This window comes from Episyrphus balteatus, chromosome 1, assembly GCF_945859705.1.
Source record: "Episyrphus balteatus chromosome 1, idEpiBalt1.1, whole genome shotgun sequence".
In the NCBI taxonomy this organism is placed as follows: Eukaryota; Metazoa; Arthropoda; class Insecta; order Diptera; family Syrphidae; genus Episyrphus; species Episyrphus balteatus.
This window is the reverse complement of record NC_079134.1, coordinates 138,016,091-138,160,269: the sequence shown is the minus strand read 5'-3', so window position 1 is coordinate 138,160,269 and position 144,179 is coordinate 138,016,091. Positions and strand designations below refer to the sequence as shown.

At 31.3% G+C, this 144,179-nt stretch overlaps 7 protein-coding genes and 1 long non-coding RNA gene across 13 annotated transcripts; 7 read left to right on the top strand and 1 right to left on the bottom strand.

The window, feature by feature from the left end:
- The first annotated feature begins 24,048 nt into the window (after positions 1–24,048).
- LOC129909233 (uncharacterized) lies at positions 24,049–24,619 on the top strand. Its single transcript, XR_008771430.1, has 3 exons — positions 24,049–24,154; positions 24,219–24,381; positions 24,439–24,619. It is a non-coding gene; the product is annotated as an uncharacterized LOC129909233 (long non-coding RNA).
- Positions 24,620–29,391: 4,772 nt separating this feature from the next.
- LOC129905645 (cyclin-dependent kinase 6) lies at positions 29,392–47,521 on the top strand. 2 transcript variants are annotated; one of them, XM_055981174.1, is made up of 6 exons: positions 29,392–29,826; positions 42,071–42,239; positions 45,965–46,100; positions 46,164–46,492; positions 46,562–46,697; positions 46,783–47,517. In XM_055981174.1, the coding sequence occupies exons 1-6, from the start codon at positions 29,745–29,747 to the stop codon at positions 46,864–46,866; spliced, it is 936 nt and encodes a 311-aa protein (XP_055837149.1). In that variant the 5' UTR covers positions 29,392–29,744; the 3' UTR covers positions 46,867–47,517. The 2 variants fall into 2 exon arrangements, with proteins under 2 accessions (XP_055837149.1, XP_055837150.1); XM_055981175.1 differs by lacking the exon at positions 29,392–29,826 and adding an exon at positions 41,906–41,948 and having other exon boundaries at positions 46,783–47,521.
- Positions 47,522–50,085: 2,564 nt separating this feature from the next.
- LOC129921442 (uncharacterized) lies at positions 50,086–75,659 on the top strand. 4 transcript variants are annotated; one of them, XM_056003271.1, is made up of 8 exons: positions 50,086–50,299; positions 50,379–50,562; positions 50,638–50,682; positions 74,634–74,726; positions 74,778–74,864; positions 74,922–75,169; positions 75,231–75,390; positions 75,461–75,659. In XM_056003271.1, the coding sequence occupies exons 1-8, from the start codon at positions 50,201–50,203 to the stop codon at positions 75,580–75,582; spliced, it is 1,038 nt and encodes a 345-aa protein (XP_055859246.1). In that variant the 5' UTR covers positions 50,086–50,200; the 3' UTR covers positions 75,583–75,659. The 4 variants fall into 4 exon arrangements, with proteins under 4 accessions (XP_055859246.1, XP_055859244.1, XP_055859243.1 ...); XM_056003270.1 differs by having other exon boundaries at positions 50,088–50,299; positions 50,635–50,682; positions 75,461–75,658; XM_056003269.1 differs by lacking the exons at positions 74,634–74,726; positions 74,778–74,864; positions 74,922–75,169; positions 75,231–75,390; positions 75,461–75,659 and adding exons at positions 67,246–67,530; positions 67,596–68,086; positions 72,500–72,787.
- Positions 75,660–77,161: 1,502 nt separating this feature from the next.
- LOC129911030 (uncharacterized) lies at positions 77,162–78,016 on the top strand. Its single transcript, XM_055988671.1, has one exon. It carries the CDS (start codon positions 77,162–77,164, stop codon positions 78,014–78,016), a length of 855 nt encoding a protein of 284 aa, XP_055844646.1.
- A 393-nt stretch (positions 78,017–78,409) lies between these two features.
- LOC129906621 (transcription factor grauzone-like) lies at positions 78,410–82,511 on the top strand. Its single transcript, XM_055982436.1, has 7 exons — positions 78,410–78,608; positions 78,689–78,890; positions 78,950–78,991; positions 80,834–81,494; positions 81,553–81,756; positions 81,817–82,186; positions 82,247–82,511. The coding sequence occupies exons 1-7, from the start codon at positions 78,510–78,512 to the stop codon at positions 82,412–82,414; spliced, it is 1,746 nt and encodes a 581-aa protein (XP_055838411.1). The 5' UTR covers positions 78,410–78,509; the 3' UTR covers positions 82,415–82,511.
- Positions 82,512–85,188: 2,677 nt separating this feature from the next.
- Positions 85,189–99,877, top strand: LOC129911021 (gastrula zinc finger protein xFG20-1-like). Its single transcript, XM_055988664.1, has 14 exons — positions 85,189–85,415; positions 85,476–85,611; positions 85,681–85,725; positions 88,360–88,960; positions 89,026–89,229; positions 89,288–89,666; positions 89,731–89,910; positions 92,543–92,653; positions 92,740–92,902; positions 92,961–93,005; positions 98,186–98,801; positions 98,862–99,056; positions 99,129–99,501; positions 99,573–99,877. Exons 1-14 carry the CDS (start codon positions 85,317–85,319, stop codon positions 99,774–99,776), a joined length of 3,351 nt encoding a protein of 1,116 aa, XP_055844639.1. The 5' UTR covers positions 85,189–85,316; the 3' UTR covers positions 99,777–99,877.
- A 972-nt stretch (positions 99,878–100,849) lies between these two features.
- Positions 100,850–113,308, top strand: LOC129918840 (transcription factor grauzone-like). 2 transcript variants are annotated; one of them, XM_055999586.1, is made up of 9 exons: positions 100,850–101,052; positions 101,105–101,474; positions 107,828–107,948; positions 108,018–108,225; positions 108,288–108,332; positions 111,613–112,237; positions 112,297–112,500; positions 112,561–112,930; positions 112,994–113,308. In XM_055999586.1, exons 3-9 carry the CDS (start codon positions 107,850–107,852, stop codon positions 113,162–113,164), a joined length of 1,722 nt encoding a protein of 573 aa, XP_055855561.1. In that variant the 5' UTR covers positions 100,850–101,052; positions 101,105–101,474; positions 107,828–107,849; the 3' UTR covers positions 113,165–113,308. The 2 variants fall into 2 exon arrangements, with proteins under 2 accessions (XP_055855561.1, XP_055855567.1); XM_055999592.1 differs by having other exon boundaries at positions 100,850–101,474.
- LOC129918854 (zinc finger protein 665-like) lies at positions 101,492–103,353 on the bottom strand. The gene is made up of 4 exons (XM_055999600.1): positions 103,178–103,353; positions 102,163–103,025; positions 101,723–102,101; positions 101,492–101,662 (listed from the first exon to the last, which is right to left on the bottom strand). Exons 1-4 carry the CDS (start codon positions 103,286–103,288, stop codon positions 101,510–101,512), a joined length of 1,506 nt encoding a protein of 501 aa, XP_055855575.1. The 5' UTR covers positions 103,289–103,353; the 3' UTR covers positions 101,492–101,509.
- Positions 113,309–144,179: the final 30,871 nt, after the last annotated feature.

The window sequence follows — 144,179 nt, the reverse complement described above, 5'->3', positions numbered from 1 at the left end:
TTAAAATTTTTGTATAAATGCTTTAAAATGCAGACTTAATTTTAATATTAGAAAATGAGTCGAAGTCATATTTCAGATACTGAAGCAGTTTCCCTGAACACCGTCGTCATCGATCCACGCTCTTTAATCACAAGATCTTTAAAAGCTTTTTTTAGATTCATCCAGGGGCGTACACTCCCTTGTTATGTCATTGTTTTTAAATCAATATATATTGATTTAAAAAAAAAGTTACCCCAGGGGCCCCAAAAAAATAAACTGCTTTTTTAAAAGAAAGATTATAATTTTATCTTAAGGCCCCCAAAAATATTTCTTGAAAAATCCTTGCAACCACAAATAATACAAAAAAAGCAAAAAAAGTTTTGTTAATCTCATACCAAATATTACTTCAAGTCAATAGGTACAGTATGGGGCCCAAAAAAGCAAACAACTTCAGTCCAGGGCCCCCAAAAGCGTTTACTTCAGGGCGTCAAAAAAAAATTAAATAAAAAAAAAATGTTTTTTGAATTAAATTATATTTGTTGATGGATTACTAAATATTACTTAAGAGCCCCAAAAAAAATGACTTCGGGGCTCTAAAAATATTATTTGAAGGGTCCCAAAAAATAATTTTTCAGGAGCCCAAAAATATTCATCAAATTTTCTGATGGCATGACAAATATTATTTGAGGATCCTCAAAAGCTATTACTTCAGTGGTCCAAAACAATCAAATGGAAAATTAAATATCAATTCAACATAAATACATCAGGGCCCAAAACAAAACATTACGTTATTGGTGGCATTCCGAATATTACTTCAGAACAGAGGCCCCAACACCTATTAATTCTTGGCTCCAAAAAAATTATATTACTTAATTTTGAGGCCCAAAAAATAATTTTTCAGGGGCCCCAAAAGAAATAAACTATGTTCGATGATGGAAAATCAAAGGAGTACATTTTACTTCAGAACAGAGGCCCGAAGAACTATCAATTTTAAGCTAAAAAAAATTTATTTTAGGGACCTCTAAATAATTAATTTTTGGGGGCCCCACAATTAATTTTAAGTAAGTATAGAAAAGTGCATATTAAAACATTAAAATAAACCTAAAAATAAATAATCCATACAAAAAAAATTTATGGTGAATACGTACTTTTTTTTGTATCTAAGGGGCACCCAAATATCAAAGGGGCCCCGAAATGTAGTATTGCCCCGGGGCCACGGCGACTCAACGTACGCCACTGGATTCATCGGCCAGAAATGGTCAAAATCAACATTGCTTCGCAAAACCCAAGAACTTTTTATTCTTTATTCTTATAACTTTGACCGCAAATCAGCATTTTAACATTTTATTTTTACCAGGGAATTCTCTTTTTAAAATAATAAATATCATTATTATTCACTTTTCAGTCGCTTTCTTCCAAGCTTCTAATTAAAGCCCAACAAAGTTAAGGAAGTCCTGAATAAAGTCTTCAAGAATTTCCAACAAAACTTGAAAATATTAAAAAGTGAGTATTTCATTCTAAAGGTCAAGTTGATGGTCTTTTGCTCCCTGAAACATATTTATTTTTTTTTTTTTCAATTTTCAAAGTCATATTTTTATCTCAAAGTTATGAATCTTGGTGTATTTAATTATTTTGCATTGTTCTGTGATTGTTTTATGGTGATAAATTTTGCACGCAATATCTTTAACTCACTAAACAACGTATACGTCAAAGAACTCTCGCTTCCCACTGTAATTATCGTCATAACCTTATGTCGACAATGACAATGCTCTATCTAAAGTTAACTTTCAAGAACACTCACCCACAATTTTATCCCTCATTAAGGTTCAATCTTCTAGATATCCCACCCAATTCATACACTGTGTGTCAGTCTATCGTCTCCGTATCAGACTTCGTCAGTCTGCAACGTCTCCGTAGATGTCATGTTTCGTAATTAAAAAGGAAAGACAAAAAAAAAAAAAAAAAAAAAATACTACATAATACTGAACTGTCATGCGAAAGCCCTTTTATGAGAAAAGATAAAAGCACAATTAATCCAGTGAACCTGCGCTATGCGCACAATGATCTGATCTGAGCGATGACGATGACAAAACTTCACATTTTTATTCCATCGTACAGACTTCCCTTTTGGTCTTCACTTGTCTTTATATGTCTCTTGAGAGACTGCCAGAGATATGGAAGTGCGATAGAAATCACGAACAATAAACTCTTAATTGGGCTTCTCCTATATAGCAAAGAGCACTAACACGATAATTTATATCGTGTTAGCCCAACTGCAAGACGCAAGAGACACACATAGTCCGTCGTCATCGTCATCTAGGGACATCATGAGACTCAAACGCATTCAAATCTGAATCGCATAATAATTGCTTTCGATGTTCTTCGTTCAGTTGGATTCACTTTGATCGAAAAGTTGATGTTTGTTGCACTCGCACTGGGCTAAAAGACATACCTTCGCAGGTACTTTGACTACAATGAATAGCGCGCGATGTGAATTCGTGGCGTAATAAAATGTTACAACATTACTTTGCCTTAATTATGTTATCTTCTCACATAATGTCACTTTTTAACTCCACAGTATACTCTGACAGATAGACAGACCAGAAGAGAGAAACAAAAAAACAGCGCCATCTCTGGATTTGAATACCTACTACATATAGGCCCAGCTATGCCAAGTTTATGTTTATTACCCATTCAAACGACATCTCTGCCACAGCTATCACAGGATTCGCAGTAGAATGGGGTAATTTTATTTGTCAAAGCGGAATCTTGATCACAAATTGTGTTTTCGAAATCTCTATGTCTTTTATATATATTTTTGAGCTCCAGAGATTCTATTTCTTAGTAGACTTTGGAGATAGGTACGCATGAAAAATTCGTTTGATCACTCCCTGAACACAGGCTCCCAACAAAACTTGAAAGATTCCCAACAGAATCCATGTCCGAGGGCCAGACTTACGAGTATGTTGGTTTCTCTTGGACTGGTGGGATGAATAGTTTGTTGTTCCTGCCATATTGGGCAAACGCGTTTAAAATTCACAGCCTTTTATGGAGAAACGCAGGCATTATGTGTGTGATGACAACAAAGTTAGGTATAAAGAAAAATACAAAATTGTAATCGAAATTTTCAATCAAGAAAACGTAAACAAATGCGTGAAGAAATTGATGATGCACTGAAAATGTTGTCCATAAAAATCGCCCTCCCTCGTTGGATGAGTAACGATTTCAGCTGTCTTTTGGATTACCTATAAGATCAGGTAACAAACATGGATAAGGGGATATTGAGAGTGTTAATTTGATTGAGCTCTGGTGATTGAGTGTTTGCCTTTTTAGTTTGATGATTAATGTTTTTGTATATTTATAAAAAGACATTGTTGTAGACCATACAAAATTTTATAAAACGATGTTCTTTAGGGTTTATTGGAAATGTTATATAGAGCGAAATACTTTACAATTTACATCATTTGAAAATACGTTGTGTTTTTTTTTTTTTTTAATTAAAAGCAGTCAAAATTTTATTAAAATAAATTCTTCATCTTTTTCTCAACGCAATCAAAGAAACCTTTCTTTTTGAAATTCAATTTATTTGAGTTTCTAATTGTTTTGAACAATAGATAATTTATTATTCGGGTAGGCACCGTCTTAAAGGCGTTAAAAGGACAAAATAAGTCATTTTAGCGACTTTTGGGGTCTTTTCGTTTCTTTTCTTGTGCGTTATGCGACAAATGTTTCAAAGCTTAATACTCACCAGTTTCCTGGAGCTCTAATGTTCAATCGTTGACGGCTATGTTGGTGCCCTTTTATAGCAAAATGTCAATTTTTAAGTACTCCCGAAGAGTCTCTAGAGTTAAGGTTTCATCCTCCATGAGGTCCCAAAGTAAAGTCTTTTAACGTCATGAAAACTTTTATAATAATTTAATAATTTTAACTATATGCCTGTTTTTTACTTAGGCCCAATTTATTCACTCTCCATTATTTTTAAAGGCTCCATTAAAAATTATAAAACTGTCAAATCGCATACAAATTTTAAAATTTCCCTTTTTTAATGGCGACTTTAAATTTAATGGAGTGTGAATAAATTGGACCTTAATCTAATAAGTTTAATCTTTCATGGGGTCCCAAAGAGTGACTTATTTCTTCATGAAGTCCTTGAGGACTATTTATTTAATAAAGCCTCATCTTTCATGAGGTCCTAAATTGAAACTTTTTCTTTTTGAAGTCTTTATACTTCATAAGGTTTTTTTTTTATTTAATTTTATGAGGTCCCAAAGTGAGACTATTTCTTCGTGAAATTGTTATGCTGGATGAAGAATTTTTTATTTAAATAGTCTCATCAGATCCAAACGTGAGAATTTTTTTCTGCGTGTACTAATTAAGATTCAGCTTTTATGAGGTCCTAAAGTAAGATTTATTTCTTCGTGAAGTCCTTTTACTCCATGAAGTCTTTTTATTTAATAAATCTCATCTTTCATGAGGTCCTAAATTCATATGGATTTTTGTATTTATATATAAGTCTCATCTTTTATAAGGTCCCAAAGTGAGACTTATTTCTTCGTGAAATACTTGATGAAGAACTGTTAATTTAATAAGTCTTATCTATTATGAGGTCCCAAGGTGAGAATTATTTCTGCCTGTAGTCCTTTTACTTCATAAGTTCTTGTTATTTAATTAAATTTAATGGGAGTAGTTTCATGAGGTCCCAAAGTGAGACTTATTGCTTCGCGAAGTCCTTTTACTATTAAGGAACTTTTATTCAATTAAGTCTCATCTTTTATTTAAAAAAGTCTCATCTTTCATGAGGTCCTAAAGTATTTTTTTTTTTTACTTCATTCAGTCTTTTTTTATAAAGTCTCTTCTAAAATTTTTCTTAATGTTGTCCTTATACTTCATAAAGACTTATTTGAGCTCTTTTGATAAATTAAAACCAAATTTCCAATTGAGGTCTGTCTGGTTGCAGAGTTATTTGAGACCAAATATGATATTTTTGTTCTTGCATTCCGAAACAAATATCTTCAGACCAACGAAACAACAGTAATTTTTGTATAATTATTTTATAATCCTTTCTTGTCTTTTGTGCATTTAATAGCTTTGTTTAAACTTACAGTTATGCAAACGTGATTATTTAATTGCGTCCTACAAGATTGCACCTCCAATGCCGCCCATCTTCAAGAAAATTGCTTCAAAACAAACACTTTTTTGTCTAAACTAAACATTTATTATAAAGATAAACGTAAATTCTACTCAATTGTGAGCAATTTTAATTAGAAACTCCCGAGACTGCTGTGTATCTCCTTAATTATCACCTACAGCCTTCCACAAAGTTATCAATTAGGTATCTACATACCCATGCGTCCTATCTTGACATCATTATGATAAACATTTTTGAAATCGTTAAAAAATCAACAACAACAACAAAAACTTAAAGGAACTCTCCGAAGAACCGTTCCCAAAGTATTCCAGACACCAAAGGAAAAAAAAAAACAAAAACAAAAAAATATAATAAAGATGGGGTAATTGGGTAAAACCACAGTGTCGACCGACCGACACTTCGACTTCATTGCAAAATGTTGGATAATGCGGCCGTAAGAATGCATTACCATGTGTGAGCCAGGCTCACTATACTCGCAAGGCCTAGAAGCGAAACCGAAGGCGCTATAAATGGTAATCAGTGGAATATCTGCAATTGTTCGGTCACTTTGAGTCCGGGAACATCTCGTATCGCGGTCTAAAATGTGTGCCAAGTTTGTTGTCTTATATTTTATCCACCAAAAACCAACACACCTTAGAGCTTAGAGAGTTGATACGGCGATATTCAAATAGAGTGTTTTTTGCAACACGAGGCCTGAAAAAAAAGGTACTAACTCGTAAGTCGTAAGTCTCTGCGAGCCCCTCGGATTGTATGTAGATATGGTAAATAATTGAAATTTATATATCGTTTTGAGTTGTGACTTTCTGTGGGGACTTATACTCTCGGAGACTATGGAGACTTTCACAAGACGCGGCTGGCTCCTTGACACAAAGAAAGTAGAATATTGTTTTGATATATTTCTACTTGCCATATGATTTAATGATAACACACTATTGTCCAGGGGTATGACCTCGTATGGTGCCAGTCGTCGTGTCGGTACCCTATCGGGCTTGCATTGGGTGACGATTGTTGTAACCCATATAAGTATGCCGACGCAAATGTTGGATATGAAATATTATTCATGGCAAGCCCATGTACCATAGAGAAAAGTACGAAAAGTAGTTATAGGGATTTGAATCTTGGCGAAATGGATTTCCATCTATGTGACAGCTAAAGGCCGATAGCATCAAAAATGCTTGACTTACATTTTGGGATAAAATTTATTCTTTTTTTTTTAGCTAACAGAGATGGAACTTTACTGATCTCTAAGAGTAGAACATGCGTTGTATTCCATTTGTGATGGGAAAATATACGATGGCACGTTTAAGATATACAACTTTGTCATTTCAAGTAGCTCGAGACACTGAAAGGTGTGTCAAGTTAACCATTTAGGGAAAAGGTGCCTCATACTTTTACTGTAATAGATGGAAGTGATCTTTTGTATCTTGACACCAATCTATAAAAGATGTCAACGACTTAAATAATATGACATACATTTTTTTTCTGTAGTAGGGTCACGTATCTCGTAATAATGTCTACAAGTAAATTAGCTCAATTAATTTTTTAATAACAGGAAAAAAAAATCTAATACTTAAATAAGAGTCGTAATGTGAATAAATTTATTATTTGAAGGTTTACATATTTTAACATTTAAGGCATTTTTTAGCAAAATCTTTAAATTTAAGAATCTATTACAAGCAATTAAAACTCAAAGCTGGACATAACTTTCACATTTTTATGCATACAGATATCCGTCTCCGCAGTAGGAAGGAGTTAACATATATTACAAAGACAAGACTATGGATGCGAGGCAAATTTTCTTCAAAATTTTAATGTTTCTGGAATCCAAAAAAATATTTGAACCTTATCTCGTACCTCAAATCATTTAGTAATCCCAGGGGCGGCAGCGGCATAAGCTACCTTATTTCGTAGGGCGTTATTTCACCTCACTTTTTTGATGTTATGTAGTTTAAAGATCACAACAAATTATGAGAAAATTGGGAATTGATAAAAATAGATAGCAAAAACTTTAAAAAAAAATACAAAACAAAATAACCAAAACTCAAAACCGTCAATAGCAGTGAAAAATGTATGTATGGAAAAAATAAATTCCACCAGACCTCAAAAATTGCTACAACAATTTTATTAAAAGAAAAAAAAACAAATGTTATAGTTTTTAAACAAAGTCTTTATTTTGATGAAAATGGTTTTTTTCATCAAAGAATGAGTTTTTATTTCTAAATTTCTCACAAATGACTACTTGAATTTTGTATACAATTGCATTTAGATAATTTAAATATAAATGAAAAATTAATTTTAAATTTTTGAAACAAATTTGAAATATTTTTTTTTTTTAATCAAGTTCCCGAAAACGAGAGTCTGAGTTTTTACAAAATGGGATATTTTACAGAAAAAATGTTTTCAAAAAATTATACATTCAAAATTATTTTTTTAACGGCTCTAAGAATTTTGAAGGTAACTGAGTTTTGAAGAATATGTACTTTTTTTTAGAGCTCAAATTAATTTAAAATGTTGTTTTTTACCTTTGAAGAACGTATATTTTTAAACTTTTTTCAGATACATTTTTATACAAAAGAGGTTTAAAATTTAAGCAAATTGAACTAAAAGAGCAAGTTCGTGGGACCCAATAGAAGGTATCTTATTATAAAGGTCGTTCATTCTAATAATTACAAAACGATTGTGTTAATGTCATATGTTAGTTATAAACCTAAAAAATGACAATTGGTACCTACCTACTATTTTGATTTTTAAAATAAAATAGGGTCAATATTCAAATTAAGTAATAAAATTTCGTTTTATAAATCCCTCTAGATCCTCAAAAAAAGTTAATACATATTTTACTCAGAATAAACTTCAATCGATAATGGATATAATAGCCATTTAAACTCATCTTCCATCCTTCCAATAAATTCGAATAGCATGTATACTTTACTTATGTACATTATTTTATTAAGGTAGTAATCGTATACACAAAAGTGCAAAGTGTCTCTTTTTCATTGTAAATATCTCGTTTTATTATCACACAGTAACTGCATTCCATGCCTGATGGAGATTTCCCACTAAAAACACACTTGGCACTTGGCCATCTATTGAATGAATAATTTGTACAAATCGATGAAACGTGACTCTTACCACAACAAAACAACCCGTTGAACTCTATGCTTTGCTTATTTGAATTTGAATTTTTGTATTTTTTATTTGTATACTTATTTTGCACTATCGGAAGACTTTTTTGCATGTAGTATAGGGACTTACAACAAATAGTTTTTTCCATTGAATACTCCAAAGATCTGATAAGACTTTTGATGAGAATTCTTCTTCAATTTGTTTTCATGTAAATTCGTTTGTTTTTCATGGAAATATATTTTGTGTTTGTTAAAATGGGGGAAATTGCAAACAAAAAGACAGATTCTATAGAATAATGTGTATGATTATAAGTATTTAAACTGTTTATTGACAAAGTATTAGCATTGAATAATTATATATAGAAGTGACACCGATAGTTTCTAGCGCCACAGAATTTTATTTTTTTCGGCAATTAGATGTACTAAAAAATCCCCACAGAGAATGGGGCTTGTCTTAGAAAATTATTTTTCCAAAAATTTGTTTTTAAAAAAGGAAATTTCACTAATACAAACGTAACAAAACAAATATCAAACAAAAATAAATCGTATCGACACATCGACATCCTATAAATGAAAAAATAAAATAAGGAAATTTTACTCATACATACAAAATCACACTAATATCAAACAAAAATATTGAAAAGTTAGTTGACATTATAAATGTATCCATAGTAACTCGAAACTAAAAACAAGAAATTTTTTATTAACGACGATAATTTGAACAAAATTAAATATTATTGTTGTATATCCTAGGCACGTTATAGCTTATAGGGCATGAAAGTTACCCTTATTTCAATAGTCCTATTAGCGTAGGTGACAAGGTGATTGCTCTTTAATTTTGCTCTCTGAGTTCGTATCCCCACAGAGATTGTTATTTTTTTATATTATATTTTTTTGGCAATAATATGAAATGCGTAACAATTAGTTCCTTTTTTTGCTGAATCGAATCTTAAGTATTTAATTACAACATAAATCCTTATGTGACAGTCTACACCGAAGAAAAAGTAGAGCATGAAAGTTTATGTTGAAAAAAAATTATTTAAGGTTCATTTCAGCAAATGGCCCTTAAAAAAAAAGAAAAGCGTTAAGATAAACTCAACGTAAGTCGATTTGGCTTAAACTTTTTGTTTATTTTTAATTCCAAGGAGGGAAAATTTAAATTTTTTAACGGTACCATCTAGAGATGCTGCGAATAATGATTCGGCCGAATACCGAAAATTCGACCACTCTTAAACATTTAATTACTATAAGGCTAACCTACACCTGATAACTTTAATTCATGACTATATGTGCCCTTAATTATGAAAGTGGACTAAGTCACTCCTAAAAATGGCATCAAATCTAGCCTAAAAATAATTATTATTTAAAGTTTATTTGAAAGCGAAATTGTAGTAAATAAACTTCTTTATTGCTCCTCTAGCGCTTTCATAAAACATATATAATTAAATCGTTATAAGAAAATTATTATGTAAGTTTATCTTCAAACAATGCAAAAAGTGACTTAGTCCACTTTCATAATCATGGGCACATATAAATGCTGTTGTATAAAAAATTCGTTGATAATAACAATAATTTTTAAAAATTTCCATGTTTGCCCAAAAACTATTATATATTTTTTTTAACCAAAATCACTGGTACCGTTTTCGAGAAAATTAAACATTTCCGAAATTGGTATATGACAGGTATCGTTATTTTTGGTAAAAAAAAATTAGTTCTAAGATCCCCTCTGGAGAGTCTCCAAAAAATGCTTCATACCAAGTTTGATTTTAATCGGTAGATCCGTTTAGCTGTAGACAGACAGACTGACAGACAGACAAACGAAAATTCCGTGACCCACTTTTTTGCATTTTCTATTATAAGCCCTGTTCCTTTGGGAGGTGGCAAAGTACTACTAGTAGTTTACTAACGATTTTCAATGGAACGCACTTTCAACGAATTCAATACAAATCGTATCCACTCGAGAAGAAGAGCATGAGTAGGTAGATGATAGTACTAGATTAAACAAAAAATCTACTACTAGAAGACTACCACCTCCAGAGGAACAGGGCTATAATAATCCAATATCTGATTGTTATCTCAACTTTTTTTTCTGTACGAATGCATAGCTTGACTATATATGTATATTATCATGACAAAATAAAAAGCATGTAAAAGCTACGTTCTTCTAGTTTTAGGATCTTAGAACCAAATATTTTATTTCAAATGGTGAAATAGAAAAATCATTGGAACTATCCAAAAACCACATTGTCTTGCATTTGCGGTCAAAATAGGCCTTTTTACCTTTTGAGTTTATTTGAACATTTTATTAATAAATATCGTTTAAATTTAAGATAAAAAAAAAATATAATAAATTAAAAAAAAGAAAAGTATCCAAAAATGCGGCGAAAAGATTTTGTTTTTCAAAATTTAACATTTTATAAAAACTTTAAATTTTCATTTACAGTTGCAAATTTGAACAAAGTTCTTGTTCGCAAACATAAATCAGTTTAAGCAAATAAACGAGGTTGTTTCGTATTGTATTAAAATACTTTAAAATAATGTGAAATATAACCATATTGTATGAACTTGATCCTAATCTACTCTTGCATTATGCGGTTTAAGAAAAATAGTAAGTATATGCCACAGTGCATGTGGAAAACATTCAAATAATGTGAACTATTACTACTACTTTGGCCTAGATGTTATTACAAAAAGCACCCTAATCAAAATTAAATAAACACTTCTATAACTGAAGAAAATCTTCTAGTCGTTAATAAAAACAAAAAACAAAATCCTTTCAAATAATAAGAATCAAACATTCAAAAATAAAAATTCAATTCAAAATAATACAAAAATTTTAAATAAATTCAATTTCAATATTACAGAAACAAAAATAAACAAACACACTACTAGCACAAAACAAAACTAACACAAATACACCAAATATAAATAATATTATAGATGTGGTTACTAAGTAACCAAAAGTCCTTATAAGGGATTTTTCGGCCATCAAATACACAATCCTAAAACGATTGTGGCTCCACTTCTCAAACGATTGTGGCTCCACCCCTCAAACATAGCGGACGTTTTTTCCGGTGTCACTTCTATATATAATTATTCAATGGTATTAGTTTTAAGATCCTTACAAAACGATGTAGTGTGCGTTTGACCCTGTTTTATTTAGCGGTCTTGAATTTAAAGATCACCCACTTAAGATAAAAAAATTGCAGCTTCTAAAGACTGTGAAGTACCAATCTACGCGAAAAACGGCAGAATTTCCGGATTTTTTTTAAGTTTTGAAAATGTTTTTTTTTTCCGCAATCTAAAAAAAAAAATAAATTTTTTAATTTTTGTGTTCACACAATGACATACAATCTTTATATCTAAACATATTTCGAGACTATATTCGAAACCAGACAGCAAAGAAACTTTTAAATTTCATTCATGAATAAAGGTGAATGATACCTTTCTTTCGATGTCTCATTCGATGTACATTGGTGGTAATTTTGGAATTTTTTTCGAAAATCTAAAAAATTTAAGCTAGAGCTACATCGAAACACAAAGTGAAAAAAAGTATAAAAAGTAAACAAAAGTACAAAAAAACAAAAACAAATTCATTGACGTGACATTTAAAAATTTAAATTATTTGAAAAATAATAAACTTTTTTTACTTTTTTTCACTTTGTGTTTCTATGTAGTTCAGGCTTTATAATTGTATTTTTTTTACTTAAATGCATAGGCCTACTTAAAATGAACTCTTATCTTTTATAATTAAAAACTTGTTTTTTCTAGACTTTAGCCCGAAAATATCTGCGCTAGAATTTAAGAAAAAAAATGTCTATTGGGTTGAGAACTTTTGGTTTTCCATTATTTATCAATAGAGCTTAAAAACATCTTTCTTTTGATGTCTCACCCTTTTCGGAAAAGGGTTGGATTTTTTCGAAAATCTTAAAAAAATAGATTTTAATTTTTTTTTTAACCTAAATTTATAGACCTATGTATGTACTATGAATTAACTCATATTTTTAAATATTTTTAAACATAATTTTCTTTCGAGACTTATTTGGGCTCAAATAACTCCGATGTCTCACTCGATGGATTTGGAAGAAAATTTGAATACTTTTTTCTAATACTATCAACTAAAAGAATTTTAGAATATTAAATTTGGCAAGACTGTCCTTAAATAACACAAAAAGCTTTTAAAAAATTATTTATTTTCGGACTTTACTGTACCTGCTTAGGAAATGACAAATAAGCTCTTATTGTAATATATGTGTATTGAGCAAAAATAAGCTCAAAAATAATAAGCATGTGAGTACATTGACTTCTTGCTTTTATTTAAACAAATACACATTTTTTCACAATATAAGTAAACACAATCTTTTTGCTAAAATGAAAATATACATACATTCCTAATAATGTAGATGTAGGTGGATTTAATTAATGAGAATCAAAAGAGTATCAAATTTAAGAGAGTCACCACTCAAGTGGGTGGCGCTTAACCAAAGTAATCTTTTTGCCTTATCAATTTTAGAGACTCGCGAAAATTTTCTGACTAAATCAGAAAAATAAACAATAAATTATGAAATTCCAACTTCAATTCAAACAAAAGATAGACTCGTTTGGGAACACACTTGAGCTATTTTCGCGCACTTGATCAGAGCTAGTTTTGCTCTTTGTTGGTGCTTTGTCTTTGCAATTGCCATGGGTAACGTATATATTGATTCGCTAGAAACGTAAAAGGAATGACCCCCGTCGGGAGAGCTTAGAATACGTAATCACGTTTTATAAGTATCACTCGATTCGAGTTGTTCGTCAATCATTCCAATTCCATATTGCTGCTCAAGCACAGCCCATATCCAAGCCATAACAACAACAACAACAACAACGAAACGATATAACCAAACCACAATGCGCGGCGCAATCGGCAATCATAATCCAAAAGAATAATCTCTTTGGGATTCTTGTGTCGTTTCGTTTGTTGGTTGTTCTGGAATTCTTCTCTTCTCTACTATATAGATTCGTGTGGACAACACTGGACAATTCCATCAGAAGCAAGCAGCTTTAGATCCACCCTTTATGGCAAACGTTAAAGGTATCGGAGGCGATTTCAGGCCGATCTTACATTCATTTCCAATTAACCGATAATGCAGTTGTTGCTCGCACACTCGCTATTTGGTCAAAACAGAAGAGAAGACTCTACGACGACGGCGACCAAGAATATCGCTGATCGGTGGCGGTTGTGGAATAAGAGTAAGGTGCGTTTGCGTATCTATACAATTCTTTCAGGCATTATTCACCAAAGCGAACAATTGAAGTACCCTTGCCATATATGTGGATTATGTCAAATGCTTATGCGAATGTGTCTTCGCAAGCGCGCGATCGGATGCGGAATACGAAAATTGGATAACTATTCCGTGGGGATTTTTGCGATATATAAGGGAAGAGGGAGCGTAGCAGCGTAGTGGGATTGCTGCTGGTCTCGTCCCCGAGTTGGTATTTTTCTTTAGAAGCTGTTCGGGGGTTCTGCCTTTTGTTGTGCTTTCGGATTGGATATGCTGACTTTGCTGGCGACGGACGACCGAATCGACAACAACAACAACAGATATGTCCATGAGCGGTGACTTTATGGAGTGATTACTGTTGTGTCAGCGTGATGTAGTTGGTGTAGAATGATCACGACATTGGACGCACTCTCTTCACAGAGGGCGAACGAATAAAAAAAATTTTTATATAGCTTATGGCTTTTGGATGTGGGAAAAATTCTAGATCTTATTCATATATAAAATGTTTTGTTGGTAGGTATTCGTAGGTATATCTAGGAAGAATAAAAAAACCATAAACTATAGTGCAAGTTTGGTGAACTTGTTGATGGGGATTTTGTCTTCAATGTTTCTACAATGTATACTTTTATATTCGTTTTTTAGCGCTGGTTTATATGGAATTGCTTTATTAGAGTTTGAGTTGGACTTTTTGCTGTATGCATTACAGGTTGTTAAACTATTAAAAGTGTTTATTCGGCTTTTTAGCAAAACGTGACACTCAATAAGAGACTTTAAAAGACTCCCCTTTTTAATAGGTGATAAAGAAAACTGTGGATTGAAGTTTTTTTATTTTTCTCAATGATCTCCTTTTTTTTATTTAAATTAGTAGGAATATAACCTCTACCTATTACATACTTATAGGCCCCAACACGATACCCGTAAGCTTTTGGCGGGAGAGGGGTATGAAAGTTTCCATTTTTGGTAGTTTGTTAAAGAATTTTTAGTGGAGTAACTAAAGCTAAAAAAATTGCAATATTAGGGAACCCGACAGGTTAGATTTTGATGATATTATTTCTAAACGTAGGTACCTAATTAAAAATACTTTAAAGTCTATAGATTAAAAATTGCCGGTGTTGCCGTTTTGATTTTTTTTTTAAATTTAATTGAAGATTTTTGTAAACAAACAAATTTTTTTCAAAAATTTTGCTAAAATTTCATAAATTAATTGATGCAAAAAGATTGTCTAGGAAATTCAAGGAAAAAAATATATGGGAGTGAGGGACAATCTTCAATCGTTCAAGCGATAGATGCAATTTTTTTATTAATTGACTTCAAACACAAAAAAAAAATATTTGAACACAACGGCAACACCTACAATATTTAAATATACATTTTTTAAAAACTAAAAGCTTAGTCATATTTGTAAAATTTAAATTAAGTTAATTGAATAAAGGGCTTTTGAAAGAATGGTAATTGAACTTAGATTTTGAAAAAAAAATTTATTGACAAAATTTTAACATGTCGTTTTTAAAACTTTTTTCGTATTATAAAATGCATTTATTTTCAAATTTTTTTGGCCACATTTATCATGATTTGAAATTATTAAAGGAAATGTTAAAAAACGTGAAAACGGTTTAATAGAAGTCTTGAAAAAAATTGAACTTAGTTTTTTTTTTAAGTTCAACATTTATACATAAAGTTATTTTTTAAATAGCAAAAGTTCAGTTTTTATCAAGAAAATTAGATGAAATTGAAGTAATTTTTATATTTTTTTTTTCAAAACTGTAATATATATAATCTTTTCCTCTTCGGAATTCAACTGATAACATTTATGGCCAACAAATTTTTTTTAAATCAATTTCTATTTTATTAAGAAAACGCCATTTAAAATTTTTTAATAACGTTTTTTTCCAAAATTTTGAGTTGAGGACTATTCTTTCAAAAACTTTTGAAATGAGATTCTGGCTTCTTAAAAACGTGTCTGTAAATATTGTAGGTGTTGCCGTTGCACACAGGTAAATTTTCCCAAAAACATGGCCAAAATTATTTTTTGTTTTTATTCAATTTATTATTGCATGATTATATCAAAATAAGATAATTTCCATAAAATTCACCATTTTTAAGTAAATTTACACGAAAATTCACAAAAAAGAAGCAAAAAATGAAAAAAGTCGTTTTTTTTACTTTACGCCATAGGGTTTCTTTCATTTGACATTTAATAATACAATATTTATACATTCAATAGATTGAAAAAAACAGTTGAACAGTCGTTATTATAAATAAATAAATAATGCAGGCATAGATAACAACTATATATACATAAATAAACATGAGTGTGAGTTTGTATGTGTGTACATCATTCAATGACTTGTGAGTTGTGAAACTGTAACTATAAGTCTGCTTGCTCGATCTCTGGTTCTATTAGAAACTGAAGTATTTCAGAGGGAAACGCATTTTTTGTTTTAGGATTTAGTTTTCTCAAACCACTTATTAATGGGTCAGAAGACACCAAGAGATTATAAAACACATCTTCCATATTTTGCTGCCTCGAAAATTTTCTTGGGAAACTTTCTCGAAACGCTTTATATCTTTGTTTCGTGATTCTTGGGCTTCTTCGCCGAGCTGTCCAATGAATGAATAAATTTTATGGTTATTATGAAACTAAGTTAATTTTCCTTCAACAACTATTGAAAGTGCTTCTTCTGCTGTATATGGAATAATTTTCTGGTCAATTTTTTTCAAAGCTTTTGATATTTTTCAGCACGTGAAGGAGTTGAAAATATTATATTTTTCATTACATTTGATGAACAAGTTTCCCTTTTTCTCGCAGTTGCATGGCGCAGCATAGCTTAATTCTTCGGCATTATAGTTAGAACGTAAATCTTCTGTTTTACGTCTCTTTGACCGTTCGCTTAGGTCTGAAAAATCCATTTGAGGCCGTCCAACAAAGCCATGGGCTCAGCATGGAAACGATATTTCATATTGCAACCAATTTATATTTTGTTTTAAGAAGGTGTTGTTATTTCTGGAGGCACTCAGCCATCTTCTTCTATGTTCATATATGCAAAATCAAAATCCGTTAAATTTTTCTCTATTTGCTCCGAAATTTCAATATTTCAACCTTTGGCACCAAAAAAATTAATTTTTTCTGTAATGTCACGTGACGAACAGCTTTTTAAAAATTCAGAAAGCTTATTTCTTGAAAGAAAAATGAAAGTTAATTACGATCCTGTGTCAAAAAAGAAAAATCTAATTAAAAAAAAAAAAAAAAAATCACCGTCCCCAACACCTTTTGAAGCCAATATTATAAAAAGTCGCAAAAAACCGCAATGTTTTAGGATTGTTTCCCATAAAGGAAACATTTAACTATTTTTCAACACTATTTTCAGTACAGAAAAACGCAAATCAACTTAACTTTTTCATTATCAAAGAAAAAAAATTTGTTTGTTTTTACTGCTCAAACACATTATCTTAAGAAGCTTTAAAATTTACTTTAGACTTAAAATTTTGCATTATCTTTGTCATTATCTTTTTTTAACATACCACTAGCAACAGAATCCATGTTAATTATTTTTAAAATCGCCAAAAAAAAATAAATAAAAAATAAAGCAAACTACTTCTTATAAGAAACCAACCTTGCTACTGCACTCGTTAATTAAAATGTTCTAAATGTTGAAAGCATCTACTGATTAAACAGTTACAATTTGCATCGCATAATCAATCAGGTTCTAAGCTTATGTTATTTGTAAACAACTTGGCATTAAAAAAAAAACAACAAATCGCAAATTTTTTTTTGTAGTTTTGGCCATGAATTTGGGAAAATTTACCTGTGTGCGTTGGTTCAAAATATTTTAATATTTTTTTTGCGTTTGATGAATTTTTCACTCAAATTTTAATAAGATTTTCTCTATAAAAATAATAAAAGAAATCTCCTTAAAAAAACCTTATTAATCGTTGATTTTAATAAGATTTCCTAATAAAATGTATGAACAGTAAAATAATATGGCCATCTGTTAGTTTTAAGGGGGTAATATTTTTCACTTTTTAGTTAAAAAAATATTTTAATTTTAAAAAACAATACGGCAACAACGGCAATTTTTAATCTATAGACTTTAAGGTATTTTTAATTACCTACGTTTGAAAAAAAAATCGTCAAAATCAGAGCTGTTCGGCCGGGTTCCTTAATAATTTGCTTTAGTTACTCTACTATTTGTTAATTTATGAGTACTACGAAAAAATCTTGTTTTACAAAATTGGACTTCACTCAATTTCCCACAAAAAATGTCCTGGGGATCACATCGCAAATCAATTATTAACAGACGACTGTCGTCTGTCAGACGATAAATAAAGTAAAGTTCAGAATATAATTTTTCGTTTTTTTTTGACGATAGTCTTTTGCTTCACGATAATCACTTTTTATAAGATATACTCAATAATCGTCAAAAAGATATTGTCGAAACGATAGGTCTTAAACGATGGCTAAATAGGTCTGGATTTTGGAGCATTTATTCGTTTTTAGTGCAAAAGTTGTTTTTTTTTTTGTTTTTTTATATCTCACTTTGAAAGTGTACCTCCCATACAAATTTGTCAAATTATACCAAATATCACGAAAACGACTCTAACGATTTTGATTAAAAATTGCAGACGTAATATTCAAAGCAATTGCAATAGAAGTGCATTTTTAATTTTTCTCAAAAAAATCAAATAACAAAAAAAAAATTTCATTTAACAAAGTTTTGCCCTAAATGTCGGGTCTTCCCCAGCACCAACAAAATTTCTTTAAAATTATATAGAAGCAGCTCTTTAAATTAACAAGTAAACTAACATAAAAGTATTTTGAACTGTAAGAGCAAGTACGTGCAACCCAGTCGTGCATTTTATTTCATTTGCAAGAACATTTCTTTTTAATACAAAATACATATATTTTATGTATGTTTATGTATTTGTATTGCTTTTTTATTTTATCAACGTATGTAAATGAATGAAAGACACTTATGTTTTGCAAATTTGGTGGAGTAAACACAAACAAATTAATCAAACAGGCACAATAAATTATTGACTTTTAAACGAAATTCCTGATTCAAAGATTTCGAGACGAGAGAGTTGCGATTTTTCAAAGGTTTTTCGGCAAAAAAAAATTGTGTTAAATTCAAAATACGAAAAATTGAAAAATTGAATTAATTTTTATATTTAAATTAAAAAAACAAAACAAACAAAAAATTCATTAGAAAAAACGATCTCATTTTCAAATCGCCTTTTACTCATGCAGGAGTAAAAGTCAATCACCTTGACGCTTAGGCAGACTTTTTTAATTAGAGAAACTTTAATCCATATAACCTTTCTTTTTTTTAAATTTTCAAAAAAACAAAAATGGTAGATATGCCATTAAACACATAAAAACAAAAAAACAAACGCAAACCAACAACCCGAAAAAATTCTTAAATTTTTTCAATATATAAAATATTACGCATACGCCCGAGTGACTCCATAAGTTTAAATTAGAAACAAGTTTATGTAAAGTAGAATGGGCATTTTGGACTGTCAGGGCTACTAATCAAAAGAAAGAACTATAATCTTGCAACAACATTTGATATTGCAACATCAGTATTGTTAATGAATGCATCGTGCAATTCAAAGGACAAATTGAGTTATTTTCATTTTAAATATAAAATACAAAACTCAGTAATTTTTCCTGAGTGGAAAGAGTTTAATCTTGTACTCAAATGATTCAAACTAACAAAAAATTAAACAAAAAAAAAAAAGACTCGAAAAAAGCTGGTTTAAAAAGCTTATTTCTGATTTGTATTGCTCGGATTTAATACACTCTAATGTTTTTTATATTGAGAAAACCTAAATAAAGTATCGAACAGCAAAAATGTGTTTTATTCCTCTGTAAATATAACCTATTAATTTTGCTATTGCTATTGATACGGAGCTGATTCTAGTTGAAAAATAAATTTTTTCTTCAACTAGAATATCATAATCATTATTATTATATTATTTATGTTGATAATCATGTAGAATTATAGATACCTACTCAAAATACCAGCTCGAAATATGGGCACCGCCCAACTAACAAACTCTCCAGAGATAAGCTCTCGAAATCTGAAAAAAGATCTCATAAGACTCTTTTATGTCCCATTGCAATACTGAAGAATTAATTCCTTGTTATGGAACTTAAATGGTTCCCATAACTGTTTTATTTTAAGACTTGAACACTTCTGTAGCTTTGAAGTACTAAAATCTTATAGCTAAATCAATTTTTTAGTCTTGGAATAGGATTATAAAAACTTAAAGTCTTAAAAGAATCTTTTTATGAAAATGTTGCTCTAAAAGTAGTTTCGTGATCTTTTTAGTCTCATAGCAACACATTTTTAAGAGTAAAAACTCTTACAAGATCTGAGCTCTTAATACCTCCTATAACAAGAAACTATTTGGGTTTCGTATAATAAAAGTCTTGCAATAGGATCCTTAAGAGATACGAATCTTGCATTGATCAAGATGAACGACAGCAAGGAAGCATCTGTTTGTGTGAATGGTTTTGGTTCAAACAGAGAGGGTTACATAAATTGTGTTAGACAACAAAGAGAGGAGTAAGGAAGAAGACTATAAATGCTGTGTCTGCAAAATAAATCAGAAGAAAAAAAAATTATGTATATTTTCTTTTCTTGTGTTTTCTTATTTTTTGATCTGGAGAAGTTTATAACATGAGAGATGAGATTGTGTGTATGAATATTTTCAAATGTAACCTTGTTGCTCATAAGAATTGTGTATGTAATTATATGTAATTGTCGTATACCTATATCAATTTCTATTTGATTTTAAATTTGATCATGAAATTCGCTTCTATGTTGATGTTTTTTTTTTTTTGTTTATATTCCTATTTTTTTTCTTTTTTTACAAACCCACAATTTTCAATCAAGCGACTGTGGTGAAATAACCGAAATACACTAGTGTGTGTGTTTTTTCCGCTTGTGATCTCTGCTCATTTCACTAATTGTCAATGTTGTCCTCTCACTCGCACTTAAGGGTTAGTTGCTAGTTGATTTTATTTTTGCTGTTTATGTCCCGCTTACATTTTTATTAAATCTAAGTCCTGAGAAAGCATTTGAGATCTCATAAGAAAAGTTTTGATTTCATAAATAGTTTTCAATTCTCTTAGCATTCTTATTCAGGGTGTAAAGATAATTCAATTCTCTTAAAGATTTTAATGGAAGACCTGGAGTCCCATCAGCAGCAGACATTTTTAATGTACAAACAGTAAGTTTTCAGGGTTACCATAACATAAAACATTACAATCCCGATTAAATACATAACTTAATTGACAAAAAATGAACGTTGACTTAAAATTCATTTATTGAAGTGTTACAGTTTTCACTACACATTGTTGCCATTGAAATAAATATATTTTTTTATAATAGACATAAAAATGTATAGGAAGAGGTAGGTATGTAAATAAGTAGATTATACGTAAAGGCGTATTTTGATCTCTTTTTTGGTTAAAATATACTTTTACTTTGAAATGTAAGTGTAAGAAGTGTATAAATGAACTAGATCACTGGGAAACTATATGATTTAGTCATTCTCAAAGTGAAATATTTAATTTTGATCATAGTTTGTATGTGTTCTCTTTGATTACGTACCTATACGGAAGTATTGTTTTTTTTTTACAAATAAGTTTTTTCACCATTCCGGTTTCATAATATTTATATAATATAATATTATGTATGTAACTTAAAAAATTGAAAAAATAGCAACTAAAAACAAATAACTAATGGCCTGAACTTGGATTTTGACAGGTTGAAAAACATGGGATGGTAACCCCTTTCCTTATTAAAATTATAAAATAAATAATCTAAATATGCAATATTTCGAAGGCGCTTTGTTTTTTTTTTAGGTAAAATGTTCAACTTAGTAGATAAAATTTCAACCGCATGTATTTTTTGGTTGCAGGAAACATTAAATAAATAAATATCGCCATGCCATTACAACCCACAATAATAATTCATTGTCTTACAAATTATTTTTTCTAAACACACCTCTATCAGTTCTTTTGACTTTATGCACACATTCAAAAAGTAAGAAGTATTATTTTCTTCTTTCAAATGCTTAATGAAAAAGATATATCTTTTTAAAGTTTACAAATAATCTGTTCTCTTTCTCGCAACTCCCATTGACAGAAACGCATTCTCAAAGCAAGATTTAGCCGAGCCTTATGAGATTCTTCGGAGAGGCTTCTGATTATACATCTGTCATCTCATAAGAAGATTGAAACTCGGTTAAAGAGAAAGATAGTATTGTAAAGAAACTTGTATTATAGCTATGAGTATGAAGAGCCTCCCATAACTAGGCCATTTAACGCTTTTAACAGTTTTATTAGAATCTAGAAGTATTCTTCAAGAGTACTTGTAGATCCCTTAAAATAGTCTAGTTAAACTCTTGGAGAATCTTATGAGATAAAAAATGTTACTTGGGCGCTCCAAAATATTACTTATGCTAGAAAACTTGAAAATTTAGCTTCTTACATTGTTATTTTACTAATTTTTATGAATGCATTGTATATATCTTTTATAATCTCTTTTAATTTAAAATTTTCAAGCCAAAAAATTTATTTTACAATTTCTTGAAAAAATCAACATATTTCATGGCTTTTTTTAAACAACTCAAAATGATCATTATTTCCACTCAAATCGCAAAAATTGAATGAGTATTAGTAGATTTGAGTGTGAGTGACACCAAATTCCTCTCAAAAAACGATCGAGCTAATCAAAACACTCATATAAAAAAATTTCCCACCAACTACCACAACCCAAAATGAGAGGGAATTTTAATAAAATATTTCCAAGTAAAACAAACTCTTAGTTCCACTCATTTTGTATTATGGATGTTGTATTTGCTTAACAAATTTCCTTAATGAGGGATTTTTTTAAATCTTTTTCCTAAACCACAGTATTAAAGCATTAAAGGTACAAGATCTACTATTAGTTTAATTTCCCATTCAATTATAGTATTGAAATTATTTATAAATGACCAAGATCATTTATTTAAAATTAACATAGCAAAAAAATTTAAACTATATTTTACAGATATAATTTCAATAAAACTATTAAGAACCGATTTGAAAATCATACACACGCAATAATTCACTTCTAAATGATTTTTTGTAAAGCAATTTTGTTTAGAAAAAAAACTTCATTGTTTTCATATCTGTTTTCCACCGCATTTTTTCCAAGTTTCAATATGTCAGTTGTTTCATCTGAATTTATGAATTTTTACCTGAATTTGATTTCTAAATTAATTTGATATTCTAATTCTAAATTACCAAAAATTAGGATATATTTATGCACATATAAAATATTGAAGTCCTGCATAAAATTTGCAGGAATAAATAAAATGCTTTCGTATAAAAGAGGTTTTTAAAAACAAATTTTAAGTGATGTGTTTTAAATTTACGAAATTCTATAAGAAAAGGTTGTCAAAATTAAAATTATGTTGTTGTTGAATAACGAAATGTTTATTTTTTTTATAAAAAAAATAATTTTAAAGAAGAGCTTAAGAGATTCCTAGGTACAGTTTAATTGATATATTTTTTTGTTCAAATGCGTAAAATTAAGAAGCTGAAATAAAATTTTCGTAAACCGATTTATTTTTGGAAATCTTTTTCAAAATAGTATTTCTTCTCTTAATTTATCTGCCTGCTGGCTGTGGTCTTTGAAAAAAATTAAAAAATTAAATTAGTTATTGGACTATTATATTTAAGTCTATATTTTTAATGAACAAAAAAATTATAAGAATAGAACCAGTTTTTGAGAAAAAAAAAAAATAGTTTTTGAATAAAAAAAAATTTCAGAAACTTGGTACCCAATTCCGCAAGAGTGAATTCCTCTGTGTACACGAAAAAACGTGTAAATTGCCTTAAGGACAAGGCAGAGAAAAACACACACAGAAAAACTCTTGCGGAATTGGGCCCCTGAACAAAATTCTTTTTGTGTTTTCCTAAGGATATAATAGATTTTATAAAAATTAACAATGTTTATTACCGACGCTTATTAAATTTGTACTTTGTAATCTTGTATTAAGACTAATATAAAGTTTTTTACATGCAAGAAAAAATATTTTCGGAATAGGTCACTTCTCTACAACACACATTTTTGAAATAGAATGAAAACCAAAATGTTTGTTTGACTTGCAGAAAAAATGTAAGTAAAAATTGTGTTTTGAAACACTTTTCTTCAAGATTTAAATAAGGTTTTGATTTTGAATAACTTTTTAGTGAAGTATATCATAAGTTGCAACTTGTACTATTTGGGTAAACACGATTTCTATTTAATATATTATTAAACTGCTGGATATGTAAAACAATCTTGCATTTCAAAAGTTTGCCCGCGTTTGCCCCTCCGAAAATAAAGTACCCTTTGAAAAAACTCCTTAAAAAACGACCCTTATAGCCTGTTTTCACTACACCCCAAATGAGGTAATTTAGCAAATTATCAAAAAAGTGTTTTCACTACAAATTATCTCATTTGGACTGACAAGAAGTGTCAACACTCAAATTTGAATTTGACGTGTCAGGCATATGTTGACGATTGACACATTTAAATGTTTAATTAATCAAAGAATTAATAAAATGGAATAATCCAAAGAGGTTCTGGATAAAGGTTTGTACTTTCTCTAATAACTATATAAAATATGTTTATCATTTATATGCATATAAACTTCCAGCCTTTTCTTCTTCATTATTCTGACTTTCTGAGCATTTGCAATCTCGCTGTCGAAGGGAAAGAGAAATCATTACCTACCCAACATTTGGTAATTGTGGCATTATACCGTTTACCCAACCTCGGACATGATTATGGAGCAGGTTGATGCAGATACTCTTGCAAAGGTGAGTTTGGAATGGAAAATATGTAAGACTCAGTCTAATCTTTGTCTTACTCTTCAGCTCGTGACAGCATTAATCAACATCAAACCAGAAAACAAAATGATGCCGTCCCGCTGCTCCAAAACTTTGGCAAAGATCATCAATGCCAGTCAGGACAGACTTTCCTTGGTTATTGGGCTCGATTCCCGCAAGACCAGAAAACACTTTTAAACTTTGAATGCTCCTCTTTTAATGAATAAAAACAAAAACAATTTTTTCGTATTTTTTTTTTTTACGTATAATTAACTTTTTCTCTTTTGGACAAAAAACTATTCAACTAAGTTCCAAATCTTAATGTTTCTATCGTCACTACACGACAGCAATTGGCCAGCTACTGAAGGATTCCATTTCACACAGTTGACGTCTTGCAGATACGCTTTGTTCACAGCAGTGACCAGCAAAAATGTTGGTCGTTCTTTGATGAACCTTCGTCTTCCTTGAAAATGTAGATGTAATCATCCACACGCCGTTGCTTCCCCGGTCTGATGGCACCAACTTATGTCATAAACCGCTCGTGTGTGTTCCCCAGAAATGGTGCACACGGTTTCGTTGTCAGGTGTATGGACGTCCTTCGTTGCCAGGCAGGTATGCCAGCCCGATCTGGATGATTTTGTCATCGGAGTAGGAAGCCAGTCGTATACCGAGAGTTATAGAAAAGAGTGTTATTCGTAGCCTTCAAACAAAAGTTGAGCATTTCTTGTTTCATCCTGTAAATTAATATATAAAAAGGATAAATATTAGGTATATTGAGAGAGAAAATTTGCATTTATATTCTTACATCAAGTTTTGCTTAGGTTGAATCATTTGCCAAACCACAGTTTTCTTCAATTTCTTCAAAAAATTGAATTATAAGAACTTTTATTTACCGACGCGACACAAAATATACACAATTTAATTTAACCGCTATGTGCTATGTTTTTTTTTTATTTTTTTTAGATTGACGTTTGGTAAAAATTCATAATTGTGACCTGTTCACAATGAAATTTTATGAGCGTTCAGGCGATTTGACTTAATTTCCTAGCTAATTTCGTTGAAATGAGATGATAATTATCTCATTTCAAATTTGAAATTTGTATGGGAAATCATCTCATTTCGAACCTCATTTGGCAAATTTGATCGAAATCATCTCATTTGCTCTAGTGAAAACAGGCTATTACTAATAGATTTTTATATATTATTCCATTAAATGTTTTATATGAATGAGAAAATTTCTCAATGGATACCTTCAAAAATATGTACAGAAATAGTATTTTAAATTTCAAAAGAATCATTGCAGTAGTTTTGAAGTTATGAGGCTTTGAAAACGTTAGTTGTGGGGAGAACGATTTAAAGTTTTGAACTCTGGAATAAATATTCGTAAGCAAAGTATTAAAATACTCATAACTTGGTCAATTTTGACACAATATTTTTGAGATATAATGTATTCAGTCAAAAATTAAAAAAAAAATTAAATAACAAATTTTAATGCAAATAAAAAAAAAAACAGGGTTTCCCTGAAAAAAATATGTTTCAGTTTTTTTTATTTATTTTTTAGGAACTTTGATATTTATTAGAATAAATTCTTTGGTATTTGACTAAACTACCAGGTCATTAAATAATGATAAAAAAAAAGGTCCATAATATTGCAACTTGAGTCAAAAAACAAAATTAAATAAATAAACTACTAGCTTTAAGAAAAATTATAGCACACGACTGTACGTGTATTTTTTGATTTTTAATAATTTTTTTTCACGGCTAGTCGAGAGGTAAGCACTTAAGTGGGTTTTACTCTACCAAGAAAATGAAAAATTTTCCTTCCAAATAACTTTTTAGTCATTTAATGTGAAAAATGTGCCCAAATATTTTTGGCCAGGTTTTAGACCAAAATACCACACTGTGCGAACTAACCAGAGATTTAATTTTAACGCAAGCTTTCCAGCTGATAATTTTGTGAGGAGTTAAAGGTCATTAAAGAATATAGTTCGCAGATCTAAATCGAGCGTATTTTATTTTCACCACATGAAAACCAATAAAATTACTAACTGTTAACAAATGTTTTAACTGTTTGCATTGGCGCCCAACGGAGAACGCCAGAAGTGCAACAACTAATCCTTCCCAAGTTCTAGACCAAAACACTCAACTAATATAAGTACAGTCCAACTTCTTTATAACGAACCTTCAAGGGAACAAAAAATTGCTTCGTTATAAAGAAGTTTTATAAAAAATTCGTTATATAGAAAATTTATTTCTTAATACTGCATGTGTTCTTTTAAAATAATATGGTACAAAAAAGAACTCATCTTAAGGAAATTTATTCATTTATATTTTTTAGTTAAAACATATCAACTTTGAAATTGAACATGCACATGAATCATAACTTTAAAATTTTTAGTTAATTCTTTAACATTGTTGATAGTGTACTAAACGACACATCAAATTTTTCAGCCACATACTTTTCTTTTCTCCACTTTTAATTTTATCAATATTCTCTCATAGCGAAATAGCCTTGTGATTGGCTAACTTAAAATGTAAACTCAAACGAACGATTCACCTGTCTATATGCGTACAATTTCTAAAACACATGTACCCTTTTTCATGCATCCAAACATACATACATACAATAACTTTAAGAAAATTCTTGCCAAAACGGGGAGTTCCCTTTTAAAACTCGGTATACAAATCTAGTGAGCTTTTTTTCAAATTTGAAAATTGACATTTCGTTATAAAGAAACGAATTTGCTCTTGGGTCAAAAAAAATTAGTTCTTTATAAAGAGAATTTCGTTATAGGGAACTTCGTTATAAAGAAACTAATTCGTATGGAATGTTTTTTAAGGGGAAGGGGAACGAAATGAAATTCGCTATAGAGAAAATTACGTTATAAAGAAGTTCGTTATAAAGAAGTTTGACTGTATTTAATATTTTTTAAACAAATATACAAAAGATTTCCTTTCCTTTTTTTCCTTCCGATTTCATTATTTGCTCTCATCTGGCTTATTGTTAGTGATAAGACAATTTTTTTTATTCTTGCAAGGAATATCAAATTTTATCGATGACTTTATTTTTTTGTTATTTCTTTAAAAAAAAAACTCTTAAAGAAACTGCCTCCTATTGTTTGTTAGCCGATTTTCAATTTAATAATTTGAAAAAAAAAAACATAAATTATTTGCATTTTTGATCTTAAACCATAGAAAATAAGCTTGCTCCATCATTTTCAACAAATCAAATCAAAATCACCACACATCATTGCTAAGGTGAAAAACGTATATTTTTTCTAAACCAATATTTATCCATCATCCAAACCAAAACATCATTCCAATTTCACCACACTCTATCCCATACATAAACCTTTATAACATCCCTGCCTTTTTTTCTAATTCAGCTGCAAAATAATAAAGAGTACACAACAAAGAGAATAATTCTCATCCGAACTTGTTTGGTTGAACTGGTTTTAAGCAGAAGCACCTCAACAACAACACAATTTTATTTTTCTTCACCATCATTATTTTTTTTGTATCATTTCCCCTCATCAACACAACAAAATACCTACAAAATTCTCAAGAGAACATTGCCAAAAATTCTCTTCCCCATCTCTATATTAGGGGAATTTCATTATTACCCCACATACACGATCATTCATACACAATAAAAAAATTTCTTATATTTATTCCAGTCAACATCTATCAATGTAGTTGTATAAAAGTATGAAAGGAATCATCAAAATCGAGGCATGAGTGACGACGAGAGTGTGTCTTGAATTAAAATTTTGTGTGGTTGAGTGAAAAAAATTGATCCAACCAACCTGCATGTTCTGTAAATAATAGAGCTCCGAAAATTATTTCCATTAAAATATCCAACAAATACGGAAATTTCCTCCTGTGCATTTTTATATCTCATCACAACACACAAAATTATAATTTTTTAATCTTTCTTCTTATAAAAGAAATCCGTTAACTTGAAATGAAATAAAACCCGGTTCGTGGTGATATAGAGAAGTACCTAGAAGACGACGAAAAAAAAAGTGTGGTGTGAAAACCAAAACGTGTTAAGAAAAAATTACCCCAAAAACGAAAAAAAAAACCGAATAAAGAAACAAAAAGCAAATAAAGAACAGTATTATTTCTTTTTGTTGGTATATTTTTTTTTGTTTTAAATTATTTAATTTCAAAAAACAAAAAATAGCAACAACACGAAAGAAGGCAAAAAAAATCACAAGTGCTTCACCATCTCTCTGCAATTAATATTCTTTTTTTTTTTTTGTTTCTTATATTACATATATGTACATCAAATTCACATATGTGTTGTATATATACACGCGTAAATACCAAAAGTATATAAGCTAGTGTATATAATAGGTATATGGACGACGTCCCTCATTCATATGATTAGTCTCGCTTATTGTCAAAAAAAAAATTTGTTCGTTGGTGTTTTTTTGTTGTGTTGTGAAAGAAAGTGACGCTGACGCGACGCACAAGAGATCAGTTTTTTTTTGCTTCTATAACGACATTCTACAGCGCTACTGCTTGTCACACTCACTTTGGTACGGTTTTTTTTGGTAATCCCGTGTGTCGTTATACAAGTATTATATCCGTTTTTTTTGTATGTTTGTATTTAAACTTCCGGGAAAGTTCTCCTCCTCTCTTTCTCTTCCATGATTGATTGTGCAGTTTTTTTTTTTTTTTTTTGTTCTTCTATTCCTTCCTTGTATACTTACCTACCCCGAAGACCGATCGAGACGATTGAATAACTGTAAAAAAATAAAATACATTCAATGCAGATTGAGTGATCTTTGCCGAGAAAAAGTTAAGATTCGTTTGTGAGTTTGTGCCTCCGACGCTGGGTTTTTAAGTGTTTTCTGTTTTTCGGTATTCTCTTTCATTTAATTCGCTCATTTGTGGTTTCTATTTTGTTGATTTTTTTTTTTTTTTCATCAATCGCCCAGCCGGCGACGCACCGTATCTATCTATTGTTGGCTTTGCCAAATCGTTACTGTGTCATTTTTGTCTCAAAAAAAAATTTATTAATTTATTTATTTTATTTTTTATTAAAAATTTCGTGAGCAAAATAGTTGTTGACTGTGTGCTTTTGCTAGTCTGCTACCGTCGCAATCGTTGCAGATTTCAAATCTTTCCCAAATACCTATTTGATTTTGGGGGAGCTAGCCGCTAACTAGCTGATTGTTGTTGTATCGTGTGTGATCTGTAGTGTTTTTGGGGTGACCAAACAACAACAACAAAAGAGATATCTGTTTAATTAGCTAAAGAGATAGCAGCTGAGTGGCCTAATAGCCAGCAGTGCAGTGTTTTTGTGTGTGTGTGTTACAATTTTTCCCCTAAAAACAACTAAGAAAATGTCATCATCAAATCAAATAACACCAAATCTGCAAATGAGAGCCTTGTCTAATTATGAAGAGTTGAATATCATTGGAACAGGTAAAAATACAAACAACATTTTTCTATCTATACCATTTTTTTGTATAAAACATTCCTTTCTTCAAAAAAAAAAAAAAAAAAGAAAGAAAAAAATGAAGAAACCAAAAAATTACGAATATAGGAAGGTATACAAAACGTTAGAAATGTCGGTTATCTCTGAGTTGACTTCAATTTCACACATCAGAGATCAACTACAAACAAATAATTAAAAATGTATAACCCACCACCTAAACTAGCTACTATATAAAAAAAAATAAAATTAAGGTATCGCTCTCTTTAATAAAGAATTAACCTCAATAAATATATACCCCACACTAAAAAAAAATACAACAAACACAAAAAACACAAAAAAAAATTGTGTTACACTTTGCTGACGAAATAATAATAATAATTATACCCCTTATCTACCTAACCTACCTAATCATCTATCCTACCGGCTTTTCTCTTTCATTCATTACGTAGGTGATTTTTTTTTTTGCGGCATATTTTATAACAAAAACAGAGAAAAAAAAAGTTAACGATGTAAAAGCGCAAAGATTAAGTTTACACCTCACGTCACAAACAAGCGGATACCTACAACATTTAGCTACTCCTATCAAACCAAATGAATGTTTTGAGCTGCGAGAGAATATTAACCCTCTACTGCATACGAAGCCAAATATGGTTTTGTCTGTTTTTATGCACTTTTCTCTTCTCTGTCACAAAAAAATGGTTAAGATTAAATACAATCCTCTTCTTTGTGTTTCTGAGAACCCATAGAGATAGTTTTTTCGTGTGTCCGATACAAAATAAAGGTGTATTTTATGATCACAGGTGAGCCGATCAGTCTTGTGCATTGAAATCGAAAGTGTAGAATATATTCATACTTTAAATGTTAATTACTGCGTTTGTTTGTAAAGTAAAGTGGAATTAAAAATTTATTTTTGATCGATTGTCTAATTGTGTATTTTATGAACCAATTTTGATTGAAAAAAAATTATTGGCCTGGTCTTGGGAGGGCAAAAAGTACGGACGCCATATTTGGCCTTGTATGCATTAAGGGGTTGTAAATCTACACAATTTGTAAAAATTTTTTGTTGGAAAATTTTGTTTCTTCACATTGTTAATTTGCTTGGAAGCTATGTTTTACTTCAGAAATGGAGCCCCTTCGCTTTTAGAAACATTTTTCTCATGTTAACCCCATTTCCAGCGGCGTAACCACAAAAATTTTAGGGGGAGGGGGGCTCACCTATAATATTTTTCAATCATTTAATTACTTTTTAGTTATTGTAAGATCTGGGAGTGGGTGGAAATGTTGGAGCAAGACTTACTTCGACAGTGGAAAAAAAGTGAACCAGAAAAAATATATATAACGGACAAAAACAAATTGCTTTTCTCGGTTCTATGTCTTAAAATGAGCCAAATTTGAATTAATTATTAACCTTTTGTAATGCAATGTATTTATTTTACTTTGTTTTGTTTTTAAATGATAAATATTTATCTTTTGATATTTTTAATTGTATTTTTTACATAATCTGAATAAATAAAATTAGTAAAATTTCTTACCCCTTAATGCATACGAAGCCAAATTTGGCTTATAAACAAATTTTTTAAACAAATTAATTTAAACAATTTTTTTTTATGTAAACCGTTTTGAAACAACCCAAAGAACCCATGTAAAGCAGTTATTAATTTTTTCGTCCGCTAATATTAATTTCATGCAGTAGAGGGTTAAAAAAAAAAACAGGAAAAAATGACGTTTGTGCAATTTTTTTTTTTTTTATTTTTTTACGTTCACTTGCTCTTTTGAATAAGAAATTAAAATAAAAAATAAAACAAGACACACGCACACAAGTGATGTTAAACACATTTTTTTTTATTTACTCTACTTGTGTTCTCTACTGTACTGTATTTTATTGATATCTCCTCCTGTGACTGAGCTTAAGTTGTGAGCAGCTTCTATGGATGAATCAAATAAAATTGAGTAGAGGAGGTGGTATAAATGGATTATTTTGTTTCTCTTTAAGCGAATTTCATTCAAATAAAATTTATATTATTTGTGCAACAGACTTTTTTGTTGGGGGATTCTCTCTTTAAGTTTTGTTTTTTTTTTTTTTTTATGTGAAGGTGGGGGTGTTTAGATTGTGGTAGTGCAGATATGATAACAAGTTATTTGTATATTTATGTTTTTTTATAGGTACACACAATTTTTATAAGCTTTGTAAATAAGTAGGTAGGTATTCAAAAGAAGAGCGAAACTATCAGTTGGATTGATTAATGATTACCTACATAACATTTGCTGCTTTTTTTTTGTGTGACGATTTCTGAATGGATTATTTCTTATGAGTTGTCAATTTTTGTCAGTTTTGTTTTGTAGTTTCAAAAATTTTTTTTTGGTGAGGTATAAAATAGGTACATAGTAGGTACTATCTACCTTTAAATCTATTTTGCAATAGTTTTGCGTCTATTGAAGATATCTTTTTGTTTGAAACGGTGTTTTAAAGCTTAAGAATAGTAATTTTTGAATAAATATTTAAAAAAGAATACATATTTATTATCCCTGAATTAAGAACAATTTTTGAAAAACTGATAATTTTACTGATTTTTCATGGATTTTGACTGTCTCCAGAAACTTGGCTATTATATGTAGGAGGCTTATACTTTTCAAATAATAGATATTTTTCAACAAAATATATTTTAAATCAACTCGATATCTTCAATAGACACAAAACTATAGTAACATGAAAATGACGTTTTGAAAAAGTTCATTTTTAAAGCCAGAACTGCGACCTCAAAAATTTTGTACCAAACTTGTCTAATTCTTTTGTCCATGTTTGTCCACCCAAAATTTTTGTTTGTCCACCCTTAAAAAAAAATTTTAGAGCAAATTCTAAATAGGAAGTCTGAAAAATGAAGAATCGCCTAAAACGCTAAAATTTTGAGATAGACCTATAAAACTAACTGCAATCGTTTTTCCACCTCGAGTTCTATATACATACCAAATATTATTTTTTTCCACCCTCCGTTTAGGAGCAATTCAAAAAAACAAATTTGCACTGAAAAACTAAATTAACCTAAAACCCCTAAAAATCAATTTTCTTCAAAAATTCAAACTGCTGTCCACCTCGAGTTCTTTACGCATACCAAAAATCATCGTACGTCCACCCTCTGTTTAGGAGATATTCCAAAAAGATATTTTTTTATAGCAACAAATAAAAAATTATCATACACCACAGTGTACTGAAAATTAAAAAGTTTCCAATCGTTTGTCCACCTCGAGAAATGGATACAAAATTTGTACTGAAAAATGCAAAGTCCCTTAAAAATCCCAAAAGTTACTTTTTACTGAAAATTCAAATTTCTGTCGTTTGTCCACCTTGAGTTCTTTATACGTATACCAAAAATCGTCGTTTGTCCAACCTATGTTTAGGAGATATGCAAAAAAAAAACAAATTTTGTACTGAAAAACTGAAAATTCAAAAATTCCATTTGTCCTCTAGGGAATTATCCAAAACTGTTTACTACCAAGTTTGAAGAAAATTCGATTGTGGTGGGGATTTGTATGAAATTTTCAATTACTCACGGATTCAGTAATTATTTTTTCGGGAATCGTAGCAAATTTCCGATACGAATGGAATTCATAATAAGGCCTATTGACATTTTTCTTCAGATATTTTTACTGATGATTAAAAAATTAGAGCAAATTTGTATAATCTTTTTATAAATTTCTTTTTATATTCATTCCTTTTTATGTCTGTCTAAATAAAAAATTTTGATTGCATTGTTTTTGACAGCTTGTGTGATTATGAAAATAAGATTGAAATTTTTTAATCAAACCTCAAGATTACGATTAATTTGAATACTAAAGTGTTTATCAAAATTAAGCATTTTATTTGCAAACAGCTGATATTATTCAGTGTGCATATTTATTTATAATATTAACACGCTCTGATCAGGTTCGATGGGAGTGTTCAAATAAATTAAAAGTTATTATGGTAACAGTCTTTTCACAAATGAATAAAATACAAATGCATTTAATAATTTAGGATATATAAAGACAAACATACCTTACATAAGATCCTCTTTATATGTACTTATATATCCCAACTCATGTTGTATTACCGTTGAGAGTAATCAAGTTGTGAAATAATCAACAGGTTAAATTGGGTTTTTTGGTGTAATTTAGATTTTCGATTACTCATTGATTCTCGACTATTCAGCAACAATGCAAGTCATTCTGGGTGAGAGTTATAAATGAATTTGTTATTGCATTGACAAAATGTGTCTCGCTTAAATTTATAACGATTTTAGCACAATGAGACGAAGTTTTTGTTTTACATACAAAATAAAACATGTCTCTCAAGTTAGCAGAGCAAGGTCAGCAGGACATATGTTTTGTTATTGGATCTTTTAGTGCTTATTAAGTGCTAATTAAGTGCCCCAAAATTAAATTAAGTGCTCCACTACTTTTGGAGAAAATTAATGTTCTGCTAACTTGATTTAAAGTTAGCAGAGCAATTACCCGAAAATGCCCTAAACTGCTCGTAGAAACATCGGGTTTGGTATAATATTTAGGTGCTAATTAAGTGCTCTACGAATCCCAAAAAAAATTTCCAAAAAAAATTTTTTTTCCAAAAATAATTTTTTTTCTGTGATTTTCGAAAAAAAAATTTGTTTTTTTTCAAACTCTCTCAAATAATTAAGTGCTTAACTAATATAAGTTAAGTACCCCATTTTCCGAAGAATTTTCCGAGATTTTTCATTAAAAAAAAATATTTTCATTTTCCATACAAATTCATGTTCTGCTAACTTGAATTTTGATTTTTTCAAAAAATTCCACTTTTTTCGACAAAATTCGAATTGAATAATTAAGTGCTCGACTAATTTGAATTAAGTGCTCCATTTTCCGAAGAATTTTCCGAGATTAAAAAAAAAAAAAAATTGTCATTTTCCATACAAATTCGTGTTCTGCTAACTTGAATTTTGATTTTCTCAAAAAATAAATTTTTTTTTGACAAAATTCAAATGGAGTAATTAAGTGCTCGACTAATTTGAATTAAGTACCCCATTTTCGGAAGAATTAATTTTTTGAGAAAATCAAAATTCAAGTTAGCAGAACACGAATTTGTATGAAAAATGAAAATATTTTTTTTTTAATGAAAAATCTCGGAAAATTCTTCGGAAAATGGGGTACTTAATTCAAATTAGTCGAGCACTTAATTACTCCATTTGAATTTTGTCAAAAAAAAATTTATTTTTTGAGAAAATCAAAATTCAAGTTAGCAGAACACGAATTTGTATGGAAAATGACAATTTTTTTTTTTTTTTAATCTCGGAAAATTCTTCGGAAAATGGAGCACTTAATTCAAATTAGTCGAGCACTTAATTATTCAATTCGAATTTTGTCGAAAAAAGTGGAATTTTTTGAAAAAATCAAAATTCAAGTTAGCAGAACATGAATTTGTATGGAAAATGAAAATATTTTTTTTAATGAAAAATCTCGGAAAATTCTTCGGAAAATGGGGTACTTAACTTATATTAGTTAAGCACTTAATTATTTGAGAGAGTTTGAAAAAAAAAAAAAATTTTTTTTCGAAAATCACAGAAAAAAAATTATTTTTGGAAAAAAAATTTTTCTTGGAAATTTTTTTTTGGGATTCGTAGAGCACTTAATTAGCACCTAAATATTATACCAAACCCGATTTTTCTACGAGCAGTTTAGCGGATTTTCGGGTAATTGCTCTGCTAACTTTAAATCAAGTTAGCAGAACATTAATTTTCTCCAAAAGTAGTGGAGCACTTAATTTAATTTTGGGGCACTTAATTAGCACTTAATAAGCACTAAAAGATCCAATAACAAAACATATGTTCTGCTGACCTTGCTCTGCTAACTTGAGAGACATAAATAAAACGCTTTTATTTAACTTTATCGTGTTTCTTACTAGGTAATTAATTACATTTTTAATCGATTAAATGTGTTAATAGCAACAATTAAGGTTGTTTAAAACAACTGTTTTCTTTAGTAATAATTGATGAAGCTACACCTTTCTCTGGCACCACAGTTCTTGAAACATGAAAATTCACAACTCAAGGCTACAATATGACATTGAAATTATCTCTAACGAAAAAGTCTGTCATTGCAAAGAAAATAACCATTGTGTACAAAAGTATTGAGTTCTTAAAATATTGCTTATTTTTGCAAGCAAATTTATTAAGAACATCTCGAAGTGTGACACTTGACTAAACACATCCAATAAAACAATCTTTTATTCTTGATTTTGTTTATGCAGCCTAATTTTTAATGAGCTATATTGTGGCAAAATGTCACTTTTGATTGCATTCTATTTTTAACATTAATAACATATTTGTTTAATTTTCCGTTTTTTCTTCAATGAAGAGCAATTGCAATGTTAAAAGGTCATGTATAAAACAAAATTATAAATATTATAACCCAGTGATTTGAGGTAGCAATGGTTCATTTACGAGGGAAATGAAAAATGTTATTTTTTTTTGTTTTGAAGTATATACATAATTTGCACAATTTAAGGATCGTTTTGCATGTTGAATTGTATTAAAATCATCTCTTTTCATTATTTAGATCCTGTAACTAAATATACTTAAATACTTCAATTGCTCTTGAATAATAAATATGATCCATCGCCTTAGTTATTAGTTACAGTTTAACTTGTTCAACTAAATGTTACATTTTTTTGTTATGTTTACCTAAATTCAAATAATATTGTTAAAAATTGTAAGTTTAATCACTTTGTTTCACCATATTGTTCCAATGTTTATAATTATTCAATTTATATATTTCGTAAATAAAAGAAGTGACAATCACCATCGAAACGTCGGGAAACTAATGAAATTGTTGTTTCATTAAAACACCATTACGACCAAAACAGCCGATGAGAAAAAATTGAAATTTTCTCAAACATCTTTAATTGCAATAAAACACTGGCCAAGAAGGTTTTTGCCACAAGAACCAAAATATACTTTTCTGAAGGTTTTCGGGTTTCTGAACTCGAATCCGCAATCAGAAAAATTCTATTGGCCTCTGTTCTTGAAATATAACCGTTATAAAAAAACCTTTTTTTTTTTGCATTTTATAACGGTAATATTTCAAGAATGAAGGCTAATAGAATTTTTCTGATTGCGAATTCGAGTTCAGCAACCCGAAAACCTTAAGAAAAGTATATTTCTGTGACCAGTGACTCAAACTTTAGATTAAGTTTAGTTTCTCTTTGGCTTATTAACTGAAACTTAAGATATCTCGAGCAACAAAAGAGATATCACGAAAATTTAAACAGTTTTTGAAAGGAGAATATCTGTTCTTATAATTACCGTTACAAATTTGTTTATAGTGAACTACCCCACATAAAAACAGAACATCGAAAACAGCCAAAATGACGTTTTTTAGTATTTTATAACGGTAATATTTCAAAAAGGGAGGCCAATCAAATTTTTTTTTGACTTCTGATTCGGATTCAGCACCCCAAAAAATACTAGAAAAGTATATTTTGGTTCTTGTGGCAAAAAAAAGTTAAATTTTGTTGACCAGTGTAATGTTTTCTTGCAACTTGCATAACAGTTGCTGTTTGTTACCAATAATTTTCTATTGAAAATAATGTTTAATTTTCTTAGTATACATAATTAAGAATAGGCGTGTTTTTTGGCGAAGCTATCCGCAGTAGGATTTCCCAAATATCAACAATGAAGAAAAATGAGCTCCGTGAAGCCAGAACTGCGACCTTGAAATTTTTGAACCAAATTTGTCTAATTCGTTTGTCCATGTTTGTCCACCCTTCAAAAAAATTTTAGAGCAAATTCTTTTTTTTTTTTTATAGGAAGTCTGATAAATGAAAAGTTGACTAAAACGCTCAAATTTTGATATAGACTTATAAAACAAACTGCAATTGTTTCTCCTCCTCAAGTTCTATATTCATACCAAATATTATCGTTTTTACACCCCCCCCCCCCCCTTTAGGAGCAATTCCAAAAACAAATTTTGCACTGAAAAATTGAAATTAACCTAAAATCCCCAAAAATCAATTTTTTTCAAAAATTCAAACTGCTGTCGTTTGTCTACCTCGAGTTCTTTACGTATACCGAAAATCATCGTTTTTTGGGGATTTTATAGGACTTTGAATTTTTCAGTACAAATTTTGTTTTTTGAATATCTCCTAAACGTAGGGTGGACAAACGATGATTTTTTGTTTGTATACATTTCTAGAGGTGGACAAACGATTGCCGTTTGCATTTTTGAAAAAAAAAAATAATTTTTGAGGACTTTTTAAATTTCAGTAGAGGTACACGTATGTATGCGTACTTTTTTGAGAGTTGCTATAAAAAAAATTCTTTTTGAAATATCTCTTAAACAGAGGGTGGACAAACGATGATTTTTGGTATACGTAAAGAACTCGAGGTGGACAAACGACGCACAGTGGTTCCGTAGTAGGCCATAGGCCGAAATATCGATGTCAATATAATGACGTCATTTTTCGTTATATTTGTTATAAAAAGCCTATTCTTTAAGATTGCATAACAGACATTTTGAGAAAATAACGGAACTTTTCATATCGACCATGAAAAGTTGTCGAAAAAAGTCTGATTTCAATGCTTTATTTTTGGTCCCGAATCAACTTAAACTTTTAAGTGTATTTTTCGGTTAAAATTATTTTTAAAGTTTTTTTTTTGTTATGGAACTTAAAGTTGAAGGTATGTACTTTATTTAAAGAGTTTATAATTCTATTTTATTTAAAATTTTCAATAAAAAACAGACTAGAAAAGGACAGGTTCAAATTCCATACTTTTGTTTTTCTTCTCACTTTACCGAAACTTTTAACTATGTTGTCATCAATATAAATACATGATTCATATACATAAATTTTCTCTAGCACGTGTAGTTTCTTAAACAATTGAATCTGTCTGCGAATAAGTGCGACGGGCAACGACTGACTCTTTCACACTCATTGTTTCAATTTTACCCATATTTCTCATATTTAAAACTTTTTCAAAAAAATTTTTTTTTTTTTTAAGTTTTTATGTTTTCCTTAAGTTTTTGCACATATTTTTATAAAAATATATGATATTAAGCAAGCTTTAAATCTGAAATGTAACATAAAAATTATGACTGAAATTGAAAAAAAAAAAACCAAATAAATAATTTTAAAAAATAACTTATCATTTGTTTGTATGTAGATTCAAGGCTTCTTTTTACATTTTGTTATTAAATATATACAAGATTTCTTTATAAAACAATTGTTTTTAAATTAATTCATTTTTTATTGCTAAAAAAATATATTCTCACACATATTCAAGTATATTTTGTTGCTATCCTAACCAAAATCTCCTATGGCCGCCCTTCTTAGAAACCGGTACCACTGTGCGACGGCAGTTTGAATTTTTGATAAAAATTGATTTTTAGGAATTTTAGGTTAATTTCAATTTTTCAGTTTTTGGAATTGCTCCTAAACGGGGGGTGGAAAAACGATAATATTTGGTATGAATATAGAACTTGAGGTGGACAAACGATTGCAGTTTGTTTTATACGTCTATCTGAAAATTTGAGCGTTTTAGACAATTTTTCATTTTTCAGACTTCCTATAAAAAAAAAAAAAAATTGCTCTAAAATTTTTTTGAAGGGTGGACAAACGAAAATTTTGGGTGAACAAACATGGACAAACGGTGGAAAAACGAATTAGACAAATTTGGTTCAAAAATTTGAGGTCGCAGTTCTATCTTCACGGAGCTAGAAAAATGTATATGAACGCACCAAGAGAATGGTAAACGTAAATTGATACACTTCGTAAAAATTCTAATGTAATTTAAATTGTAAAATTTTAATTGTTTTTTTTTTTTGTAAAATTGTAATGCAAGCACGGATAGCAATGCCAAAAAAAACACAGCTAATTTAATAAAATGTGGCTGGAAACTGGCGATTGGCCGGGTAGTGGTACACCTACGTAAGTGATCTATGAATACAAAAAAATCTAAACAGTTTTTGTTTTCATAATTTTCGAAAAAAAAATTATAAAATAAAAAAATGTTTATTTTATTTTCCAAAAAAATTCATGCTCAGATAAATTGAATTTTATTTTTCTCAAAAATTTAAACTTTTTTCGAAACTTTAGTGCTCTACTAATTTGTATTATTCCGAAGAATTTTCCAAAAAATAAAAGATTATTATAATATTTCATAATTTTGTTTCACTAAATAATGGTACTCATATATCAATGGATACATATATCAATTTTGGAAAAGTTTTATATTCTGAAAATCGGCTCAAAAGATCAAAAGTTTTTTGATGAAAAAATTCAAATTTTAATTCTTAGAAAAGGACTATCTTTAGTTAAAATTTTTTTTTTCGAAAATCATTATTATAATTTCACCGATAGCTTTAATAACCAAACATAAAATTTTGAAAAAATTAATTTTTGGATTTTTCTTATACTACGTTTCCACCTACCCTAAATCCGAGATTTAGCACAAATCTCGAGTTTTATTCTAAATCTCGGATTGAAAGTAGGTGAAAATCTTAGATTTAGGGTAGGTGAACCCAAATCTGAGATTTAGCGAAGTAGATTTAAAATAAATCTCGAGATTTATTTTAAATCTACTTAGCTAAATCTCGTATTTAACGTAGGTGGAAACATAGTATTATAGTAATTCTATTCTTTTTTTTAAATAAAATTTTCGAAAACGGGGCGTGGAATTATTTTGTAATTTTATTTTTAGATGTTGATTTATAATATGTAATTACTACAAAATGCATAGGCACATAGGCACCTACTTACTTTACTTTAGTTTATTTATTATTTTTTTTTTAATTATTTATACAAAATTATTTTTTTTAACAGCTTTAACGATTTTGAATATTTTTCTTAAAATGTATCTTAGATAAAATCAAACTGCATATTTGTTTTTGAGTTCAAATTCATTCAAGATGAAGTTTTTTTTTATTAAAATAATAGGTTTTTCTTTTTTTGTCATAAAACTTTTATTTCTATTCATTGCAATTAATCACTTTATATTGTTAGAAATACCCAAGAAATATCTGCCTAATTGTGTTTCTCAATTCTTTCCGAAAAATATATAAAACAAATTAATGAATGAAAAATACAACTACATCTGAAATTGAATGTTCTCTTCTGCTTTAATAAGCTTAATAAGAGCAAAAGAGACGAACAAAACATTCCCATTGGATTGCAAAGCTGTGACCTACCCCAACTTAATTCTTCTTCAGTGCGTTTCTGGAGGTCTTAAATCATTCGAACAAAGTTTGAAATTTATTTTTTTTTTTTTAATTTCAATATTAACTGAGGTTTCAAAGTTACACCTAAGCAATTAAATTAAACAAAGTAATATTAACTCACGACATGGGAATTAAAAAAAAAGAAAAAAAAAGTTTATTCAGTTTTCATTATAATTTCATTCGTAAACACCTACCTGCTTAAACAAACAAAGCTTTAAAACAAAATATTCCCATACTTATTCGCATTCCCATCTTCCCTGACCTTCACAATTAGTATATTGTGGTATTTTAAACAAACAGCTGTTGGTCTAAACAACAAAGCAAAAAAAAGAATTATTCGGGAGCTCATGAAATAGCACTCTCTTATTTCGGTAATTTTATTATTGATCGATTTGTTTACCAAACGAAAAACTGTTTGTTTTTCCAAGTTTCGATCATGTTCCTCTTCTTCCGTTCTCCGTCCGTAGTCGGAAAAACATTGATCTTTCATTACCTAATATCGCGATGAGTTTGTGGATGACACAAAAATTTATGTCATGATCTTTTGATCTTTAACGAAGAACCTTCAGAAACAAAACCAGCAAGGAACTCTCTTTGTTTCACCATGATCATTGATCCAAAGCATAACCGCGCAAATACACATAAAAGCTAATTCTCCTTTAGAGGTGAATCCATAATCAGAATGGCAAACACCACCTGTCTGTTTCGCATCATATCGATCACAGACACCAGAAACAGAAACCAGAAGACGGATAGAGAGCTCTATGAGCGACCATGCCATTGCGCTGGATATGTGTTGCTTTGCTTGTTCTTATATTTTGTTATAGGTACTAGGGGAGAATCCAACAGAGCTCCCAAGAGATGGCAATGACCTCTTTACTATTCTCCTGTCGGTGTGGTTTATTTTTCTTTCTTTTTTTTTTTCTCCATCTTGTTCTTTCTTATTATGATTTGAGTAAGGTACTTTCTTCTTGTTTTTCATGTGTGTCTCTCTTGTCTATTTCGTTCAAGGTGCTTACGGGACTGTCTACAGAGCCCGTGATCTTAATAATCCCGGAAATATTGTTGCGTTGAAGAAAGTTCGTGTTGCTCTTACAGACGATGGGGTGCCAATGTCAACGCTGCGAGAGATATCGTTACTCAAACAATTGGACGCATCAAAACATCCTAACATTGTTAAGTGAGTATATATATGATTATTTTTATTATTATTTGTTTGTGTATATAAAAAGGAACCTGCCTGCATGCATCTACCTACACTTTATTATTATTTTAATTACTGTGGTTGTCGATTGAGATAAAGACAAAAAAAAAGCAAAGCAAAATAAAAATCAAAAATAGAATTTTGACAATATGAGACAAGGAGATGTGATGCTGGCGACAGTGCCCCGTTGCGTTGTATCGTTTCGTGAATCGTGACTGTTCAAGTGTTCAAAGCGAAAAGAGATAATGTAGACAAAAAAAAAAAAAAAAAAACAGAAACAACTTGGGGAAGTGGAATAATGTGAAAAAATTATTACGAATTGACGGATACAGTACACAATAAATAGACCTCGTATTGTATAGTTGTGTTTTGATCGAACAGATGCTTGGCAAGTTTGATTGTATTAGTAAGTTGGGGACAAACAATAAAAGAAACAACAAAAAAAACATTTTTTGCAAAATACCATCTGATGAATGCTGAAAATAGATAAAGCCTGTTGTTTATATTCACATTTATGTGTATATGTGTGTAGAAGTCAGCTGTTAGCCAAATTGCTTTCAAAGAGACGAACAGAATTTTGAAGAGAATAGAAATGTGCGTGTGTGAGAGACAGTAAGAGAGATTAATTTGTAAGAGAGTAGAGAGAACTGGAAAGTAAATGAATTCTAAGCATGTGTGTGTTTAGGTTACTTTGGATTGTGTTGGTCACTGGAATGATCGCATACTAAAAGACGTTATATAGAATGCAAATGTGTAGGATTCTTTATTGTGTTGTATGAGCGAGATAACAAGGCTAGCGAATAACTTTTGTTGTTTGCTGATTTTTTTTTGCACAAACTTATGTGTAAGGAAAATAGATGGCGTTAAAAATGATAGAGAGAATAAAACAAGTAGACAGTTTGGTTTTTTGTTGTTTTGAAATTATTTGATGGCGAATGTGTTTCGCACACAAATTATAGTTACGAATACGCCATAGTGTACCTGTACATATGAAACATTTGATTTCAACTTACCTACATGAATGATTGCAGTTTAAGAAACTTGCGATGTTACAAAATATTTTGTAATTTGTACTTAAAAAATAACAAAAGGTTTGTTTCATTACTAAATTATACAAGTTTTATGTAAAAGCTGTTGTACAGAGCGTTTTCGTTAGCAAAATTGCCAGATAGGTAGTCTAGGTACGTTATGGACTTTATGCAAGGTATTTCCTATTTTAAGGTATGTACTTTGGAAAACAATTCATAGACATGACTAAAAAAAAAGCAGTATTGCTACTTTTCCACGTTCCACCCAACCTTAAAAAAGATTTAGAACTTGAGATTTAAAACGGGTTTTCCACCGGCATGAGATGATTTATAAGAAGATTTATTTTGTATTATACATAGATTGGAACTTCAATTCATATGGATGAAAAAAATTGTTCTGACTTTTTAGCTTTGTAAAGTGATTCTTTCATTGCCTTAAATCTTTATTTAATTTGTTTTATTACGAAATAAAATATGTATTTGAAAAATTTTCCTGATTTGAATAAAATTAATTGAGCCGTTTACGATATGGGTATTCTATATACCCAAGTTTTTGGCTTTACAATAAAGTACAGCACGTTATTGTTGGTGTAACCGTTGATTTTTAATATTTAATTGGGAATATACACCCCCGTCCCATACAATTTTTTTCTTGTCTTGACGCAACCTACACGCTCTAGCTTTTTTGTACATTCCTCCTAAACCAAAAAACACGTTTTATAGCTTAGTGTTTATAGCTCTGGTTTTTCATAACTTCGGTCTTTCATAACTTCGGATTTTTATAACTTCAGTTTTTGACGCATATAACTCTGGTATTTATAACTCCGTTACTACTTCGTGTATGATAGGTGATAGGGAAGTTTGGGATTAAAACGGGAAATGAAGTGTTAAATCGATTAAAGCACGATAAATGATCAGAAATTGCTGTTTTTTTTTTAGATTTTTGGCAAAGATAGAACTATTGCAAAAAGTTAAATGATGTTTTAAAACAACAAAATAGTACATGAATTATGTTTTGTTTTCATTGCTCGCATTTTTGCGCATTTGTTCGATGCGTTTTTTTGGTTATGGTAACCAATATTTTATGATGTTTTATCTTTTAAAAATATAATATCATAATACAATTTTTAAGGGGGATACAATTCCGAAGTCCAGCATCTGTACAATAAGGACCCAGAAACTCTCAGGGAATATCAAATAAATTTCATTTATCCTTTAGGTACAAAATTGAAAAAAAAATTTTTAAATAATTATTTATAACAATATTAAATAATTAAATAATTTTTTATAAAACAAAAGATAATTAAATATAGATATACCAGTAAATAAAATTACGTAATGCGTACACGGATGAAAATTGTACGAAATCAAAGTAGACACTTTTCTCCCCTTTTTGATTTGGCTTTAGTAAATTGTTCGCATCCATTTTAAAACTCTTGAACTCAAAGCTTTAAAACTAATGCTATAAAAACTATAGTAGTCACTTTTTGTAGAATTGATGTATTCAAAGTATTTTCTGCTCTCACTAGTGCAATTTGTTTTCAAAAAGAGTTAAACAATTCAATTTTAACCAGATTTTGGTTTTTGCATCATTTTTGTAAGATTTTCAGTCGGAAAAACTATCAAAATCCACAAAACAAAAAAGATAAAGGTATCAATTGTAGCGCTTAGGACCTATGTGACATTTTTTAAAGTTTATTTATTTATTTATTTATTTTATTTTTATCAAAAAGGAAGACCCTATAGATGAGTCTTTGCTTGAAACACATTTTTGTGCAAGGGACAATCTAAAGAGGAGTATTCTACTGGAAAATCTCGGTTGTTTTTCAATATTTTGAATTTGAAAAAGAAAAATTGTTCAAAAAGACCAAAATAGTAGACTTTGAAATAGCATATTTTGTGAAAAGTGGTTTCATTTGGTACACATTTCATCTACGTATGTATGAATTCACTGGGACAAACAGGCTTCATAGAAAATCGTTTCATTTCTTTAAAACTAGTACAATTTTTCGGAGTGTAATCTTGTTCACTTGAAACCTACAATAGGGCCGAATATTTATTCAATTAATATTTTTCTTTTTAAATCTTAACCATCATTGTCTATACTGCCGTGCTAAGCAAAAAGGGCGCATATCCATTTTTGTAGTTTTGAGATAAATGCATTTTACTGGCAAGGGAAAAGGTTGAGAATTGTAAATGTGCTCAATTTCAAAAATGATATTAAGCAACTTTTAGTAGGAAAATTATAATTTTTAGTTTACACAATAATTATCTATTGTTTAAGCTTCCCAAATGCGTATCTAATTTTTTTTTTTAATTTTTAGAGGTAGTAATAAATGCATTTTTCTATTGGTGCTCATCTTCATTGACTATTTTGAGCCACTTGGAATTGAAAATGCGCTGTTTTTAGTTAACATATAAATGAGGAATTGTTTCAGGATGTCAAATATGCCTTTAACTCAATTTTGGATTTTTGGCTCATGCGCTCTTTTTGCTTAATACGGCAGTATAATAGTCTCGTTAATTAACAATTATAACAATTCATATGATTTTAAAATCAATGTATTGATATTTAAGAACCATTCATTATTGTTTTTTTTTTTAAGCTTGTAATACCTTTATTGAATTCAGTTTTAACGAATAATGGAATACAAATGTTATCTTCAATTACAGACTCCTAGAAGTATGTCAGTTACTAGAAAGAGAAGGACAGCTTGTTTTGTTCTTAGTGTTCGAACACTTAGAACAAGATCTTTCCGATTTGATAGAACGTTTACCAAAATCAGGAATGCCACCTATCACAATTCAAGTAAGTATTAATTTTTTTACAAAAAGACATTATTTTAAACACTCAGTTTTTGTACATTTTCAGCGTTTATCACGTGAACTTCTAACAGGTGTGGATTTTCTTCACTCACACAGAATAATCCATCGAGATCTAAAACCACAAAATCTACTAATCTCATCACAAGGCCACTTAAAAATTGCCGACTTTGGTTTGGCCAAATCATATGACTTCGAAATGAGGTTAACTTCAGTTGTTGTTACATTGTGGTATCGTGCTCCAGAAGTACTTTTAGGACAACCCTACAATAGTATGGTTGATATTTGGAGTGCAGCTTGTATTATTGCTGAAATGTTTACACGAAAACCTTTGTTTCCTGGCAGTTCAGAGGCCAATCAATTAGATAAAATATTCGAGTAAGTAACAAAAAATAAATGTAATAATAAAGTTATTTATGATTTTATGAATTTGTTGTTATTTTTTAGATTAACAGGAAGACCTAGTGCACAACAGTGGCCAAGAGAGATTTCTTTATCTCGCGATCACTTTCCAAATAGACCTCCAAAACAACCTAGAGACCTTTGTCCTAACCTCTGTGAATATTCAAACGACCTGTTAAGCGTAAGTACTTAAAATTTGATTATTTCTTCATACTAAGTTCATCAGAAGTTCAATATAATACCTATTTTGCTTTATTTGTTTACAGAAAATGTTATCATTTGATCACAGATGTCGTCCATCAGCCTTATCAAGTCTCGACCATGAATACTTTCACCAGGAACCGCTTTAACAAGCTCAAACATAATTTAAAATTGTTCTTAGAAGGGAGTAATATTTATGTTTTGTTAATGTTAATTCTTTGTTTATAGTTATACTATTATTTATTAGATTTAGAATGAAATAACATATTTTTGATATTCTTTTTTTTGTGAGTGTGAACGCAAAACAAGAGAGAAATACTAAAAGAAAAATAAGAGAATGTGAAAAAATCACTTAAAAAAAAACAAAAAAAAATTATATTTTTAAGCTAAAAGTTAAAAACTATCTAAAAAAAAAAATGTTGTGATATAAATTATACAAACATATACCTTCATACCTTGTACTGTAATAGACCAGATGACTAACCAAATCCTCCAAACCGCTAACAATAGACACAAAACTGACATAGCCTTAAGATCTGTAATCCATAAATTTAATTTACTGTCAGACAACAATAATTATAATAATAATTTGTTGTCTGGCAGCCACCCACCATAAATGACTGATATACAAAATAAAATAGCCCATATATTAAGGTAATACAAAAATAAAAATAAATTCTTTTCGTAACAAGTGTGTTCAATTTTTCGTTATAATAATTATACAATAAAACTGCTATTCTCTCGTTCACTTAAAGTTAAATTAAAAAAAAAAAAATAAAATAGTTGTAATGTAATATTATTAAATATTTCTTTTTTTTTTGTATTTAAATGTAGTTTTGATGCAATTGCTTAGCAGTAAATTTAATTGAATAATGCATTTCTTTTTTTTTTTTGTAATTACGCACTTAAATTAATTAATTAATAATAATTCTCTGTAATTTGTATGTATTAAGTTATTCTTTTTATGGAGGACAGTAATTGTTTAAGTTACTTAATAATAATTAAAGTAAATAATTGTTTAATGGTAACTATATAGTTATGATATCCTTATTAAATACAAAAAAAAAATAAAATTTATTGCTCAATAAAAAAGCAACGTTCAGAATCGCATTATTTTGTTCTTCTTTTTTGCCTTTTTTTTTTAATTTCAGGAGGCTGATTTTTTTATTAAAAATAAATAAAAGGGTATGTTTTGAAAACTTAACATTTTTTCTTCATAATTACTCATTGCAAGAGTATTATCGCTAGCTTATAATGTCCTATTATTTTGTAGAATGAATAAATATTGGCCGTCTCTTTAAGCTCCATGATCTACTACTGCAAAATACTTTTTATCACTTAACAGATTTTCTATAGAAGAAAACGGAGTTGAATGCAACCAGAAGTACTTTGCAGTAGATACTAGAGTCCAAAAGTGCACAAGTATAATCGGAAGAACGTATCGTGATGTCAGTAGCGCTTCTGTGAGCATCGAAACGGAAACGGCCAAAATGTGTTTAAGGGTAAATTATTACTGCAAACAAAAAATTTCATGCTGTTGTCAAAAAAGAAAGCCTCCACCGACTCACTGGCCAAAACGTAACCATAAAAACTCTTAACTGGACCTCGCTATCTATTAGCACATGCAAGTTACCTAGTACTGAAATTGAATTGTTTATTTCAAAAACAACATAACGTCATAAGGAAACCTCGTAACTCCCAAAATCAAAATTTTAGAGGAGAGACAAAAGAGAAACAACAGAGTACTTGGGAAGTAAAGTGCTTTACAAAATTTGAATTTAAGTCTATTTAGCATTTTCGGAATGACTTCAAATTTTCTGGGTAGCTCCGCTGACATATTTTTTGAAAAATGGCTTTCAAAAGTCATTTTCGAGAAAAGGTGGAGTTACGAGGTTTCCTTATGAGACCGACGATAATCCCATTTTTTTACAGCATTTTTGACTGATAAGTACAAAAAATTACAAATACATATTAACCAAAAGATCTACTATTAGTAAACTACCACCTCCAATGGAACAGGGCTATTAGTGGTATTCATGAAGTGTAAACTCTGGGTAAACCTGTAAATGTGATAAAGTGGTAAATGTGTAAAAATTTTGTAAGGGTTTGACGGTAAGTTAGTTTACCACATTTATCATTTTACCAGTCAGGGTCAGCCAAGAGTTAACACAGTTGCATGAATGTTCGTATCAAAAAGTTGTTGACCATTTGTATATATTGTTTTAAGTCGTGACCATCGTTTTTCCTGATTATTGTATCGTAAAACTATCGCTTATTGAGTTAAGAGGTGTTGTTGTGGTCTTTCAGTACTTACTACTAAGCTCAGCAAATTTTGCTGGGCAAACAACAAGAAATGATTGCCAAGGATAAGCAAAAGAATTTGTTGTTGTGGTTAAAGCCTAGTGCGGATCTAAAGCGAAACGAAATTTTCCATAAGCTCTAGAGAAAAATTGTAGAGTTTCCACTCAATTGTCACATACTTTTTATTGTACTGGGCATTTTTCTTGATTTAAAGAGCTGTGTTGACAGTTTTTTCATTTCTATTTCATTTATTTCTTCATTTATTTTTTCTTGATTTTAAACTAATTTGTGTTTTTTTTTTATTTTGACTTTGGCATAATACTTGATGATATTTTTTCATTAGCATTTCCGCTGTCGACTTTGGAGACGTGAACATTTTTCTTTCGCTCCAACTTCGTAGGAACTAGGTTTTACCGGGAATTTTTTTTTTCTGCCTGGTACGCAGATCCGAGCTAAATTTTAGCTCCCATACAAATTATAGCTGATATGTATGGGATAAATTTTAGCTCGGCTAATTTTTTTTGATAATTTTTATAGGAGCTAAAATTTATCTCGATCTGCGAACCAGGTTTAAGGATTTTCAGTAAACATAAAAGTAGTAGTAGTTTGTTGTTGTTTAAAGTATAAAAGTATACTAAGCTTAGTACTGAGTAATCACAAAAACACGACTTTAATGTTCCTATTTTGGCCCTATTTTGGCAAACCTCATAAGATGAATTGAATTTGATTTTTTGAGGTTTTCTTTAGATTTATGATCTGCTCTGATGCCAGGTCACAAGTTTGAAATTTGTTAATAAAAAGTTTGTGAGAAATAAATCCTCGCAAAGTCGGGTTATCCACATTATTTTATGAGGTTCTTGTGACTTGTGAGGTATCAGTGAGGTTGGCCAGAATAGGGCTGTTATTGAAATTGGCCATTAATCTTTTAAAATATTTTTTTTTTTAATCCTTGAACGATGTCATTCCCATCCATTCTCTGAACGCCACCATTGCCATAATGTCATTGGTTTTTCTGCACATGTAAATGTTTAGTAAACCAAGGTTCATATGCGGTTGTAGAAAAAAAAAACAAGCAAATTTTTGATTAGCGCTTTTCTGTTTCTTGTCCATCCGATAAACAAAAATAATAAAATAGAATTTTTGCAAAAGTTTATTAATGTTTTATTTTAATTAAAATAAAAAATGGTTTGTCGTTTATGTTTTAATCAGTCCGAAGACTATATTGAAATATTTAGTGAAGTAAATATCTCACAATACATACAAAAGTTCTTGGAATTGGAGGTATAGTAACAAAAAATGAGTCCAAAAAACCTTTTACTTTTACTGATTGCTCGACTTTCCAATTAATATTTATTTGTAGATAAGTAAACAAGATCCAGTTTCAAAACTTATTTGTAAGACATGCTGGCAACAGCTTTCGTCGTTTCAAAGTTTCTATACGCAAATAAAAGAAGCCCAGCGAAGAACTCACATAAAATTAAAAAGAGAAGAGGAGTCAGCCCAAATGGATGGGTCATCATTCGAATATGTCAACACTGAGACTGGTTTGTAGTTTGTTAGAAGAGAAGCTCAGTTTATTTGATAATAATGTATGACTTTTTTTCTGTTTATTTTAGATGATCATGATATAAATGAAACCACAGAGATAACTATTCAAAATGAAGGTAGGTTTGTATTTTTTAACTTAAATTTAAGCTTACTTTATTGAGTAGAGTATTTTCTTTTTTGATACGAGTTAATATTGTTTTTGGTCAACAACGAAAACAACTCAAAACCCCTAAAAAAGTAGATTACTTGTATTGCTTGAAAGTAGAGCGAGAATTGAAATAAGTATTGTAACGTACCCAGTGACCGACACCCTTAAGGGATAGTTTGTGTTTGAAAATTCATAACTTTCCCTACACTGCTTCAATTTTAATTATTTAAATGGTTAATTTAACTATAAGACATGGTTTTTAAGTATAATGAAAGCATAAATAATTTAGTAATTCCTTAAAAATATCAAAATTAAAAATGTAATACCTTACCGGTTTTTTAGTTACCGACACCATTTTTTCAGTAGTGGACACCCGATTTTTTTAGTAATGGACACCCATATCTAAGCTGCATTTACACTCTTGGTTTTATCGCCGGTGTGTAAGATGTCCATTTTTGAATTAGAACCGAAAACAAGACGGTTTTACTACTGACATTCTCTCATTGTACGGTGTTAGTTCAACTACATTTAATGCACTTTGCAGATCTTCGTCTTTGTTTTGCTTCTGTTTTTTTGATGAAAAAGGAAATACATCCTTTTTTTTAACAAGAAAATTAAAAGTTGCCATAGAATACGTCAAAAATTATATTTTTACGATCATACCTTAACGTTTTGACTTTTGCCGTATCTATTTAATCAGTAGAAAAATGTAGGGACAGTTAGCTTAAAAGCAAAAATGGAATGATAAAATGAAAAGTCGAATGAAAACTCCGATGGTAAAAACTTTATCATTTCATTTTTTCACAGAACCAGAATAAGGACCCAGACAAAACGTTACATTCCTTAAAATTAAAAAGAAAGATTTAGGAACACGAAGAAGATTTGACCTCAAACTTGAAGATGGAAGTTTTCTTTGTAAATTAAAAGCTAGCATGTGTGAACTTAAGGGAAATAAAAACAGGCAAACAAGGGCTAAGTTTTTAGCGTGTGCATGAAAATGATTGTCAAACAATACACACACCTTGCATAAATCGAATGAATTTTTTTCAGATTAATTTCACACTTTTTAAAAGTAATTTTACACAATCGAAAGGAAACCCACTTTATAAACTTATTTAAAAGCGCTACGCGATGCTTTGAATCTTTTGTTTTTTTTACACGGTGAACTGTAAACTAGACCTTAGGAGCAAACAAAAAGTGGTTTGAAAAAAATTGGGCCTTTTCGGCGAGATCTTTTATACTGCTATTCTGCAGAAAAAGAACGGTGTCCATAACTAATATCATCAAACGTGTCTAATTGCGCCAGTTATGGACACCAGTGTCGGTCACTGAATTTCGTTGAACATTACATTCTAGTTATGAACACCCCACGTAAAATTAAATTATGTTATTATTTTTGTAATAACTTAAATTGAAATAGATCTAAAAAGCAATTCTCTTACAAAATATTCAATTTTAATTTTTGTACCATATACAGATATATTGTTTAAACAATGATTTGTTCTTACGTCTTTCTTAAGAATTTCTCAAGTTTAATGCACTTCACAGAGGTTCGAAACTTGTCCCTTTTATTACAACAAAACCAATCACTACCAACCATGAAGTAAAGTGTTTTCTGATGGAATATACATGCCTAAACGCGTTAAAAATAGTTTTCGTACGCTACACCCTAACAAAACCTTAAGAAAACGGAAAAACTGTGCCAGGTGTCGGTAACTGGCAAGGGTGTCGGTCACTGGGTAGTTTACCCTACATTAAAGTAGAATTAAATCGACTAGCTAACAGTTTTGTTTAAATTTATCACTGTCGCATCCCAGATATACTTAAGGACTCTTATGTCGTTTTCTTTCACTCTATTAAGGAGTACTCTAAATTTTTACTCCTTTTTCTGGAGTGATAGAACATAATGAGAGTAAATTTTTTTTTTTGTAATTGTGTGTGTTACAAGGCAAAAATGGATAATTTCCTTGAAAAAAATAGTGATAACAGGCCTAGGGAAAAAATTTAATGAATTGAAAAAAAAAAAGAAAATTAATATTAATAAAATATGAAGCATAATAAGCGCTCGTTGATAAGTCTGCTTCTACACGAAGACGCAAGGCGCAGAAATTATCTTCGAATTTCCTTTTGATTTTCGTTTCGGTGCGTCGCGCGCTTCTACACGTAGTATTTTTTTGAAGACGCAAATTTGACAGCTATTTTCTTTGGTTTTATTTTGTTCTTGTTTTCGTTTGACGACTTCTACAGGAAGACGTAGACGCACAAGATACACATCAGAACAAGGGAGAGAGAAAGATCGATTTTTCCTGTGCTCTTATGTGCATCTTGTGCGTCTGCGTGTAGAAGAAGTCTGTATTTTAATTCCAAAAAAACAACACCAAAATATACAAAACGAAAAAATCTTCCTTCCCTTTTTTTCGAACTCAAATTTTCCTTTGCTCTTATGGGCGTCTCGCGCTTTGCGTCTTCGTGTAGAAGCGGACTTAGTTTTAATTTTGGTATATTTTTCATTATACTTCTGATCGGTTTTTTTCTGCCTAATTGACACACACCCATAGTTTGATTATTGTAAAATAAAAATATCCCATCAACGCAGACAAAAATGGGATTTTTTTTATAAGGGACAGGATTTTTTTTTATTGATGAAGAACACTGGCTGAACAATTTTTTTTTATTTGGTTTTCAATTTCATTTTGGAAAAAGTGAAGAATTAACAAACAAAATGGAAGAAATATATCTGGCGGAATATAATACAATAGAAAATATATTCATAATGGTTGTTTTTGTTAATAACAAAAGAGTTTGAAAGAAAAACTTTTCGCATTTTTCACTTTTCAAACAAAATTTTAAAATGTCAAACTTCAAATTCATAAGTGTGTGTGCAAATCGGTGTAAATCTGACTAAAAATGTGGAGTAAATCCGGGGTACTCCGTAGTACTAAAATTACTCCGGAGTAATTTTTTTTACAATTTTGTGGCGTCAAAGAACACAAAACCTTCAAAAGTGCAAAAATAAGTACTAAAAGGGTACTCTCATGTCTCATTGGAGTGAAAGAAAACGACATTAGTATTTGGTAACTTGTTCATCTTATGTCGTTTTCTTTCACTCTATTAAGGAGTACTCTAAATTTTTACTCCTTTTTCTGGAGTGAAAGAACATAATGAGAGTAATTTTTTATTTTGTAATTGTGTGTGTGACAAGGCAAAAATGGATAATTTCCTTGAAAAAATAGTGATTACAGGCGTAGGGAAAAATTTTTATGAACAAAAATAAAAATTTCGCAATAGTTAAAATTTTTGTTTTACTTTTAAGGGGGCTATTATTTCATGCAAATACTTCATGGTATACTTTGATTTCGAATATTAAGACAGTATCAAAACGTCAATGTTTTATTACGGCCAATGATCAACATAGATCATCATTACAAAATAAAACAACCTTGATCAATTTTTGTATATTCATCTCTTTTTCGCTCATGTTTCTATCTCTCATGTTTATATCTATATTATCCAATTCATGCTCCATCTCATATTTTTCTCTCTACCGACGTACAAAAGCCATCTACTTATTGAAATAGGAACTAAATGTCAAATGAAAATGATTTCGATAGAGAGCAGGATTATTTGGGTGCGTTCACGTACGCATAGATAGATTATCAAGATACCTAAGTCTGGTTCTACACGAAGATGTAGACGTACAAGATACACATAAGAGCAAAGGAGAAATCGATCATTCTCTCTCCTTTGTTCTTATGTCCATATTGTGCGTCTACGTCTTCGTGTAGAAGTCGTCTAAGTATCCGATAATCAGCTGCCCTTCAAGCAAACGAGTCCGACTTCGATCCAAATCCGCTCCGCCTGAGTCCGACCTCGACTACGAAACGGGTCCTACGGTGGCTCAAATTAATATGGAAATTATAATCACCGCGGAGCCGATTTTAAATGTATTGGTTTTTTCACCACGATTTCTCCTTCGACTTTGTGTTCATACACAAAAAGTTGCAAGTGTGTGAGTGCAACCCCGTTTTTCTCGTTTTCTGAACTCAGTTTTCTTGCTTGAAAGGTGGTTTACAAATCTCCCATCAGAAATTTTTAGGATACCTTTGGATTTTTTTTTTGTCAACACATGTTCACGATCAGCTGTGATTTAATATGGGATTAAAACAACACGATTTTTTGCAGCCTAATTGACACACACCCTTAGTTTGATATTTTAATTTTAAAAAAATATCCCATCGCCCCAAAAGAAATGGGATTTTTTTAATCTGGGATAGGGATTTTTTTTTTTTGATAATTAGCACTGGATGAAACATTCCGTTATTCGGTTAACTATTTAATTTGGCAAAAAGTTTTAAAAAGTGAAGAAAATGGCCGTAATAAATCTTTACGAATACAAATTAATTATTAAAAATACACTTGATGTACCTATTCCGGATGATGAAGTTTTACTTCAAAGTAAAATAGGTATGAGTTAAAATAAATAAAAAACATTATAAAACCAATTAAAAAATATTATTAATAGATGGAAGCATCATTCAAGTGGAGATAACGCCGGAAATCGAAGAACACTTTTTCTCTCCAAATCCGGACCCGTATCAAGAACTCCCTGAAACCCCCCAAATAGAACTCCCTGAATCGCCAAATATCCAAGACCTATTGCATCCTTCAGAACTATCACAACAACCTCCATCAACATCATCCAAACCACTTCAATCTCAACCACAACTGCCCCAAGTGCAGCTTCCTCAACCAGATATCTCACAGTCAGGTTCTTTTAAGTGGGATGAGAATACTACAAAATTTATGCTCCACAACTATAACGAGTTCATGAATTCCGTGGGGCCCTTAAAAAAATTTAGGACAAAAAAACTCATGTGGAGCCATATAGCCTTACTATTGACAAAGAAATTTAAAATTCAAGTAACAGCCACCCAAACGGAATCACGATTTAAGTGTGTCATGAGACGCACAAAAAAGGTCATAGATAATAATAGTTCCAGTGGTGCGGTCTTTGAAGAAACCGTATATGACAGCGACATAAGAAGCATTGCCGAAAACGACGACTCTATCTGTATCGACACAGGGTTGTCGGCGGGAAAAGTATTTCGGAAAACGGATGCATTGCCGCCCAGACCTACAATATCCTCGACATCAGATCCGGACCCTGTTGTAGAAGAGACGTCAGAAACGCTTGCAGTGTCTACGGAAGAAGTGACTCCAAAGACGGTTCCACGGGAAAGAAAATCTGCCCAAACTGTTCTTTACGAAGAGTATATTGCGCAAAAGAAGGATTTTTTCGAACAAAGACAGCATGACTATTTTCAAAAGCGAAATGAAAAAAGAGAGCGCGATGAAAAGAATAGACAAGACAAAAAAAATAGACATGAGGAAAGAATTTCCGTTCTAAAATCCGCAGTGGAAGCTATTAAGAAAGCTTAATAAAGGAAAAATATTTTCATTAATTTTGTGTTATTATTTATTATTTTTGCATTTTCAGTTGTTGGTTTCCAATTTTAACAAATCTCAAAAATAATTCCAAAAACATGGATATTGGATATTCATTATAAAATGTATTTATTAAGATACAAGAGTCTTTTATCTTTGTTTTTGCAAAACACAACACCCCAGAACGAATTTGGACATACGCAAAACAGTCCAGCAGTCTAGGCGAACCAACTGCCTAAACCTTTGCTTCAATAGGCCAAAACAGTTTTCAATTTTCACTCTAGTTTGGCAGTGCTTTTTGTTGTATTTCTTTTCTTTAGTATCGAGATCACCATAATCTCTATATGGAGTGAGAAGATACTCTCGTAAAGGATAGGCGGCGTCACCGAGGATGTGGTATTTTTTTCCACAAATTTTTGGAATATCCTTGTATATATGAGACATCTTGAAAATCCTTGAGTCGTGGATTTTGCTGCTAGGTCCAACGAATACATCCAAAAATATTTTGTCGGCGTCGCAAATACCTTGCAGAGTGATGGATATCAATCCGTGGCGGTTTACATACGTTGATCGGATTTTGTGTGCCGGATTCCGGATATAAATGTAGCTTCCGTCAATACAACCCAAAACATTTTCCAATCCTGCAATCTACATCAATTTATTAAGATGCTCTATTTATTCAGTAAATAATCGTTATTTATCTTACCTTTGCAAACTCTCTACTTTTCATATCCTTTTCTGCATTAGTTTTTGGCATTTTTATGTACTTGGTAGAGATTTCAAATAAAAAATCCAAAAACGCTGTCTGTGTCTTAAATGCACTCGAAAGAGAAAAGTCAAACAAGTTTGAAACTTCCCTATAGCAATTTTTGTTGCCTGCAAACCTTTAATAAAAAAGAAACAGTCAAAAATAAAAACATTGTTAAATTGAATTGCAATTTCAAACAAAACTCAGAGTTTAGCTATTTGCATTTAAAATTCATCAAAAAATTATTCTCTAGTGCACTAATTCGTATTGCTTCTCTTGCTTTCAACGTTAATTTTATATAAGATTTCAGTAAATTAAAAAGAAACCCAATTATTTATTTTCATTTTTAAAGTTTTCAGCCCTATCCTACGATACTCGCGAAAATTTCGCTCTATAAGTTGTTGATTTTGATTATCTGTATCGCCTTAGACGATTCTATCCTTGCTATCCATAGAGGAAATATTAGGATTTTCCATATATCGACATTTAAGATGTAAACATATATCCACCACCAACATCCAAAAAACTCCAATGCATTGGAGTTGAGGTCATTGAACTTTTGAATTGAATCATATTCAATCACTACGCTTAAAATAATTTTTATTATTTATGTTCATAAACATCACTTCTCAGGAAAAAAATGGATACACACATCTCTATCGTGCCAAAAACCACACAAAAAAATCGTTTACGGCATCTGAACCAGTGTGTTGCATTTCGTTCTGTTTGGTTGGCCTTATCGTTCCAAAAAATCAACCATAACTACCCAATTTTACATTTTTGTAAACAAAAAAAAACGAAAAAATGTAAACAAACTCTACAAAAATAAATACAAGTAACCAATGAAATGAGTTATGAAAAATAATTAATTTACTGTGCCATTAAATTGTCAAGCAGAAACTGTGTGGGAAATATAGATAGCAGTAAGGAGACAGCAAGATAGAAAAAATGGGATATGACCTACATAGGTTCCAAGACGAAGAGCTAGCATGCCCCATCTGTTCCGGAGTCTTGGATCGCGATCAGAATCAATGAGATGCCAGATAGATTTCATTTGTGCAAAGTGATCAACGAATGCCTGAAATAGTTCATTGAAATTTTCAACGATTCTCTGTTCGTTTGTTCCTTCTTCCTTCCTTCATTTGAGTTTTATTCAAGTTTACTTGCTGGGAGAAGGGTTTTTAAGGCTTCTATGATGTCCTCGACTAGGCAGGGCTGTACATTGTACAATGACCTCACTGAAGCACAGATCTTTGGCATCTGGCTGGATTTTGATCGAAGCAAATGTGACACACAAAGCTTCAAACGTTGAGAGAGCATTGATTGATTGATTGATTATAAATATTTTTCTGTTGGAAAGGTTTATTTTTTTGTAATTGTTTCAAATTGTTGAACAAATTTATGCTGAATGTGCGAACATGCTTTTAAGATTTGCATCAACGAGTGGCTGTCGAGAAAACCATGTCTATATAGTGTATCTTAAAGCTATCACCGCAACCATTCTTCTGGTTGTATCTCACATTTTGTGGAATCTCTTATCGCGGTAGCTATTTAATTCAAATCAAATTATTACAACACAGGCATTCGATTTAATTAATTAATATTTGTGTTTTTTTATTTCGACCGGGCCAAACTGGACAAAAAACCCAGTAATGGCTAAACAATTTATATGCTAAATAAAACAACTTGTCCATGGGCTTAGCTAAGTCCGAAGGGCTAAGGTGTTGTTGCACTACATATAAATTGCTTAGCCACCACTGTTTTTTTTGTCCAGTTTAATAAAAAATACACAAAATATTCTCTCTTCTTGGGTCTTGACTTTCCTTTACGTGAGATAAAGCAGCTAATTCTAGTTCTTAACTAATTGATAACTGCGTTTTGTAGTACGTGCCGTTTAACATATTTGAATGACTAAAAATTGCAACCCGACGGAAAAAAGAAGTATTTCGTTAACTACCCTACTGTATGGAACTTTCGCCCATAACATTCCTTACATAAAACTCACCATAGAAATGAAAGGCATTGTTTCTCCGCACTGACTGCTTCCCTTCCTCCATTTGCCATTCTTTTTCTGTAGTGCCGGGAGTTTTCAAACTGCTGAGTAATAACGGCAGTAGTTTGACGAGACACCCTGAAATGGCGACGGAACTAAAAAATAAAACAATTACTTTATAGTTTATAAACAACTATAAATAGGACCTACTTCTTCCTCACTATAGTTGGATACTATATCTTCAACAAATCTTTTCACCGAATGTCTCTCATTTCGGTGCTTAAACAATCTGTCGAGCTCCAAAAAGTCTCCGTCCGAGTCAGAGGAGAAGTAGCTATCAGTGGTTGATGAAGATGATGATGATGATGAAGAATCAATCAGTTCGTTGATTATTGGCAATAAATTTGGATTCATTGTAATTTTTTAAATTATTTTATTTTATTTTTATTCTTTTTTGATGAAACAATTCTCACTTTTCACTTTTCAAACAAAATTTTAAAATTTCCCAATTACTTTTTCGAGAAATGTCAAACTTCAAATTCATAAGTGTGTGTGCAAGTGCGTGTGCAAATCGGTGTAAATCTGACTAAAAATGTGGAGTAAATCCGGGGTACTCCGTAGTACTAAAATTACTCCGGAGTAATTTTTTTTTTACACTTTTGTGGCGTGAAAGAACACAAAACCTTCAAAAGTGCAAAAATAAGTACTAAAAGGGTACTCTCATTGGAGTGAAAGAAAACGACATTAATGTCGTTTTCTTTCACTCCAACGAGAGTACCCTTTTAGTACTTATTTTTGCACTTTTGAAGGTTTTGTGTTCTTTGACGCCACAAAAGTGTAAAAAAAAAATTACTCCGGAGTAATTTTATGTCGTTTTCTTTCACTCTATTAAGGAGTACTCTAAATTTTTACTCCTTTTTCTGGAGTGAAAGAACATAATGAGAGTAATTTTTTTTTTATGTAATAGTGTGTGTGACAAGGCAAAAATGGATAATATCCTTGAAAAAAATAGTGATAGCAGGCCTAGAGAAAACATTTTATGAATTGAAAAAAAAAAAATAATATTAATAACATATGAAGCATATAATACACGAAGACGGAAGGCGTAGAAATCATCTTCCAATTTCCTTTTGATTTTCGTTACGGTGCGTCACGGGCTTCTACACGCGTATTATTGTTTTTGAAGACGCAAATTTGAGTTATTTTCTTTGGTTTTATTTTGTTCTTGTTTTCGTATGACGACTTCTATAGGAAGACGTAGACGCACGAGATGCACATAAGAACAAGAGAGGGAGAAAGATCGATTTCTCCTTTGCTCTTATGAGCATCTTGTGCGTCTACGTATTCGTGTAGAAGCAGACTATGTATTTTAATTTAAAAAAACACCAAAATATACAAAAAAAAAAACAACCCCCGTGCGGGGTCTATGTGCAACGAAAACTTTTGCATAAATTAAAAACGTTACTATACACGCAAATAATACACAACCGACGAAGCAGATTCCGCAACCGACGAAATAAAATAAAGCAGAACAGCAAAAAAAAAGAACAAGATCAAAGATAAACGTCAAAAAGAGTCACAAATTTTTTTACCGGAGACTCACGGTAGAAAATCTTCCTTCCTTTTTTTTCGAACTTTATTTCTTCTTTGCTCTTATGTGCGTATCGCGCTTTGCGTCTTCGTGTAGAAGCGGACTTAGTTTTGCTTTTGGTATTTTTCATTATGCTTCTGATCGGTTTTTTTCAGCCTAATTGACGCACACCCTTAGTTTGATTTTATAATTGTAAAATAAAAATATCCCATCAACGCAGAAAAAAATGGGATTTTTTTGTTATATGGCACAGGATTTTTTTTTATTGATGAAGAACACTGGCGGAAAATTTTTTTTATTCGGTTTTCAATTTAATTTTGGAAAAAGTGAAGAATTAACGAAAAAAATGGAAGAAATATATCTGGCGGAATATAATACAGTAAAAATATATTCATAATGGTTGTTTTCTGTTAATAACAAAAGAGTTTGAAAGAAAAACTTTTCGCATTTTTCAATTTTCAAACAAAATTTTAAAATGTCAAACTTCAAATTCATAAGTGTGTGTGTAAATCGGTGTAAATCTGACTAAAAATGTGGAGTAAATCCGGGGTACTCCGTAGTACTAAAATTACTCCGGAGTAATTTTTTTTTTACACTTTTGTGGCGTCAAAGAACACAAAACCTTCAAAAGTGCAAAAATAAGTACTAAAAGGGTACTCTCATTGGAGTGAAAGAAAACGACATTAGTACTACGGAGTACCCCGGATTTACTCCACATTTTTAGTCAGATTTACACCGATTTGCACACACACTTATGAATTTGAAGTTTGACATTTTAAAATTTTGTTTGAAAAGTGAAAAATGCGAAAAGTTTTTCTTTCAAACTCCTTTGTTATTAACAAAAACAACCATTATGAATTATATTTTCTATCGTATTATATTCCGCCACATATATTTCTTCCATTTTTTCGTTAATTCTTCACTTTTTCCAAAATGAAATTGAAAACCGAATAAAAAAAAATTTCAGCCAGTGTTCGTCATCAATAAAAAAATATCCTGTGCCATATAACAAGAAAATCCCTTTTTTTCTGCGTTGATGGGATATTTTTATTTTACAAATATAAAATCAAATTAAGGGTGTGTGTCAATTAGGCTGAAAAAACCGATCAGAAGCATAATGAAAAATATACCAAGTGTAAAACTAAATTCGCTTCTACACGAAGACGTAAAGCGCGAGACGCATATAAGAGCAAGGGAGAAAGAAAATTCCAAAAAAAAATTTCTATTGTGAGTCTCCGGTAAAAAAAATTTTAACTCTTTTTGACGTTTCTCTTTGATCTTGTTCTTGTTTTTTTTTTTTTGCTGTTTTGCTTTACTTGATTTTGTCGGTCGCATACATGCGGTTATGTATTATTTGCGTGTATAGTATTTTAATTTATTCAAATGTTTTCGTTGAGCATAGACCCCACTGGAGTTGTTTCTGTGTATATTTTGATGCTTTTTTTTGAATAAAAATACATACGAAAACAAGAAGAAAATAAAACTAAAGAAAATAGCTGTCGAATTGGCGTCTTCTAAAAAATACATTACTTTTCAGATAGTTTTGTATGGACGAGTATAGGAGGAGTTTCATGAAAAAGCCTAATATTCGAAATCAAAATATACCATGAAGCATTTGCATGAAGTAATAGCCCCCTTGGAAGTAGAAAAAATATTAACTACTGCGAATTTTTTTTTAGTTTTTACAAATTCTTCCCTAGGCCGGTTATCACTATTTTTTCAAGGAAATTATCCATTTTTGCCTTGTCACGCACACAATTACAAACAAAAAAATTACTCTCATTATGTTCTTTCACTCCAGAAAAAGGAGTAAAAATTTAGAGTACTCCTTAATAGAGTGAAAGAAAACGACATAAATTCTTGTGTAATTTCGAAAATTCTCTACTTTGCTTCCTCCGCCCATAATTGAATTTTGTTTATTACAGTTCTTTCACTAAAACATTGGCTTATAATTGGGAACAAATAATAGATAATCAAAATAATTTTTATTTCATACGCCATTTTGCTTCAAATTAATTAACAGTTCCAAGTTTTGTTAAAACTCAATTTCAATGTTTTAGCTAAAGAATTATTGTACAAAACAAAAATCAATAATAAGCGGGGAGAGCAATATACTTTTTCCAATTCCAAGTAGGGATTTTTCAAAATTTTAGAAAAGCTGCAGTTAATCGAAAACCTTTATAATTTAAAATGAATAACTTATCAAATTTTGAGAGCCCTTGAGATGGCCTATCAGAATATGTTTTTCGTTTGAACCATTACTTTCGGGACTCCCTGTATATCGCTTCCAATTTGCTGGAAAAAAATCTTACAGAAGTAACAAAGCTAGAAGGTAAGTGACGAAAGTTTTTACTTACCTATAAATCAATCTTTTTCTAAATAAAAAATCGCGGTGATATGGAAGAACTCCCTAATTTAAAATTCCAAGAATAACGAAACATTAAAAACGGAAAATTATTCGTTTTGGGAGTCAAGCCGAAAACACTCTTGTGCAAAAAATGGAATGGCGTATGGCCTTTCATGTTAGACATATCAAATCCACGGATATCGCTGGATAATTACCCCCTAACGAAAAAGAAAGGAAAAAAAAACAAAGATAGAATTCATTTACGGAATCGTTGGTGTCGTGACTACTTTCAATTCGGTTGAAGTACTTAAATAACACCTTATTTGGACTTCTCATTCTTGCAGTCATTAAAAAAATAACTGGGCCCTCCACGGTGTTGTATATTCCGTTTGTTTGTTATAAACCAAATACACGCCCCTCAGTATATGAAAAAAAAAAAAAAAAATAGATTTCCGATCTGCACGTGTAATGTTCGGACCTTAAATAGCCAAACAAATTCATCATATCAAGATTGACGCCAGGAATATCCAAGATCTGCTGTAGAACTTATTACGCCACCTAAACGAAACCGCAAAGATACACTGAATTTTAAAACTTTTTTAAGAAGAATCAATTTGAAATAGGTACAGACGATCGAGCCTATAGAAGGATGCTATGTAAGGAATAACTTCCATAAATTCTATCAATGGCTGAAACAATCTATACATGGATATCAACCCAGAATAGAAGTATGTATGTCGCAACGAAAACCGGAAATATGGTAGGAGATACGTCGACGTTGGTGATGAGCTTATATCAGTGTAGTTTTAAGCAAGAACATAAACCTTCACAATTTGTCTCGTCCTCTTTATTGATTAAATACGCCTATGATAGCAATAACACTGGTATAGAAAAGTTTTTTGAAGTGAAAACTTCTTTAGTATCGTAGTGATTTAAAACACGATGAAACGAAAAAGCGACAGGAAAAATCAATTGATTATAACTTTTTTGTTTTAATAGATAGATTAATGAAATTTAAACTGTAGATAGGTAATAGAATAAGCTATAATTGTACAAGATTTCTATTAATTTAATTTTAAAAATTCTGAGATAACGGTGAAAAGATGTTTTTTTTTTTTAAACACGTTAGGTATATCTTTTGATCTAGAGCACATACAAGTTTGATTTAACTTTAATACGCATGCTGATAATATTACCTTTAATTTGATATATCATATACCTGGAAAACCTGTGGAGATCTGTTTCCGATGACCAGCCATCAGTGTAGGTAGTACCGTGATCTCAGTTTGAAATTTCGACATGGTTGGCTTTAAAAAATTCTTACTTTCTTGTAGGCATTGCAAAAATATGAAGCGTCATATAAGAGGTAAAATAATGCGCTTTTAGATGATATAAAATTTATTATAGGTTGTCATATAAAAAAAATGGATTTAAAGGTGACGGAAGACAAAAAAGATAGTTTTTTTAAAGTTTTTTTTTCAAGAAAAATGTGTTTTTAAGGTTTACTTCTACTACGTGTGAATTGCACTTATGATTTTTTTTGTCCTGTCTGATATTAAAAATGTCTCAGTTTAATAATTTTTACTAACGTAAAATCGCAGATCGAACTATCTCGTCCGCTAAATTGTGACACATTGAAAATATGCGGTTAGTACCGTGTTTTTGCAGCTGAATTAGCGCACAACTCGGCTCACATTCTAAAATAAATTTTGGCTAAGCAAAATTTTTGAGAGAATTTTGTATGGAAGCTAAAATTTATTTCGATCTGCGTGCCAGGCTTAATTAAAAAAGGTGATTTGGTTCAAAATGCAACTTGTATGCATATGAGATTTGCAAAGATAAGAATAATCTGAAGAAATTCTGGGTCTCAGAGGCTTTATAACAACACAAAATACATCAATTCTACAGAACTTAAATAAATATAAAAACAATCTGTGTGATAAAAATTAAGCTATGATTCAAGAACGGGAAAGAAAATACAAAAATTTACTTATCACTATTTGGGATATTAAACATTAAAAAAAAAAAATCAGTTTTGACTACCACTTAATTTTTAAAGTATCATATTATTTCTATTTCCAATATCTTTGAGAGAAAAACTAAGTTTTACATAGAAGCAATTAACAGCCCTATTCCGCTATTCGAATTATGTGATGGGTCAATGGTGTGGTGGATGTAGTGTTTCACTGCTAACCTGGGAGGTGTGGGTTCGAGCCCCACCTCAGGCAGCATTTTTTTATTTACCCCCCAGCTTGGACGCCACCCGTGGGATTATATGAGATAATAATCATCGTATTCTAAATTTATTGCCAACAGAAATTCTTTCCTATCGTTCTATTCCTTCTAACTAGTGCCGTGCAATATGCATCACTAAAAACGCACTTATCAATCGATACAACACCCAAGTAATTAAAAAAAATCTGTAATATGGACAACAGGTCATTTAAATTTTCAATTGGAATTAAAATTCACAAAGTCCACTAAATTTAAACAAAAAATAATGAACATTATTCTTTTTTTTACGTTTTTTCTTCTTTATTAAACTGCAATATCACATGAAAATATGAAATTCATTTATTTGATTCAAGTACTAAACGCTAGACTACCGATTTTGAGGTCCTAACTTCTACCGAGTCCTAACTAATACTCGGTACCAATTTGACAGCACTAGGGCTTAGTACTTTTGTGAAGAATTCACTTGGTACCGATTTGAGTACTAACGATTGGTATAATAACCAGATCCTAGCTGATTTTGAGGAGCTAGCTAGTACCGAGTCCTAACTAGTACTCGGTCCTAAATTGACAGTTCTAAGGCTTAGTACCTGAGTCAAGAAATGAGTTGGTACCGATTTGAGTACTAACTTTAGGACTAGGACCGGTACTAGCGCTAGGACTCTGTGAAGAAATCGGCCGTTAAATAAATAAGTTTTTTTTTTAAACAGGTTTTCCAAAGCCAATTTGACATAATTAAGCAGTGATTCTTTTGATTCACGTTAATCGAATAGCAGAATAGGGCTGTAACATACTTTAAAATATACAATTTGATTGCATAATTAGTTTTGCAAAAACAAATATTTCATGGTGATTTTTTCGACGTCGAAAGCAGCCAAAGCCTGCGTTTTTTAAATGTTTATATTGAAATATTTTAAAAACGTATGTGCTAAGGCAACTTTTATTCGGAATCACCACACGAAAATATTTTGAAAAAGTACGGTTTAGTTGAGAGGCGATTTTCAATGCAGACAAGTTCAATAGGGAAGCTTTACAGAATCATGTCCCATCTCAGCATCCGCGCTAAACTTGTTCCCATGTGATATGAGAAATGCAATAGATAACCATGGAGAAATCTCGTTCCTTCGTTAAAATCGGTTAGATTATCAACGAAGCGGTTTATGTTGAGAAGAGACAAGTCGATGTGTCTTACTTGAAACAAGTGTGCGCAACTCACAAGTCATGCGATGCTCACAGGTAGGCTCATTCCTGTTAAAAGAAACATACATTCTATGTCCTGGATGGAGGACGTTTATCAGAGAAATTTAAAGTTCAAAGTGGAGTTATACTGCCAGCAATTTTGTTTTTATTGGTGATAAGCGGAACGGAGGAATTCGATAAAGACTTACATCGAATCTAAAACATGATCAGTCCCATCATTCTGTCAAAAAAATATTTCTCATTTGTAGGTAGAGAAAAAACAGAGTTTCCAACATTTTGAGAGTATTGTCTCTACTCGAAGACTGCGTTTGAGATTTTGCCCAATATTTGGAGAAACAACTCTTTGGGCTTAAAGATCAAGATACAGATAAAACACTTTGAAATTATTTTAAGTTTGAAATTAGAATCGGAATCGAATTTCTATCCTTTTAAAAACTCTCATAAGTAGCAAAGCGTACATTTTCGGACGCGTTTTCTAATTCGGATGATAAACGAAAATACTCTTTATCGTTAATGTAAAAAATTTCGTAAGCTTTAAATTTTTTGAGGAAAAAGTAGTACTGAATAAAGATTGCTTCCAGATAAAAAAATCTGTAAATAAAACGCACCGTTCAAGGTTTATTTTTATAGTGTAAATATAGAAGTTTAATTTCGATTTTAAAACTGTGTTATACATTTCCCTGCAATTATTTTTACTAACATCAAAAATCTATTTATTCGAAAAAATTACTATAATTAACTTTCTACCTATTTTATCAAAACGGGTTGGTTCTCCTCTTTACTTTCACAGTCCTTACCTTACCCAATGTTTTCGGTAAATGCACAAACCCCCTCTTGTACCCTTCAAATAAATACGGTTTACTAATTAGTCTTTGCAAGAAAAACAAACAGGGTCATTTTTCTATCTTATTAAATATGCTCAAGTTAATATAGTCGATGTAATTTCGAATTAAAGCTTCGATATTTTTTTCGAAGAACTTACAGAGCAAATCGTGTCCGATAATAATGAGAATGAGAATAACAATGACAATACCACTACCACCGACCCTCCCAAAAGTACAATTAAAAAGGTTCGTCATTACAAAAAACTATCGAAATCAACCCGTTCGTTCAAAAATGCAGAAGAAAGAAAATTCTTTGTTGACCTCATGCAGAAAGAAGAAGCCATTTGGAATAGAACACATAATCTTCATTCCAGTTCACGAGCTCTAATTGAAGCTTGGAAACGTATTTCAGCCGCAATGATACCTCCGAAAACAGGTAAGTCCTAAATATTTTTCATTAATTTTTCAAATTAATAATTCTTATTTTTTTTTTGTTCAAAGTGCATGAATGTAAAATAATGTGGAAAAGCTTAAGAGACGCACTTCGTTACGAAAGAAGAAAAGTTGCCAGTGGTTATGACCAAGGAAATGATCTAGAAAATTTACTGTACTTTGTTTCAGCCAAAAACGGACAGAAAAAACCCAAGAATTTTACAAAAAATACACCCGAAAGCACAAGCAAAGCTATGGCAGCTAAAACCAGAGCAGATGCAAGAAAAAAATACAAAATACAAAATTACCACATCTTCGATTCAACTAATCCGGCTTGGTCGGAAAGAACGGGTGAGGGTAGCGTAAGTGATAATATGTCAGCTTATTCCGAAGGACCTGCAAAACATTTCTCCAATAACGTATCGTTTGAAACTGTGACCACTAAACCACATAGTACAGTGGGAGTGTTTACAATTAATCCCGCCCCTAGTACCTCTCATATGGAGACAATGAATGAACCACTACCCATGCAGTTCAAAATGCATTCAAATCCATATTATGTAAGTTAATTTTTATATTTTTTTTTTTTATTTTTTTTTTGTTCAAATTTAAAATTTGAAATTGTTCATTTCTGCGACAATTGAGTTGGACCGACCTTCCTCAATATATATCTTTTAATTGAACCACTTAGAATTCAATCACATTGTTAGAGTTGCTTTCTAGAGGCGATATTTGGGTTTTATATTTATGTAGTAAAATGACAGAAAGGTTCGCAGATAAAAAATTCGCTTCTTGATTGAATCGTCAGTTTTAAGAACGGAATAAGTCCACTTTTTTCGAAATTGACTTTTTGATGCAAATGTTATCTTTAGGCGTAGAAAAATCTTCTAAAATGAAAAAAAAAAACAAAAAAAAATATTTTGTCGAAGTTACAGGGCTAGAAAAAGGAGATGGGGCGTTTTTGGGCCATGAGCGTACATTAATGAGACTAGTCTCGAATTGAAGCTGGAGCTTAGTATATTCAATATATGAAGTTTTTTTTTAAATCGAAAGTCAGGGTCCTGAGATATAAGGCTCCAAAGTTCGTTCTGATAACCATTTTTTGTCCCTTTTATATACAAATATCATTAGAACTATAAGAGCTATATGCATGTTTTTGATGTCAAATGAAAGGTTGTTTTTGTGCCTTTTCAACAATATATAACACATATTACACATACAAAAGAAACGGCGAAAAAATAAAGAAAAAGTAAAATATTAACGAAAAAGAGAGTAATCCTGAACAAGTTTAAGGTTGACCTGAAAAAACGACAAAAACTAAGGATGAGGCTTTGTTCCTGAAAGCCTCTGCAATAATAATCCGCTTTTAACAAAATCGGATTAGATATTTTTTCGAGATATCCCCGTAAAAGGGTTTTTTTTTATGAAAAATTCATACCAAAGCAAGGCACGAGTACGATAACTTAGGCGCCGAGAATTGACAACGGCTATTTGTAGAGGTGTTCAATACAAATATTTTTACTTACGGGAGGGGGGGGTCAATGTCCCTCCCTTTAGGCGGGAGGGGCAATTTTCAAAAGATATACTTGAAATCATAAAAAAATTATTAAAAAACAACGGCAACACTTACAGTTATCAATGATACTTTTTTCAAAAGCTAGAGTTATACACTTGATTTTAATTTTTAAATCAAGACATTTCAATCAATCGTTTTTGAAATAATCGATTTCAAAATCAACACTTGGGAAAAATAAGATTAAAAAAATACATTGGATACTATTTTTGTCAAGTTTTTCAATGAGAAATTCATTGATGAGTAAATTGTCTCAATAATTTCCTAATCAAACACTGAAAACCATATCTTCTTATGCCTTGCTTCTAGTTTTTGAGAAAAATGTAAAATAAGAAAACTTTTTTCAAATCCTTCAGTGGATTAAGTTTTTGGGGACTATTCTCTGCACCATCAGGGCTCTCCTGCGGTGAGCGTACAATGGGAATCTAGTTTTTTTTTAAGAAGAACAAAGCTCTTTACTGACTCTATGTATGAATATCGATCTTTTCTGATTTTTGATAATGGTAAACAGCCAAGAAAATAAAAATCTGATTAAGAAATTAGTTTTTCTATTTTTCATTTTTTTCAAAAACTAGAAGCAAAGCATAAGAAGATATGGTTTTCAGTGTTTGATTAGGAAATTATTGAGACAATTTACTCATCAATGAATTTCTCATTGAAAAACTTGACAAAAATAGTATCCAATGTATTTTTTTAATCTTATTTTTCCCAAGTGTTGATTTTGAAATCGATTATTTCAAAAACGATTGATTGAAATGTCTTGATTTAAAAATTAAAATCAAGTGTATAACTCTAGCTTTTGAAAAAAGTATCATTGATAACTGTAAGTGTTGCCGTTGTTTTTTAATAATTTTTTTATGATTTCAAGTATATCTTTTGAAAATTGCCCCTCCCGCCTAAAGGGAGGGACATTGACCCCCCCCTCCCGTAAGTAAAAATATTTGTATTGAACACCTCTACAAATAGCCGTTGTCAATTCTCGGCGCCTAAGTTATCGTACTCGTGCCTTGCTTTGGTATGAATTTTTCATAAAAAAAAACCCTTTTACGGGGATATCTCGAAAAAATATCTAATCCGATTTTGTTAAAAGCGGATTATTATTGCAGAGGCTTTCAGGAACAAAGCCTCATCCTTAGTTTTTGTCGTTTTTTCAGGTCAACCTTAAACTTGTTCAGGATTACTCTCTTTTTCGTTAATATTTTACTTTTTCTTTATTTTTTCGCCGTTTCTTTTGTATGTGTAATATGTGTTATATATTGTTGAAAAGGCACAAAAACAACCTTTCATTTGACATCAAAAACATGCATATAGCTCTTATAGTTCTAATGATATTTGTATATAAAAGGGACAAAAAATGGTTATCAGAACGAACTTTGGAGCCTTATATCTCAGGACCCTGACTTTCGATTTAAAAAAAAACTTCATATATTGAATATACTAAGCTCCAGCTTCAATTCGAGACTAGTCTCATTAATGTACGCTCATGGCCCAAGTCCCATATAATTTTGCCCCATCTCCTTTTATAAGTTTGAAGAACAGAATAAATCCAGGATTTCAGGCTACTGATTATGTCTTAACTAAGACGTTCACGGGTTTTAATTGCATAAAACGTTGAATGGGTTATAACAAGAGAAGATAAAACCGAGGAGTGCTATTAAATGAGAGGGTCGAAATTGAAGATAGAGGTGCAAAATACCCCTTTTTGGTTTTTTCAATATATCTCGTAAACAAAGCATAATTTTGATAAATTGATTTTAAGACTTGTTGAAGAGAATCAAATTTAATATCGGAAAAATGTTTTTTAAAAATTTTGCTTTTTTAACGGTATTTTTTTTTCGGGCTGAGATAGTCATATGCATTGCTCTAAATAAAAACAAAAGATTAAATTTCCTTCAAAATGCTGGGCTCAAAAAGTTTTTTCATTGAAAATTAACCGAAGAATGACCATTCGAACCTATCTTTATTTTCTCATTTTTTGTTTTACTCAAGTAAAAAATAGACCACAAGAAAAATTTTTATTTTAATATGTATAACACTTTTGATAACTCAAACTCTTTCAATAGTTAATCTATTGCTATCATTAAAACTTTTGTTTGAAATAAATTATATGTTTATTTCATTCAAAATTTGACTTTTGGGTGAAATTTCGAATCGTAAGATTTAAGAACGGAATAAGTCCAACGTTTTTAAACCGTTATACCTGTCTACCAGAAACCGATAGAAATAAAATGTTTATCTCATTCGACTCAAATCCACATAATCTTTATTTTATCAGAAGGTCAAACATCTGAAAACAGTAAAATAAAATTTCCAAAGAAAAATAATAAATTAAAAGAAAACTAAAACCTTAGAAAGACATGCAAATGCAATGACAAAATGTGCAACAAAAACAAAAAAAAGCTCAATTAATGTCGAAAAATAGGTGAAGGCAGCGTACTGCAGAGCGAAAAGCAGAAAGAGATTTTTCGTATAAGATTTCGTTATGTAATTTTTGTTTGGGATTTTTAGATACATATTTTGGGGTAAACCCCCAAATATGTATGCATTAAACATGCAAAAAAAAATATGCCGTTTGTGTGTTACTGTGTTCAACAAGCCCTAAAAAAAATTTTTTGACGGGGTTTTCAGAATCTCTCGTTTGAACATTGAATTATGGCAACATTAACTGAGTCGGTCGAGTTCTATTTTTTTAATTTTTTCGGCTCTGAAAAAAAATTCTTTAGGTCCCAATAGAGCTTTGCCGTGAAAGAGCGAAGCGCATCAATGTAAAAAAGTAAATCTATTTTTCTTTCTTTTCCAAATTGGGTATGGTGAAGTTTTACCACCAAGTAGGTATAGCTAGTACTGTACACACAATATTTATGTAGAATACGGCATATACGCTGTATAAGCTTTTATATGATATAGAAAATGCAAACGTAATATCTGCCCTGCAATAAAATTCTTTGCTGGCCAGAGTATAGAAATTAAATTTCAGTACTTTTAGTTAAGTTGCTCTTACTACAAACTTGGATTCAATTTGATTAAAACACTCATATTTGTTGTATTCTATCTATTAACTTCTAGCTTTTTTAAAAATCTATACATATCTTGGTTTTGTTGGTGTTTTTTTATGTTTGTTGTAAATTTGTGAGAAAATTGCTCCCCTCGCTTAAAGAATGGAAAATTGCTTCAATGATATTAAAATAAATATAACACTTGGATAAACTTAATTTAAAAAGTCTGCTGACTAGGTTGTTCTGGGTTGTTCAGACCCGGATGTCCAGTTGTAGGGTTCTCCACAAAAATATATCCGAAGTACATTATATATAAGAATTAAGAGCATTTATGATTATTACCTTGTTTGATATATTTTATTTTTATTGGAAAGTAAAAATCATTTTAAAACATTTTTTTTCAGGGTGATGTAAAAAATGAATTCAAAGGAGAAGTAACCGATTTGGTTGAAAGTATATCGAAAGCCTTGAATCGTTTGGTTACTATTGCAACTTCACAAGTACAGACGAAATCAAAAAACGCCGAGTTTAAATATGAATACATTTGGAAATTAATTGAATGTCTTTATGCTCAAATGGATCAAACAACTATTAATGATTTAAATCAAAGAATAATAAATATGGTGTATGATAGTTGTAAAATAAATGTATACTAAGAAATTAAAACTATTTTTTTTATGAATTTCTCTTTTCATTATTAGACCAGGGTCGATAATTTTTAAAACCAAAAAAAATCATAGTTGAATGAAACCCATTGGAAAAGGAGGTGAATATGGTGAAAATTAAAGGAAAAATAAATTACGGACGAGCCGAGTTCGGGAAGTGGGTGGGTTGAGTTTTTAGTGGTAAAAAATGGTATATCTCGATTTCCGGCAAAACTACAAATCCTATAGAAAAAAGTTGTATGGCAAAGTTGTAGGTAATAAAAAGATCTACAACTTTTGTAACAACAATTTTTTCACATAACCTCAAAATTTATGTGAAAAATTCAAAAAACCGAGTTTTTAGTTTTTTATTTTTATCTTTTTCAAAAACAAAAATTTTTCTACAAAATTTGGTGAAAACATATCTTATTATGTCCCAAATACACTGTAATTTATTGGATTTAAAATATTAATTTGTTTACCTTATTTTGACTTAATACCAAAAAAACACCCTAATTTTCAATCGAAAATTCACGTGTCAAAATATCAGCTTTTTTCAAAAAGCCGGTGGGCATTTCGTTCGTTAAAATGTCTATTTTCTGATGGGGTAAAAAAAAATTTACATTAGTATACTATAGAACATGTTCTCGTAAAATTAAAAAAATGAAAAAAGCTTGAATTCGAAAAAAATGTAAATTTGAATAAATAGGCCAAAATTGTAAACAATGATAAACAATTTTTTTCGAATTCAAGCTTTTTTCCTTTTTTTTAATTTTACGAGAACATGTTCTATAGTATACTAATGTAAATTTTTGTTTACCCCATCAGAAAATAGACATTTTAACGAACGAAATGCCCACCGGCTTTTTGAAAAAAGCTGATATTTTGACACGTGAATTTTCGATTGAAAATTAGGGTGTTTTTTTGGTATTAAGTCAAAATAAGGTAAACAAATTAATATTTTAAATCCAATAAATTACAGTGTATTTGGGACATAATAAGATATGTTTTCACCAAATTTTGTAGAAAAATTTTTGTTTTTGAAAAAGATAAAAATAAAAAACCAAAAACTCGGTTTTTTGAATTTTTCACATAAATTTTGAGGTTATGTGAAAAAATTGTTGTTACAAAAGTTGTAGATCTTTATGTTACCTACAACTTTGCCATACAACTTTTTTCTATAGGATTTGTAGTTTTGCCGGAAATCGAGATATACCATTTTTTACCATTAAAAACTCAACCCACCCACTTCCCGAACTCGGCTCGCCCGTAATTTATTTTTCCTTTAATTTTCATCATATTCACCTTCTTTTCCAATGGGTTTCATTCTACTATGAATTTTTTGTACTTTTTAATGTTTTTGAAGGCATCGGCACTGGTCTATATAAACTCATTGTTAATTAAAATAAAACAAAAAAAAAATACAATAAAATTTATTTAATGTTTATGGATATCTATGTACAAAAAATTTGTTTGCTTTCATAAAATAAGATATAAAAGAAGAAGATATAAATAATTATCAGTTGTCTGTAAATGACTCATCTGTAGTGCTCGATAACCTAATAAAGGTGGCAAGATCCCTGCTGTTGTGTGTTAATGTGCGCGTGTATAACAAGAATAACAGCATATGAAACCAATTGGGTCATCGCATTCAGGTGTCATGGACATAACGTTGGTATTGATTTAAATCCCAATTGTTTTTGAAGAAACCTATTCTGTTGACCAAGTAATAACGAATTATGAACCGGGAATAATGAGCTCTTATATTTTAAGCTAAAAAAAATATAGATTTAAAAACAGCTTTAATCGAAATTTAACTCAGTAAAAATAATGTTAAACAAAAGAACAAAATTATTTTTAAGATGCGCTTACCACAAATAATTTTTCATTTTAGATGATTATCCTTCATCTTATCCTTCAGAAAGTGAATTCGAAAATACTTCTCTCGAACCAGTTGATTTCTTTTCTAGCTCAGAATCAAAGAAAAGTAAGTCCTTTGTAATAAAATAAAATGTAATTAAAAGTTATTATTTTAAAGAAACGATCATTAAAAAAAGAAAGCACAGCGATGGCAATGAGAGTTTAAATAAATCAGATACGAAAAAGCGGAAAATAGAACACTCTGGTAAGATATTTATTTTGTTTATTAGAAGAAGAAATAATAAATTTTTTATTTTTATAGGCTTAGAAGATCTTATATTGAAAGTACATGCTGAAAATAAGGCTTTATTTCATCGTGTAACTCGCGAAATTTTAACTATAAAAGCCGATGTTCGAAAAATAAAAGCTGATCTCACATTCAAACAAAATGATACTGTCTTAGCTTCTGATCGTTATCCTTTTACAAAAAAATTACCATTCAAAGATAGAGAATCTTTTTTGAAATTTGATAATGATTGTTCTGAAAATAGCGAATTATTGCAGACATTAGTAAGAAAATTTGTATTTCTAATTTATTTATTTGTTTAAATGTTATTTGTTTGTTTTACAGCAATTATATTATAAAAATGAAGATCCATTCAATTCAAAAGCATTTTTGAGAAACAATTTAAGGAAACTTATTACCGATGATGCTGCTGTTATGTTTTCATGGCAGGGGACTGAACAAAAAACTCAAATGAAAAATTTAACTGTCTTCGAAGCTTTAAGAAGTAATTATATAAATTGAAGATTTTTCTTATATAAAATAATCGAAATATGTATATTTTTTTTTTTTTTCAGATGCTTTTCGTGAAGTTTTTCCAAAATCATCAGATATGTTTGCAAATACAATTTTAAAACGTCACTTTCAACATGCCATGGATAGGATTAGGAAGAGAAAAATAGTTGACAATAGCATTTGAGCGATTTAGTTTTACATTAATTAATAAATAAATCAAAGAAAACACTCATCAGAAGCAAATGAATAATTTTTACAACAAGTACCTTAAATATTTAATTCAACAAAGGTCACGAAGTAAGAATAATTTATAAACTTAACTATCGAAAAAAATCTAGATTTTGAAAAACCCAACTTTAAAAATTACACTGGTTAACAAGGGTTCTGTTGCCGAAACAAAAATATACTTTTTCGGTGTGCTGAACTCGAATCCGAAGTCAGAAAAAATTGATCAGCTCCCGTTTTTGAAATATTACCGTTAGAAAGTGCAAAAAATGTTTTTTGTTAACCAGTGTTATCATTAGCAACATCTAACTATTATATACAATATGTATATATAAAACAAAAATTTCATTAAACATTTAAATATTCTTTTAACGAACTCATTTTGCTATAAAAGGGTGACACCACAACCAAATTATTCAGTTCGTCGGTAATCGTCGTCGCGTCGAGTCAACATCGGAGATCAGCTCCAGGGAATTGGTGAGTCATTTTTAAACTGACCATAATATTTCTCATGAGATATGTCTCACGGGAAATGTCTCATGGGAAATGTATCATGAGACATGTCTCATGGGAAATGCCTTACGGGAAATGTCTCACGGGAAATGTCTCACGAGAAATGTCTCGCGGGAAATGTCTCCCGGGAAATGTCTCCCGGGAAATGTCTCACGGAAATGTCTCGCGGGAAATGTCTCGCGAGAAAAGTCTCACGGGAAATGTCTCGCGGGAAATGTCTCGCGAGAAATGTCTCGCGGGAAATGTCTCGCGAGAAATGTCTCACGGGAAATGTCTCGCGGGAAATGTCTCGCGGGAAATGTCTCGCGAGAAATGTCTCGCGGGAAATGTCTCGCGAGAAATGTCTCACGGGAAATGTCTCGCGGGAAATGTCTCGCGAGAAATGTCTCACGGGAAATGTCTCGCGGGAAATGTCTCGCGAGAAATGTCTCACGGGAAATGTCTCACGGTAAATGTCTCGCCAGAAATGTCTCACGGGAAATGTCTCGCGGGAAATGTCTCGCGAGAAATGTCTCGCGGGAAATGTCTCGCGAGAAATGTCTCACGGGAAATGTCTCGCGGGAAATGTCTCGCGAGAAATGCCTTACGGGAAATGTCTCACGGGAAATGTCTCACGAGAAATGTCTCGCGGGAAATGTCTCCCGGGAAATGTCTCACGGAAATGTCTCGCGGGAAATGTCTCGCGAGAAATGTCTCACGGGAAATGTCTCGCGGGAAATGTCTCGCGAGAAATGTCTCACGGGAAATGTCTCACGGTAAATGTCTCGCCAGAAATGTCTCACGGGAAAGGTCACACGGGAAATGTCTCGCGAGAAATGTCTCACGGTAAATGTCTCGCCAGAAATGTCTCACGGGAAATGTCTCGCGGGAAATGTCTCGCGAGAAATGTGTCGCGGGAAATGTCTCGTGGGAAATGTCTCGTGGGAAATGTCTCGAGAGAAATGTCTCACGGGAAATGTCTCGCGGGAAATTTCTCGCGAGAAATGTCTGACGGGAAATATCTCGAGGGAAATGTGTAGCGGGAAATGTCTCGTGAGAAATGTCCAGCGGGAAATGTCTCGCGGGAAATGTCTCACGGGAAATGTCTCGTGGGAAATGTCTCGCGAGAAATGTCTCATGAGAAATGTCTCGCGGGAAAAGTCTCGCGGGAAATGTCTCCTGGGAAATGTCTCAAGGGAAATGTCTCGTGGGAAATGTCTTGCAAGAAATGTCTTACGGGAAATATCTCGTGGGAAATGTCTCGCGAGAAATGTCTCACGGGAAATATCTCGAGGGAAATGTGTCGCGGGAAATGTCACGCGGGAAATGTCTCGCGGGAAATGTCTCGCGGGAAATGTCTCGCGAGAAATGTCTCACGGGAAATGTCTTACGGGAAATGTCTCACGGGAAATGTGTTACGGGAAATGTCTCGCGGGAAATGTCCCGCGGGAAATGTCTCACGGGAAATGTCTTACGGGAAATGTCTCGCGGGAAATGTCTCGCGAGAAATGTCTCACGAGAAATGTCTCGCGGGAAAAGTCTCGCGGGAAATGTCTCCTGGGAAATATCTCGAGGGAAATGTGTCGCGGGAAATGTCTCGTGAGAAATGTCCCGCGGGAAATGTCTCGCGGGAAATGTCCCGCGGGAAATGTCTCGCGGGAAATGTCTCGCGGGAAATGTCTCATGGGAAATGTCTCACGGGAAATGTCTTACGGGAAATGTCTCGCGGGAAATGTCTCGCGGGAAATGTCTTGCGAGAAATGTCTTACGGGAAATATCTTGTGGGAAATGTCTCGCGAGAAATGTCTCACGGGAAATGTCTCGCGCTAAATGTCTCGATTTCTCTCGAGACATTTGCTAATTTTGTACATTGTTTCCAACAACAAAAAGCTATCCGATAACTTTATGTTATCTCTTTGAACGTGCCCAATGATGAATACTAGGTTAAAAGCCAGAACTATAATTGGCGGATGGAGTCGGATGCTACTGTCAATTGTTGTTGTTTTCCACAAGTTTTCATCCGTCGAGTGCGGTTGCGAGCGCACTCGTCGGATGAAAACTTATGGAAAACAACAACAATTGACAGTAGCTTCCGACTCCATCCGCCAATTATAGTTCTGGCTTAACGCAATTCACACACGGCCTAAAACGTCAAAATGGTAACTGTAAAAAGAAAGAGAAGACAAGGACAAATGTTCGAACTTCCCAATACACTTGGCTTTTTTGCGAAGCCCATCTCAATGTTCAGTAAAAAGGTGAATTTTTATACCAAAGGTCAAATGACATTTCGCCAAACATTTTTTGTATTGGTTTTTATAAACAACTTTCTTCTGGTTGGTCTGCAGAATAATATTTTTTATATTTTATTGTTTTTCTTTTAAATTTATATTCATAATGGTGTGTCGCTTATGTTTAATTGATGCCGAAGAAAGTATTGCTATATTTAGTGAGGAAAAAATCCAACAATATATAACAAAGTTTCTTCAGTTGCAGGTAATAATCTCTGCCTTCTCTGAACCTTCTCACATTTTTGTGCTGTTGTACATTTTTTTGTTTTGTGTAATTTTCCTCAGCTATCCCCAGATGATCCGGTTTCGAAAGAGATATGCGCTCGTTGTTGGCACCAATTGGATAATTTTCAAAATTTTTGTCTAGAAGTAGAGCAAGCTCAAAAAACTCTTAATGCTTCTTTATCGGAATCAAAAGAAAATAATAAGTTGTCGGATAATGAGTGGTCGCAGTTTGCTCTGGAAACTTCAAGTACTGCGCCAAATAGTAAGTTTTTGGGATTCTAAATAAACAACAATAAAATTACGAAATCAATTTTTCTTTAGATTTGGATCATTTTAAGAAAGATCTAGAGGAAGAATCTGATGGTAAGTTACTTGCAGTAAGAACTTTCGTATAATTATCATTAAATGTTGATATGGCTCTCATTTGTCTTCATTTTGAAATCAATTAAGAGGAGAGAAATTCATAAGGTCACTCAATTTCTTAATTAGATATTGTTTGAGGTGAACATTTGAGCAAGCCTTATATACCAATTAATAACCGTCTGTCTTGCTTAAATTTGAGCGTTTATACTTAAGGAAAATTTCTACTTGAGTGATGGCTGAGTTCCATCCCAGACTTCCAACAGAAATTCCCTTATAATTATTTGATCCATCTTTTCCCCTGCCAGACTTTTGAATTCGTTTTAAGAACGCAATAAGGCTAAAAAAAACTGCATACTCACATTTTTTTGGTTATATTTTCACTCCAAAAATTCGCTGTGGGCTCTTAGACCATTAAAAAAGTATTGAAAACAGTTGGTGTGCCATTTTGAGTTGAATATTATATTAGGACTGACACTAACGGTACTTCGTTCATCTAACCGTTTAAAATATATTTGAGGTCCAAGGTTTGAGAAAATCTTAAAAAATTGTTTTTTTTTGTTATTAATTTTGTAACAAATTGAAAAATTATAATAATCAAACGGGCAAGACATATTCTTGTAGAAACAGATAAAAAAGGCCTTGAAAACTTTTTTATTAATCTAACCATTTGAAAGATATTCGAGGTCAAAGTTAAAAAAAATATAACATAATTTTTGTACTTTTCAAAATTTTCTAATTCAATGAAAAGTCATTATTATCAAATAAGCAAGATGTATTCTTGTAGGGCATCAAATTGATTGCTTTACCCATTTAGAAGATATTCGGATTCAAATTCCAAATCCTAATGCCCACTGATTTCAATAGTTTTCTTATGAACAGTACATATTGCAAAATGTTAAAGCCAAAAATTTTAGAAGCAAAACTGTAGAAGCATTTTTATATAAATTTCTTTCTTTCAAGGACCAAATTTGATTTTAAGAGTGGGTGATTCAATATAGTGAATCCTCATTTCTGTAGGGCAATCTTCGCAAAAAGGCTCTCGAGAACTCAAGCCTTGCGTTTGCCCAATTATCTTTTCGTTTTTCTTTAATGGCCTCTTTTCTAATTTTGCAGCAGTATCTGATGTTGTATTGGTTAAGCTGCGTTCAGATTATGTCTATCAACACTGTTTCTTTAAACATTTTATCTTTTTTTTTTTTATATATATAAATACACATTAATACATTTTTTGATTATTTTTGATTCTCATACGATGTATAAAATATATATGCGGTTCAAAAAAATGCAAACATTTTCCATGTGCTGCAATGGTACCATTTCAAATGTGTTTTTCTCACTAAAAAAACACCCTTTAACCCGAAATATTTTGATGAGCATATTTTATTATTTTTTATATGGTATAGTAAACGTGCATACAAAATTCCACTTATTTTCAAGGAGTACTTGGTAATGTTTTGGCTCTTGTTCTTTAAGTATATAACTATTTATAAAAAGTGCAATAAGTTTTTACATGACAGTCCAGATATTTTAGTATTGACTTTATTCGATCGGGCGTTAAAAATTACCTCGAAATCATGTATTATTATAATAAAAATGTTTGATTAGCTATACTATGCTCTTGTATCTACCCTTCTGGATGGAATACAAGGTGGCCCAATATCTCAAAATAACTTTTATATTGAGTACTTCCAATGATATAAATTTCATGCTTTTATCACAAAGTACACGATTTAGATGCTAAGCCGCCTCACTATTATTGTAAACAATTTGAAGATCTCATTCCAATTGTTTTATATGGTTATTTGTTTCATTCGAAAGTTTTAAATAAAACATCAATTTTAGATGATTGTCGTGACAATGATGAAGCATTGTACTGCCCGAATGTAGAAATTTCTTCAGTTGAAGTGCCCAATGAACAAACACTAGAATCCACATCGCCAACTTGTGCTCCTGAAACAAATGAAAATGTTCCAAAAAGAAGACTCACTCGACGATCAGCGATTCAAAACTATCAATGCGATGATATTCCCGGAATGGAGCCTGTAAAAAAGAAACGTGGACGACCTAAAAAGAGAGAAGTTGATATTTCGAATAAGGAAGTTGAAACTCCTGATGGAGAACTAACAATCCCAAAGCAAGAATCAATCGAATCAAAAGAAGACATTTCTGATTTGAACAACATAACACCTGAGCCAGATGGAAAGAAAAAAAGAGGTCGACCAAGAAAAAGCGACCAAGGTCCACCAAAAGAGAAAAGACCCAGATCCGAGCAATGTAAAAAAATGTTGCAAACTGCCAAAGAATTTGATGAAATTATTCAGAAAAACATGAATCTATCGTGTAACATGTGTCAGGTTAGGCTTATTGACTTTGCTGAATTGAAACGACATTTTCGAGCCGTCCATAAACGTCGTGGCTATGCTGTTTGTTGCAATAAGCGACTATTTAAACGTGGCCTAGTTGTGGATCATATTAATGTTCATAACAATCCAGAACATTTTAAGTAATTTTATTATCAATTATTTGAAATAAATTTTCTTAACAAACTTTGTAATTTGTAGATGTACAAAATGTGGAAAGATTTTGGCTGATAGAATGTGTTTACGAAATCATGATCTTTTGTTCCATCAAACTGATGAAGAAAAAACATTTAAATGTCCTTATTGTCCCAAAAAATATGCCAAACAGTATCTCTTGGATCATCATTCTGTTAAACATGTGCCCCAGGATGAATGTACCTTCTTTTGTGCTGAATGTGGAAAAGGGTAAGATTGTAGTCTTAATTCAGTATATCGTGCATTTAAGATTCCTTATTTTTTTTTCAGATTTCCCACAAATTCTACTTTAACCAAACATATTAATCAAATACATTCCACAATGTATGACAAAATGTGTGAAATCTGCGCCAAACTTATTCGAGGAAATGCCAATTTCGATCGTCACATGGAAGAGCATGAGGGCATTGTTCAGCCTCAAGTGCAATGTACGCTATGTGGTTCATGGTTGAAGGATAAAAATAGTCTTCGAAAACACATGTACAAACATGATGGTAAAACATACACCTGCAATGCTTGTGGCAAGATAGCACCAACGAAAAGTGCTCTTCAAAGTCACAAGAGATATGTGCATGATTTATCGCCAAAGTTCCATTGTACATATTGTGATAAATCATTTAAAAAGGCAGTTAATTTAAAAGTATGAAAGAAATATTGTCGTATTTTGAAATAGAGTATATTTATAAATTTTACTTTTCAGGAACACATGACAACACATACCGGGGAGGTACTTTACACATGTCCACACTGTCCAAAGACATTCAATTCGAAAGCGAATATGCACTCGCATCGCAAGAAAAAGCATCGAGAAGAATGGGAAGCAAATAGGCGTTATCCTAAAAAAGAAATGAAAACTGAAGTAACATAAAGAATGTCAATGAAAGAGTTTGTGTTTAGTTTTATATTATTGTATAATGTATATTCCATTTAATATCTACATACGTAGTTTTATGTTAAAAGTTAAACAGTTTTTCATTGTGAAAATGGTTTCGTTTTTTTAGTAGAAATAATTAACGTTTTGCCTGAACCAGTTCTGAACTGGCGAAACAGAATAGTACAACCGACCCAAAAGTTTACCATCTCTGGTATTTACAATTGCTGATTTATCTAGGTTTGGCTCAGGAAGACTATGAAAAATGCTATTGTTATTCGTCATTGGATCGAGATGTATGATGGAGCAGTTACTAAAGTAAGATGTGCAGCTGGAGTCACCGAAGAATTCGAAATCACATTAGGTGTACACCAGGGAAGTGTCTTGAATGCTCTGCTCTTTATTACCGTTCTTGATTACCTGCTTGAAAGTAAAGTGACGGACCCAAAAGTGCATCAGTTATTCTTTGCTAACGATGGCGCCATCATAAGTGAAGACCCGATATCCCTGCGACGAGCACTTGATGTATGGGTGGATGTTTTAGAAGGAAGTGGTTGCCGCATAAGCGCAAAAAAGACAGAATACTAATGCTGCCAGCTGCCCATTTTTATTTGAATGGAGTAGTGCTTCCCAAGTGTGGAAAATTCAAATATCTGGGGTCTATGATAAATAGTGAAGCTACATGTGATGACTATATCAATCATCGCCTAAGCTTAGGGTGGATGAAGTGCGGGAGAATTCTGTGATCGAAAAATGCCCCCTAAGCTAAATGAAGGCTCTACACCGCAGTTGTGCGTAGAGCCTCACATACGGTTCAAAATGTTTGACAATGTACAGTAAGTATGAGAGTAAGTTAACGGCAGCTGAGATGAAGATGCTTCGCCTTACAGCAGGAGTAACAAAGCTTGATAGAATTAGAAGTACGAAGATCCGAGGAAGCGTTTATGTTAAAAATACCATCTCCTAAAAAATTTAACACGACCGACTCAGTTGTTATTGCCATGTTCAAAGGAGAGATCCTGAGAACCCCGTCAAAAAGGCAATATCATATAACGTTCCAACACGAAATAAAAAGAAAGGTATCTATGCCTAAAAACTAATGGTACAAGCAAATGCAAAAACACCAGCATTCAGCTGACCTCAGAAATGGAACAATACAAAACTGGGAGGCTTGTCGCCGACTTCTGAGGTCAACCCAGTGAATTCCACAAGCGGATCACTAGTGTGAAGCAGATACGTAGGATAGTTATGACCCCCTCGACATCGAGATCATAACAGCGCCGAGAAAAAAGAAGAAGAAGAAAGCTGTGGATCAATTTTGGTCTTGGTTCAAGCAAGAATTAAGCTATTTAATATAAATTGACCTTGAAACAGTGCTAAACTGAACCACGGACAAATAGGGTAGAGTTGCCTAAATCCGGCCCTCTCCAGTACCCGGCCACCTTTCAGAAAAATCCTTATAACTAGTGATTTCGTAGGATTTATTCCAAATTTTTGCTATTATTCTGTTCTTTTAAATGTCTCTCCTAAAATTACAATATTCTTATTATTCTTGTTATTCAGTTTTCTTAGAAAAAAATAAGTTTTTGTGAAGTGATCCAATCGGGTATATTTTTTTTAAATTTTACTGCCGAAACCTACTATCGTAATTAGTGTTTTGTGGAAATAATTTCAGAGCTAATGCTTTGAAATGTTGTTTTTCTTATTAAATATATATTATTCTTCAAATAAAATAGGTTTTAAATAGGAAAAAGATGTGAATTTTGGTAATTTTAAGGGGGGCCGGAGATAGAACACAAGAAAAAGCTTTGAAATTTGTAAAAAGTTTAAAAAATGGGGAAAAATTAATAAATTTTTAAATCATTTGATGTTATAACTTATTAACAATCAAAATTGTTTCTAAATTCTTAAAACACAAAAATTTAAATAAAAAACATTCAATTTATTTAAGCTTGACCTTATAAAGTCAGTGGCCGGAAATGGGACACTAGATGGCCGAAAATAGGAAACAAAGGCCGGATTTAGGAGAATCGGACTTTTTTATACAAAAACTTAAATAAAATATTTTTGGGAACTATTACTAACTATTTTTTTAACCATACCGAAAAATTATTAAATAAAGTACATTTTATTTCAAGAATTATTCGAAAATGTTGATATTCGGGCCGGCTACTAGCAACTCTACCCTATTTAATCCGTGGATCAGCAACTTTTATCTTCTGGTATCGGTAGTAAGGCAGAGGTTTAGCACTGGTCCAAGGTCCATATATGTTAAAATAGCCACATTCATGCTTGAACCGAAGTTGACCCGCAGCTGATCCCCCGAAATCGGTGGGTTAAATTCCTGAACCAAGGCTGCATGGTATAAAAAGAGAAGGTATGATCATTAGAAAAAACTCAGTATCGAGAACTGTCAAAACTTATGGCTACTTAAGGTTTTGACTGCCCAGCCCATTGAAATTGTTGTTGTAAACAAATTTATCTTGGAAATTGTTGTTGCTTTTGACTTTGCCAAATGCCAAACGTCAAAACCTTACTACCCCATTTTGTAAGATGGCGGCTCTAATGATCATACCTTGTCTTTTTATACCATGCCAAGGCTGATCCTCGTTTGTAAAACTGGCACTTAGATTTTTCAAATCGTCATTGGAAAAAATTCATCGAATGTAAACTTAGATTATGAAACCTCCTTATTGTGACCATCTAAATGTTAAGTAACATGTGGTGAATTATTTTCAAAGTGGTGACATTTCAACATTTTTTTGTTTGATGTTTTTATTTCGATGAAAAGGAAAACAAAAACTTTGTTTGATACAAAAAGTTCCTCAAAAAAGTAAATTTGTTTAAATAATATTAATTGTTTTAACTTGTTTTTTAATGGTTTAAAATCATCGTCATAATGGTGTGCCGTTTATGTTTAATCGATGCCAGTAAAAGTATTTTTATATTTAGCGAAGAAAAAATCCAAAAGTACATTTCAAAGTTCCTGCAATTGGAAGTAAAATTTACATAAACAAATCTACAGTACTTTTATATGAATAATTTAAATAATTTTCAGCTTTCACCGGAAGATCCTGTTTCAAAAATAATATGCAATTCATGTTGGGAACAATTGGATAATTTTCAAAATTTCTGCCTGCAAATAGAACAGGCGCAAAAATCTCTTAACACAACTAGCATAGATGGTGATAAAAGTAAAGTTTTGAGGATTTTGTTAATAATTGTTATAATCAAAAATAATCTCAACAATTTGCATCATTTAGGTTTATGTTCAGTCAAAGAGGAAGATGAGACGCTAGAGTCAAATGGTAAGTTCTTTTAATTCTGTAGTTTGTCGTTGCGATATTATCATAGTTATTAGAAAAAAGTTGTTAGATACTGAAACGAAAAACTTATTGTTCAACGTTTTAATTTTCTGTAAACTTTCAAGGGTCGGGTATTCGTTATTCAGAGACTATAAGGGCCATTTTGTTCACTCGTAGTTGAACATAACTTGATGATTTTTATCTTCAACTTCCCAATTTGCTTTTGTTAACTGAAAGATGACGTTTCCAACTCGAGAGTTGATCAAATTTCAGTTTTTTCAACTTCTGGAAATTGTAGAAAACTTGAGATTTTGGATGAAATTGAAAAAAAAAAAACAAAACTGAGCCATCATTTTCCGAATAATATTTATTAATAGAAAATTGAACTGAAGGATAATGAATGAAATGGATCTTAAACTCGAGAGTTGAGAAAAAACTGAACAAAATAGACTCAATTTTTGTTTTAACTCTCGAGTTCAAATCAACTCTCAAGTTTGTTAACCTGAGAGTTTGTTTCAAGCTGAGCAATAGTGTACACAATTGCCCTAAACGGCCCTTTTAACTTCTTCATTAGAGACAATTAATAGAGCTAAATTAGTAGAATAGGGGAGATGAGGAGTGCCTACATCAAACCCCAGAAGTCGAAGTTTTCCGCCATAGTCAAAAAACTTTTAACAGTGCTGGTGGAAAATTATTTTTTCGTGGTTACAGATCGCCGCAAATAAATGTAGAGAGCATTTTCATGGTTAATTCCGTGTGCAAAACGTTGTGAATCCTTTTTCTTATATTATATCCTTACAGCTTCAGTTATTTCACACGTTTATCGTGCAATCCATCTTATGAATCTTTTCGATGGTTTTCGGTGTGGCTGCTGTTTTCAGAATTCCTTGAATTGTGTCATCTTTCCGGGTCGTGCTACCAAGTTAAAATTCAGGCACACATTTTTTGAGGGTTGACATCGAAGCATCGAAGATGCAAAGTCAACGTAAGCGTGTTTCATCTTCGAATAAATTTTATTTGGGGCTAATCCAATGAGTAAAGACAAATAGCCCTATTCTGCTATTCGATTCACGTGAATTGAAAGATTTCTTTCCTTTATCACGTTAAATTCGCTTTGAAAAACCTCCAAAGAAAAAAAATTTGCTTAAGTTTTATATTAACCCATATTTAAAAGCTTTTTATTTTAAACATTCACGTGAATCGAATATCAGAATAGGGTCAAAAACTGTAGGAGTAAATCTTCAAAAAAAAAAAATCGCAAAATTTTAGATGCGTAATAATAATAATAATAAGCCATCAAACCGAGCGCTATCTTTATTTTCAAAAGACTAAATACGATTGTGCTTCATATTGATATTTTTAAATATTGAAAAACTTATAATTATGTGAATGAAACACATTTTTATAACCGTGGCTACACAGTGTTGTACTCAATCACGTTCCAATTTAAATTTTCTAGGTATAAATTTCAAAAAGATGAAAATCTTCACCCCTCTTGTTAACAACCTGACTGGTTAGGAGTTTGAAAAATCACCGTGTAGCCAGGCACTAGCCCGGCACTATGTTCTCATGATTTACTTTATTTTGATGTTTTTTACATTCATAGTTTTAAAACCTTAAAAAAACAACAAAAGAAAAGTTAACCAATTCCAAGTAAAACAATTCAAATTAAAACAAATAATATTCAAGAACATTGCAGAAAAAAATATTTGTTGCAGATTTTGTCAATTCGCTGCCTTTCCCATTGGGGATTTCATGCATGGGGTTGGGGTCAAACATTTTCTGGAAATTTTATCTGATTGCGTTTTTTTTTTTAAATGGTTTATGTCTCCCGATAAAATATTGGGTTTTAAAATTGTATAAGTAGTTTTGCAAAACAAAATTTAACGTTTCATGTCCAGAAAAACTGCCCTTCTGACCCTGACCTCGGTATCGGAATCAGCACGTTCAAATCATTTAGAAAAATATAGTTAGTTTTGTTCAATTTACAGCCTAAGAGATCCTTTTAAGCACTATTTTGCTTTTTGTATCATGCTCAGTCCTAAAGTAGGTATAGGAGATTTCAACATTTTAAATAATGGTAGTTTTTTGTGTGTTGATCAACGAGTTGAAGGATTATTTTGGGACCAAATCAAATTTAAAACTAAATAACCTCCTGATATACAAATTATTTAAGCTATTGGTTGATTGTTTTTTTTTTATCAATACAAAGTATAATCATAATTGTCAAAAATACAAGGAAAAATTAGACAAAAGGTATGGTCCAAACATTTATGTACAAGTACATTTGTATAGTAAATTACAATACTTTAAAGATCAATGATGTCAAAATAAAAGTAATAACGTGTTTTTTTGAAAATTAAGAAGTCTACCTTGAAAGCTTTGCAGTTCGCCAAATTTAATATAATACATTAGCTGCGTTCCTTTGGGAATACTTATCTACTGCTTAGTAATTAAAGCTGCTTTGAACTACTTTTTAATATAGCAAAAGTAGTTCAAAGTAGTTTTAAGTACTAAGAAAAAGATAAATATTCCCAAAGGAACACAGCTATTATATATTTTCAATGAAAAATGTTGAAATAGTTAATAAATTTCCATTTAAAAAATTTAAAAAAAAATTGATTATTCAAATTCTAGAAAATATATCGGATAACGATGATATCCCGTACTGCATGGATGTGGACATTGTCAAAGTTGAATTGAGCAACGAACAAGAAAATCTAACGAAGTCTCCAAACACATTTTCCTGTGAAACCAGCGAATCAATACCATCTCGAAGGATTACCCGACAGTCCGCACTTACAAAAACTGATTCTAATAGCTTATGCGAAATAAAAGAAAAAACGAAAAATAGTCGAGAAATTGAAGCTGATAAACTTGATGAAGATAAAATTGAAGAAAAAGACATCAAAGACACTATCATCAATTCAAATACAAAGAAAAAACAAATTCGAATAAAAAAATGTGACCGAATTAATTTGAAAGTAAAAACTGATAAATCTGAAAAGTTTTTAAAGGCTATGCAAACATCAAAAGAATTCGATGAAATTATTAGCAAACACAAGAAACTATCCTGCGATATCTGTTCAATTCAACTTCCTGACTTTGCCGAATTGCAAATACATTTTCGAAATGTTCACAAATGCAGAGGCTATGCAGTTTGTTGTAATAAGAGATTTAATAAACGTGGACTCTTTGTAGATCACATAAACTTACACAATGATCCACATTATTTTAAGTAATTTTTAAGAATCTTTAAAATAGAGTTTTAATTTACTTTAATTTTGTTCTTATCATTTTAAGGTGCAAAGACTGTGGTAAGGTTTTATCTGATAGAACCTGTCTTCGTAAGCACATGATATCGTTCCACCATAATGACGAACTAAAAACATTTCAATGTGAATTTTGTCCTAAAAAATTTGCCAAACAGTATCTGCTGGATCAGCATAGTGTTAGACACGTTCCAGAAAATGAATTCACCTTCATTTGTAGCGAATGTGGAAAAGGGTAAGAATATTTTTAAAAAGATATGTGAACCAAATCTTAAAAAAAAAATAAATTTTAGATTCCCAACAAACGCAACCCTCAAAGCCCATTTGACACAAGTTCACACAACAATGTACGATCGAATGTGTGAAATCTGTGCCAAACTTATACGAGGCAAAGCAGCTTTTAAGCGACATGTAGAAGAGCATGAAGGGGTAGTTCATCCCCTACTCCAATGCAAAGAATGTGGTTCTTGGTTAAAAGATAAAAGAAATCTTCGAAAACACATTATAACGCAACATTCGAATGAAGAAAAGAATTTTTCCTGTGATGTTTGTGGCAAGAAAGCACCATCAAAAAGTGCACTTCAAAGTCACATGAGATATGTGCATGAGCTAACACGAATATTTAAATGTATATTTTGTGAAAAATCATTTAAAAAACCAAATCATTTGAAGGTTCAAAATTTTAAATATTTTCATGCAATTATATCGATATTAATTTGAGTTTCTGTCTTTAAAGGAGCATATGGCAACCCATACAGGAGAAATACTTTACACATGTCCACATTGCCCATCAACATTTAATTCAAGGTGCAATATGTATGCTCATCGAAAAAAGAAACATCGAGAAGAATGGGAAGCTGCTAGAGCGTTAGCCAAAAAAGATGAAAATAGCAAAAAATTGAAATTAAATCAGGATTAAACAATTATTAGATTTGGTAAACTAATGCCTAGTTTTTCAGAAATAAGATTAACTTATTTAAAAAATACAAGACAAAGCAAGAAAATAATTTAATTTCCATTTGAGTAGAAACTCATTCAAAAATATGTTAAACTTGTATTTTTTAACTAATTAAATAATGTTATTTTTTTGTACATATGTAGCTTTAATTTTATAATTATTTAATGTATAATTTTAAAATTTCGTTAGTCTATTTGAGATTGTTAACTCTAATTGATATTAAATAAATAAATAAATAAATAATGGCCCTTAATACGAGTGTCGTTCGTCTTTCGATAGACGACTTTTGACGATAGTCGATCATTGAAAATGAATTTCGGTATTGTGAATTTCCATTGTGAACGATATTTTTTCTTTTTATTGTTCGATCTTTTTCTTTAACAATTTTGCTATCGACTAAAATCAAGCTCACAGCAAATTTATTTGTCGAAAGAGATACACAAAATATGTATTTATGGATTCAATCGACTTTTATCGCATCGAAAGTTGAACGACACTCGCAATGGGAGTCAATAAAATTGAGGATTTATGCCTCGATTTTAACTTAGACGACCTCTTCCTCTACTGCGGAACATTGCTGTCCATGGCCTCATACACATGACCTAGCCCTAGCCATCTTTATTCGATGAAACTTTACTCGTTTCGCTAAGCAAGTGTCCTTGTTGGATGTTTTATCTTCTCCCATCACCATCAATGCACACTGGAACACAAATCGTCCACAGAATTTTTCTCTCGAAATAACCAAAGATTTTCCATCATCAAAGTACCATATAGCAGAACTGGGATGTTAAGCTAGTCTCTTCTAAAGAGTGTAGATACTGTCATACGCGGCCTTGAAATCAATGAAAATGTGATATAAGGCATAAACAAAAAAAGTATAGTTTGTCGATGATATAAGGGCCTTTCAAATTAAAAAAAAATGATTTTGTTTTTTTTTCGGAACTAAGATCAAAAGTTTCGTTTAGATGCTCAAATAGGTCCCTGAAAATATGAGTCCTTAATAGCGGTAATGTTTCATTTAATAAACTCAATCAGAATTTATTCGAAGTAAATTTATTCTTTATTCGACCGTTTATTTACAATTATAAAATTTGTAAGCGTACAAAATAACGGTACCTGTCATATATCGATTTTAGTAATGTTGAATTTGCTCGAAAATGCCTCCAACGATTTTGTTTAAAAAAATCAAATGTAAGTTTTAAGTAAAGGTCTATCTTTTAATGAATTTTTTTTTTTTTGAAAATCATTATTAACGGTACTTGCCATAGAACCTTTTTTTTTAATCCGATTTACTCCGAAACTACCTATTTGATTTCAACGAAACTTTTTGCAGGAAAGTTTTTATGTATGTAATTTTAATAAACCTAAGCCAAAAATAAAATTTTAAAAATATTAATTTTTGGGTTAAAAAAAAAATTTGAATTTTTTTTTTTTTTAAATCGAATTTTCGAAAACGGGACATTGAATTTTTGGTTTTAACTGTTGATTAGTGATTTCTACAAAATGGCATACCAATTTTATTTTAAAACTTTTTTTCTAAAAAATTATTTATAAAAAATTAGTTTTTAAAAAAAACGGCTCTAACGATTTTGAAATTTTTTTTTTTATAAAAATGCATCTTTATAAAACAAATGAAACTGCATATTTGTTTTGGAGGAAAATTTGATTCAAGATATTGTTTTATTATTTTGAAAAACATTTACTAAATTTCTATATAAAAAGTCCTACAAATTCTAACAACTTGAACTCAAAGAGCAAGTTCGTGCGACCCAGTCGTGCATTTTATTTCTTGTAGACTCCCTTTTTGAAATAATAGGGGTATTCACGATCCTGGTCACGAAACTGGTCTTGTATCATTGCTAAAATGCAAAAGTGTAAAATCTTACAACACTACAACAACAAAATATACGGATTAAAATTTTACAACAGTCTTGCACTTTTGCTATACCCTAGACCTATTGCAAATTAAAAATACAATAGAGTAAAATTATTTTTGACAGATGGCAGCTCACCGTGTCGCCGCGCCCATAATAAACAGTTTGTCTTTTTTATTCTGTTTATTATGGTTGACGGCTTGTCGGTACTCATGCCCCGTAATTTAGTTTCTTTTGATGTAAAATAATTTGTGAAAATTAATTAACCCGAACAAAACAAAGAATTAAATTATAAAAAATGAAAAAAAAAGAAGCAACAGTGGAGGAACAACCTTGTTAAAAAAAAACATCATGGATTTCATTCATGCTTCAATATTTACCATAGATAAGAAAAGGGGCGTTCACGATCTATTGTAAAAAATATAATTTTACATTTTTAAGGCCTGTTGCACCAGATCGTGAATACCCCTAATAACAAAAAAGTAAAAAAAATGTACACAAACCTTTAAGCACCTTAAATACAGCCCATCTAAATGTTTGGTAAGAAGTGTTGAGTTGTTTTTTTTTTTTTGTTTGTTTTTGTGGAGGAAGAAACGTAGGTGGAATCGAAACTTGGTAAAAATTTTCATTTCCACTTTTTATTTACAGAAATTTGTGATCTCTGTGAAATAAAAAAAATTGAATTTTTAATTGTTTATGTTTTTGTGTAATAATTTAAAGCGTTCAAAATGGTTTGCCGATTGTGTTTATCAAAAGGCGATGAGAGTATTGTAATATTTAGTGAAGAGAAAATCCAAAAATACATAACAAAATTCCTGCATTTGGAGGTATGTACCTAAATGTTTTTTAAGCCAATTTGTATTACAAATTGTGAGAATTTTATTTTTATTACCCGACTCTTTTAATTCATTAGATATCACCGGAGGATCCAGTTTCCAAAGTAATATGCAATTATTGTTGGGATCAATTGGATAGTTTTCAAAAGTTTTGCATTCAAATTGAGGAAGCACAAAAATCACTCAAAACATTAGACGAGGATTTGGTAAAAGATGAAGTGAATACAATTTTTGTTAAAGGTAAGATGGCTTTTTTGATTGGAGAGAAAAATAATGATTGTAAAATACTTAAATCTAGATTTGAGTCCTGTTAAACAAGAAGATCCAACGGGGGAATCTAATGGTAAGTGTTTTTTTTTTGTTTATAGATACATTCCTTTATGAAAATGTTTTCGCCGATTCCTCTTTGATGGGTGTTGTTATTGGCCCATAATTAGGTTTAAATGACGAACAACCATAGTCATACATAGCATGAAATCCTATTGAGTTTACCTTTGGTACAAGCTTTACGAATTGTTGGCGGTTTAGGTTTTAGGGAAGTGTTATGTAAACTCTTAAAGATGGAAACAATCATAGAATTTATGATGTTGTTTGGGAATGAATTTTAATGAGTCTCAAAATTTGAAATAGGTATTCAGCCCTATGATGGTAGCCGATCGCAAGAAAATTTTATCCGATTTGTACGAATTTTTCAATTTTCATAACCCTTCCGACAGTAAAATCGGACAGATATACGAAAAAAATCTTAGGTGCGTTGAAAATTTAAAATACATGCGATGCTATGCAGTGAACTGTCAAAATATTTGCGACGGGTTATGCTTTGCGCTTTTTTTTCTTTCCGATTCTTCCCGACAGAAAATCAAACGTGAAATATTATCCGAAAAAAATAAAAACCAAAAAAAAATTGGGAAATGAGTGCGTTGTTTGACGTCAATTTTTCTTCTCAAATTCGGGTACCGTGAATACAAAAATCTTCCGATCGGAACTTTTCTCCGATCGGATATTTTTCAGATCGGCTACCATCATAGGGCTGATTTGGATTTAAGTTAGTCTAAATACGTAGGTATACCGTTGAAATTTGTGACTAGAATTAATCTCAGTCAAAAAATTCCAATAAAACTGTTCGTCGTAAGAAAGAAACAGAAAAAAAGGCAAGTAAATTAAGCGGTCTATCGGTTCCGGATTTTGTTTGTTTTTTTATTCGACCAAAGCGAAATTAAATTTCTGGGTAGCAATGGTGCATTGAATGTAGTGTTCGACTGCTAACTTAATGGTGTGGGCTCGTGCCGCACTTTATGCAGCATTCTTTAATTTATCGCCTGCTTCAACTGGACACCGACACTGGAATTATATTAGATAATAATCATTTTATTCGCAATTTATGTACCACCAAAAGTTGTTTCCTATCTTTCTATTTTTTCTGACTAGTGACGTATAATTTACATTTAAAAGACCTTAAGCATATAATTAAAATTATTATTATGTATATGAATTTTTAAGAATTTTTATATTTTTCGATATGAACGCGATTTACTTTTTTTTTTACGAATTAATCAATTTTTTTTATCGATTAATTCGTTAAAAAATAAAAGTTAATCGCGTTCATATCGAAAAATATAAAAAATTTCAAAATTGCATGTTTGCAGGGGTTTCCATGAGGGTTATGATTTATGTTTGTTGTGTGTTCATTTGCTCCTTCATAACTCCCAAAGTTCGTATCATAGTTTGACAACTGAGGCCCTTTGGCAAAGCGGCGTTACATTATATTCAGTGCTGATTTCTCGTTGTCGGTTTATGGTCGGCTACTCACCTGCACGATATACCAAGACCAAATTTCATTACATGATTTTGGATTGGATTTATTTCCATTTCCGTATCCATTTCCATATCACAATTTCTTAAATTCAAGGATAATATTTGGTTTTTTACTAGTAACTCAGAACAAATGGTCAATTAAGTGGTTTTATTTAATGTTTTTTTTAAATCTTTTTTATTTCATCGTTTTTATTGTCAATTGTTATATTCAATGAGCAGGTGCAAAAAAGTAAGGAACTAAATATTTAGCCAACTTAAGCGTCTCTGATTGGTTAGCTTCAAATTTAGTTAATTTTATTGAAAAGTTTGCTGGAAAAATAAACAAGAAAAATCTCCATAATATATAATTTTTTTTACTAATTTATTTTATGATTTATGATTCGCCGCCTGATATTAAACAAAATATTTTTGTTTAATGATGTGGTCTTTACACAAAAAGTTAATGAATTCAAAAAATATTTGAAGATCCAGGGAGAAAAAACAACCGAACTCCGCTTTTTGTCAAAGTACCATCAGATATTCAATATACACGCACTTAAATAAAAACAAACTCATAATATAAAAAGAGACTTCAGACGAAGGTATGAGCTATCTCTTTTGTTTACTGAATTATACTGCGGTATTGAAGAAGACATGATCAGAAATTAAGAGGCGGACAAAACAAGAAATTTTGCTAAAACTTTTGAACCAAAACTAAACTTCGAAAGCTGTTTTCTTAAAAATGTAGAAGGTATTCAGTCCTATTCTGCTATTAGTTTTACGAGAGTCGAAAGATTCACTTATTTAAAGTTAGTACGTTGATGCTAAAAGAAATTTTTCTCTATCACCTCTTACACGTTATCTACCCTAGGGCGGAATTCAGAGTCGTTACTCAAGTAAAAATTTTTCTCGAGCACAACTCTGAGATGAATTTTCTGAGTGTTTGCACAAGTATTTACTTCAAAACTTCCTCATATGGTATTCATTAGCTAAAATTAAAGAAACCCTTAGGTTTTTTTAACGTAACGAGTAGCTGAAGTGGGCCAAACGCAAGAACAAATATTCAATTGAGTAAAATTTTTACTTGAGTGACGACTTTGAATTCCGCTCCTAAAGACCATAAATGACTTAGTTCCGCAGCGAACAAAGCCATTAAAAAAAATTGTTTAAGATCAAGAGATTGTTCCCTTGTAATATTTTATTTCACATGTACATATTAAAAAAAAAAAAATTGTTGAAAAATTGGGTTTACATACAAAAAAATTAAATTTTAGAAGATGATACTAGCTTTAATGTCGATTTATTGAACTGCATGGATGGAGACCTATTAAAAGTGGAATTGAACGTCGCAGATGAAAATAATACACTTATCAAATCAAATGAACCTACTCCAACGTCTCGAACATTAAGAGAAAAGAGAAAAACAACAGAAAAAACAGAACCTGAATCAAGTGAAGATGAATATGATGCAGAAGAAGATGATGAAGAAGAAGAAAGTGAGAGCGAAGAAGAGATTAAAAGGAAAAGAGCCACCAATGCTAAGAGAAAACTTTATAAAAATTCTAAAAAAGGAGAGCAAAACAATCCAGAGAATAAAAAACCCAGGACCAAGAAACCCTCTAGGGCAATGCTGCTGGCCAGGGAACATGATGAAATCATAAAAAAATATATGAAACTTACATGCGACATTTGTTCCATTGATTTAGCTGATTTTAATGACTTGCAAAATCATTTTCGATTTATTCACAACCGCACAGGATATGCGGTGTGTTGTAAAAAAAAATTGAAAAATCGTGGTTTAACTGTAGATCATATTAATGCCCATAACAATCCTGATCACTTCAAGTAATTTATTCAAATGTCTTAAAAATTGAATTCTCTCGATTAATAAGTTGTTTTTCTTTTACTTCAGATGTAAAGAATGTGGCAAAGTCATGTCTGATAGATTTTGCATGCAAAGGCACATGCTTTCGTTTCATCCAACCGAAGACCTCAAAACATTTCAATGTTCTTATTGTCCGGAAAAACTGGCTTCTCAATATCTCCTGGATTTGCATAGCATAAAACATGTTCCCGAGGATAAATGCACTTTTATTTGTAAAGAATGTGGAAAAGGGTAAGACAATAAGTTTGAAGAATTTTGGAACAAAATATTTGATGACGTTTGCTTTCAGATTCCCAACAAATTCAACCCTGAATAGCCACATAAAACGAAAACATTCTACAGCATATGATAGAATGTGTGAAATATGCGCTAAACTCTTTCGACACAAATCAGCTTTTGAAAGGCATATGGAAGAGCATGACGGTATTGTTCATCCGCAGGTACAATGTGAAGAATGTGGTTCTTGGTTGAAAGACAAATCAAGTCTGCAAAAGCATATGAACAATAAACATGATCATAAACAACATATTTGCAATATTTGTGGTAAACATTCAACGTCCAAGAGTGCTCTTCAAAGTCACATAAATTACATGCATGAAATAACTCCCGTGTTTAAATGTACATTTTGTGACAAATCATTTAAAAAGGCTATTAAACTTAAGGTATGAAAGTTTGAAGTTTATTGGAAACAGTTTTGATTTATTATTATTTTTTTTTTTCAAGGAACATGTAGCAACTCATACTGGAGAAGTTTTATACACATGTCCGCATTGTCCAACAAAGTTTAATGCTAAATCCAATTTACATTCTCATCGCAAGAAAATGCATCGAGAAGAATGGGAGGCAAATAGAAGGTGTTCGAAAAAAGAACCAAAATTAGAAACAATGTAAATATTAATGATTTTTTTTTGTGTTTGAATGTATTTTAATTGTAGAGTGACTTTTATTAGAAATAAATTTATCATAAGCATTATGGTATTGGAAGTAAAAAAACAAATGTTTTTGAAATGTTTCGTTAATGTCTTTGAAACGAATTTGGTTTGTTAAAGGCCATTTTTTGTTTAAAAAAATACTAGACTAGAAATCTTTCGATACTTACGTCTTTTGACCTCATGCAAAAACAAAACTAGAAGGAATAGGCAGTAAAATGGAATGGGAATTCAACTTTAATTTTGGCATCATTTTCTTTACCAAAACTCTTTTGATCCTAATTGTTTATTGAATATTTAAGTCATGTTCGTTCTAGCCAGTTAGAGTGGATCCTGGTCAGTGATTTCTGTAGATAAGTGATTAAGGAGGCTTGCTATCAAGCATGCTAATAGGACTGTTTGTGTTTGTGTACCTTCATACAACTCTAAATAACGCCGTCTTGGCAAATGGCTGTGGGTTCATCTGTACGATCAGAATATGCTCTATAGGATCAATTCCTTGACAAAGAAAGAAACTGGCTTTGAGGAAAAATTAGAACTTAATTTGTTTCAATCTAATTTGTTCTAACGCCTCAGAACCCGAATTTAATTCTTTTTTTGAATTAGAACTTTGTTATGTTTAGATCCTCAATATTGGGGTTTAGCTCTTTAGAACTGGGTTTAGTTATTATTTAATTTTTGTTTTATACATAAGTTGACAGACGTACCTTTAACTTAACATCCAACCTAAATTTAGATCTTATGTGAAGAAAAATGGGCGTAGCCTACTTTTACCTAAAAAAAACTGAAGATATGTTAATATCCTTTTCTTTAGGTCACTTAATCAAACCCATTTTTTATCTCTAATAAAAAAATGTGTATAAAATGTTTGTTATATTTAAAAAAGGCTTATGTATAAAAAATATTAAATTTTAGAAAATGCCTTCTTCAAAGATGAAATTCTACGTTGTCTGGATGAAGACATTTTGCAGATTGAATGCCTTATTGGGCAAGAAGAAATTGAAACTAAACCACCAACATCTATTCCAAGTAAAAGAGTTACCCGACAGACAAAGCTCCCTTCTATTATCCTTCCAAAAGCAATAGAAGAAAAAAGAATGAAAATTGAAAAAGAGGAAATTGAAGAGCATGAATCTTCGGATGAGGAAGAAGAAGATGAACCGGAAGGAGAACAAGGGAACGAAGAAGATTCAGCAGAAGAGCAAGAAGAAGAAAAAAGTAAAAATATTACAAAAAGAAGCAGACAATCCAAAAAGGGACAACAAAATAACCAAAAGAACAAAGAAGCTAAATCGGAAAAATTCTTAAAAAATATGAAAACTACAAAAGAAAATGATGAATTCATCCGGAAACATATGAAATTAACGTGCGATCTTTGTACCACGAATTTTCCTGATTTTACCAAGTTGAAACATCATTTTCGAGTCGTACATAAACGCCGGGGATATGTACTTTGCTGTAATAGACAACTGAAAAAACGTGGCCTCATTGTGGATCATATATTCGTGCACAACGATCCTGAGTATTTCAAGTAATTTAATCAACCATCTGAATTTGTTCTTTTGTTTTTACAATTTTTTTCCAATTGAAGATGCAAAGAGTGTGGAAAAGTTTTATCAGACAGATCTTGCCTACAAAGACACATCATTCTGTTTCATCAAGCTGAAGAACTCAAGACATTTCAATGTACACAATGTCCGAAAAAATTCCCCACAAAGAAATTACTCGACTTGCATGTTGTCAAACACAATGAATGTACATTCATTTGCAGTGAATGTGGAAAGGGGTAAGACAACAATACAAAAATTCCCACATAAAAAGGTCTCGCAAATAAAATTAAAAAGATATTTCCTTCTAGATTCCCAACCAAATCAACAATGGATATACATTTTAAGAGAATCCATTCGACATTGTGCGACAGGATGTGTGAAATCTGTGCCAAACTTATTAAAGGCAAAACCGCTTTCGCACGTCACATGGAAGAGCATGAGGGTATTGTCCAGCCTAGAGTAGAATGTAAAGAATGTGGTTCATGGTTGAAAGATAAGAATAGTCTTCGAAAGCACATGTACAGTAAACACGATGGAAAGACACACAATTGTAAGATTTGTGGCAAAAATACTCCATCATATAGTGCTCTTTATAGTCACATGAAATATATGCATGAATTATCGAATATGTTCAATTGTACATTCTGTGACAAGTCATTTAAAAAAGCTATTAAATTGAAGGTATGAAAGAGATTTCAATGTTCCCCACAAATAATGGACAAATTTGAATATTTTTTCTTTTCTTTCCAAAGGAACACGTTGCTACCCATACTGGGGGATTTCTTTACACATGCCCGCATTGTCCAACAACATTCAATGCGAAAACAAATTTGCATTCACATCGAAAGAAAATGCATCGAGAAGAATGGGAGGCAAATAGGCGTTATGCTAAAAAAGCTCCTTTTGATCAAAGTAAAGCTACTTCAAAAGCTTTAGATAGTGAAATCACGAAATGAAAACCATAAATGTTTTGATTTAGGCATTTAAATTATGGTATTATTTTTAAATTTAAGAACAAATTAGAACATAAAATTTATTCCTAAAGGAACTTACACAATCTAGTCTAGTTGAAGTAGCTTTATAAAAACTAAGAACTAACTCTAAAGGTAGCTTTTCCTGTTGGAAACGGATAATAAGCATACAAGTGTTTTTAAAGCCGGAACTGCATACTTAAAATCTTTCTAACTGCTATGTTTGCAAAAAGTTTGCCTTGGATCCAGGCGGCAGGCGATGAATTTATTTCATGAGATCAGCGGTGGTGTCAACAGTTTGTGTTAGGATGATCTACTTATTGAACACCTTATGTAGGCTACTTCAATATATTCAGAGCTAAGGCCAAAAAGGAGCGCCTTGAGCGGCATCCAGTTAATGGAGATATAAAAGGACCTAGCCTTTCAGATTGGGGGCTCCTGCTGTCAGGGTAATTGCCTGACTTGGAGTAGGAGGTAGTTATGACACAACGCATTTGTCCAACAAATTTACTTGTGATGAACCCTGCAAATGAATTATTCGGATTTGCAAGTGGAATGTTAGGTCGCTAAACGGACCACGTGCACAACTAGCGAAAACCCTAAATAGTTATAAAGCAGATATAAGTTATATTCAAAAGTTCGATGCAGATTCACCGTTGGAGAAAGAATCAGGCGGAACGTCCAGAGTTTCAACTGGCAAAACCCTAGCTGCGATAAAAAAAATTGTCCTTAGTACTTTTAGAGAAGGAAACAAAATTCATAAAAGGATATGGAAATCTCCGGATCAATCAACCGTCAACCAGTTTGAACATATTGCAATCGACGCTATACATCCCTCCAGTATTATATAGGTCCGAAGGTTCCGAGTTGCCAACATTGACTCTGACCAAAACCTGGTAGTAGCACATAACTAGATCATCATGTTAAGTTGTCGTTCTAATGGTGGTTCCTCCTCAAGAATTCCGGTTTGAAAATGCCGCTTAATGGCACGTTGAACCCAACCCTTAGATAATGTGATGGTTGCAAAACGTTTTACATTCTTTACATGTTGTTTACTGAATAGCTGAAGAACCTCAAGCGTGGCTTTATATTAAAACCTTCCAATTTAGGTCTAAAATAATAATTATTTTTTTGTTTGATGAACAACCAAAGTTCATAAACGTGATGAAAACCTCAAATATGTAAATCTCAATCCATATAAGCTTTTACTAGCAATTTTTTTTTAAAACAACTTTTACTACTTGATACCTATATTGCTCAGGTAATAAAATAAGATAAAACCCAAATCTTCAATTCATAAAACCAACTTCCAGACATGAATGAAGTTAATTGGACTCAAACTTTCGGCCTGCAGTGTATAACGACGAAGTATACGAGCTATTCAATGGGTTTTCGCTAGTCAAGAAACTATATTAACATCAACGTTCCATAAAGTTTTCAATCATAATTCAGAGCGTACAAAAAGCAGAGGTACTTTAGCACCTATGAAGAACAAACTTTTAATCAGATCTCAAAGGGCTTGTGTTGCCAAATATGACTGGATATTGAGCTAGCCGGAAGATACTATTGAATATAGCGGATCAGTGCGGGACCAGATTAAAAGAAATGTCTGCTGTTCATCTTTAAATTCGAAAATGCGAAATCAAAAAATAGTAAAAACTGGAAAATTGTCAGCACTAAAAAGTAAGTACAAATTTTAAGTTATGTAAATTAGAAATTTATTGTGTTTTTATTCGTTTTCCTCGATTTAATTCAAATTCTTTAGGATGTTTTAACTTCCGATGATGATGCATATTTGAGCGAACTTTAAAAGTCTTATCACAATGAGGACATTTATACAATCGATCTCCTGTATGTTTTGCCAAATGTTCCTATAAAGCAAATTACAATATTAATTCGTAATATCATAATATTCATGATCATGAACTTACCGTTAGTGCTTGAATTTTTTTAAAAGACTTTTCACATAAAGTGCATTTATGCAATCGTTCACATTTATGTACATAGTCCATGTGATTTTTTAGCGCTCTTTGGCTAGGCGAATTTTTGCCACATATATTGCAAGTATAAGTTACATTTGAATCTTCTGGGTGCAAGGCTATCATGTGTGCCTTGAGAATTCCTTTAGTAGACAATTGTGCTCCACAGATATTACAGTCAAACTTGGGTTTATTGCCCGAGTGTTGCAATTGATGTCGTTCAAGTGCCTTATTGCCACGAACAGTTTTCCCACAAAGATGACACATTTTACTATAAGATATTCTGTGTACATTGAAATTATGAGCTTTTAATTTCACTTCATTTGGATAACTGAAATTATCAAGAAATCATAAAAATGCTTTTTTTTGGTGAATGTTGAAAAAGAAACTACCTTTTTCCACATTCTGTGCAAAAATAGGTTTTTTCTTCCGTTTCATTTAATTCATGAGTTTCTTCATGCTTATCACGTACACTTTGAGTAAGAAACTTCCTAGAACAGTGTTTGCATTTGAATGATGTTTTTTCTTCCTCAGTGACATGGCAAGTTTTCTTATGGAAATCTAAGCTATAACGACTTGAAAGACGTTTGTCACATTCATCGCACTTGAAATAGTCTGGATTCAAATGCAAATTAATGTGATCAACTAAGTCGGAAGCGCGGAAGAATTTTCTCTTGCAACAGATCATATAACCTGTTGTTTTGTGAATTAGTTTAAAGTGTTTCTTCAACTCTTTGAAGTTTTTCATTGGCTTATTGCATTCATTACAGAATAAATTTGTATGAGCTGCTATTAGACTATCGAATTGTTGGGATAAAAGTGATTTATTGGATTTCTTTGGAGATTTATGCTCATTAAACCCATCATCATTCAACTTTGAATGGGCTTCTGAGTGTTCAATTTTTATTTCTGTTTTATTAGCCTGTTCATCTTCATTGTCATCAGAATAGGAATCATTTTCAAATTCTTGTTCCTGAGACGAGTGATTGATCTCATCTTTAAGACCATCGAAGTTATCATCTTCATGGAGATGGACTTCGCAGAGTTCAATTTTTATTAGAGCCTCGTCATTTTCGTTTTTTGCATATTCTAATTCTAGTTTCGAATGATGACTTTTTCTATCATCTTCAAGTTCAAGAATTATTTGCCATTTCTTTTGGGCATTTTCTACAGATTGACAAAATAAATTAAAACTACGTAGATTGTCCAAACAACTTCGACAAACTATTGTTGATTTTTCGTCATCAGGTGGGACCTTTAAAAGATGGGCATATTAAAATTTCAACAGTATTGATCTAATTTTGTAAAATATGTAAACAACTTTTGGTGTAGTAAAGCAAAAGGTAGTATTTTCCAATTGAACTACTTAATCCTTAAATAATTTCAAGGTAAATAATTTATTCTTACATGGAATGTAAAATATAAGCTTATAAGATTGGATACATCAAATTGAGATTCTTTATTTTTGAAAATATCAATAAAATCAGTGCATTCGTTTACACATAATCTACACAACATTTTTTAACTTTTGTCGACAACAAAATGCAAAAACAAAACAATAAATAAAAATAAAGAAATGTCAAAAAAAACTGCTGCAGTGTTGCCGGAGAGAAATATTAGAAGGTAGTACGGCAGAAAAAAAGGGGAGTATTTTGAACAAAATAGGAGTACAGCCATTTTTTTGTCTTGAAATTTTTTTTTAGTTTTATTTTAAAAAAAATATATTAAGTTAAACATAAAAAACAAAACAAAAAACAAAACATAAATAAATAAATTATTAATATAAAATAACAATATCTGTCTTATGGTAGATAGCTTAATTTATAGTAATATTATTTTTTTAGAATACAAATTAGGAACTTAGATATTGTAATCACAAGATATGTATTAAATACATTAAATAGAAGTGAGGTTTTGCAAAAATCAAGGTATTTTGATTATATGGTAAGTATAAAATGATATAAGATAAAAACAAATATTATTTTGTATACGCTTTTAAAAGTTGTTTTGAAGGATTCCATTTGTGGCAATCAACTCTATTTAACAATTCCTTGCAACTCATAATTGCATTTATTGTATTTACTTCCAATCTGTTTCGTTTTTTATCTTTGATGATAAAGAGTTGGGAAAAAACTCGTTCTGCCGCTGCGCTGCTGTGCGGAAGACTTAATAAAGCACTAACAAAATCTTCTGTCAGAGGGAAAAGTGTTTCATTAAGAGCATTTTTAAAAATAAATATTTCTGACCAAAATTCTTCTATTTCTAATGAATTCGAAACCATAGTTTGGCTAAGTAGTGTTCGCCATTCCATGTCGAGGTTTTCAATTTGAAGTTGCACTTTCTGCTAAATTTAAAGGGTCAATGCCTTGAATATGTTTCAGAATTTCGTCATCAAAATCGATTCGCTGTGAAATTTGAGCACACAGGGTCTTATAATATTCTCGGCCAACACCTTTAAACTCAATTATTTCATTTATTTCAATTTTGTTTGTTTTAATAAAAAGTTCAGCTTTAGCCCCAACGTATACAGAGTTAATATTTTTTAAATAAATGTCAGAAAAATTCTGATTTATGAATCCGGACGGACTGAGATTGAAATTCTAAGTTTAGCTGCTTAGTCAACTGGAGAACATAGGATAGAAATAATAAATACAATTTTGTGGTATCATTTAGTTCTTCTTGAATCTTGTGAACAAGATCTAGATTGTTGTCAGAAGATTCAAATTCAAAAGAATTCTCCAAAAAATAATGTAATAATGCAGGCCACTGTTCTAGCGTTCTTGCCTGTTCAGTGTTCAAGAGCTAACCACCTAGTAAAAATTCCCTTTGAAGGTAAAAGTGCTGCCAAATTTGCATTAAATTTAAAGTAAATTAAATTTATTTAGGCTGACATTACACTTTGCTACAAGTGTAAAATATTGTATGTCATTAAAAAAAATAGGAGTACGAATGTGAAAGTAGGAGTACGGGAGTACGGAGGTGCTGAAAGTAGCACAATACTCCTATGGGAGTACTTTCGGCAACACTGAACTGCTGTGAGGATGAGGATGAATGCATTCAGCACAACGAAAAACAAAAACCAATAGTCGCGTTCGGGAAATTATTTTTCATCTATTACTGCGTTTACACTAATAGTTGGAAAACCATTCGGAAATTGCCCTGCAAACAAAAACTCAGTAGTTTGGTTGAAAAAACAACCACAAACAAAAAAAAATCTGTAACTTTATGTGTGAATTGGGTTAAATATTTAACCTCTATTAAATTTTTGACACTATTGAGGTGAATAAAAAAAATTTCAGCTGTATGGCTTATATTAGGTGTGTTTTTTAATAAAACCGGTCTTAACTAGACAAAAAAAACGCAGTCTGGGCTAAGCAATTTACATGTTAAATACAACAACACGTTAGCCCCTTGGGCTTAGTTGTTTAGCCCAGAGTTTTCTCTGGGCTTAACTTTTTGAAGAGTTTTAAATCTGTGCTACCAAACTAATTTTTTCATAAATTGTTTAGAATTTGTTTAAAAACGTGAAAACTCATGTTTGGAAGGACAAAATGTATTATAATAGTTTTGCTAGCATACATTTTTGTATCTCTTTGTAAAACATACATGAAAAATACAAGAAAATGACGAAAGCGAAAAATATGACAACTCTAAATTTTTGTTGTGTCTGCTGTTTTCGGAACATTCAATATACAGTGCTGCCAAGATTTCAGGTTAAGCCCCGAGGCGTTTTTTTTGTCCAGTTAAGACCGGTGGTAGTAAAAAACACACCTATTGTTTAGTATTTTTCTCTGACTCTTTTCTGTCATGATATTCCTTTTTAATAAAAAAAAAACAAAACAAAACCATCTGCCAAAAAAATTTAACCTAAATTTAACCGGGTCCCAGAGCCCATTAAATTCTTAACAGCTGAAAATTTTTCATTCACCTCTACAGTGTCAAAAATTTAACAGGGGTTAAATATTTAACCCAATTCACAGACGTCCTTACCAACGAATTTCCCCTTCGAAACAAAAAAATTAACACTTCACTTGCAAGCTGGATTACGAGAGCGATGTATGTGATGCAAAGTGTCTTCTCTTTGTTCATGTTAAGCAATTCACTACAGCATCACTAGTGTTTTACTTTTTTAGTTGAGTGCGAGTGTCAATTATTTCTTAAAAAACTTAAGTTTTCCTGTTCATTAAATGTTAGACTCTCCTTTTCATCGAAATATCAATTAAAAAGAATTTTTCAGCTTCTTAAAAGTAATCTTATTTTAGCCAATCAACATCAAAAATCAAACAAATTAATAAAAAAAAAAAAACACAACAACAACATTACGAATACAAACCACTGAAAAATATCCGCATTAAGCCTTAACTACATTGGCTCAAAAAGTGAAAAAGTACAAAAGTGAACATTTTCAAACGCATTTTTGTATAGTATTTCGGCTTGAAAAATTAAAACAAATGATGCAGAAAGCTTATTTTTTGGTCTAATAAACAATTTGTATAGATACTGTTTTTCACAAAACAATTTCGATAGCCAGAAAAAAAATATGTTCACTTTTGTACTTTTTCAAAAAGTGGTGTATGTAGTTAAGCCTTTAGAAGTACTTCTGCAATACTTTATGAAAGTACTGCTGAATCTGCATATCAACGAAGTACATCCAGATACCAAAAGTACTTCGTTGATGCACTTTGTACTTTACTTTTTAATGGCGCGGAAATTCATGGTAGTGAGAGATAGTTGTTTCACGTACCCATTCTTATGTATAAGTCAGCTATTACATGAAGCCTCAAGGGGCTTGACTCTTTTTTCGAATTTTCTTTGGATAATCATTCTGTGAGGCGCGTACTATTACACGACGCCTCTTGAGTCAAAGACTCAAATTTGACATTTCTCTTTTAATTTAAGTATTGTTGTTGTTGTATCCCACCAAGAAGCAAAAGGAAATGAAAGGGAATGTTGAAAAAAGAAAGAGTGGAAAAAGAAACGTCAAAAAAGAGTCTCAGAATTTTGGCCCACGACTCTCCGGTCGGATAATTTTTTGTTTTATCTTCTTTCTCTTTTGCACTAATTAGTTTTGAAAAGAGGCGCGCCTCTTGAGGCTTCATGTAATAGCTGACTAAGAAGTACATAAATAACTTCAGTTTTTTTTCCGAGTGCCTATATTTTTTTAGTGGAAAAGAAGTACTTCTTATACGTACATACTTCACTGGTTATTTCTGTACTTCTATGTTTGCTGCGTGTGTTTCCCTAGAAATTACGTCCTATTCCGCTTTTCGATTTACGTGAATAGTTAAAGGGATGTTGATTTCAAAGTGCCTGGCTACACTTCGAGTAATCGCCTAACCAGTGAATTTGTAGACAAGACGGATGAGGAGTGAAGGGAAAAGATGCTCACGAAGTGAACTGAATTTTCTGAGAGCTCTAGGTCTATTGCATTGAGATGTAACTGGTTATTCTAAAATCGATATTCTCTTATAAAATTTCTGAACCAAGACTAAACCACTTTTGTACAAACGGGTTCAGCCTAGGATCAGGAATTTAAGATTTAACTCACCGACTTTGGGTGTTAAGCTGTGGATTATCTTTGATCAAAGCATTGATTCAGCTATTTTAATATATATGGACCTTGAACCAGTGCTAAACCGCAACTTTACCACCGATTTAAGAAGATAAAAGTTACTGAACTACTGAAATCGGTAGTAAAACTGAGTTTTAGCACTGGTTAAAAGTTCATATATATCCTAAAATAGCCAAATACATGTTCGAATCAAAGTTGACCCACAGCTAGTCCGCCGCAATCGGTAAGTTATATGAATGAACCAACGCTGAACTACGTTTGTACAACTGGCCATAAATTTCTAAAAGTCTGTACACCTATGTACCTTTAAATACCTCAAATAAAAGCTCATCTGAATGTTCATTTATAATTGGTGAATTACTGCAGTGGTGAATAAAGAAATGACACTTCATCAGAAATTTTTTATTGTTAATTAATTTATAAACAACTATCCAATTATAAAAATTACAGAAAAATTTAATTTTATTTCATTATTTTCTTTGAAGAATATAATTAATTAATTTCATTATGGTGTGCCGATTGTGCTTAACTGATACTGGTCAAAGTATTTTTATATTTAGTGAAGAAAAAATCCAAAAGTATATTGCAAAGTTTTTACAACTTGAGGTGATTTTCTATAAGTGCTTTCAATTTTATTGTGTTTTTTTTTTACAAAGTTAAAATATTTTATATCAGCTCTCACCTGAAGATACAATATCCAAATTTATTTGTTGTCCGTGTTGGGAACAATTGGATGGTTTTCAAAAATTCTGTTTCCAAATTGAAGAAGCTCAGAAAACTCTTCAAAAAGCCAATGAAGAAGCAAAAGTTCCAACTAAAGAAATTGATTGCGAACCACCTCAAAGCGGGGAAATAAGTTTTGATACCTTTAATTCAGATATAGGTAACTTTAATCAATCGTTGTTTTCTATTTTGTTTGTAATAATTATCATGTTTAATTTAAAGGTCTAAATCTACTAAAAGAAGAAAGTATAGAAAGCACATTCGATGGTAAGTTTTTTTCTTTTCTTGTTTTTTTTTTTTTGTTTGTTTGTATTAGGTTATACCTAGAACACATTAACCATCATCCCCTATCATTTCTAGCCCTCCATGGAAACCATTTAGTACATTATTTTTACTTTAATACCTTTAAACTTATAAGAATCAGATCATTATGAGTCTGCTTCTTAAATCCATTTATTAATTAGTTTAGGAGTTTACAGTTTACATGTATATTTTACAAAAACAACATACAGCTGCCAATAAGAATAGAAGTAAAATCTAAATGTGGATAGAAATTTGACAAAGTACCTTTATTATTTTCCTGTTTCCTTTAGCTCTTGCATTGGCAAGAATAATGGAAAGACCTAGATTTTGGATATATGAAGACTTACATTGATAAGATATTAACGTAATTAAACTCTAATTTGTCTATGAATTAAGTTATAAACGAAAATTTTACCTGTAGTCTTTGAAAAACTAAAGCAAAGGAAAGATATTCGTGGTTGAATATTGTTTGATTTAAAAAATCTCCTTTTTGGTACAATAAGCGCCTACATTAAGAACACACTTTTTAAACATGGTTCCATTTTAGTTTGATTTTATCTATTTCTTCTACAGATTCCATTGCTGTTTAAACATTTGCTTCATATGCTATCTGATCTCATACCTCAAACCAAGAAACCAATAGCAATTCATCCAAAACATGATGGTTATCAATATTTATCACCTAATTTTTTCGCATTTAGAAATAGATTTTGTTGGTGGACCCAAACTGTGAAGTTATTTTTCTACTTTTTTTCAAAATGTTGCTACTCTTTGCTCTTCTTCAAACTGATTTGTTGTGAAATTATTAGCAATATCTGTTTTTTTTTCCAGAAAGCTGATTAAAACTTGAACTTGCTGAGTTTTTGATGAATTCGACCATAAAAAGATAAATTTTTATTAATATTTTTATTATTATTTTGCTGAGAATTGCTTACATTGTTTGTTCCGCTTTTGATTCTGACAACTTAATAACAGGGAAATATTCAGAAAAAAAGAACACAAGACTTCTCATAAACAAAAAGTTGCCGATAGCTATTTTTCCATGGGAATTTTTTTTCCCAATTTCGAAAAGTTCTCGATTCCAATTTTTCGAATATGGGAAAAAATCCATGGAAAAAAAAGTTCCCGATAAACCCAAATGTCGTTGGGAGCTTCTCAAGAAAAAAGTTGCAGAATACCTTATAACAGTACAAAATTAGCTGCTGAAAAAGCTTAATGGTTATTTTTTAAGATTGGTAAAAAGCTCAAAAATAAAATTTAACCATGTTTAAAAAACTTGTCTTAAATAATAAAGGCGCTTATTGTATAAAAAAGGGAAACATACAAAATTTCCAAAAAAAAACTTGGTTTCCCCTTTTGTATATTATTTTTTATCTCAATGTGTACATTTTTACTTTTTTTAGTTAATCCGTATTTACGTAATAAGATAAGTTAATAAGGCCAAAAAATGTAAGCTACTTTGATTAAAACCTCAAAAATCGAGCAAAATAAACTAAAAATATGTATTTATTCGTATGTGAGTGCAATCTAGTCACCTTCTCTGCGCTTTACTATCGGAAGGGTTCATTTTACATGTTACAGGCATATGTTGTAGATAATTTCGCGACAAAAAATATAATGACCTCTGATCACCTCCGATCCATAGGTCGCGAGATATTTGCGAAAAACTTTTCGTAACCTTTTGACCCTTATAACTTTTTTAGCCGGCACGATATCAATGTCGATTTGTCACATCTTCATTACAACGCTATAATAAAGGTGTATACCAAAATTCAGCCTAGAAAAAAAACGAGTTTTTAATCATTTTCGCAAAATTTGTAAACGAAGAATGTGTATAAGTACTCTTCTGTAGAGTAGCTAAAAAGTAGACTGATAAAAAAATGATTTTTTTTTTTAAATATGAGATTGATGTAAAAATGGAAAACTGCGAAGCGGAGGATCTTCCCATTATTATGTATTAAGAGATCATATTTGGTGAGTATGTTCTAGAGGTCTGATGTACATACTTACATATATCATCGGTATGTTGCTTGGCAGATAGAGTTGAAGTTTTTCGAATTCTTCGATCTCCTTGTATACGTAAATTGGGCTTCCATAACATTAAAACCGCTCGACATAGAGTTGTTCGCAACTTTTTCCTTTTTTCTATACATTTCTCTTTTATGTGACTATTGAAATTTAAATTTGATGACAGGGCTATTCCTGGGCTCTAACTCTAGAATTTCCAAAAATCATTGTCTTCGGTTTCAAAGGGTTTAGCTTTTAAACCCATAGTTTTCAATATTTGTCTAACTTATTATTCATTAGCTGTAAGCTATTATTGGCGTGTATAAAAATATTAACGTAAGTCTCTCTTGTACACCCATATAAGTAAATTTACCAAGTTGTCATTAAAAAAAGCGAAAGTGAATGGGGTCAATACACAGCACTCAGGAACTCCAGTAATAATTATAAATTGATCCGACTGAATGCAGAGTTTATCACAGTCCAATCACGCTCTCCCATAAAGAAACATTCAGAAAAAAAATATTGCATTTCATCAGCAAAATTTACTTTGTAAAGTGTTTGTTTTTTTTTTACTTTTTTTTATTGGCGCTCTATAGCTAAATAAAACGTTCGGACAGTTCCCTTAAGCAATTTTTATTGGTCCTTAAATTTAATTCTTTTCGGTAAAAGTTAATAGCATTTCAAAATTTTGTTTTAGTTAATTTTAACATATTTTTGTATTCATATTTGGTTTAACATTTAAAAGCTATAGCTCATCCAGGACAGTTTCTTGTTTCAACTAAGGAGCAATTTTTGTCCTTAGAGACAACAAAGACTCTCTACTTTAATAGATCTTATACTGTACTGTAGACAGAAATCAAGCCATAAGACAACAATAAACAAGGTTTTTGATCACATTTTCCAAATTTTAACAGTTGTATAAAGTTATACAACGTTTATAAATACGGGGGTAAATGTTTAATTAATATGCCCTATTCTGAAAGAAATCTTCCGGCGAAATGTTTATGGAAAAGGATTTTTTTTCTAAAAAAAAAAAAGAATTGTTAACATCTATGGAGTACCTACTCAAAAATATTTTTAGTCCATTAAAAAAAAAAAATTATTTTAAACATAGTGCAGTTTCATGACCGCAAGTGTTCATTAGTATTGCATATTTGTGATATTTGTTGTGTTTATCCACAATTTTGTTAGATTTTCGGTATTCAGTTCTATTTAAAAAAATAAAATTCAATTCTAGATAACAGCGATATCGATGATGTATTGTTCTGCCTGGACGGAGATAATGTAAAAGTTGAGTTACATAACGAAGAGTCTACAACTGCAATTGCAACAAATCGTTCTCCTAATACTAGTGAATCTACTCCAACACAAAGAGTTACACGAAGGTCAGCCATTCAAAATGCTGAAACTGAAACAACTTCTGAAATATCACCAAAAAAGAGAAAAACCACTCGAGTTAAAAAAGAAGAAGTTGAAAATCAGGACGAAATAGATGAAAAAGACGAACAAAAAGAACAAGATGCAGAGAACAAAAATACCGATTCTGGAACAACTGCGAAAAGAAAAAGAGGTCGACCAAAAAAAGGTGAAGAAGTTACTCCGAAAAAGGTGAAATCGGTTAAATCTGAAAAATGTTCGAAAATCTTTCAAACTGCTAGAGAGTTTGATGTTATTATAAAGCAACACATGACTCTATCGTGTGACGTTTGTTATGTTAAATTTGTTGATTTTGCCGAATTGAAGAAACATTTTCGACATGTTCACAAAAGCAGGGGCTATGCTGTTTGTTGCAATAAAAAATTATTCAAAAGAGGTTTGGTTGTAGATCATATCAATGTGCATAATAATCCAGAACATTTTAAGTAAGTTATTCAATTAAAACACTTTGTTTGTTGTTTAATAATTTTTTTCCCTTTTAAAGATGCACAAAGTGTGATAAGGTGCTAGCTGATAGAATGTGCCTTCGCAATCATGACCTTTTGTTCCACCAAAACGAAGAATCCTTAATCTATCAATGCGAGCATTGTCCTGAGAAGTTTGCCAAAAAGTATTTATTGGATCATCATAATGTTAAACATATTCGAAAGGACAAAACCAAATTGCAATGTCCCACCTGTGGAAATGGGTAAGTTGTTGAGTCTTCTAAGTCATACCTTTCAAAGTGAAATAAACAATTTCGTTTTAGTTTCCTTACCGATGCAACATTGCAGAAGCACATACAAAAAATCCATTCTACAGATTATGACAATATTTGTGAAATCTGTGCCAAGATTGTTCGTGGCAATGCCGCTTTTGAGAGGCATATGAAAGAGCATGAAGGCATTGTCTTGCCACGGTTTCAATGTAATATATGTGGAATGTGGCTAAAGACTAAACGTATTTTGGTAAAACACATTGAAAAACACGATGGCAGAACATACCCTTGCAAAGTTTGTGGCAAGCATTCGGCATCGAAGAGTGCTTTGCAAAGTCACATGAGTTATGTGCATGATTTATCACGAAAATATAGTTGCACGCTTTGTGATAAGTCATTTAAAAAAGCTGTTGCTCTTAAAGTAAGACCTTTTTAGATATTTTTTGTACAAATGCTTTAATTTTGTTTATTTTTTATTTTAAAGGAACACATGACAACCCACACCGGAGAAGTACTTTACACATGTCCGCATTGTCCAACAACATTCAATTCTAGAGCCAATATGCATTCGCATCGAAAGAAAAAGCATCGAGAAGAATGGGAAGCCAACAGACTTTTGCTTAAAAAAGAACTTTTAGAAAAACCAGCAGAATAGAAATAATTTATTTGGATACTGCTTATTAAACTTAATTGAAAGATATTTCAGAATTATTGTATTTATAGAAATTTCTAGATGAACATGTTTTTATAATTTGATTTTATTAAAATAAAGTAAGATAAAATTTTAATGTATACAAAATCATCATAAGATATTTTTCTGAGTTCACAGTTTGGTTGGTAGGAAATTCTAGAACCACCAAATGTGGAGTATATTTTTACAATGGACAGAAATGCTAGGGCACTGAAAAAATGAGCCAATTTTCGGGCCGTCAATAAAAGCTATTGAAGCTATTTTTTTGACTGGAAAATGAGTGGTTTTACTAAATTTCCGTTCAGAAAAGAACGTTGACTTAAAATACAGTATATACATTAGGGTGGGTCAAAAAAATCGAAATTCTTTTTTTTGAATTGGTACTCCGAAAAATCGATTGCTAGACCCCTCTAGAATATACACACCAAATATGAGCTCTTTATATTAATGGGAAGGTCCTCCGCTTTGCAATTTTCCATTTTTACATCAAGCTTCTACTAAAAAAAAATAATTTTTTTATTAATTGACTTTTTAGCAAATTTCTTTTCATATTCTTGTAGGAAATTGAACGCTCTACAAAAAAGGCCCTATACACTTTTTTCGTTTATCTAACCGTTGAATAGATATTTGAGGTCCAAAAATCGAGAAAATCTTTAAAAATTCGTTTTTTGTTCTTAATTTTGTAACAAATTGAAAAATTATATTGATCAAACGCGCAAGACATATTCTTGTTGAAAATTGATTGCTCCACAAAAAAGGTCTTGTTAACTTTTTTCATTAATCTAACCATTCTAAAGATATTGGAGGTCAAAGTTAAAAAAAAATATAAAAACATTTTATATTTTTAAAAAATTTCTAATTCACTGAAACTTCATTATTTTCAAATTAGCAAGATATATTCTTGTAGGGGCTTAAACGTTCTACAAAAAATTTCATGGAATGAAATTGATTGCTTTAACCGTTTAGAAGATATTCGTATCCAAACCAATGCTCACTGATTTCAATAGTTTTCTTATGACCCGTATGCATTGCGATTTGGATACGAATATCTTCTAAACGGTTAAAGCAATCAATTTCATTCCAAGGAATTTTTTGTAGAACGTTTAAGCCCCTACAAGAATATATCTTGCTAATTTGAAAATAATGAAGTTTCAGTGAATTAGAAATTTTTTAAAAATATAAAATGTTTTTATATTTTTTTTTTACTTTGACCTCCAATATCTTTAGAATGGTTAGATTAATGAAAAAAGTTAACAAGACCTTTTTTGTGGAACAATCAATTTTCAACAAGAATATGTCTTGCGCGTTTGATCAATATAATTTTTCAATTTGTTACAAAATTAAGAACAAAAAACGAATTTTTAAAGATTTTCTCGATTTTTGGACCTCAAATATCTATTCAACGGTTAGATAAACGAAAAAAGTGTATAGGGCCTTTTTTGTAGAGCGTTCAATTTCCTACAAGAATATGAAAAGAAATTTGCTAAAAAGTCAATTAATAAAAAAATTATTTTTTTTTAGTAGAAGCTTGATGTAAAAATGGAAAATTGCAAAGCGGAGGACCTTCCCATTAATATAAAGAGCTCATATTTGGTGTGTATATTCTAGAGGGGTCTAGCAATCGATTTTTCGGAGTACCAATTCAAAAAAAAGAATTTCGATTTTTTTGACCCACCCTAATATACATAATTATTAAAACCAAAGTTTCATTAAAGTATGGCATTTGAAAAATATTATGTGAAAAAAGTAGAATTGCGGAGCCTCTCATAACTTGATCCACTATAGTAACATGAAAACCACGTTTTGCTAAAGTTCAAATGCGGGTAGCGGGGAAACCACGCAACTTAAAATTAAATCATCATGGATTTGCTTTCTTAGAGTCCTAGAGAACATCCCTACAATGTTTGAGCGAAATCTAAAATGAGACAGAAATTCCGATTGAACGCTTTGACGGAACGCTTTGATTGAACGGAATGACAGAAAACGCCCGGTCCTTAAAAATTGTTGTAATCGAGAGCGGTGAATTTTTTTTTTAACTTTCTTATTTGACCTTTTAATAATGCAGCCCTAAACTAGTTTTACAGATTCATCGCTGGATTCCCTCGATTCCGAGATTTTACCAATTTTATGCTTAATTTTACTCGATTACCCTTGGATTCTTTTTTCGAAAATCTGAAAAAAATAAATTTGTTAGGTCTGTTCACTGTGAACTCATAATACAAAACCAAAACTTTATACAAGGCTTTTGTCCGCAGATAACTGCGGTTTGGCTTTCAGTTATGAATAGCTTAAACACACGCCTCTGGCTGTGGGGAAAACGCTTAAAAGTTTTGAACACATTTTTTAAACAAAAGAGCTGAGCAGAGAACTTTATTACCTTTTCAATCAATTTTGTATTCTTCACTTAGAAAATACTAATTGAAGAACATTAGAAGAAAACAAAATAATAAATAAGTGAGATAAAAAACACAGTTAGTTGCAAAGGGCTTGATACTTAATAAATAGTAATACCGCCGTCTTCTGTACATCAAGTCGGTTACGCAGTGGTTTGTAAATTAAGCCCTCTCGCTGCTAAATAATTGTTCGGTAAGTGGATACAAATCGTAGTGCTATCGGTGATAACATTTTAAAGACCCCTCGATTAAAACTCCACCAATTAAGAGGATTTTCCCCCACATTGGCTCTTTTTTGTTCGGAAAGTAAGTACAATTCCTTTTTGAGGACATTTTCGTGCTACCGTCTTATGGCATTTCCTGACTCTTTGACTTGAAAAATCTAACAATCTAGCTAGATCGTTCTTTAAGCAGGTCCTCATGACGAAACCTGATTTGGTTGTTCATATTACTTTTCATGGAATCCGTCATTCTCATCCTCTTACCTTCGGGATTGGCTTTAAAAGTGCCGAAAAGGTCATTCTCAGAATTTGTTATAATCATAATGTCTTCTTTAATCTTACTGTTACTCGTAAAATGTTTTTTTTCTCTTTCGTGACAAAAGAAAAAATTAACGCACTTATTCCAACTATTATAGCACTCCGAATCCCAATCAGAGGTTTGTAGGAAGACGCCATCACGCACATCCATTTCTACCTAATCAACAATCAGGTAGGAATCGATGTGCATTATTGATTTGATTCTTATTTCATTTCTGAAAAATAGACGAGTAGGTACCTTCTCCTGCATTTTGAAATATCCAATCCAATGAGATATCAAAATAAAGGTCGATTTGATCTCTTATTATCCTTTGAGGTCTGTTGCAAAATTATTTTCAATACAAATATTTTATTTTTATTTTCTTGTAAGCAGATATTTTCTCGTCCAAGCTTCGAAACAAGTTTTTGATTTCAGTTATGGGATAATTTAAAAGTTACCATAATTTATCTTAAAAGTTATTTTCAATTTTAAACTTATTGATGAATCTGTTTTTTTTTTTTTTTTTTTTTAAGGATAGCTTAAAAAGGTTATTCGTATGCACGGCACCTTGTGTTAAATATCATTAATTTTAAATTCTAATCCCTGGAAAGAATTCAAATTTAAAAAGGAATAACACTTATTTTTGTGCATCATTCAACCAAAAGGAATCAAATTTGATAAATGGAAATTTTATTCTTTGTCATACCTTCTCACTTAAAAATTGAATCCTTCCCTTCAATTCCCTTGCAAATAAAAGAAGAAAAAAAAAAAAATAAATCCTGCACATGTTTGTGGGGGCCATAAGAAGAAAATAAAAGAAATCGGTTAAAAAGTACCCCCAAAAACACTCTAATCCAGCTCAGAAGAATAGAAAAGAAAACAGAAGAAATAGACAAAATAAAAATAAGAAAAAAAAAAATAAAGATTTATAAAGCAACAAAAAAGGGGTGACGGACCGATAAATTAAAGCGGCTTCGCATCCCTTTAACGCCTAACAACCGCATCAAATCTGCCGCCGAAAAGAAATCTCCGCAATTTATTTGTGCAAAAGGATTTGCGAAAAGCTTCTGTTGAACCGCCCACATATCCTTTTGTTTAATTTATATATATTTTTCGTCGTTCTTATCTCTTTTTGGAAAAGCTCCCAGAGAAATTTTCGTTTAGAATCGAGGTTTTTCCCGACGACAGACACAAGTGCCATTCAAACAAGAACCCAATACCAAACCAGAGAAGAAATCTCCTTGTTGCCACTGACAATAATAATGTGTGCGAAGCAGTTGCGGTGGTGGACCATGTGGGAGTTGGTATAGGTGGTGAAACCTTACCTGGGATTAGCCAATTGATAAAATATTTATCTGTCTCTATGGTTTTCCATTTCATTAAGGATATGGTAATTTACCTGGCCACAAAACTTATCCCTCTTTCTGGTTGTGTATAGCTTCAGGTCCAGCGCATTTTGCGATGGTCATCCCAACACGGCCGAAAAAGGACAATAAAATAGAAAAACAACGACAACAACGATGTTGTCCAGTCCAAAATCTAGAATCGTATTTGAGCACGAATGTATGGCACCTAATCCTTTATGCATAGGGAATTAATTTCGGCCACTATATTATGGTAGAGGCGGCTTTAATTATCAAAACCAAAATGGAATATTTAATTAATGTTGAGGGCTGATGTGTCGACCATGTGGAGACGACTCTGGAAGAAGGACATCCACATCATCCGTGCATGTTTTGTTGTTTGTTTACTATAAACATTGTGATGTAGAATGTTGTGTTATGATATGATAGGTTTTTAGTGAAATTTTCAAAAGATAGTTATTGTTAAGGACCAACAGAGGGTGTCTTTTGCAGATTAAATCACAGTTTATTGTGGTTTTGGAAAAGGAACAAGTTATAAGGACTCTCTTTTACCTTGCCAAATTTGATTATACCGCAAATCTATGTCTGGTCATCAAATTAATTGCATTTCATTTGTAATTAAAATTTGAAATTTCTTTGTTGTCATTTGTCAATGTTCTAAGGACATTTTGGTTATGAAAGAAGATTTTGATAAGAGGCTCTATATGACGAAACTAAGGGATCCTGACAGAGCAGCTTAGGAGAATTACAATATTATAGTGCAAAAGATGTAATACTTTGTATGTGTGGTTGACAAATGATATAGTGTACCTATAGAACTTTTAATTCTGTGTTAGACAATTTAAGAGCAAAATGTTTTGTTTTTTATAAGGTGGGTGCATTCATTCAAGTTAAATATTTTTAATTGACTTTCTGAGGTATCTATTTAAAAAAATTGATTTTTGTTAAAATGATACCTCTTTACTATACAGGGTGTCCCGGAATGGGATAAGAACATTTTGAGGAATGATTCTTGGGTATATTTTCTAAAAAAAAATTGTTCTACAGTAACTCTCTATCTGCAAAGTTGATACCCTTTAGCGATGATTTAAGAAAACGCTTACTTTGGTATGCCTTCACTCATGTCAATGCTAATAACTCCGTTAATATTTATGATAGAAACTTCATTTAAAACTTGATTTTTAGAAAAAATGTTATTCTTTGTAACTGCATTTAAAAAATGTTAATATCTTTTTTAATTGCTCAGATATTAATTTTTAAAGAGAATTATTTTTTTCTTACCCATGATAATTTTTGAATTTGGGCCCGATTCTCTTCGATAAATGTGTAACAAACATAGTGTTTTTAGTAGAGTAACTAAAGCAAATTATTAGGGAACCCGGCCGAACAGCTCTGATTTTGACGATTTTTTTTTTCAAACGTAGGTAATTAAAAATACTTTAAAGTCTATAGATTAAAAATTGCCGGTGTTGCCGTATTGTTTTTTAAAATTAAAATTAATTTTTTTTTTAACAAAACCAATTTTTTTGCTTAAATTTCATAAAACAAATGATAGCAAAAGATTCTCTAGGTAATTTAAGGAAAATATATAAAAGGCAGTAAGGGACAATCTTCCATCGTTTAAGCGATAAATGCAATTTTCTAACATTCTGACCTCAAACACAAAAAAAATATTTTGAAAACAACGGCAACACCTACAATATTTTAAAATACATTTAAAAAAGCCAGAAGCTCATTCTTATCTCTTAAATTTAAATCCACTAAATTTAATCAAGACTTTTTGAAAAAATGGTCCTCAAACTCAGAATTAAAAAAAAAAAATGTTATTAGAAAAATTTAAAATGACTTTTTTCCAAACTTTTTCTAATAAAATATGAATTTATTTAAAAAAAAATTTTGGCCATAAATATTATCAGTTGAATTTCGAAGCAAAAAAGGTAAAATATATCACACTTTTGAAAAAAAAAAAATGAAAAATTACTTCAATTTCAATGGTTTTTTTTTATTAAAACTGAATGTTTGCATTGAAATAATTAATTTTCTCAAAGAACTTTAAATTTTTGCTATTTAACTTTCAACAGTAAGGGTTATTAAATGAATAAAAAATAATTTTATGTTTAGATGTTGAACTTTAAAAAAAAAATAAGTTACATTTTTTTTCAAAACTTTTATTAAAAAAAGTTCTTCGAAAATGAAATACTTTTTAATTTTTTTCATAAACCGTAATACATATTGACATTTCCTTTTATAATTTGAAATCATAATAAATGCGGCCAAAAAAAATTGAAAATAAATGCATTTTATATTACGACCAAGTTTAAAAAACGACATGTTAAAATTTTTTCAATAATTTTTTTTTTTTCAAAAATCTGAGTTCAATTACCATTCTTTCAAAAGCCGTTCATTCAATTAACTTAATTTTAATTTTACATATATGACTAAGCTTCTAGCTTTTAAAAAATGTTTATTTGAATATTGTAGGTGTTGCCGTTGTGTTCAAATATTTTTTTTTGTGTTTGAAGTCAATTAATAAAAAAATTGCATCTATCGCTTGAACTATGGAAGATTGTCCCTCACTCCCATGTATTTTTTTTCCTTGAATTTCCTAGACAATCTTTTGGCATCAATTAATTTATGAAATTTAAGAAAAAAATTTGAAAAAAATTTGTTTTTGTTAACAAAAATCTTCAATTAAATTTAAAAAATCAAAATGGCAACACCAGCAATTTTTAATTCATTTGTTTGGCCTGTATATCGAGATAGAGACAGGCAGACAGACAAAATTTCCTGACCCACCTTTTTGCATCGTTTTCGAGTCCTAATCGCAAGTAAAATATTATATTACATTTTTACCCCCTGCCCTATTTCATTGGTGGAAATTATAATTACATAATTATAAATTGTATGTTGCACAAGCGTCACAAATATAGGCTTTGAATTTAAAACATTTGAATTAAACAAACATTTATACAAAAAACTTCAATTTTATTTAAGTCTCTTAAAGAAATGCTTTGAAAATACTTTGCTTGTGTTAAAATTGATGCAAAAAAAAGGGTCTGAAATAAGCCTTCGAGAGTCATTTAGGATTCAAAAGGCATATAGTAGTCACGCAAATGCCTAATTTGTATATGCAGCTTAGCCATTCTATCTGCATTGTGGATGTCAAGAAAACAGACCTATTAACAAATTAAGTATTTTTATAGAAAAAAGAGGTTACTCATACGTCAGAGTGACCCGCATCTAACGAGATGGGTATCTACTCTGCCGCGTGCTAAGCAAAAAGGGCGCATATCCACTTTTGTAGTTTTTAGTAAATTGAATTTTATTGTTTCTGGCTTTCGCACCTTTAAATTAAATATTTTAAAAAATTTTAAAAGAATATGGAAAAACCTACCCCCTATTTTAATAAGTAAAACACACGAATGGCTAAATGAAAAGATTCGGAAAAATTGCCATAATCTTGTAATTAACTTAAACCAATAAAATAAAAGATGTTTCATAACATTTCATGAGCAAAAATAGACATTAATTCATAATTAAAAAAATAAAATAACTTAAAAAAAAAACAAAAAAAACATCAAAAATAATAATTCAACATGAAAAATACTTCGTAATTTACTTAAAAATGGTTTAGCATTTTACTAAATAGTTTAAATTTTTTCGCTAATGTATTTTTCAGATATACAGCCGGTTTTCTGGTAAAATCTGGCTTATTTTTGTTTTTTTTTGATAAGATTTGTTTTTCTGCTTAACGAGATACCTCGGGTGATTTGTTTCGCAACAGACATTTATATCCCATTTTGTATGACATTTGCTTTCAGAAAACTTAATTCGGTATTACGCACATAATACTTGGGTTTTAGCACCAAGGGCATATTTTCTTTTTATGGGATGCTTCAAATTATGACCGATTTTTTCTGCTTTACTGTTACAGTCGCAAAATTTGTCATTAATCTGTTAAATCTTTTTTTTTAAGCCAAGGAAAGCGTATTTCACTCAATTGCATTTCAGAATATTTATCACTTTTATTCGAGAAGTAAATATGTAATTTTAAATGGTTTAAGGAACTTTTCACTTCACTATCAATACTTGGCGGAAACTCAGAATTTACACAATTGTCAAGTGTTCATTTACAAAATTGTCCCCTGAAACCTGTCGCATGTCTATGAAATAGGTATCTGATTGTAAAAAGATTCGGCCGATATAAATATTATTATATTTTATCATTTATTTTACATATAAATCCAAAAAAAAGTATTCAAAGTTACTTTTGAAATAACGAATACTACTTTTTAAATGGTTTTTATATCCTTTTTTGAAGATTGTTGAAGCCGTTTTTTTGATAATATTTTGTTTGTAGAAATTTTCAAAAAAATTTCAATAACGAATTAATCGACATATTTAAACAAAATTTGACCCCTTTTGAAAAATTTGATTTTCAAAAAAAAAAAAAAAAATTTAAGTTAAAAAAAAATCCGAAACTAATATTTTTGAAAATTTTTCTTAATTTTTAAATCAAAGTTACTGATTTTAAGTAAAAAGGCGTATGAACTAATAACAAAGTTGTGAGATACTAAGTAAAAAAGGACACATAAGCAAAGAATTATGGATTTTGTGCCTTTTTTGCTTAGTAAATGGTTCATACGCCCTTTTTGCTTAGTATCATGGTAGAAAATGGACATGTGCCCTTTTTCAATTGCGGTTTTGGGCTATTTCAAGTTGGAAATACAATTTTTTTTATCTCACCCAAAAATAAAGTGCTGCTTAAAGTTTTCAAATATGCCACTAACTAATTTTTTGATTTTTGGCTCATGTGCCCTTTTTGCTTAGCACGGCAGTACTGTTGGCAAAACTATTCTCCTAAAAACAGTTAAATAACAAAATATCTGTAATAATATTTTACTAACTGTGTTCTACTGATTTCACCCGCAGCTTGACATTTTATCTCGCAGCCTCACATCGATTCCTAACTAAAGACTGCGATGTAGTAAAAAAAATATCTAATATCAACATCCAATGACAATATGCATCAACAAAATGGTTATCTCTTTGCTTACTGGTCAAAATGTCATTTTGATGATTTCAATTGTTTTCACAATTGCGTGCCACAAACACATTAGATGAGGTGCAGCCTGCTCACGCGGTTGCCTAAGCAAGCCCCTATAGCATGTTACACCCACCATCACAGCCAACAAGAAAATATCCCTGGCACCCTTCCCCAAGGGATATTAATAATAAAATAACAATAATGATGCTTGAATTTTAATCCTCACAATCTGGATACCACCCTTGTGCTCTTCCCTTCTCGCCAGCCACTCCTGCTGTCACTTAACATCCTGCAATTGGCTTAATAATTGCTCCAATAATCGTAAAAAAGTTGTACGCTGACTCTAACCCTCCGAAAAAAAAAAAAAAACACACGGCAGCCTTTGGGTTGTTGGTAGTTGCTGTCGTCGTCGGTTGGTTCGCAGTCTTCAGTCACCGTCTGTTTGTGATGTGCACTACGGGCCTCTTTACGAGCTGCCTAGTGCTTCGCTTTACTGCTAAAACTGATGATGGTGGCGCAGTGGTGTCAATAAGGACTCCACTCGACACTGCTCCCCTCAAGGAAACACATAGTCGTCGTCCTGTCCTGATTCTGGGTCCCCCAAACAACAATAACAACAACTGCTCTGTACTGTAATAACAGTAATAGCAGTTATAACTTTCGCTGACTGCGAGTGTAGGACCGTTTTGGTGCCGTTTTGTTGGTTGTGTTATTAAAAGGCAGTCATGCTAAAGTTTTTCTTTTATTTTCTGCTGAGGGATGCAAGTATTGGCTTTGGGGGGATTTGGTTGGGAGAATTCACTTCAAGGACTATCCGCATGTGCTGCCGGCCGGGCCGGCTGCGTTGGCATTCGTCCTTCAAGCACCAAGCCAACAGTCTAGGGAGGTATAGTGGTGTATTTAATTTTGCCTTTTTGGCTGTTTGTCGACGAGTGGGTGTCCTTTTTTTTATTCTTCTTTATTTTACTTTCGACTTTATGATGAGAAATTTTGTATGTGGGGTATTCCGTTCGAGTGGTCTGCATCACAATCGGACCATTCAGACTTGGCAATCCGTGATGATGTACCAATTCGATGAAAATTGCTTTGATCAGTGATTACAGAGGTTTCAAGAGCCACTTCGATGGGATTTCAACTGTCTGAAATGGAAAGCGCTGGAGTTGGCGGCGGCGGGCGGTGAAGTGGGTGTAATTAAATTTTCTCATTTTATTTTTTTTTAACTTTCAAGTCCGTTTGTGTTGTACCAATATATATATATTTTTTAAGCATTCGAACAGTTTAAGTCTGCGATGAGGCAAAGTCGGCAGGTAGGGGTGTGAATGCGGAAAGCATGCTTGCATGTTGTAAAGTCAATAAAATTGGAGTGTATTGCACGATATTGGGCTTTTGTGACATGTGATTTGGCTTAATGGTATGATAGACCATAGACGTCAACAGAATTTTTAATTTGAACTTGAGTGGCTGAGAATATGCAGACGATAATGAAGAGAACGACATCGTTGTAGCGCGGGCCTTTTTGCAGTTAATAAAAATTAAGTTAATTTGTTTATAGCTACATATACATAGATGTATTATTTAACTTAGTTCATTTATCCATATTGATTGCTTTCAAAATAAACTTCAAGTTATATGAGTGGAATTGATCCAGGGCATTTCCAAAGGCTCCCAAAATTCCAAGCAAAAAAAAATAACTTAAGACAAATTCTGGCAAATTCTTAATTTTTCCACAATTCCATGGGTTCAATGTCGCCATGTCGCCTTGTCGCCATGTCGCCTTGTCGCCATGTCGAACAGTGGAACAGTGGAAAAAAGTCAAATAATTTGATCTTCTAAAACGGGTTTTGAAAAATGCAATATTATAGCCAGACTTCTAACTAGACGAACTGTAAATTTTTTTTTGTAAAATACACCTACAGCAAGCTATACAACCTCTTAAAGGTAACATGTCAAAAGTAGACCATTTAGTGATGATCTACGAAGCGCAGCACCGCGGAGTTAAATTGCTCCAAATAAACCGGTTTTTAATTGGATACTCTTTAAGAAGAGTAAGCTTAACATATTTTATTGGTTTTTTTTGCACTCGAAAGCCTTCGATATAATATTTTGACAAACGTTCTTTTTCAACGTTGCTTGGTAAGGTAAAGTAATGCATTTTACGTGTTTCAAGCACGTATAAAACTGACAGACTTGTTAAGGCTCCGATTTGTACAAAATTGGGCAAAACGGCGGAACTTAACATTGAAATTAGTGCATCTTCTGTTGCAAGTCATAATTTCGGTATGTCTGTTAAAAAAATCTGTGGAGAACTGAATTTGTCACAGGAAACTAAAAATTACCAAATATGAAAACATTAAAATATAATTATACAATTATACCATTCAAAATTTACCACAAATGCATGGACAAAAAATGAAAAAATGCACTAAAAATAATAGATGCATTTTGAAGAATTCACTTTAAATCGCGGATTGACTCCAAAAAGTCTGGTTTTGGAAATGTCATTCTTTCATCAAAAACTTTGCTAACAAAATTACATTTCGCATTGAGCTCCAAGAAGACAATTTTTCCATATTTATGGGAAGATAATACAGTACTTCCCTCATAAAACAAAAATTGAAAAAAAAACTGAATTCTCAAATTCTGAATTCTGTATTATCTTCCCATAAATATGGCAAAATCGTCTTCTTCGAGCTCAATGCGAAGGGTACTTTTGCTAACAAAGTTTTTGATGAAAGAATGACATTTCCAAATCCAGACTTTTTGGAGTCAATCCCCGAATTAAAGGTAGTTCCTCAAAATGCGTCTGTGCATTTTTTTCATTTTTTGTCCATCGCGGTGGTAAATTTAGCATAGTTTAATCATTTTTTTGTGTTTTCATATTTGGTAATTTATAGTTTCCCCCGATAAATTCAGTTCTTCACAGATTTTTTTTAACAGACACACCGAAATAATGACTTGCAACAGAAGATGAACTAATTTCAATGTTAAGTTCCGCCGTTTTGTCCACTTTTTTACAAATCGGAGCCTTAACAAGTCTGTCAGTTTTATGCGTGCTTGAAAGACGTAAAATGCATTACCTTACCTTACCAACATTGAAAAAGAACGTTTGTCAAAATACTTTTTTCCCTCAGAAATTAGTACTTTTTATAGAAAAAATGCAGCCTCGAAACATAATACCAACTATATGACTGACATTGACCATCATGAGATTAACCATAATATACTTATTAAATAACCGTCAACTTCCTTATTTTATATTTAACCATTACAGATTATTCGCATCAGTTAGAAAAATGTTCATTTTGTCAAAATACTTTTTCCGACTATTGTATTTACTTGCCATGAGACTAAAAAATAACGTTAAAAGAAAAGATCATAAAAATCAGGCTGTTCTAAATTTTTTCCATACTTTGCACTGAATCAACGCACTGTGTGTCGCCTTGTCGCCTTTACGCCATGTCACCATGTCGCCTTGTCACCTTGTCGAAATGTCGCCTTGTCGGCTTGTCGCCATGTTGCCTTGTCGCCATGTCGGTCGCCTTGTCGCCATGTTGCCTTGTCGTCTGTCACCTTGTCGCCATGTCACCTTTCCTAATCTTTCGAAGAGACTTCAAGATGCTCCTATTAGAAACAAAGATAGGATTCGCTTACCTTTTAAATCAGTAAATGTTTTGAGAAATTCACTTTTTTCTAATTTAAAAGGTGATTTTTCTAAAAACGATAAATCAGATATAGTATATAAAATCAAATGTTTAGGTGATGGAGCAAACTTTTGTCCATCAGTGTATGTAGGTACTTCCATGCAGCAGAAGCTAAAAAATCGTATAGCTGGTCATAGATCGGATATTAATAACGGGCATTCTGAAAAAACTGCTCTAGCTTTGCATTGTATAGGTGAGGAACATAGGCCAGATTATAACAATGTAGATATTTTACAATCAAAAAAGCATTATAATAAGAGAATGATATTAGAAATGTAACATATTTTAGATACAGACAACACCGTAAATAAGAGATCGGATTGTGAAGGGCTTAGTAGTATTTATAGTCAGTTTGTTAAAAGGAATTTTTTAAGTTGAATTATCAATTTGATAAGAAACATTTTTGAATTTCTTATCAAATAATTAAAAAAGTTTTTATGTTTTGAAATTTTGATAATTAAAAACGTCTTTTTCAAGACATTTTTTATTGATTTTCAAAATATATAAGCTTGATAAAAAAACCTAAACTTTAATCAACTGCAATCAATTGGGGATCATTAGAGGATTCCAGATAAGTATTTATTCTATACGTTTTTAGAGCTTTCTAGAATTATTTTTCTTAGTCCTGAAGAAGCGTATAAGCACACGTGAAACGTCGACAAAGAAGAAAAGATAGACTCAAATCAAGACCTATAGCCAACGAAGAAGATTCACTTTATTATAATTTCAGTGGTAAACTGAATTTGTTGTTCTACCCTGTTTTGACTTTTCAAAACTTTATTTGCCATGAAGCTCTAAGGTGACCCTTGCGTTGCTATAGCTCCTCATTTCAATAATATGCAACCCCCACTAACCAGCATAATATGTAGAAAAATTCACAAATGATAAATGGAATATGTCTGACAAGAAATCTCTATTATGATAATATTCATCCCCTATTTGATATCCCAGATCCCGGCTTTCCCATCAGCCTTAATTCCTTTTGTACACAAAACCAGAGCTCTCGATTTGTTTGTTATGCAGAGCATGTGCTCCTATATAATATAACCGCACAGACAAAGTGGACTGAGTAGAGTAGTATCTATAGCAGCGTTGTAGGATGACGATACAAAGTGTTTGTATAAAACTTAGACGTTTGTGCTAAGGATATGTCCAAGGAATAAACGAACCGAAGAGCCCCCCAGCTTTACCTTTATCATAAGTCATCGCCTTCCGTTAAACGATTTCGTTTAATTCGGATTATCTCAAAAAAGAATCGAATACAGTTTTCTGTCGTTATTTTTATCCAAAAAGGCTCGATGTCGTATAGTCGAAGTCGGTAGTCGTTGTGACAAAAAAGAAAAGACCAAAGTATTAAAATGTATAAATGTAGATATGATCCCCTTTTCATCGAACGTAAATTAACGCTTATTGCATTATTATCCTTGGAGATGTTATCGATTGGAATATATATATTTTTTTCTCCTTCTTCTTTTTTTCCAATTTTCAAAGTTCTTCTTTCTGACTTTGAATACTTAAAAATGTCGGAAATGGAAGGAGAGAAATATTTCGTTTTTTTTTTCTTCTTTCAAATTAAACGATATATTGAAAATGGAAATAGAATTTCAGAAAGGGAGAGGCAATATTATAGAACATGATCCTACAAAAGGATGTATGTATATGAAGAAGCTGGAGGGAATATAAAAATATTTTGTTAACGAGTCCTTTTTTGAAAGCAAATCTTCATTTAATTGGAAAATATTGAGGGCTTTCTTAAATTATTCATATATAAAGATGTTTGTATTTAGAAATATTTTGAAAATAATATTCGTTGCATGAAAAAGTATATAAGTATTAAGTTTGCAGACAGATAGATCCTTAAGCTATTTAATGGTTCAATTACAATAATTTTTGTTTCTAAAGGCATTTTTTTTATGGAAATAAATGTATGAAAAAAATTCTGGTGACTTTTTTCTTATAAGTACTTTGCTTCCATCAGCTTTAATACATTGACTTCGATTCAAAATGTTAGACCCGTTGCGTGGTCAAATACTGTAGAATATAGAATCAATTAAGTCGCACAAAGGACATTTTTAATTATATTTTTGGTAATATCTTTCATATCTTTTGGTGATACGGTGGGATTCCGCCTGGCTGCCGCAAAAAAACCAAAAATTACACTTCACAGTGGGCCAACTTTTTAAAAATCGTTGCAATTTTCGTATTTCGCGTGTGCTTAAAATTCAAAACTAATTTATTTCCTGGCTAAGAGAATATTGGAAGCTTCAAAAGCTGAAAGATAAAATTGTTTGAATGACTCGCGTCTGATACCTAGAGGTATAGTCAAAGTTTCCTTATTTTTTTTATGAAAATTTTCAGAGTTCAAAAATTAATTTTTTTTGAAGTGAAAACTTCTTTAGTATCGTTGTGATTTGAAACAAGATGAAACGAAAACGCGACACGACTTCAACTTGTTATAACTTTTTTGTTTTAATAGATAGATGAATGAAATTTGTACTGTAGATAGGTAATTAAATAAATTATAATTGTTTCATATTAAAAATTCGGAGATAACGGTAAAAAGATGTTCTTTTCCAACACACGTTATATCTTTTGATCTAGTGCACATACAAATTTAATACGCATGCTGATAACATAACCTTTTATTTGATATATCACACATAACGTTACGTGCTCTACAAGTTACACAATCTTAAATTGAAAAAAATTTAAAAATACCTCAAAACACCTCAAAACACCTGTGGTGATCTGTTGGCGATGACCAGCTACCAGTGTAAATAGTACCGTAATCTCAGTCTGGAAATTCGACATGGTTGACTTTTAAAAATTCTTACTTCTCTTGTAGACATCTTTGAAATAAGATTTATACATCATTATACAAGGTGAAACAATAAGCTTTCACATGGTATAAAATTTTGTATAGGTTGTCAAACAAAAAAATTGATTTAATAGCATGAGAACATAAAAATAAATGTTTTTTTTTTTTTGCTTTTTGGATGAAATTTCATCGAGTTTAAAAAATTCTAGCTCTTTTTTTAGATGTCTCATAGACTTGATCGATATATATATTTTTAGCTAAGACAATAAGCTTTCAGATGGTGTAAAATTTATATAGGTTGTCACATAAAAAACATATATTTGAAGGTGATAGAATAAAAATAGGTAGATTTTTTCTATTTTATTTTTTTTTTGCATGAAAAATGATTTTTAAGGTTTCACTTCTACCACGTGTTAATTGCACACATGATTTTTTTTTTTCATTTTTGCCAAAAATCGAATTTTTCTACTGTATCCTTAAAAATACAATTTATCTGTGGGCTTGTGGTGCATACAAAGGAAAAAGTCGAATATTTGGTATCTGTCCATTTTCGCTAACTTTTTATCAGTTATTACTGAGCACTTCTGGTCATCGCAGAGTCTTGAAACTTGGAACAGTTATAGAATTGATATTTAGTACCTACAGGAGAAAAATTTCAAAACTTTAGATTTTTCTTCGCAGATGGCATGGCATACGCGCATTTTTACTGAATTACTATAAAATATTATAGGACACTTAAATCTTGAAGCTTGGTTGAACGTTAAAGAAAAGAAACATTCCCGAAAAATGATACCCTCCAGAAATGATAAGTTTATTAGAACTTATCCCCGATTTTAGACGCGAGTTTTCAAGATATATAATTTTTATTATTTTTGTTTTATTTATAAATGATAATGCAAATTTCAATACCAATGTCAATATCTAACCATATTCAAAACTTTTTTACTTCGCGGGTTCTCTGGAATAAACTCCTTTCTTTTGAGCCAGTCGAGCAGGTCTTCTTTAATCGTGTTAGGCAGGCACCTGTCATATATTTTCTTCCTTGAGCTATCACTATCAGTACCTATGAATCTACAGAGAATAAGGAAAAGAACTTTAAGAAAATATTGTATAATATCAATTTTTTGTCACGTTTCAAATACATTCGTTATCCGTAAATGGGTCTTTTCCCCAACAGATTACAAATTTCACATATTTTGTAAATTCCTATTACATGACATTTATTTTTCAAAATACCCAATAAAAAGAAAAAAAACTTTCTAATAGCACTTAGAAAAGTGAAGCAGTTTTAAACACATGTACAACGCACCATACCGTAAAAAGTGCCACTTCATATCCACCTCAGAAGGTATACAACATCATGTTATTTAAAACTCCTTCTCCCCTTTCCAGAAAAAAATACACCACACATACAGCTAATGGAATATAATGAGAGCTACAAGAAGCAATTTTCAGTTCCATGTCCAAAATTGAATTCCAATACCCGCCTCAATTGTTGCCAAAAAAAAAAGAAAACAAAAAAAAAAAACATATGGTCTACGTTATACCAATCGAACCAACAAACAAACATTCTTAAAACTCATAAACTTGCCAGAAGGACGTGACCAAACTTTGTAAAATTCCTAAAAGCTTCTGTCATTTATCTGAAACATTATCTTTGCAACCCTTATAGGACTTAAACGATCCCCTCCCAAACATAGAAATCTTATTAAACTACCCATTCCAAGTAGATTTTTGTTAAGAGAAACAGCAAAAACCCGTTTCTATTTCGAAAACACAACGAAACCAAGACCAACCACCCAGAACCACCACACCAAATCACAGTTCCTAATCTAAATAAGCATTCAATTGCCTCAGCGTGTTCTTCGTTGGTTTTTATGTTTATGTCGCCATTTACAAAGAGGTGGCAACCATTTCCAGAAGCAGCTCCACCCGCTACAGACTCCAAAAGGTAGTAAGTTCTTCCCCAAATACCTTACCTATCCACCCGTATTATAGGAAGCAAGGAACACAAAATAGAATGACACGAGTATTGGCTAAATTGGAGAATTATACAGAATCGTGGCTTATACCCCAGATGATGTAGCAGGGGATAAAGGATACAGGAACACAGTAGTCGTCTGTGATTGTTATAAATAAAAACGGAACTCTATTTCCCATTTCTCTATCACCAAAGACTGCTACCGGAAAAAGGATATAGGAAAATATAGTTAAAGGTATCCTGGGTATCCAAAAGCAAAAAGCTGGAGTCAACATCTATCAAACTACAACTCAGCATAAAAGTTGTGTCATCACACAGAAAGATTGTCTTCTTATTTGGGAAGCCATGATATAGCATTATGGCGGTGGTGTTAGCAACCCAGCATATGGCACCGCATATTTCTTATTTTTGTCCTTTCTGCTCCTGAAAGAGGCGGATGCAGGACACATTTTGGGATTTTCTTTTTTTTTTTTTTATTGTTTTTAGTTGTTCGAATGGGAAATGGCTTACTGCGTAATGGGAATGGGGAGTTCCTCTGAAGAAGAAGATAGAGTCTTAAGAACCTTGGAAGAATTATTGTCACTGCCAAGTTCTATTATTGGTTTTGGGTTGGTTTTCTTCAGGAAGAAGAAAGGATTCTTCTTTATTTGAAAGACACTTTCTTTCAAAAATATATCATGCTAGCTTGAAGTTGAAAATCTGCATATGACACTTAAGAGGGTGGCCTTTATACTATAGTCTTGAGTTGTATGCTCGAAAAAGAGAGAGTTCTTCATGACAATCATTTCTTTCTTTTTGAGTTCATTTTTATTATATCCGGGGCCGGTCATAAATTTTTACAAAAAAATAATAGAGTCACGTCTGGTGAATAACTTGGTTTTGAATTTTATTATTTTTTTTTTAACTTTATTACAGTTTTTTTTCGTTTTCGTTTGTTTCTGGAAAAAATTATTATACATTTTTTTTGGTTATGAGAGATAACAGCTTTATCAAATGCATGGTTTATTATGTCAATCAGAAAGAAAATTGACAGCAATTGGAATTTAGTGAGATGTAAAGGACACCTGGGACATCACCGATTACAGAGTTCGGGAAGTTAATAAAAATATAAATAGCAAGCACTTAAACATCGAAACATTTAATATGATGAAAACCCTAATAAAAAAATACCTATTAAAATAAACGTTCTACATTTTTTTGAAGGAACACTTGCACAACTTTTTTCTTGCTTATACAGGGAGTCTCCATAGTCACAGCATCACAGAAGAAAATCAGGTGTTTCTGAAGTAAGTAATTCTAAATCGAATACTTATGACGTAGTTTTCTTGTTTTCGCTTTGTTTTCGAGTTATAATATCGTGGGCACAACGCCAAAACCACGAATCTGCATAATTGTAGTTTTGAGAAAAACAGCTTCAAAGTTTTGGAAACTCATACAATCTTATGGAAGCTCGTGCAACGGAAATTGATAGTTTAGACTTTTAGACAATAGTTGCAGGGTTGGGATTGACACAGCAAATAGAAGGGCCGATAACAAGTAAAATGATGCATTCAAGTGAAAATGTCAAAAAATGCAGATTCGCGGTTTTGGCTTTGTGTCGACGATATAACCAAAAAATGTGCGTTTTTTACTTGCTCTATAGGGCAAGTATCTACATTATGGTTTCTTGTAGAAAAAAAATTCGAGGTTTTATAGTCAAAACCAACATTACGTTGGTCATGCCGCCTGTCGCACAATGGGGCCTCTCCATAGAGAGTAATGATAAAAAAGTCATTTTTAAATATTGAATTTAAGGAAAATTTTTTTTTCCTTTCCGTTAACCGTTTTTTGGATAAGGAAATGTAAAAATTATTTTTTTTGGACACTTGTGCTAACTTCACCACACATTCAAAGTCGAAGAAGTTGTCGATTGAAAGAACGAAAAAAAACCTAGGTGATAATATAAATTTTTAAATCTTGATTCACTGTGTGAAAATGTAACTCATAAAATGCCAAGTGATATTATTATAAATGATGAAGGTGTGTTTAGGTTTCAAAAATAAAAAGTTGAAAAAAGTAAACCTAGGTATTAAAATATAAGATGGATAAACTGACTATTTTTTTTATGGTAATTTTAAATTTTCGCTTATAAATTCTGTTGAGGCAAATATTTAGCAGGTCTGTAAATAGGGCATCACAAACAAATACTTTGAGAATATAAACCTAAAAGCAGAAGTGCTAAATATTTGCCCCAAATATTTTTTATGAAATTTTTAGCTACAAAAAACGATTTTTTCAAAGAAAGTGCTTTTTTGTTTTTATTAAAATAAATTACAAAACCATTCTTTTTTGACAATCATGCACTAATTAGGTATAAACAATATTTTTTTCTTTTTAAAAAATGTATTTTTTTTTATTTTATCATAAGAAGTTTCGTGAAATAGGGTAATTTGTTATATAAAGTTAGTGTGTTTTTAAAATTTTTTTTTTTTTATAATATTTTTTAATTTAATTTATTATTAATTTTTTTTCAATTAAAATTGATGGGGCTATTAGGTTTTTTTCAAAAACGTCCCACCTTACAAAGCAAGTTTTTGAAAAAAAAAAAAAAAAATAACTTGAATATCATTTTGAAATTTTTTTTTCAAAGTTTTGACTTTGAAGTTTTATTTCACAAAAAGTATTTTCGAAAACAACTTTAATCAAAAAATATTTGAAAGAATTTAAAATAAGCTTTCAAAAAATCTATTGCACAGTATTCTAGGTCTTTTTCTTGATTTTATTTATTTTTGTTTGTATTTTAGGTTGAATTTTCAGAAAATTGATCCTCCCACCGGAACGAGTGGTGATACAGCCCCCTTCGCATATAATTTTCTATTCTATTCTATAACTATTTCTGAAAATAAAATTCACTTTTTAAACAAAAAAACATAATTCAAAAACATAGGTTTTTTCCAATTTATGAATATTTTGTCCCCTTGCTTAATTTCCTGGAGAAAAATAAAAAATGTAATGGAAAGAAGTTCATAAAATTCAAGAAGACTGTTAACTTTAATTAAAAAACCAACTAAAGTGACAAAAAATTTGTTATTCTTAGTAGAAGTAATTTATATCACAAATCGACCTATTCTGCCCCATTGTGCGTCGGTCTGTGCGCCAATCTGTACATCGAGAATTATCAAAAGTCCAAAGCTATGAGATAACAAACATAAAAAAAAAAAAAAAAATAAAAATACAGACGAATTGAATACCACCTCCTTTTTGGAAGTCGGTAAAAAAGGTTCCATTGTAGCGCAATTTTCAAATTTATTATAATAAGAATGTCAATGACTTTAAACCTAAAGAAACCATTTCTGAAGAAATCACTTAACAATCACAAAAATCTTTAAAAGAAAATTATTAAGGAAAAGTGAAAAGTAAAAACTTTAGTCGTATTTTTTATCCAAAATGCCTTCCTTTACCAATTCTTGAAAAATATTTTTTTTTCCAATTTTATTTACTCCAAGTTTTGGCTGAGACTGGCACTCACCCACGTGCCATCACGATCCTCTAACAAATTAAGTGCACCTGTCACAACATGATAGATTCATCTAAGACCCCAACTACAGCTTGTTTCTGGATGTCCCAATGAACGAACGAACATACACAGCAGCATCAGGGGGAGCGCTGTGGAGTTGCTCCATAGCTAAATATTGTACCAGCATACCATCATGTCCATATACATACATCTGTGCTCAGTTGGAAAAGCGAAAAGTAAAATAAATGAAAATGAAAAGCGAACAAAATCTTTGGCATGCCGAACACAACAGTGAAGTGAATCCAAATAACAAAGTGCATAGAGGGACGGGAGGTGAATAATACAAAGAAAGAAAAAAAAAACGAACATTTCTATTGAACCATCAGTAGTGATGGCTTTTTTATCAATTTATCTAGATCCGCCAGCCAAAAAGGAATTCCAACTCCAACACACCAGACTCAAGCCGAAGGGAACACGCCTTTTCTCTCTGGCTGGGCAGAGTTCAAACGGAAACGTGATATGATTTCCTGATTTTTCAACAATCGTCCTCGTTCGGTATATTGCAGAGAATGGGATGTGTAACTCATATGTTGGTTGGCATTCGGGTTCCCTACGTGCGAACATTTCTTACTCTGTTTTCCAATTACCAACTCTGGTTCTGGTACTATAAGCTGCAAGAACAACAATACCTAAAAAAACTTGTGTTCCCTTTGAATAAGAGTTGGAACTCCATCTTTGGTCAAATAAATCAATTAGAAACTATCTGTCTAAGTTTTAATTGGTTAGGCACACTGGGGAGTGGCACTCGTCAAGTCGGCTATTCTACTTAGGTATAGGTATCTTATTAGAAACAAAACAAAATAATTGAACTTTATATAAAAATTAATAAATTTTCTAAATATCTGTACTATACCTACGTTTATATACCTAAGTTTTGATTTTAATGTAAATTTTTTCTGAGTATTTTGCTTGGAAGTTGGCGCCCCCAAATGCTATATTTTTTTTTCAAACCCGCCTGGTTCAATTGCCCAAGGTTAGCCCAGGATAGCTCAAGATTTTTGTTCGCTAGCCCACTCTTTATTTAAAATTATACACTAAGGCAAAAGCCACCATGAAACAATGTTAAATCAATGAAAACCACATTGATTTAACTATTCTTCGAAATGATTTTGCGTTGAGGATGAACATTTTAAAATCAACGTGGAAAAAAGGTTGATTCTTGATGGTTTCATATCTTAAAGTCACATAAATCAAAGTAGTTCATCTTTGAAACAATGACGTTTCAACTTCAATTCTCGCATTTTAACTAAATTATTTTTTTCACCTCAAAAATCACAAAAATTAAATTTTTTTATTCAGTGTAAAAATTGTTGGTTTTGCACTGTGGTTCGTTTGCCCAACATTAGCCCAGGATAGCAAAACTTTTTTTTCCTTATACCACTATTTTTTCATAAGATATACAACAAAAAGCTTTTTTTCATATCAGAAACCGAAAAAATTGTGATTTTTTTCCTGTGAAAAATCGTTAGTTTAAAACCGTGGTTTGCTTGCCCAAGGTTAGCCAAGGATAGCCCATTATATTATTTTCGCTGTCCTAAGCTTAGTTTAAAAAATATAAAAGAATTAGTTTTTATTCACCACACCAAACAAAAAAAAAAGTACGCATACACCACAGTGACCTTTTAAATTTATAATTTAGAAAAATTAAATCCACTGGCGTAGGCATTCCGCCTCAAATGTTGTTTATTTGACTTAGAAATTTTAATTGATTTAATGTAGACCATTTAACATTCCCTTTTAGCAGCTAAAGTTGATTTGTTTTATTTCACCTTAAAAACCATAAAATACAATTTTTTTTCAAGTGTAAAAATTATTGATTTGTTTGGTTTGCCATATAAGCACCTAGAAAGGCTACATATGCTTAGTAAAATCAATCCAAACATTTTTCTAAAGTAACGATAAATATAAAATGGTGTGAAGTGATTTCTTTTCAGTACACGAATAGAACTTTTTAGAGCTTTCTGAATTATCCTTGGTAATTTAAACAAATTACATTACTAATAACAACAAAAAATAAAAAACTTATTTTTAAACTATTAAAGTTGTTTTCAAGTCAAGCGAATGCTTTCTCTTGCTAATTTTTAATTAAGCCCATGTGAAAAGGGGTAAAAAGCCCAATTTTTATTATTCAAGGAGTTTACATGTTCTGCTGTAACTGACAGTAAAGTGAGATTTACATTCACTTCTTCGCTACCCCGGAAAATGAGTAGTCATCAGTAATTCCAAAAACTCACGTGGAGACATTGTCCAGGATCCGTCAGGCTTTTTATGGAAAGAAAAATTGGAATGATCCGTCGATAAAGCTTTGCTTAACCTGGCGGAATCCATTACATCGCAGTTTTCCTCCAAGCTTTCTATTTTAACTGATGCAATGGTACTCTTATAGACTCCTAACTTATCTTTTATATGCTTGATAGAATTTGTGTTTGTGGCAGATGTTGAAGATCGTTCTAATCATTTTCCTCAGATTTGGCAAGTCTTGGTTCCACCAAGAAATAAAAGTTTTGTTAGGTACTCTTTGTCTAACCTGATGTCTCAATGATGCGTTGCTTTGCACTAAAAATTTGACCGATTTTATTCCAGTCCATTCTTTTAGAATTTCTGTAAAAGTGCGGGATTTTGGTTTCGAAATTAAATTAGAAGAAAATCCAACTATTAACTGAGGAAGATCCAATTTATAACCTTCAAATCGGAGAAATCATTTGTAAAAGTAAAATCTAGTAACATCCTTCCACCTTTCAAAATTTCCTCAACTCGAAAAAATGAAGGTTGGGGTGGTACTTCTGTTGCAGGACTGCTGGTCCTGTGAAAGAACGCCAAGGCAAAGAGTAAACCTTCCCTCTTTGTACCTTCTTATTTAACTACCGTTAAATCAGAGGTGCTAACTAAGGTTGGGACAAAAAAAGACTTTTAAGTGTTATTAAGCTAAAATAAAAGTTTTTGGCTTATCTGGTTCCAACTGAATCGCACCATTCGTATTAGACGCTGCACAGACAGATCCGCGATGGAGACCCAGACAAAATATAGGTATAACGGGAATGATTTTTCACAGTACGAACTCCATGCCTCACTATGTGTGCCTCATTGCTAGAAAAATGTTAGTAATATAACGTCATTTTGTAACACGGGTATCTATGAATCTTTATGTAACAAAACCTAAAAATGTTGTTCATGTTTGAAACCATCACTTGAAATGCTATACTCTTTCAAATGTCATGCAAACAAACAACCATGTACCTGTATGTATATAAATTAATTAAAAAATAATTATCAAACTAATGAATCTGATAACTTATAATTCTATATGTCAAAATTATTAACTTTGTCATCTCTTTCCGAATCGAATTTCACTACGAATGCACAGTCAAAACAAAAACAACAAAACATTTATATCATCTCAATCTTAAAGACGACCTCCATTAAATCGTAAAACATTCACATTCAGATTTAAATAAATACCCAACTTTAACATTACCTTGATGTTTCCAAAGAGAAGATTTTATCAGGATTTTTGTTCAACGCAAAATGTTGATACTGTATGGTTCCCTTGATTGGGTACTTCTACTTGAATTTTTTTAAGATTAAAAACTCTTCGAAAAGTGCTGCAGTTAATAAAAAGTTACTTAAATAACTGTCTTAGCTAATTATGTCCAGTCAGAATATAAGTAGGGGAAAGGTGCGAATAGTGACAATTTTTTTAAATTGGCATATTTTAGAGTTTTTCCAATGTTGCAGAAAAAGTTTTGTTATAAAATGATTGAGAGCATCACAATTAACTAAAATGTAGAAAAAGTCAAAACGTTTCACTATTTGTCAGGGGTTCGATCAGTGAGATAGGCTAAGGTAAACAGTGGGACGGACGGATAAAACAGAAATAAATTAAAGAAAACTTCAAATAAGTAAGTAACTAGTATAAAATTAATAAATTTGTGTTACTTAAACCCATTTCTTCAAAAAAGTTACAAAAACCAGGAAAAAAAAACAAAGAAAAACTACCACGAAATCGTATTGAAATCAACTAACACAACAGCTTCTTTAAATTGAAATCTTGCAGGTTCTACTTTTTTATCAGCTTGTATTGATCTTGCTTGAATTTAATTGCTTGCGAACTTGTTTAATAACTTCTAATAAGTAGTTTAAATACTGTTAAAGAAACATAACCGAAGAAAGCTTGTTTTTCGGATAAGCTTGGTTAATGAATTTATAGAAGCTTTACAGAAATTACCAAGTTTAGTATTTGATTTTTGATTTTGATATTGAATAATCTAGCTTGGACACTTTTTGGTTTTGAAATTGAATAATTTAGCTCGGACATTTTTCTGTTTTGACATTTCAACTAATTAAGTTTTTGATTTCATTAATTAGGATGGCCGAGTGGGTAGAGTGGTGGACTACCATCAAGCAGATACGAAGTTCGATTCTTGGATGTGGTACACAAATGATATAGTTTTATTATTATTTATAGATATCCCAAAAACTAATGGAATGTTATTTATATAATTTCAGATTAAGATAAAATTCATGATTTAAAATCAAATCAAAACCAATTAAAAAAGAAAATTCTTTTTTGTTTTTGTAGTTATTTTTTTAATTTCGATAAGACATGTATTAAAGAGCTATACAAGCTCTTTCGAAGCTATCTGTCAAATCACAAAGCTTCGGTAGAGTTTCGGTAAAGCTTCGTTTAAGCTTCTTATAGACCTTATGAGTACATTCTTATAAAGGGTCAAACTTGTATAATGTTCTCCTTTTTCCATGCCCAACAACCTCACTAAAGTTAAAAAGAAGCTGAAATGTAGCTTCTGTAATACCTTTACCAAAGCTGAAAAATGTTAGTTGGGACTTTTTGCATTTTTACAATGTCTCACTGTTTGCTTTTTGTCATTTCTCGGAAAAATATAAAATTACAAAAAACGAAAAGGAGTTTTTACTATTTGTTATTTTTTTAATGAAATAACATATAAATTTAATACACTATGTTTTGTCCATCAACCTGATTTCTTAACGCTCTTTTCATAACGCTCCAAAAACTACTTCCATCTGATTTTATGTGATATTATCCGGTGTAGGAAAACGGACAGCTTTATGTTCGCACTGTCTCACTGATAGCAGCTTTCCCTACTAAGCTATCCTATAAGCTGACTGTTTCATTTGCAGCCAAAAGCTAAGCAAATTGATTATAATACCAATTAACGGCTTTTTTTTACAATTCTTAAAGTATTACCTAATTTTTTTTAATAAAACAGTATTTCCGCTTTTTTTTAACTTAAAAAAAAAAACGATTTTTGTTCAAACAGTCAAAATCTTAAACCTAATCAAGTGAACCGTAATGTATATTAGGGAGAGATGAAAGAAGAAACCATTCATGATATAAATATCACATTCCTTACATCTATTCATTTCATCTCACCCTCACGTGTACATCACTCATATATACGCAGCCACCACTGCCGCCATGTATTAGCCATGTTAATGGAACACTGGCATAACATATTCCAGAGGATAAGGACGAATTTATATTCACAAAGATTTAACTAAAATGTTCCTTGAGAGAATTGTCATTTGTTTTATCTGTCAGTCATTAACGGCATCGTTGTTGTTATTATGTGTGGGGCTTAACACACAACTCTGCCTACAACAACGTTCATTCCTTGTTATTTCGTGTATAGATAAACCTTGAACCTTCCAAATGGAGCATGAGTATGCGGCAGGATAAAATCTCGAATCAAACTAAAAAAGGGGGGATCCCTATTCAGTAGGATTAAGGTAAAATGAAAATGGGAAGCAAAGTAATGGCACGCAATTCCGTTTTCTCTCGAAAATTACGTGATTACTTCGAAAGTGTTTTTAGCTAATTAATAGCCTTTTGTCAAAACATTCTAACATTAAAGCTTGAAACTACTACGAGTATATAGGAATTTTATTGATTTGTAATGAAGACGAAGAAAAGTAAAAACCAACCAAGGCAGAAATTTGTCTTTAATTTCAATCCTCTGATTGTTCTGATATTTCTGCAAAAGACTTACTTAGTGGACCGTTTATAATGACTTTGGGGTAATGGTCCACAAAGGACCTTTTCCGATTTCAAATGGTTCAAGCTCTAATAATCTTAATTGGCAGTCATTATACTATGACGCGCGCGGGAGAAAATTTCTACTCTAAGATATAGGACATGGCCGGGATTTTCTTTTTTAAACTTTCTTTATTTTTTTTTTTAAATCCCGAAGGCGCAATAGAAAGTTGAATAGGTACTTTTTTTATTTAATATCCTTGGTGGAAAGAGGAGGGAAAAAAATATAAGACTTTATTTAGAGAATCATTAAAAGAGTCGCAATTAATTTCCGTAAAGGACATAGCAAACGGAACAGAAAAAAAAATATCCCAGTTTTTCTACGAATTCAGTTAATTAGTGAGTAGATCTAATTAATTTGGCCTCCTTTTTTATGTGGCTATAGACCATTTAGGAGTTTAAAATCCAAGACGACTGCTGGCAGAGTGGCAGTTTTTGAGACAATTTGGAGATTTTTTAACGGATCAAATGCCTAAATGTTGGCAGAAAAGGGATGGACATGGACATCAAAGAGAAAAGTAAAAAAACTTTATAACATCAATTTTTTTCAACAAACACGTTTTAAGAGTTTTTTTTTCTTTCCATTCCCGATGCTAAACCTAATATTCTAACTCACGAAGTCTATGGGGAAGAATTAAAACTGGCAATAAAGGAGAACCATAAATTGAAAGTCGTCCCTTTAACAGAGTAATCCTTGATTTTGTGAAGGTTGAAGGACTTCCAGAAACTAGTGCTGAGAAATTTAGAAATGCGCATTTGGGAAACTTTATTTAGAGCAAAAGGATACAACCAATAACTTGGAAGAGCTGCCTAATGTAAGGGCGACTTCTTTTGCGAGTCAAATTTTTGTTTTTTTTTTAATTTAGATTTTGGAAGTTTTTAGCTTCAGACTATACTCAATGTACCACAAAACGCTCAAAAATGAACTGTTTGAATAAAAAGTTACCAGGGGCTCATAAATCACAGAAAACAGTAGGTATACTGATATTTTTGAAAACATAAAATTGTGGGTCTAGCATCTGAAAAAAAAACTAAATTAAATAGCTCCAAAAAGACTCAAAGTACCACAAAACGATCAAAAATGCACTGTTTGAAGAAAAAGTTACCAGGGGCTCATAAATCCCAGAAAACAGTAGGTATACTGGTATTTTTGAAAACATAAAATTGTGGGTCTAGCATCTGAAAAAAAAACTAAATTAAATAGCTCCAAAAAGACTCAAAGTACCACAAAACGATCAAAAATGCACTGTTTGAAGAAAAAGTTACCAGGGGCTCCTAAATCCCAGAAAACAGTAGGTATACTGATATTTTTAAAAATATAAAATTGTGGGTCTAGCATCTGAAAAGAATACTAAGTTGAATATTTAGCTCCAGATAGACTCAAAGTACCACAAAACGATCAAAAATGCACTGTTTGAAGAAAAAGTTACCAGGGGCTCATAAATCCCAGAAAACAGTAGGTATACTGGTATTTTTGAAAACATAAAATTGTGGGTCTAGCATCTGAAAAAAAAACTAAATTAAATAGCTCCAAAAAGACTCAAAGTACCACAAAACGATCAAAAATGCACTGTTTGAAGAAAAAGTTACCAGGGGCTCCTAAATCCCAGAAAACAGTAGGTATACTGATATTTTTAAAAATATAAAATTGTGGGTCTAGCATCTGAAAAGAATACTAAGTTGAATATTTAGCTCCAGATAGACTCAAAGTACCACAAAACGATCAAAAATGCACTGTTTGAAGAAAAAGTTACCAGGGGCTCATAAATCCCAGAAAACAGTAGGTATACTGATATTTTTGAAAATATAAAATTGTGGGTCTAGCATCTGAAAAGAATACTAAGTTGAATATTTAGCTCCAGATCGACTCAAAGTACCACAAAACGATCAAAAATGCACTGTTTGAAGAAAAAGTTACCAGGGGCTCATAAATCCCAGAAAACAGTAGGTATATTGATATTATTTCCATTTTAAATTTGGTTTTCAGTTATGAATAGAGCCTAAAACTACCTCTCTTTTAATGTCTCACTAGGTGGATTTGGAGAACATTTTTGAAAGTTCTGGTTTTTTAGACAAGGTTTATTTTCAAAAATCTTTAGAAATTAAATTTGTACTTCTTTTAAGATGAATGCATAGCATAGACCAAGCCTGTTTACTGTGATCTTACATCTGTAAGCCTAAACTTTTTTCGAGACTTTGTTCCGAAATATCGAGTGAGATATCAAAAGAAAGCTTTTTTAAGGCTCTATTCATAATGAATCGAAAAAGTTTCTTTAAGAACTGCTTTTTACTCAGAAGCAGATATCTTCGAATCTATGTAGGTCTTGAAACAATATAAAGGAATAATATGTCACAATAAACTACTCTGGCAAAACCAATTTCTTAGTTCAAAATTGTACACAATTTTCTAAACAAAAGAAATTATCCAAACATACTTATTTATTTTAATTAAATTCATTAATATTTATAAAAACTTAAATCTTTCTATTTAACAATCAAACCTACCAACTCAAAATCTTCAAAAAAGTCAAAATTCATGTTCATGTTGTTTTTTTGCTTTTATTCAAATAAATTATACATTTTGATGACTTGTTATTATTAATCCATTAACCCACCTCAAAACAAAAAAAAAAAAAAGACAAGAAAGGAAATAATATTCAGAGCTCTGTTTGATTTTGCAGAAAAAAAACCACACTCTTCTTGCTAATCATGGGGTCATAAATTAGATCTTTTGAAATGTTAACACCGTGCAATCAACATCATCTCAGAGCTTCAAAACAAATTCACGTAGGTATATAAGCCTCCAATTTGGAAACGCACTAATGAATTTGTAATTCCCATGTGTGTTGAAGATAAAATATTAATTTAATTTGGGACAAGCGGTTCCGGACGTTAGCCCAAAATTGCCTTAATTAAATAACACGTTTGTTTTTATTATCATTTTTTATCAATTTTTTCGGGAGAAACAAACCCAGGAACTCTGTTTTGTACTAAAATCGATCTCGAAAAAAAAACATGAAAATCAAAATCTTCAACCGGGAAATCGTTGGTATAGAAGGTTATGACTTCAAAGGGAGGAAACCTGAAAGAACCATGCAATTACAGCTTAAATAAAAGTGGACGTAATAAATCTTTATCGATTCAGCCACGTCCAGTTTAATGGGCAACGAAACACTTGAGTGCCTGAATCCATTATCAACTAAGTGTAATCTGGACCGTTTTCTGAGGTGTAAATTGCTTCGCGAAATAATTTACCCTGGTATACAAAAATGAAGTTGACCTTTGGTCAAGGAGATTCTTTAGCCATTTTGAAGCCTTATCGAACTTTGATCTTGTTAATTCTGTTCAATCAACCGTATGAAATGACCGTCACTGAAATCAGAGGTCCTTTTAAATAAAACTTAAAACATACAAAACTATTTCAACAAATCCGAAGTCACTGATGACTAAGGATTTCCATCAACAAGCCCCCAAAGAGGTTAATGGAATGCGATCAATTTTCTTACCATTTCGTTTATACCGGTAACTAG

Bases quoted from the DNA above. Each gene is read 5' to 3' on its own strand.
- LOC129905645 (XM_055981174.1), top strand. From the start codon at position 29,745: ATGTCATCATCAAATCAAATAACACCAAATCTGCAAATGAGAGCCTTG. The intron at 42,240-45,964 runs GTGAGTATATAT...CTTCAATTACAG, and splicing joins AAACATCCTAACATTGTTAA to ACTCCTAGAAGTATGTCAGT. The intron at 46,101-46,163 runs GTAAGTATTAAT...GTACATTTTCAG, and splicing joins TGCCACCTATCACAATTCAA to CGTTTATCACGTGAACTTCT.
- LOC129921442 (XM_056003268.1), top strand. From the start codon at position 50,201: ATGGTTTGTCGTTTATGTTTTAATCAGTCCGAAGACTATATTGAAATA. The intron at 50,300-50,378 runs GTATAGTAACAA...ATTTATTTGTAG, and splicing joins AAAAGTTCTTGGAATTGGAG to ATAAGTAAACAAGATCCAGT. The intron at 50,563-50,634 runs GTTTGTAGTTTG...TGTTTATTTTAG, and splicing joins ATATGTCAACACTGAGACTG to ATGATCATGATATAAATGAA.
- LOC129911030 (XM_055988671.1), top strand. From the start codon at position 77,162: ATGTCTCGTGAGAAATGTCCAGCGGGAAATGTCTCGCGGGAAATGTCT.
- LOC129906621 (XM_055982436.1), top strand. From the start codon at position 78,510: ATGGTGTGTCGCTTATGTTTAATTGATGCCGAAGAAAGTATTGCTATA. The intron at 78,891-78,949 runs GTAAGTTTTTGG...ATTTTTCTTTAG, and splicing joins TTCAAGTACTGCGCCAAATA to ATTTGGATCATTTTAAGAAA. The intron at 81,495-81,552 runs GTAATTTTATTA...TGTAATTTGTAG, and splicing joins AACAATCCAGAACATTTTAA to ATGTACAAAATGTGGAAAGA.
- LOC129911021 (XM_055988664.1), top strand. From the start codon at position 85,317: ATGGTGTGCCGTTTATGTTTAATCGATGCCAGTAAAAGTATTTTTATA. The intron at 85,612-85,680 runs GTAAAGTTTTGA...TGCATCATTTAG, and splicing joins TAGCATAGATGGTGATAAAA to GTTTATGTTCAGTCAAAGAG. The intron at 93,006-98,185 runs GTAAGTGTTTTT...ATTAAATTTTAG, and splicing joins TCCAACGGGGGAATCTAATG to AAAATGCCTTCTTCAAAGAT.
- LOC129918854 (XM_055999600.1), bottom strand. From the start codon at position 103,288: ATGTTGTGTAGATTATGTGTAAACGAATGCACTGATTTTATTGATATT. The intron at 102,102-102,162 runs GTAGTTTCTTTT...TGATAATTTCAG, and splicing joins TGCACAGAATGTGGAAAAAG to TTATCCAAATGAAGTGAAAT. The intron at 101,663-101,722 runs GTAAGTTCATGA...TTTGCTTTATAG, and splicing joins AAAAAATTCAAGCACTAACG to GAACATTTGGCAAAACATAC.
- LOC129918840 (XM_055999586.1), top strand. From the start codon at position 107,850: ATGGTGTGCCGATTGTGCTTAACTGATACTGGTCAAAGTATTTTTATA. The intron at 107,949-108,017 runs GTGATTTTCTAT...ATTTTATATCAG, and splicing joins CAAAGTTTTTACAACTTGAG to CTCTCACCTGAAGATACAAT. The intron at 108,333-111,612 runs GTAAGTTTTTTT...ATTCAATTCTAG, and splicing joins TATAGAAAGCACATTCGATG to ATAACAGCGATATCGATGAT.